Source organism: Camelus ferus, chromosome 6 (genome assembly GCF_009834535.1).
Source record: "Camelus ferus isolate YT-003-E chromosome 6, BCGSAC_Cfer_1.0, whole genome shotgun sequence".
NCBI lineage: Eukaryota > Metazoa > Chordata > Mammalia > Artiodactyla > Camelidae > Camelus > Camelus ferus.
The window spans coordinates 8,241,852-8,386,030 of NC_045701.1; positions in this window are offsets into that span (position 1 = coordinate 8,241,852).

The window sequence follows — 144,179 nt, forward strand, 5'->3', positions numbered from 1 at the left end:
AAAATTTGTTGAGGTTGTTAATAGTTAATGATAAGGTATCATTAAATATTGATAAGTTATCAGTTTTATTGATAACTATTAAGTTATATAAATCATATCATATTGTAAGTTATTGTAAATCATATAAAATCATAAAAATCATCACAAAATTGATAATAACTTACAAATTTTATTGATAACTATTGATATAAGGTATCATTAAATGAGATAAGCTATACAGTGAGCCCAGTACTGAGCTTTCTGACTTAGAGAATATAGACAACAAGTTGACTATTGTAATTTTTTAAATCTTCACCCTTACTTTTAGGGGTAAGGAAAATGAAGCTCAGAGATGTTAAGGAACTTGCCCAAGGTTCACACAGCTAGTAAGAGTGGAGTGGGGGTTGAAATTTCATGTCAGTTTTTTCTGGGACACACCTTTGATAATAGCTTAACTAGCCTGGCCTTGCCCAAGGTCAAGAGTAGCCACTCTGCTGCTTTCTGGTTCCGTGAGCGTGGACGAGGCCATGCTATTTAAGCTTTTCTATCAAGCTATAGCACTGCCAAATGAAATCACAGAATGAAAGGTCTGAGCTTAAAGCTTGGATTTGATAGCACATTTCTCAGACCATGGAATTCTACACCTCTTCCTGATGGACTAGAGAGAGGGAACAGCTTCTCTACCACAAATAGCAGCAAAATGGCTTTATTTCGACTTAGAAATTTATACACTTGAGTTGCTCTCCTAGGAGCATTTTGCTGCTAGAATTAATTCGTTATAAGGTAGTGCCCAGTTGGAGAGAGATTTAAAAGTTTTAACAACAAACTAGTAATATAGGATTTTCCCAAATGTTCTTTCACATCTGTGAGCTCATCACAATTTGTTTCGTCTACTTACATCTCAGCACAGCACACCATTAAATGTCCCTGCATCTGCACGTTTCCATAAGCAAGAAAGTGCGTTCAAAAGCTTCCATCTGAATGCATATTTTCGTGTGAGAGCACTCATCTTGCTAGACGGTAAGGTTGTTTGAAGATGTACTTGGGGTGCCTGAGCCAGCATGGCTAGGACCACCAGACTATGTTTCATTTTCTGTTTCCTCGTTTGCAAGAGTACTTTAGTAATAAAATGTAGCTGGAATTGGTCTGTGGCTGAGATGGAAAGGAAAGAGGTGGGGGAAAGGATGGATAGTGGGAAATGTGCTCCCTCTGAAAGAAACGGCCCCACCAGGAAGTCCTGTGATGCATCTCTCATTGGTAGTTGGCTCTTGTTATGGGACTCTTGTTAAGCATTTGCTTAATACTAACCAGTGTCTTTTATTATTTTTTTAAACTGGTTTCTCTATTTTTCTAATCTGTAAAATCCCTCTTACCTCTTGCCCACTTCCCTGATACTGGTTTTGAAATGTATACATATTTAAATAGAGAATTTGTGATAAGTGTTTCCTTTTTCTAAAGAATAATGTTAGGCTGACAGCCACTGCCTAAAAGGGACAAGGTGTTTCTCACCGCCCGCATGGTGGGAGCGATTAGCTGTGTCTGTTACCCCTGCAAGGACTGACCTAAGGTCATTCCCCCCTTATCAGGTCTGGCACAAGTTTATCATCTAGACCAGAAGTTGCAAAGCAAAGGGCCAAGACCAAATCAGGCTCACAGACATGGTTTGGTTTTGTTTTGGCTCAAATAATTTAAAAAAATTTTTTTAATAGTCACCAACTTTAAAACAAATTTGGAGCGTTCACATAAAAATAAGTTTCTGGCACTTTCTGAAAAATGCAAAGCTCTGCACACCGGGAACACTGCCCATAGTGACGTGAGGTACTTGTCATGTAGCTCTGCCCTTTAGAAGGGGCTTCTTCTCTCCAGGCTGCTCTGGTCCCCACCTCTTCCTGATGCCTGGAGGAAAGAGTGGCCCCTGTGGGCATTTGAGGTTACAATCCTAGAAGAAGTAGTCAGTGGCTGCCACCACAAACAAAAAACAAACCAACCAGCAAACATTACCACCTCTCAGTGTTTACTACAGGAATGCACAATGATACGTTGCTATTTGGGAGAAGATGTACAAGGTCAGCTCGCGCTTGGGTGTGTGCATGTGAATTTATTTGTGCGATGGAGTGTCCCTCTCCCTTCCCCCCCGCCGTGCCAGCAAGTCCTAGAGAGGACAGAGCACAAGCTCTGATGTGAGGCAGACCTACCTTCAGGTTGTGGTTGTGCCACTCATTAATCACACGGTGTGGGCAAGTCGTTTAACCTCTCCCAGTCCCAGTATGCTCCTCTATAAAAGTAACTGCCTGTTTGCACAGACCTGACCCACTTGAACACTAAACACATGTTCCCTGCTTCTGTTCTCTCCCTTCAAACCAACATCGAGATTGGGTTGGCAAGCTCTTTCACTGAACTGACAGCCAAATGGGTTGCAGTGGTTGGTGGAAAACACACAGAGCCCTCCGTGTACTGCAGTGGTGGGATGTGGGACCTCATTTAATACAGGAGATCCCTTTTGGAGCAGTCTGGGTGTTGCTGCACAACCCGCCTCTACCCCAAAAGACAAACTGAGACTTGGAGGCAGAGTTTTGGGAAAATCAGAGAAGAACCGCTTTATTGCTTTGCCAGGCAGAGGGGAGTCACCTCAGGCTACTTGCGTTAGAGACTGGGAGTCCATCTTAGGGTTGGGGGCCTTGAGGTTTTGTAGAAAAACTGGGTGGAACAGAAAAGGTGATAACAATCAGGGCACTTTACAGGGGGCTGCTACATTCCTCTTAACCTTGATAAATCTTTCTGGCCTCATGGAGGAACTCTGGAGCATCTGTCCATTCTGAGATTATCAGCCCTTTTCCTCCTTCCTGGAGCAAAGCCTCTGGGAGAAGCTTGGGGGTTGTTTAGCACAAAAGCAGTAAGGGAGAGAAAGCAAACTGTGGGGTTTCTTTGTCAGACAGGATCAGCAAACAGTCTTAGCATCAGGGAAGTTAGTCTGTTTCCCACTCCTTCACGGGCATCCTGCAGGTCCGGGTCCCCCCCAGATCCGCAGGCTCTGTTCAGGTTGTATCTTCCCTTGGGATGGGTTGGACGCGTCCTCTGTGAGCTTGCCGCTGAACTGCAGCTACTTTAAAAGGAAGTATGGAGGCTGTGAATTTGAGATCAGATTTCAGAGTGGAGCCCAAAGGCGTCCAGTTACGTGTGAACACAGCATGAGAAATAACAATAGGGAGTGAGATATGCTAAAACTGTTCTTCATGAATTTACATTCAATAAAAAACCCCTTCCAGCTATAATTATCACATTTTTGCTAATATTGAGATTCTAGATGTCAGACAATATTTGAGTAAACTAATTAAAGAATGTTTTTTTCCTAGCCTTGACAATCTTTTTTATTGAAAGTTTAAAAAAAAATTTTTTTTTGGGTGAAACTGACTGATCTACAGGACTAGCCCTTGGGGATGGGACCCCAGGAATATCTCACCTTTTTACTTTTCCTTTGCGCCCCCCTCCCCACCCCACCACCTCCCCCATCCCCAGCTCTGCTTTGTGTTCTTTTGTTAAGGGCACTCTTTTCAGACAGTGTTAATGTGTCTTTTTTATGCATTTGCCAAATAGTTCTAGGTGGAATTGCCTCTTAAGATTTCCTCTTTGGCTGTGGCCCATTCAGACTCGAATTGTTGTGCTCAGTAGGGCCATTGTCACATTATAACAGGGAAAATGCTTCATCATGTGTTATAGAACAAGATGGAATCTTCGCTAAGGAGCTCAGGGATCAAAGCCGAGGGAAAAGATTAATTTTTATGCATCAAGTTATTATAGAGAGAGAAGGAGACATTAAGATTGCCAGAGAGGAGATTTTTTCATCTAATAGCTATATGGAGACTCTGTTGGGAGGACCATTGGCTCTGTTCTCAGATTTGTTTTTACCGTGAAAGTGCTCGGATCTAGGTCATAAGCTTGTTTGCACGTATTTCAGGTTTTATAAAGCACCTCCCTTTAAAAAAGGTATTATTTTGTCAGGATTTAGGTACATCTAAAAATATTCTGATTGTTTTTACTCCATAAAAATTCACAGCTATATTTCAGACAATTTTGAAAATAAAAGACAGAAGATAGAAAAGGTAAAGTAATTACTCTTTACCCTATAATCCTAATCCAACAGCTGGTGATGTGTTTCCTTTTTATCTTTCAAATGACACTATTTAAGGGGCTTGTAAACGTATGTCTGTGACTTTTATATCCTGTTTCTTTTGTTCACCTAATATTATATGATACATGATTTTCCACACTCTTACCGAGGTCTCTCAAGCATGTGTGCCCAGTTTATTAAGTTCTTATTAGACAGCTGAGTAGCTTCCTTTTTTTTTTCCCACTCTAGAAAGTATACTTGCATACCAGGATTTTGCTGCATTCTGATTTATATTCTTAGAATAAATTTTCCAAAGTGGAATTTCTGGATCAAAGATTATAAATAATAAGATTTTGATGCAGACAGCAAAATTGCTTTGTGAAAAAATTATCTTAATGAGACAGGAGGGGAGAGGGCAAGGCACAGCCATTAAAGGAATGACACAGCGATTAACACCAAGATGGCAGGAGAGTCAACTCCCAGTAGGTCTTGAGCTTCATTCTACGCGCATTGTAATATATTATCATGGTAAATGACACACCCACAGGTGCCATGACAGTTCTGAGGCTGACCATGAAAGGTCAAATTGTGGGCAGTGACCCAATTCCTGGGATTCCTTGCCCCTTCACCAAAGTAGCTGGCATAATCCTCCCACTTGTTAGCATATGAAATAACTGAGCCCATAAAAGCTAACAACCCCACACCGTGTGGCCTTTCTCTTGCTTTCTGAGACGGGCTGCACTCTGTCTATGGAGTATGTATCTCTCAGAATAAATCTACTTTTATTCAACTGTGGCTTGCTCTTGAATTCTTTCCTGTGTGACGCCAAGAACCCACACTTGGCAGGGTGCGTCCCAGGGACTCAACTGAGACCTGGGACACGGCCATCCTTTCACCCCACATTTTCCTGTATCACCAGTGGAATGCCCTTTTACCACATCAGATCCCATCTTAGTTAATTTGTACCTTTTGAACTTTTAGAAATAGATTATTACTTTCTTATTTTGGGTAAATTTTTTGATATGTCACAAAACATCATATATGACAGCAGTTATTACTAGTAATTACTCTCAGTACATAAACACTGTAACATTTAATGATGAAACATTAGTCAGAGTGTTTTAAGAAGAGTGTAGAGTGATGAAGGGGGTAGATTTGGGAGCCTGGCTGCTTGGTCTCAGAGCTGGGCTCTATCACTTACCAGCGAAGTGATCTTAGGTCAGGATTTCTCAGCCTCAGCACTTTTGGCATTTGGGGCTGATCATTTTCTTGTTGTGGGGAGCTGTCCTGTGCATTATAGGATGTTTAACCACATCCCTAGTCTCCACCCTCTCTCTCCCTGGTGTGACAACCAAAATGTCTCCCAACATTGCCAAATGTTCCTTGGGGATGCCTCCCTCCTTTAAGATTCATTGCCTTTGGCAAATTACCAAACCTTTCAGTGCTCAGTTTCTGTGTATAAAATGGGGATAAAAATAATGCTCACCTCCAGGAGTTAAGGGGAGGGCTAAGTAGATTTGTCCCTGTTGTGCATGGAGAAGAGGGTTTGCCCGTGCCAGGTGCTCGGTCAGTATCAGCTATTGTTAATATCTAATTCTTGGTGACTGCTCTTAAGCAAAATGCTTGTTTGTTATTTTTACTGTAAAAATGATTGTATGATTTGAAAAATTTAGAAAAGTATCAGAAGTTAATCAGGATTACCTATAACCCTAACAGCCAGGGACAACCCTCTTAACATTAAGGTGTATTTTCTTCTTATGCACCTAGAAGAGTTACTGGCACATTATAATTGTTCAATAAACGTGTTAGGTGACTGTGAAACAAGAGGTGAAGTTATACATGCCATATGTAAAGTTTCACATGCAGTTTTTCCTCCTTCATCACTGAATTGTGACTATTTACCTATGTGGAAATTCTTTGAAAAGATGTTTAATATGTGTATAATATCAACTCTATGTACTCTCATTTAATGAATCATCATATAATTTTTGGCAATACATAATGTCAGTTTTTTATATTTTTTTCCAACTTAATATGAAAAATATCACACATATATAAAAGTTGAAAAAATAGAGTAGCATAGACCCACAGTTTAAATGTCTTTTAAACATTTTGCCATATTTTCTGTATCATGTGTGTGTGCGTGTGTGTGTGTGTGTATCTGCGTGGACATAGGCATATGTACTGAGTATATTTTTATTGTTTTGTGGGACTATTTAAAAGTCAATTGCTAGGGGAGGGTATAGCTCAAGTGGTAGGCCACATGCTTAGCATGCATGAGGTCATGGGTTCAGTCCCCAGTACCTCCTCTAAAAATAAATAAATAAGTAAGACTAATTACCTTCCCCCAACAACAACAAAAAATTTTTAATTTAAAAAAATCAATTGCTAACATCATAACATTTCACTCTTAAAGACTTCTGCCTGCCTCTCCTAAGAATAAAGACATTCTCCTACATAACTCTGATGTTCTGAATTTGTCTGATTGTTCCATGGTAGTGTCATTTAACTTGTTCCTCCAGCCTCTGGATTTCTTGTAAACTGAAAGTTAGGTCTAAAGTCTTAATTAGATTTAGATAAACCATTTTGGCAAAGACAATTTGTGGGTGATTACATCATCAGAAGGGTATATAACTTAAGATTGTCCCATAATCACTCATGTGAAATTTGATTACTCAGTTCAGGAAGTGACCACTAGATTTCTTTATTTAGAGGTATGTTTTTCCCTTTACAATTAGTACATTTTCTACAGGGTGCTCCTTTGGTATCATACGATTACCATATCCCCCACAACTTTTCACCTAATGGTTTTTAGCATCATTGGTGGTTCTTGCTTAAACCCGGTTATTTTATGGGGAGCTTCAAGTGGTGATTTTTATAATTCTCTTATTTCATCTACCTTTAATAGCTGATATTCTCCTGGAAATAAGAGTTTTTCCTCTCCAAATGCAGGGTAAATCCTTACTACTTATGTTTTAAGTACTAATTTTAAAAGTGAGGTAAATGAATTTTGCTTGTTTCTCTCTCCCTCTCTCATTTACTTTTTTTTTCCCCTTAGTGTTACTATAGACTCATTGGGTTTTCATTAGTGTTGTCCAGTCAATTAAAATAACTTTCTGATGCCCAAGTTGTCTAATGGGCACTCCTCCTAACTGACTTCTGTGTCTTTTGGCATCCGTATCTTTTGGTAGTCTTTGGGTTTCCTTGTTTTTTGACTCATGTTCTAAGCTTACTTTAACATTTTGTGTCTCAGCTCTTGAATCAACCATTTCCCCATGGAAACTTAATTCCTTTTGGTGAATAATATAAATAATATTTTAATGAATGCCTTTGCAGATAAGACTTTCACCAAAATTGCTAGATTTGCAATTATTTTGACAAAGATTGTGAATTTTTAATGCCTTTAATATGCTTGCCAAATCTCTATACAGCAGTTAGTAATAGTCAACAGTCCCTCTAGTGTTTGAGAATGCTGATCTCACTGCGTTCATTATTGACATTAACTTTTTTTTATTACAAGTAAGATTGAACAGCTCAGTTTTATAGATATTTATAAGTTTATTGGTTTTCTATTGTGGTATTTATTTGCACGTTTAAAAACATACCAAAAACTTTAATCCTTTGTACTGTTTGTTGTAAATAACTTTTCTAGAGTTTTTTGTGCGTGTGTGTGTTTTCTTGACTGGCAGACCCTTTAGGTGTTAAGCGGCCAGATTTGTTTACGTTTTCTTTGGTGATGTCATCCGTCTCTCTCATGCTTAGGCATTCCTTGCCTAGTCTAAGAAAAGTTAAATATTTGTCTATATTTTTCCTTCCATTTGAAAAATAAAATCAAGTTTTTAGTATTTACACTTAGTTTTCAAACCATGTGGAATATATTCAGTGCTATAGTTTAAGGTAAAAATCTAAGTTAATTTTTTCCCAAGAGCCAATTTTCCTTACACTACAATAGGAGCATCCATCACTTTCTCACTGGTATGTAACTATTCCCTCATCATATATGTAATTCCATGTATAGATATATACACATGCATACACAGATACATATATAAATGTCAATTTTTGCACCAGTCTTTTTAAATTATTGAAGCTTTTAAATATATGCTAAAATACAGGGACCTTTTTCTTGTCTTAACTATTCTTTTACTTTTTTTTTTTCTTCAAGATGAACTTTGGAATAATTTTGTCATTTTCAGAAGATTTCATCAGTAAAATTTGCTTTAAGACGAGGCAGCATACAATAACATGAAAGCATTTGAAATTGTGACCTGTCCTCAGAGACGGAGCATGGTCAGTGTTGAGTGGGCTTAGTGGCACTTAGGTCTTAAAAGACTCTCAAGGTGAAGACAAACATCCCCTTTTCCTGGCTTCAAAAGATCAGTGTGGTGGCCATCACCATAGTTTCTAATTAAAAAATTGAGACATGGGGTCTGATAAGTGGAATGATACTCATGGGAGTAGATGGAAATATAAATTTGAGCTGTCTGGAAGCTTTGAGATCTGTATAACCATTGGTCATTCAGCCACTAGGTTCAGACATTGCTTTTAGGGTTGTATGTTCCAATCCAAGTAGTGTTTGCCGTCCTTTCAATATCAGTTGAACTGTCCAAGATGTTATTTACATGGAGAAAGTCACCATGGGTTAAGTCTCTGAATGTCAAGCTGTGTAGTAGCTCAGATCCTTACAATATGATACAGTGGTGAAAAGTTTGTTCTTTGGCATCAGACAGACATTGGTTTGGATCTTCACTCTGCCTTTTCCCAGCAGTGTGACCTTTGATAATAACAGTATATCAGTTTCATGGAGTTAAGATTAAATGAGGTGCAGTATGTAAAGTACTGAGCAGTGCCTGACGTATAATAAAACTTAATCGTATTGGCTGTATTATCCCTGCCATCCATGCAGTTACTTCTGCTGCTATGATTATTGTTGGGTTTGTTTTTGTTATTGTTTGGGTTCAGGATGACAGAGCTCCTCGTGGACTCTAGCTCTATTGTGTTTCCATACGGAATCTCAGTTATAGTCAGCTCAAAGATTCTGACTGCTTTACATCCCTGACAGGTGGTATGTTTTTCTGTAATAAGAAGTCAGCGCCCACTGCCAGTGCAAGGGCCAAAAAAGCCAAAAAGGAGGGGAAAGTGATGGCACCTCAGAGTTCTAAGACAAAAGCAATTAAAAACAAAAGCCAGAATTCCCCATCCATTCTTAGACATCCCTGAGAAGGCACACTTTCTAGGACTAAGTGTAGCTGAAGTCAAAGGATTAATTTCCGTATTTGTCCATTAGAACTAGTGTATTTTGTGTTCTTTTCTTGGCATTTAAAGATAATGTTTCTATCCTTTCTCTTAAAAGAAAATTAGGTCTGATTACCATCTTTATAACACAGCATTCACAACAGAGGAACAGCATTTTACAGATTCAGACTCTAATTTAAATGTGACATTATAGAGCTGTCTGGGCTTTTGGATAATTCCTTCAGACATCTCAAGGTAGCACATATGGGGTCATTAATCAGCAGCTCAATATTTTATTCATATACTGGCTGGAAAAAAGCAGGAGAAAGACTGGGATCGAAGATGAGGAAGTGTTATTAGTAGCATACTGCATCAAAACAATCAAAATGTTAAATGAGCAAGGGAAGTTAAAAAAAAAAAAAAGAGCACTGCCGAGACCTTACACTTTCTAAGAAAAAGTAATTACAGGTCTAGTTAGCGAGAAATACTAAGCTATAATCCAAGTTATAGTTAATTTCCTATTTCTAGTTGAGGGCAAATCCATCAGCGGAGGACAGTAAGGTGATTCAGGTCTCTCTAAGCCACTCCAGAGAGCCTGGGATGCTGGTAGAGTCCCTCATTTCCCTTCCCACTGCCACTGCCTTTGTTCATGTCTTAATTATTTCTCACCGCACTTCTGACAAACACCTCAGCCCTCGTCTCCCTTCAGCTTGGCTTCCTCAGACCATTTCCCCTTCTTTGCTGTAAGGACTGCCTTTCTAAAACTCAAAGCAGGCCCTGTCACCTCTACCTAAAATTCTTTTGTGTCTTTTTATTGCTTAAGATCTGTTCACTTTTCTATATACATTATACCTCAAAAAAAAAAAATGATGAGGGAGGGGTGTGGCTCAGTGATAGAGCATGTGCTTAGAGCATGCATGAGGTCCTGGGTTCAATCCCCAGCACCTCCAACAGAAATAAGTAAATAAATGAGCGTAGTGAACAGGGGAAGGACAGACAGGAAGGAGAAGAGGTAGGCAGGATACAAGAGAGAATTTGAACTGTATTCTAAGTTAAGTGAACTCCCATTCGGGGATGTGAAGCAGGGGAATGGCGTATAATTTGATTTATGAATTGGAAAGATCACTCTAACTGCTTTACAAAAGAAGAACTACAGGAAGGAAAAATGAGGCAGGAAGGCAAGTCAGGAGGCTGCAGCCAGGCTCAGAGTGAGAGAGGACGGCTGCCTGGACTCACAGTGGAGCAGAGGACCTTGTGCACGTTGGCCACAATGTACTCATCCACTGACCCGCCGATGGCCGTTTGGGTATAATTTCCAGTTAGGGGCTATTGCCAGCCATGTTTATTTGCATATTCTCGTACTTGTTGTTTGGGGCACAGATTTATGCATTGAGTATATACCTAGGAGTAGAATTACCGTGTCAGAGCGTAGAAGACACTACTGCTAATATAAACTGTCTATCCTTGTTAACACGCTGAAGGTTGCTTACTGAAAACACATGCATCGTTCTGCTTCAAGACTTTTGTGTAGCCATGGTTGCATATTTGACCAACATGAGCTCGAAGTGTCAGAAAAGTCATGCCCCTTTGCCATGGACTGAATGTTTGCATTTCCCCAAAATTCTTATTATGTTGAAACCCTGGCCCCCAATATGATGGCATTAGGAGATGGGGGGCCTTTGGGAGTAATTAAGGTCATGAGGGGGAGCCCTTAAGAATGAGACTAATGCCTTTAAGAGACACAGAAGAGATGATTTCTCTCTCTTAGCTGTGTGAGGGTATAGTGAGGAGGCAGCTGCAACCAGGAGAAGGGTCCTCACCAGAGTCTGGCCACATTGGCAGCCTGTTCTCAGGCTTCCAGCCTCCAGAACTGTGAGAGATACTTGTTTGTTTAAGTCACCATGCTGATGATATCTTGTTATAGGAACCTGAGCTGACTGAGACACTCCCAGAAGCAGCACTCGATAGACAGATGGTCAGTAAAATCCAGATTCCTGTGACAACATGGATGACCTTGTGCTAAGTGAAATAAGTCAGATGGAGAAAGACAAATACTGTTCAATTTCACTCATATGTGGAATCTAAAAAAAACAAAAAAAATCTAAAAAATCCCCAAAAGAAACAAACAAAATAAAACAAACTCATAGTAACAGGGATCAGATTAGTGATTAGCAGACGGGAAAGGGGTTGGGGTGGGTGACATGCGTGAAGGGGGGCAACTGTATGGTGATGAATGGTCACTAGATTTGTGGTGGTGATCGCTCCGTAGCGTGTACAGGTGTTGAATTGTAATGCTGCGTGCCTGAAACTTACATCGCAACAACACAGTCCAGGTTCCTCACTCCTTATTTGGGATAACGCCAGGCTCGCTCTACCCAGTGTCTCAGAGTTCCCCAGCAGTTACTGTGGTAACTGGTAAGACAAGATCGCCTTGTTGGCTTTATTACCTTTCCTGTATCGCTTGCAAATTCCCTGCTGGTGTTTCTATGTCCCGTCTAGTCCTGGCTGCTTTGGTTGCTCTTGATCCCTTAACATAACTGGTTTTGTTTGTTTTTGTCTAATTTTACCTGGCTTCTGTGAAGTATAGGGGTTGATCCACTACATGTGACACAGTCATAGTCATGAGAGTAGGACCTCTAAACATTTGACGTTAGCTGTTTCCGTTATGTAATTCTGTTGGTTTGGGAATCTTCAGTCAGCAATGAATTGGCTGTTCCATATAGAATTGGCAACGGTGACTATTGGAGACAGGCTAGAAATGGAAGGCAGGAATTTTAATGGTGTACCCCCAAAGGAATATTGATGAAGGTCGGCCCACTCAATATTCTGTTAACCCTTAAATGTGTGGAAATAGGGGCTATACTGGCAAGCAGTTAGACTATCTTTGTCATCAAAATGAGTACCTCCTTTTCTACATTTTCTATAGAGCACTGGCATATTTTTATACCTAATACCTTGCATGGGAAAAAACACTGTACATCAAAGTGCCAAAGGTAATTTGTCCACACACATTTCGACCCAGGCTACACCATTTTTAAAGAATACTGTGACAAATCCAAATGTTTTCACCTATGGTTTGTTTTCTTTCCATTGGTCTTAAAGACTACATCTGATACACAGTGTGCTTTGTTTCAGCCTGTCTTATTTTTCTCTCCTTTTTCCCCCCTCTTTTCTCTTCTGAAGTGTTGGAGAACAGAAGTTAGGTAATTTATTACACTTGAGTGAAAAAATTGAGCACCAAACTGTTTGTACAATAAGGAGAGGATTTTAAGAACATGGACATCTCTTCACTTACTATTGATCTCTTAAAAATAATTTTCAAAGCATATTTATTAAGCATTGACTATGTGTTGACAACTGAGGATATAGTAGTTAAAGCACATTTTAAAAAAAAATCCTACCCTCATGGGACTTACGTTTTAATAGGAGGAGAGAAGAAAGAGAAATAAGTAAGTACAACATATAGTATGTCAAATGAAGGTAAGTGTTGTGAAAACCAGGGCAAGACTATATCCACTCATCAGGCCAGACCCCACTGGAGAGGTCAGCTCTAGGTAGGAGGGTTCTGATGGTCAAAGTGAGTTTCTGCAAGGAACCTTGAGTTACAGAGCTGAGAAGACCTAGAGTCATCACTGGGAGGAGTTACTGTGCTGTGTGTCAGGTCCAAAGAGTAAAGAGAGAATAAGATCAGAGAAGGAAGAGCCAGGTTGGGGGCTGGGGGGCAAGACTGAGTCAAGTGTGAGGAATTGGCCTACGAGAGTGGATCAGAGCCAAGTTCAGGAAGGCTGAGCCTGGGAACACTGAGCCACACGGTGTAAGCTGCAGGGCGCTCCTGGAGAGCTAAGGAGGTCAGGCAGGCCCTGCAAAAGCAATGACACATACTTGCTTCTAGATCCTTGACTCAGACGCTTTCTAAACATCCTCTATGTGACACATATTTCATCATCTGACCTCACTTGCTACTATTCCTTCACATGGGAGAATGCCACAGAAATGATTATAAAATATCTTTTGTTTTACTTTTTCTTCTTTCTTTTTAAAATTTTTTTCTTTAAAAATTGAATTTTTTATTTAAAATTTTTTCTGTTTTTTCAACTTTGTTTAAAATTAGCCCTTTGGATGTAGCTTTGAGTTTAGTTTTCTTTTTTCTTTCTTTCTTTTTTTTTTTTTTTTAACAAACCCTCATGTCGAGGGCTGACTTTCAATAGATTACAGCAAGGGAGCTGCTCTGCTACATATGATCCCCCAACCCAGAAGCAGGTTGTCTATGAATGGTTTAGCACCAGGTTCCCCATGAACTTTTGAACACAGAATGGGTCTCCTGCCCCAGAAGCACAGGGACCAGAGCAAGACAAGGATGCCACAGTTTGAAGTCCTGACTCAGAGGCTGTTGAGATGCCTGAGTCCCTCTGCCCCTCTTTAGTGCCTCCTTGTCCCCGACTCCATGCTGGGGACAGACAACATCTCTTCTGTCAACTTAGAAGCTTTCCCCTCTTTCAGGGAAGCAGAGGAAGCCAAACCAGGGTGTCATTTCAGGTGGAATCCCACAGAGGGTAGCTTCTGCCTGATACTGCAGCGGGTGTCTGTAGTGTGACTTGTCCCCCCGAGCCTGAAGCTGTCATGTCCCTCTACCTATCAGTCCTTGGCTAAAACCTGCCTGGAAGGGCCTAAATACCTGGGCTGTGGGGTGTGGAGCAAAGCAGGCTGAGGACACTTTCCCCAAAATAGCTGCAGGTGCCAGCTGTTGGGAACGAAAACCTAACAGCTTGGAGATGCTCGCTCTCCCATTCACTCATAGTAAAAAAGAATCTGAGACATTCTGGTCAGAGCCACCAACATCTAGTGCCATGGGCTTCTGCTTAATATGTTTGAAATTTTTGTTGTTGTTGTTGCTTTGATCATTCAGATAAGGTGTGTCTATGTTTGAGCTGAAGGGACCTATTAAAATTCCTTGGGAACATTTTTTTTTCTTCCAGTTTTCTTGAGACGTAACTGACATACAGTTCTGTGTAAATTTAAAGTGTACAGCATAATGATTTGAGTTCTTCTGCTTAATATTTTGATTCAAGAATTTCCACTGCTAAAACAAACAGTTTTAAAACCACTGCAGCAGGAAGAGAAGTAGCACATGTTTTGGTCTAAATACTTAGCTTTTATCTTCTGCAAGGGGATATCTGATGTCTTCAGGCAGAAGTGGGGATCCTGTTAACAGACAACTCAGATAAATAGGTTAATCCTGGACAAGGAAAAAGTCACTGTATATCATCCGTGGGGACAATTAAGAGTTGACTACATACACTAAAAAGCCCACAAATGATAAATGCTGGAGAGGGTGTGGAGAAAAGGGAACCCTCCTACACTGTTGGTGGGAATGTAATTTGGTGCAGCCTTCGTGATAAACTCTCTGGATATCCCTGTTTCATTGTTGTCTCCGTTATCCACTTCGTTAGATGGTTTCCGCCAGTCATGGGTGTCCAAACCCAAACTTATAGGTGTCCAAACCTATAGCTTATGACCGTTCATTCATCTAACAAATGCCTACAGTCAGGTTCCAGCACATGCCCAGCCAAGACTTTGTCCTGCAGCCGTTGACTCAAACAAGTTCTGCCCGGGAGTGTGTCTGTCTAAATCAGGGTCTGCTCCAGCCTGTTTAGTATTTGGATTTCATTTTGAATGGCACCTGTGAGTTCCGCTGTGTTAGGTGCTTTGTGATGGAGGGGAGTATCCTGGCCTAAGTAACAGTCCCCGCACTTACAGCACAGTCTAGGTCTCGTGGTCGTCTCCCTTTGTCTTCCTTTTCAACCCAGCTGCTTCAGTACATCTGTTGAGTAATAGCCCTTCTCCTCAGACCTGTTGTAAGGGAAATGCACTAGGAAATATGGACTATCCATTTTGTCTAGACTTCATACTGAAATATCTCTGTGGGGGCCAGGTGATTTAGCTTGCTGATATAGGATTCAGATCTTTTGCTAGAAGTGATTGGTGAACTGGATCCTGCCCTCACCTGACATTTCTGTCACTAATCATTTGATAGGAGCTCATTTTTATTTCAGATTCCTGAACAAACTGAACATCATTTTGTAAAGGTGACAGGATGCATCTGGGTGTGGTTACAAAATGAGTCTAACCAGGAAGATAACGTAATTTTCTACATAGGTGTCGAAGTTTCGGAAAACCAGGAGAGAGGAGATTGAGACTAACGCATCTTGAAATGACAGAATGCAACTGTTGTTGACACCTGCAGAGCCAGCTGTTGGTCCTCGACTTGGCAGTGTCTCTTGCTATGCATGGAGAGGGATGTCTGTTTGCTTCTGATGAAATAAGGGCACAGCATATGTGCTCAACAAGCACTAAAGCGTAGACTTGAAAGCAAAAAAGGAAGCAAAGTGATAAGATCCAGTGTAATCTCTTCTATGGCTGAAATATGTACGAATATCTTTGGGAGTCCTGCCTCATTGGTTCCTATTGTTCCCTCATGTTTGCAACAACCTCTCCCTCCTTCCCACCTCCTCAACACTCTATGCTCTGGACAGATTCATGCCCACAGCTGAAAACTTGGGCAGCCTTGAATGCTTAATCCCTCATGAATTTGATCAGAGCACCACCTATTGTGTCTGGAGTGCTTTGTCATTTACAAGGCACTTTAAGATGATTTTCCCTTTTGACTCTCGTGGTACCTTTATGGAACAGCTTGGGTTGTCATTCTATTGTGCAAATGTGGAAACTGAGACTCAGTGGGTGTGACAAGTTAGGTGACTTGCCCTAAGTCCATAAGGAAGTGGCAGAGCTGGGTTAAGGACCCAGGGCTCCCACCACCCAGGCTGCCCTTCCCCGTCACGTCCAGGTGCTGCATTTTGCTTTTACTAACTGGCCCATCAGTGTGCTGCTTTTGTTACTCCCTCATGGACCTGTATGAAGACACAGGAGCAATGAGATAAAAATCGTGTATTTTGATACTTTATTTATTCGGCACCACCTTACCTTGTGGAATCCTGATTTTTCAATTCTTCTTCCCAGAATTGACTGCCCTTAGCAAGGCAGAAGAGACAGTCATCTACATGGAAAGGTTTCACACAGGCATCAGAAGGACCCTCCTATTCAAAACTATCCCCTACCCAAAGCCATTGCTTCAAAGCCTGCCATTCTTTTAAATTGCACATGTCCCTGGGCAAGGTGGCACATTGATTTCATTTGATTTAAAGTGTTAATTCATTCAGTCAGAAACCGACGACAGCCTGGGAGAATCCTGAGCACTAGACAGAGGAGGAGAGCCCTGAGGAAGAGCGAGCATGAGCGTGTCTGGAAAGATTCCACGTGGCAGCTCTTGGGGCTGAGAGCCCAGGAGCCCACACCCCAGCATGTCTCTCTGCTGGGAGTGTGAGAGCCCGGCCCCACCCCTGAGGCTTCTAGGAGTGGGGAAGGGATGGGGCCCCAGCCTGGAGGAGGCCTGGGCTCCCTCGGGTTTGGGCTCAGGCCTCTCCTGGCAGCTCCCTTGGGCTGCCAGCACGTTTCTCCTGGGCTGCCTTCAGCGGGGCCAGAACAGGGTCCTGCACTCCAAGCGGCACTCAGAGAGCGACTTCTAGAGTATTCCAGCTGTGGAAGCCAGAGGTGGCGACCTCCAGTTTGTGTTTGACAAATCCCTGGGCTACTCTTAGCACAACGGCAGGTTTGGTTATTACGGTCGCTGAGTGTAAAAATAGGAACTTTCAGGGCAGCTCTTTTTCTTCTGCTGGGACAGAATAGATCCTGGTAATAAGGAAACATTGGGATTAAGGTTTAGATTGGAATTGGAGTCCTACCTGGTTCTTTTGCTCATTGCTGCCCTGAGGTGGAGGAGTCTGGAATTCCTTCCTTTATGATTAAAGCTATAAAGCCTGCGAATGGGATGGGTTTGCTGCCTGTTTATTCTCCGTATAAGTTAGGTGTTTTATATTTTTTAATTTTCTTTGGATTTTTTTTTTTTTTTTTTTTGGTGGGTGATGCCACTCACTGACCAATGTAGTAATGTCTTGTGACATTTTTAGTTTTGAAACAGAGCGATTTGAGTCAGGGTGGTAATGTAATAGGGACAAGGGGTTCCAGAATAAAAGGTGAGAGCCCCTGGGAAGTTGCCTCCCATACTTCACACCCCAAATTGAGAGTGCTTCTGGCCCCTCGTATCACTTGCAGCCAAGCTCATCTAGGTGAGTTCAGTTGACTTCAACTGCCAGGACCTGGCGAGTCAAGGGGTGGCCCATAAGTTTCTGGCTCCCTTTGTTCTCTGCCGTGAGCTTGCCCGCGGCCCTAGCTGTGCCCCATTGGTGTGGATTCAGAAAGTCTTATCCCCAGAGTTTACTTCCATCAGAGAAGGGAGAGGGGAGGGAAGGAGGAAATCCCTTGCATACACAATTGCAGACACTCTAGAAGCATTCAGCATCGTTATAGAGTTACCAAACCTTCCTCCTCAAAACTGCAGTTACTCCTGACTCTGGCTCACTTATCTCTGACTTCCAAGTTAGAGAATGGCAAGGATTCCAAGGCAGTGAGCTCAGTTCTCCAAATCTTCAGAACTCTCCTGTTTTAGAGAAAGCTGGTTATAGAGGCAGGATGGTATTGGACAGAGGCAGACCATGTTTTCTGTACCAGGACTGGGGCTCACTGTCATGGGACAGGATATTTGAAATTGTACCTCCTGTGAAAATCCAGGAAGTATGGGCCGTAACTGTTACATGTGACTCAATATATATTAAAAAACAAAAAAGAGTTCTATGTACTAACCAGCCTTCCAAGTACATCATGCAGGTGTAATTCCCTCCGGAATTACTTAGCATGAAAAGCAAGTCCATTTTAGTCTGACTTTGAAATTTTGAATACTCTCATCCAAGCCACCAGGTCCTCTCCGGTAGAAATGAGACACTGGATGATAATTAAGATCTTAATAATAAACAGCTATGATTTATTGACTGTTTTCTGTGTGCAGGTCTCTGTGCTCAAAGCTTTTCATGCATATCTCATTTAATCTTCAGAGCCACTTCATATGGTGTCTTCTTTATCCTTTTTTTAAAAAATTGTGAAAGATATTGAAGTGGATTTATGGGTGAGGAGAATGGAGTCTGGGGACAGTAAAGACTTTGGCCATATTGTCACAGTTAGTAGGTGGCAGTACCAGGATTCATCTGGGTCTGTCTGGGTTGACATCTGGGCACCTAACCCCTGAACTCGACTCTCTCAACAACAGTCTATGGTAACAGTAAACAGGAGAGAAGAGGAAATGGGTTTTCCCCCCTGGGGTCCCAGGAGAGTGATGGTCTCTTACTAGAATTCAGCCAAGAATTTCATGGCAAATATTGAAACAATGAGTGTGAAATTTGCTCAGTATTCCAAAAGCAAGCCTCCCAGTGAAGTCCCTGTTCAAATATCTTCTTCCAAATGGAAAGCTCTATTAAAAGCAAGTCTTTTTGCTCCTGTTGTTTCTGGTGGTGGCTCCCAGTGTGTTGGCCAAGCAGATCGCCCATTGAGGAAACTGCACGAGACTGAAAAGAAACAGAATGTTTCTAGGACTCTCGAGGGTGCCAACTCCTCTCCCGTCAGGAAAAATTATTCTCAGTATAGAGCTCGGCTTCAGCATGGCCAAGACTGAGGGAAGGTGGACTGGGCTCCCTGGAGGCAGCCTGGTAATGACATCTTCATTAACCTCTGTCCCTTCCGGCCACGACCCACACCTGTTGTCCCAGAGGGCATTGTGAGCGAAACCATGGGTGAATTAACTCGTCACAGGGCTGGCAGTTATCATAATGAGTTATGCGCTTGTGTCACGGGGGGCCAAGTGGTGTCCCCTTCCAGTAGATTTCTAGATATCTGCCTCCCTTCATCTTAGCAGAAAGAGACAGCCAGCTCTAACCATCTCTCTCCCCTTTCGACTTTCTCCCATTGCTCTCCCTACGTACTTCCACTGCTCATATTTTTTTTTTTTGGCTGAGAGAAATTTTAAACTAAATTTGCAATCTGCAAAGAGAAAGGTTTTCCAGTTGGCTAATATAAAACTCATAACTCCGTGCCCAAAGGCGGCCTGACTGCAACTGGTATGTGTCCTAGCCAGAGACACTTGATGCCTGGGCACTTACTTGGTGCTTTTTCAAGAGCTGTGCTTGAAGTCACTGGAAAGAGAGATACCCCGAGGAACTCAAGGGCTCATTGTGAAGATTAAACGAGCTCATACAGGTGTGGATGAGAACAGGGCCAGGCTTATGTGGTCAGTCAGAGTTAGCTATTGTTAATGTCAGCCACCCTACTTTCTTCAGTTTACTGATAAGGAAACGGAGGCCCAGAATTATGAAGTGACCTGCTCAGGATCACATAGAAAGCCAATGGCAGGCTTGGAACTGGAATCCCAGAATCATGGTTCCTTTCACACGTTATTCATATATTCAGCAACTATTTATCCAATTCTTTATGCTGTGCTGGACACTGGTGGGGATACAAAGGTGGAAGAGACAAAAAAAAGAAAGTGGGCAAACTCAGCAGGAGCCACTTATTTATGCTAAGGGAAAATATGACCCATTTATGTCATATGGTAACAACTAATTGGGGTCTAAAGGTGATTTTCAAGTTATCTAGCCAGGTTTGAAATTTCACTGGGTAAAGTCAACAGTAGGAGCTCCTAATACTAACTTTTTAAAATTTAGTTTTAGTATTAAATATTTAAAATGATTTAAACATTTATTGAGTATTTATGCAGTGCACCTCCTACTCAGGGATTGTTGTTTAAAGGAGACTGCACACGCTGGTAGCATCCCGCCAGCCCCCTCATCCCAGCAGTGATCCTGGTGGAGACTTTCCATATGTTCACCATTGCTCCTCCAACATCATCAATTTCATCTCTCAAGATCCCCTCCAGAGGATATTGGGAGCCAGCTTTGTGCTCTGGATAGGTTTCCTTTCCTCTCTCTTTCCTTCCCTCTGCGCATCCTTTTTGCTTTCTCTTTCTTCCTTTTTATTATTAAGAGCCCCATTTAGTGAACAAGGACCTCAAATAATCAGAATCACCTTAGAAATAGGATTATACATTCCACCAAGCAAGACTAGCCAGGTGTGGATCCAAAAAGCTACATTTCCCCAAAGTAGTAACAAGGAAACTTGGGAGAGATGCCGGACAGGTCGGGACATTTGCACTCTGCTGTCCTTTCTTTGGAAAGTGGCAGAAGATCCCCTGGCGTGGGTCTTTCCTGTGATACCCTCTAGACAACTAGGAGAGATTGTGTCTTCACAGGTAGTCTGAAATTAAGGACGCGAGAAAAGTGTTCCAGCCAGGGATGGAGGAGCGAGGATTGAATTATATAGATGGAAGTGGTTGGTGAACAGGTTATGACTGAGTTGAATGTGTTTCTCTGACTTCCTTCTCATTCTGCTGTAAGCGTGCATAGGGCCCTAGCTCTGCCTAGATTTAGAAATTCTTTTCTCCAGACTTTATATCCATCAGGATGAGTTGACATAACTAGTTTAATAAGAAGCTATTTAAAGGGAGACCGGCCTTCCTTTCTTCATTGATTCAGCATGTTGGGTATCCTGGGGCAGCAGGTGTTAGAAGCAGCTTGTGGTCCTCATAAGGGGACTTCTCTTAAGAGGGAAGACACAGGTAAAGAGGAGGCTGCAGCCCCACCAGCTCATCTAACCGAACCCTACCTGTGCACTGTGGGTACATGACCTCATGGCCTACCTGTGACATCCACCCACCCCTAGTGCTTGCTCCCAACAGCCTGATCCATCTTCCTGTACCTTTCTTACCCATACAGCGTTTTGATAATCAAATGAGCTAACACATCTGAGAAGTGTTTTGTAACTTGGGAGGAGGACTATGTGTATGGGAAAGTGTGCTCCATTGTGTGAGTGATGGCGTCTCCAGTGTGGGAAATGGAGGGTGTGATCATGACAACGCAATGCATATGAGCTCATTTCAGCGTCACCTGTTTATATGTTTTAGGTGAAAGTGATAGATGGACACCTGTTTGCATGTGTGGGCAGACTTTGTGGAAGTGCGAGGAAAGGGAGATTTGGATGTGGCTGGGAAGCTAACGCGTGCCCCCTCTCCTGGCCCCTCTGTCATGTCAGGTTACACCTGTAAAAATCAGCTAAGGACTGGGATTTGCTTCTTTCTATTCTTGTATTTTTCAAATGGAAATCTGTTTTTAGGCATCTGCTTTTATACTAAAAGGGGAGGGAGTAAAGTCAAACTTTTCCTGGTTCCGGTCAGCCTCTGGAGGGAATGTGTTAATTTCTTCCTTCCTGCAGTCATTCTCTGGTGGGCCTGGTCAGGAGGTTTCCTGTGGGATAAACAAAGTTATTTTAGCTTAATGCTCATTACCTGGGAGGCAAGGTTGCCAGAGATGGTCCTTTATGTGTAATTTAAGCTTACAGGCAACATTCCTTTAGTGATTAACAAGCAATAGAGTACAAAGTTTAAAATAAAAGAAACAGATCTAATATAGAGTCAGATTTGTTCCTCCCTATTGCAGGAGATGGTGTCCTAGAAGGGTGACACCTAACTGAGTCTTAAAGGACTAGAACGATGAGGGGCTGGTTGAGATGAGCAGAAGGTCAATTTGGATGGAGGACTGATGTGAACAAAGACACTGAGGAAGGAAGTGTGGTTGAAGGGCAGGCAGAGGAACCCCTACCTGCAGTTTGGTATTTCTGCTGCTTAAGTTCAAAGCCTGCGAGGCTGGTAAGAGATCAGGTGAGCTGCCTAGGAATGGTTGGAAGGAAGATGCAAAATCCAAGGACTTTCAGCCAAAGCAAGGACAAACAGGCTGTGAAGATCTAGATAAGCAGGTTCCAGACGCTATGAGAGCAGCGAGTTCACAAGGGCATTAGTATTGGGAAATGCTGGTTCTGGAGCAGCAGGCATTGCTCTGTGCCCTTTTTATGTCATGTGTATAGTGTGGGATGTAGGCAGGAAGCCAAAGGGTAGACACTGTCCCAGGTTACGGCAGGGCCAGGGACCGGGCTGACCAAACTGAAGCCTGCTTGCTGTGGCCTCAAGGACACTGTCCTTTATAGACCAACAGATGTGTCTAAGCCCCTTTCCACCTTGCGTGTATATTTGCTTAATACCAAGTTTCGTGTTTACTAAAGAATTCCAGTACAACTGTAATGAAAGGATCTTTTAAGGTAATCTTTTTCTCTACACAAAAATAGATATTTGAGTACTCTTTAAAAATTTGGAGCAAAGACATCTGAGAAATAATATTTAATTATGTGATCAAATGATAAGCATGGATATGCATTGCATATATTTTTATTTTCCATTTTAAAATTTATTATTACAGGGTAAATGTTTTCCACGCAGAGTAGGTAGGTGTGCTTCTTACCAACTTACTGCCCCTCAGCCTTTTTTTTTGTCAATTTCTGGTGTACAGAGTAACGGTTCAGTCATACATATACAAACATGTATTCCCTTTTCATATTCTTTTTCATTATAGGTTACTCCAAGATGTTGGATATAGTTCCCTGTGCTATACAGTAGAAACTTGTTGTTTATTTTATATATAGTAGTTAGTATCTATAAATAATCAAACTCCCAATTTATCCCTTCCTATCCCTTTCCCCTGCTGGTAACCATAAGTTTGTTTTCTATGTCTATGAGTCTTTCTGTTTTGTAAATAAGTTCATTTGTTGTCATTGTTGTCTTTTCTTTTTTTGATTCCACATATGAGTGGTATCATATGGTATTTTTCTTTCTCTTTCTGGCTTACTTCACTTAAAATGACAATCTCCAGGTCCATCCATGTTGCTGCAAATGGCATGGTTTTATCATTTTTTATGGCTGAGTAGTACTCCATTGTATAAATATACCACAACTTCTTTATCCAGTCATCTGTTAATGGACATTTGCCCTGATTAGTGAACCTGGAGGACATTTCTCCTTTGCCAGCAGGCAGGTATCAGACTTTGTTAATAGAAGGTGCTGGAGAGCCATGTTAGGGCCAAACAGGAGGAAGTCATTTCCCTTCCTATTTCTGGCCTTGGATGCAGCAGGTCAATGTCGAGGGGGGCCAAGTAGTGCTCATCTCAGCATCCTTTGTGGACCAGCTCTGCCGCCTGCACCTCCAGCAAGTTCCCCAGTACCCAGGGACCATTCCTATGCCCCAGCTGCCATCCATAGCTGCTGGCAGGTTTCTCTACTACCTGGCAGGCTGCTCCTACAGACCACTTGTGGCTAGCACCCTCTGGCAAGGATCTTTGACAACATCAGGGTGATTCTTACCCTTGAAGGGGACAGGTTCTCAGTTCCTTTTTCTTACCGTTCTCTGGATGTGTTAACTACTGAGTTCCTTAAAGTTCCCTTTTACCCCTAGAGGTAATTAGCCACCTTTTCATAGTTATACATGTTTATGTTAACTGTTTCCTGCCCAAGTTATTGCTCTTGTTTCTGCCTCCTGACTGGACCCTGACTGATACAGAAGAGAAAGGGGAGACATGTCATAAGCAATTTGGGAGAAAAGGCCTGTTCCCTCCCTTTTCCCTCCAGAATTATAACACACACACACACACACACACACACACACACACACACACACACACACACAGTACCCAGAGGCCACTGAGAATCACTAGTTTTATATGTTCTCTTTGTTGTGGCCCAAGTTTTCCAGGAAGCAAAACCTGAGGCAAGTCTTATGTGTTTTACTTTATTAATGGTGCAGACACAGGGAGCAAGAGTAAAGGACTGTGATCCAAGCAAGGGACGGCAGAAACCCAGAAGACGCATCAGCAAGCTGGCTGCCTCTCAGCATGACTGATGGCTCGACCCTGCCCAAGTCCCCAGAAGTGGTGTAAACTGTCCCGTGCCGTCCACCAGCTCCAGCTGCACGAGAGGGGCTTGATGTGCATCTAGGTTATTCCTTGTGCAAGTACGTCCTCACTGTGATACAGCATGCTGCAATGTCTGTGGGCCTTGGATGATTCTTCATACAGCAAATTATTTTAAATTTATTGTGTCAAAGCATTGGAGATGAGAGTCTAAAGCGTCAGATTCTAAAACCAGAATTTTACTGCAAATTTCAGATAACTAGAATTCCTTATTTCCTGAACATTCTGGTTCATGGAAATTTTGAGTTTACTCTGTTTTCGCCAGTCAGATATCTCAATTGTAAGATATATGTGCCGTTCATGTAGCACCATGATTGTGTGTGTGTGGAGGGGTGGTCGGGAGGAGTGGGATGCAGTGGGACCACCAACAAATAGACAAATAGAATTTTTGCAAATTGACATACATTTGTTCATGAGATTTCAGGCTGCTTTATTTTTCAATAACACGAAGTTGGAGTCCACCTACCTTCAAATTCTTAAGGTTCTTCCAAATCACTTTTGACCACTGGAAATTATGCAAACCGTGGGGCCTCGTTGAGCACCCCGACTTCACTGGATGGAGTCGTGGGAACAAAGTAGCCAGAGAGGAAGATCAATACCATCGTCCTTAAGAAAGTGTACACATTCGACGTTGGTTGAGAACTGGACTGGCCTTTAATCCAGGGTCCTTCACCCACATGAGTCATAAAAGTAGGTCAGAAAGAACTCTAGGCATTCTAGTTTTCTTCCCAACACCAAGTCTCCCTTTTCCCTCGGTATTTGAATGCATGTGAGAAGTTGGCATTTGCTTCCTCTCTTGGCTTTTCAGTTCACTTGACAAATTTGGATCTTTGTGCAATCAACTTGACTGCTCTGTTGGAGAAGGGAAAGGAGACTTGTAGACTGTCCTCTGCAATAAAGATGCCTTCTCGGAATCAAAGCATCCTTTCCCAGAGCTGAGAGCAGCAAGGGTGGGCTGGGAGCACACTGGGTCCCCAGCACAAGGCTAGCCGCTGGCAGACAAGGAGGTAATGGAAAGCATGATCCTGGCTCTTAATGAGTTGGGGTCACAGATCCCTTTGGAAATCTGTTGAAAGCTAGGAGCCTTCTCTCAGAAAAAAAGCCCATAACTTAGAATTTTGCATTTAATTCTTAATTCTCATGGCCCTGCTTTTGGCGACCTATCTCTGAACCTTGATTCTAAAAATCTCCAGCTTAGATAAGACAAATAAGAAACAGCACAAGGCAGTATTACGATTAGGAGCTAAATTGAGTAGTATATGTGTGGTTATGTATAACGTGAAAAGGACTTCCAAGAAAGTGGGCAGCACCACAGCTGTCTCTAAAAATAAGATCCAGGAGTAGTGGGAGCCAGATGAACAGTTCCTAGAGCCTTGAAACTCTAGGAAATGGAGAAATGGCTCTCTTGGTACTTGCCTCCTCCTTCAATTAACCTTACATAGTAGGTGTTTCAATAGTGTCTAATAATAAATACTTTTTTTGAGATGATTTGACTTGAACTCCCCGATGTGGGCGCAATATCTCCACTGCCTTGTAAAACCCTACCACCAGTGCATTTTGGTTTGGTAAGAAACACACTAGGAAGCCTGTGAGTCAGTTTGGAGGTTGGTGTGGAATTTTGTTTGTGAAAAGACTCAGAAGCTTCCAGAAATTGTGCAGAAAAGCATTTGAGTCCTGGGTAGAAGAAGATCAGAAGCACTTGAAACAATCAGGAATAGTTTTGTTCTTAACGGAAAGGGAAGTTGAAAGTGTAATTTAACAGTGGCATCAATTTAAAACCTAGACTTACATACAGCATTCTGAATTTTTCCTTTGGCAAATACTCACTGAGAGCCTGCTGTAATCTAGATTTGTGTTAGATTCGGCAGATTTAGATCTTTGCAAAAATGAGCATGACAGAACTTAATCTGGAAAGGACGGCCGAGTCCACCACCCTGGTCATTCTATAGATGAAAAAGCAAATCCAGTAAGAGGGAACGATTTTCCCAGGATCACAGTAGGATGAATTATGTTAACCAGAGCCCAGGGCTTCTGGCTGTCCAAGAGTGCAGTCACATTAGTAGGAATTTGATGGTGAAATCGAGGGGCTTGTCATATTCCACAATCAGACGTTTATTAAGCTTCTACTGTTTCCTGTACCAGTCGTTGGCTAAGGACCAGAAATACTGAAATGTATGATAAACTGTTTGACCTTCAGTGACTAAAGTAAATTTATTTATAGAAGTCAATGACTTTAATGCGGTGACTTTTTATCTGGGCAAGCTGAAACCAACCAACCAAACCCAAAGAGCTAAATTTAGAAGATCACAGCCAGTTCTTGGGAGGAAAAATAGGAAAACAGAAGAGGGAGGAAGCAGATGGCAGCAATAAAAGGATCAAGCAGAAATTGAGCCACGTTTTGATGGTGGAAATATTTTACTCAGAGGTGGTCATGTTCCCCTTTGTAACCTTGTAAAGCACACTGACAAAGAACCCCAGCACCCTTGGGGGCCCGCACACTTGCAGGGCCCTGTCAGCACTGGAAGAGGGTGAGGAGCCTGTTAGCAAGTTCAGCCACTTTAGGGGAACAACCCTGACCAGACAGATTTGAGAGAGAATTTCCAACACCTTGTGTGCCCCAGGCTTGCAGGTGGGCCTTTGAAATAATTCCTTGGAGGCTGGCAACAGTGTGGTGCCTCTGGGCAGGCCTTTATTGATGTATCCATTAGAAAGTGACAGGATTTGATTACTAAGTTTCTGTTTAATTTGCATTTTAATGTCCTATCATTAGGATGTAAGTACAGGCCGAGGGAATTGAGTCATTTAGAAATTCCCACTGGGGATTTGGTAACTCAGGACTGTGAACTCAGGAGGCTGCAGCCTGGAAAGACGGGTCTGTGAGCTTGAGAAGTGTTCTGCAATGGACCCACCAGCTGTAGCATCAGATCTGAAAGGCAGAGGTTCAGGAATATGTGTTTTACATCTGAAGTTGGTGCCCACCAAGGTTGGTTTTCAGAGAATCTCCAAGAATGCCCCTGGTGTTTTGATTTTGAGTTTTTCCTGCTTGTGTTTTTTGCTGACTGAGGGTTGCAGGCAATGCATAGCCATTACCTCCTGGCGCTTGCGACTGTGCTTCAGAACTGTTCCTCTCTGGTTTGGGCAGGTAGAGTAGAATCAGGTCAGGAAAAACGTGGGAGCCCAGAATTTAAATCCTTCACTGAGTTACGTGACGTCTCTGAATCTCATTGAGCTCTTATCTGGAAAATGGGCACAACAGTTAATTTGAAAATTTGTTGCGAGGACTAAATGAGATAGTATAATTAAAGTGCCTTGACAGTACCTGAGTCAGCAGGTGCTTAAAAATGTAATCATTTGTTACTTTTTGGTAAGTACCTCGTTTTGTTTCTAAACATCTCTAACTCCCATGTAAAGCTCTATGGGGAACATTGGGGTGCACAATGTGTCTTTTCCAATTCTGTTTTTCTCCAGATACATGCCTGGGGGTGGGATTGCTGGATCATATGGTAAGTTTATTTTTAGTTTTTTAAGGAACCTCCATACTGTCCTCCATAGTGGCTGCACCAATTTACATTCCCACCGACAGTGTAGAAGGGTTCACAGCAGCTCTATATACAATAGCCAAGACATGGAAACAACCCAAAATGTCCATCAGGAGAAGAGTGCGTAAAGAAGATATGGTATATATTTATATAATGGACTACTACTCAGCCATAAAAAAGAGCAAAATAATGCCATTTACAGCAACGTGGATGGACATGGAGATTGTCATTCTAAGTGAAAAAAGTCAAAAAGAAAAAGAAAAATACCATGTAATATCACTTATATGTGGAATCTTTAAAAAAAAAAAAAGGACATAAATGAACTTATCTACAAAACAGAAACACACTCACAGGCATAGAGAACAAGCTTATGGTAACCGGAGTGGAAAGGGAGTGGGAAGGGATAAATTGGGAGTTTGAGATTTGCACCTCTTGGGGAGTGATGGAAATGTTAGCTATCTTGAATGAGGTGGTGGTTTCATAGGTTTATACATCTATCAAAATTCATCAAATATGTGTAGTTTACTGTACAGGAATCATACCACAATAAATGTGTTTTTTAAAAAAAGAACTGCAGGATTAGAGGGGAAAAAAATCTCTATGGGGACCAATGCAGAGTTCCTGGCCATCCAAAATGGACTTGTCCCTAGCCTGCTTCCTGGAATTTGATCTCCTAGAATGACTGCTTTCTATAAATAGGCAAAGAGCATGAAATTCTGTTCAGGAAAGAATTTGAACCAGCCCTCCTCTTCCTCCCGCCAGAGCTGAGCACCCAGCTGTATGTATGTAACATGAGGGCTGAACACCCACTCGAGAGCCACTAGTCCAACCCCCTCAGTTTTGAGATGAAGAAATCGAGGGCAAGAAGGATGAATGGATGTGACCAAAGCTGTGTAGCCACTTAGTTGCAGAATTAGGAGGAGAACAAATGTCTGCTATTTTTATGGAGATTTCATCATTTTCACAATACTTTTGTTTATTTTATTTGAAGCTCACTGCAACTTTGAAAAGACAGAGAACGTATTATCATCTCCATTTTAGAGATGAGCAGACTGAGATTCACAGATGAAACAATTCCTAAGTCTCAAACCCAGGTCTCTAAACTCTTAAGTCTAGTGTCCTTACCAGACCCCAACTCAGATGCTACTGCTTTGCTAATTAATTCTGAAAAGTGTATACCTGGCCCAAACCTGGGGTGCCTTGCATGTCACTGGTCTCAACTTTTGTCAGGGAGCAGAATTCTCAGATAAACCCTTAAAGGCAAAGGGACTCTGGGACAGAGCACATGTGGGAAGCAGATCCCAAGAGAAATCTGTTCATCTGCTCATTCACTCATTCACTCACTCATGTATATGTCAGATAGTTACCGAGCAGCCCAGTATGTGACTGCGCCAGGTGATGCAGGAATATGGAGGTGAATCAGACCACCCTCTCTGCCCTCTGGCAGCTTACAATCTGGCAAAGGAGTTTACTGTCTGTGGGCATTTCTCTAGCAAAGGGTCCTTATCTGTTAAATAATAAAAATGAATGCAGCTTCACTGTTTGAATTGTTTAGGTTCACCTTCTAGACTTAATAACTCTAGTCTGGTGAGCATAGAAATTGATAACCGATCATTCTTCCAAGTTCCAAAACTTGAATTTCTGAGCATCACTTACTGCTGTGTAAGAACTAAAATAGTAAATCAGGAAGGTCTGGGCAGTTGCATTCAATCTAGACTGAAACCCTGAGGCTGAGTTTCTAAATATATACGTAGGTTTCATTGTTGTTTCTTTTTCTGATTTGATTCTGGGAACAAGGATTCTGGTATTTTGAGATTGTAATTAATTGAATTTTGGCTAATTGAGCTTTTATTGTATACAGTGGTCCCTCAGTGTCCACGGGGCATTGGTTTCAGGATCCTCTCCGAGGATGCTCAAGTCCCTTATATTAAATGGCGTGGTATTCACGTATAACCTATGCACACCCTCCCATATATTTTAAATCATCTCTGGGTTACTTATAATACCTAGTACAATGTGAGTGTGATGGAGGTACTTGTAAATACAATGTAAATACTATGTAAATATTTGGTAATGCATGGCAAATTTAAGTTTTGCTTTTTTGGATCTTTCTGGAAAAATTTTTTTCCGTCTGTGGTTGGTTGAATGTGTGGATGTGGAACTTGTGGATACAGAGGGCTGATTGTGTTTCACAAAGCAAAATGGTACTTGGCAAAAGTCTGTGTCCATTTACTCATTGAATAAGCATGAAGTTCTATTTGCCAGATGCCACGTAGGTTATGAATCAGGTCTTTAACCTCAAGGAGTTTCTAATCTAACTGATCACAGATGGCAAATATGCAACATGAATGCTCCCACTTCTGCTTATTGTGCTCATGATAGACATTGCCAGTTGATCTATGCATCTAGATCTGATTGCAGAATCTTTCTCATCACAAAGCTTCAGGTCACTACCCATAATTAAAAGTTGCTTACTTGTTGAAACCTACTTGCCACCTGTGTGCTAAATGAACACTTTCTGACCAAAGAGCTGGTGGAAACATAGTAGTGTATCCAATATGGTCAAAACCAAGGACCAGTCTGAGATGAGTATAAATCCATTTCAGTTTACTCTCCCAACCCTTCCATGTATGTAAATTATATGGAAGAGAAATGTCTTTTGTTAAATACTTAAAGCTTGGTTTTAATTGATTCTATGTAGAATTCAGTAATAGAGAAAATCAAAAAAATTTAAATCTCACTAACATGTGTTAACTATACAAAAACTACTACGAGATAATCACATTACGAAAATTAGAAGAGGTGTACTTTGAGGGCAGCTTACAGTCTCTTGGAATTTGTATTTTACGAGTCAGTCTCAATAACCATCCAGGTAAAACAGCTTTTCTTGTAAACACTCTGATAAAAGTGAACCAAAGGGACATGGATGGCAGGCAGTATGGATTCAAGTAAGATCTTGTTTTTCCTTTTTATCCAGAAGTTGCGTTCTGGATACCTTTTACTGGATTTTCACTTTAGTCCTTCAAAACAGGCAGTGTTGGTCATGTCAGAGGAGATAATTCAGACCACTCTTGCCAATTAAGACTGTTTACCCACAAACTATAAATCCTACTACTCAAGTCAGCAGAGGGTGAGAAGGAGCTGGTGCGTTGCACAGACCACAGATGAAATGAACCGTGTGACACACGTGCTGAGTCAGCCCGACCCCACCCTGGCCGGCATTCATGGAACCACGGGCACCAGAACAAGGGGATGAGATCCTACTCGACTCTTCATGCCGTATCCCAGCCGTGGCACTTTGTCCAGCTCTAGGTATCCAAGTTGAAATAGCTGGAGGCTTTTCTACATTGTAAAATACCTGGAAACCATGTCATTAGAAGGGCTGATGAGAGAGGAGTAGGGCTTCGTATGGTGATAGATCCAGGTTTTGTGGGGCCTAAAGTATATACAGTTTAGGGGAAAGAGTCAGGGGAGGAGGACTTCTTTAAGAAAAAGAATATAATGGAATAACAGTTACAAAATTAACTATGAATTTAAATATTGATTTTGAATGAATAAATGGATCACAGTAGTCTTCTGGGGACTTGGAGACTCCAGTCACTTTTTTCTGAGAACTCTTGGACAGTTTACCAAAAACGTTTATGTGTAAATGCTTCCTGTAGGGAACCTGGCTTCCCGTCTCCTCCTAGGACGCCCTGTAACTCTCAGCACTCACCAGGCTTGTACTGGCTTAGGGCTCTGACGCCTGAGCTTTGATAGCTTCACAGCTAATCCACCTCTGGTTGTGAGTATGCGTGTGGGGTGGGGAGGAGGCCTTCAGAGACTAGGCGGGTGGGAAAGATGCTACCAGCTGTGTTCACCAGGTCAAGGGCATGACTCTGCTTCTCTAGTGTTCCCGGAGAGAGAGCTTGGGCCCACGGTAGAAACTGCAGCGAGGTAGAATCGGGCAACAGTAGAAGAAGCACCCTAACATCCAGAACCGTGCATCCACAGGACCAGCTTCCTGGCCACGGGAGGAGGAACAGCAGAGCTGCAGTCATCACTTTTAGAGTCCTGTAGCCTAGGTCCCTTCATCAGGGGAGAGTTTGGCCAGGAACTGACTCTCTAACGTCCTCCAAACTCCCACGTTCAGTGTCATTCCATTATGGTCATCGGTTTTAGCCTGCCCTGTGCTCATGCATCCTACTTTTATGGACCCCTTTTGGGGGACCCACCCTCCCCTCTGTCCCCCACTGGCACCACGTTGTGGGCTCATGCCGTCCTTCTGTCCAGCCCCAGGACAGACATATGTTCTAGTTCTGGCCTCTGTAACTGTTCCCAGCAGGGGGCATGTCTCAAGTCAGTGTCATGTCCATAGTCTTGGGACTTCGGGGGCTCTACTAGGAATAGAAGAGCTCTTTACTGGCTGGAGTTACTAAGCTACAAGATGTAGGAATTTCCAGTGGTCATCTTGCCCTCTTGAGAGCCACTAAGGGGGCAAGTAGAGCAGAGAGATGGAGACGTGCACATTTGCTGGCCATGATGGGAGACTGAGCTGAGCCATGCCTGATATTAGACCCCTGGACTTGGAGCCAGTAAATTCACATATTTCTCAGGCTGCTTTGAATCCGACATGACTCAGTGACTCATTAAGACCTAAAATCCATTTCAGAGAGCTCACCCCCCTGCCACTTACTGTTTTTGGATAAACACTTTCTGGCTCTTTTTACCAAGGAAGTTAGGAGTTATGTTTGGTCTCATTTAACTACTTTATTTATTTATTCATTCATTCATTCATTTAATTGAAGCTTAGTATTTTTACAATGTTGTGTCAATTTCTGGTGTACAGCATGATGCTTCAGTCATACATGTACATACATAGATTCCTTTTCATATTCTTTTTCCTTATAGGTTATTACAAGATATTGAATATAGTTCCCTGTGCTATACAGAAGAAACTTGTTTATCTGTTTTATAGATAGTAGTTAGTATCTTCAAATTTCAAACTCCCAGTATATCCCTTCCCACCCCCTTCCTCTCTGGTAACCATAAGTTTGTTTTCTATGCCTGTGAGTCTCTGTTTTGTAAATAAGTTCATTTGTGTCATTTTTTAGATGTTTAAAAGCATTATTTTGTTTGGCTGGTTTTGTTAGTCTTTTGAATTTTTAGCCTATTTCTGGCATCACAATTCTATTATAAATCAAGGTTCTGGAGGGCAGTTTTCACTCACATGACATGTATAATAGAGTTTCATATTTTTGGATGTAGGTAATCAAACTTTCCAACTTAGAAGACTAAGGTGATGTATCTGTTTTCCTTTGGAAAGTATGCAGAGAATTTTGCTTGGGTGGGTATCCCAGGTCTTTTTCATCTTGATCACTAATAAAAGATTTATATTCCCACTCACAGAATTTGACAAGCTAATAAATTAGACTTGCGAACGACCTTTCAATAAAGGAACTATTTTTCTATCGTTAACAGTCCTTTTTAGATATTAATAAGCTTACTTAGTGTTAATCATCTTGTCATTGGCAAAACTGTCTGCTAAAGAATAGAAACTGTAATGAAGACTAGCCACATTAAAAATGCTTTTTTTCTCATGCATAAGTCTAAGTGAGACACAGTCTTGAAGTCAGCATATTATGGAGGCCGTCCAGGCTTTGTCTGGTTGTGCAAAAATGTAAAAATGACTGAACAAACTGGAACCCTATAAATCATTCTTAATAACTAGGGGGGGAAATTACAATTGTTTTGTGACCTTTAAAAATTTTTGTCAAAACATCAAAACTGATCTTACTGTTGGTTTTCAATGTATAAGGAAATTTTAAAAATAGTAAAACTAGTGCTTATTTAGTATACTTTAAGTTAAAACATTAGGAACATTGAAAATTAAAGTGTTTATTTGTAAAAAACTAATCAAAAAGCTTAAATAGTGCTCACTTAGTCTCCATCATATAACTTATGACGTAGAGCTGGCATCTTATCTATTGCCTTAGTGAATTGTTATACATCTTTCTAAGTTGGGGTCAGCTTCCAATGTTTTATCCTTTGAACTTCTAGTGGTGGAAATATCTCAAGGAGTTCCTTTAATGTGACATTTTTGCTTGCATCGCTTCCTCTGGGACTTCTTCATCCTTTTGTCATAAAACAAGTGGGGTGTCTGTCAAAATCCTGCCTATAAATCAAGCCTAGGACTCTATCAGCATCGATCAGACCTACTTAGGCGTCATAGAGAGTCACTTGGAAATCCAGACCCTGAAGCCCAGTCAGTGTTAGAAATTGTAGTGCTGTGTGCATTTTCAACGTGTGCTCTTATTTGGTTCTCATTATTATTCTCTGAGTGAGGCTTGGCAGAAACAGTTATCCCCACTTTAGAGATAGAGCAACTGAGGCTGGAAAGCATGAAGTTGTGGCAGCAGTTAGCAGAATGCTCATCAGCCCTATTTCCTCTTCTTGGACACAGAGCCATTCTGCATTTCCCAGCCCCTTCCAAAGAGGTAGAGCCATGGGACTAGTCCTCACCAGTTGAATGTGAGAGAAGATTGTGTCACTCATGGGCTAGGAAATAAGAGGTGAGACTTCTCCATGCATTCCTTTTCCACATTGACCTTAGAGACCACCTGTGAGGATGATGGAAACCCAAGGGAAAGAGCCTGGGTCCCCAAGTCACCTCTTGGAGGAAAGCCATCCAGCCTACATTGAACTCTGACATACATGCCAAATCCTTGTTTGTTCTGTTAAGCCTTTGAGATTATAGGGCTTCATATGTAATATATTTTATATATATAGTATATATTGTAGATTGCAGAGCTTTATATATGTATTATATCTTATACATTATAGCAGTTAGTCTTCTCTGACTAATGCAGAAGTGATCACATGATCTGCTCAAAATCACACAGCAGTAACAAAGGCAGGTCATGAAAACAAGCCTCTCAAGTCATGTGGTATGTATAAAGGCTTGATTATTCTAGTGGCTTAAGGAATTAAACAGATTTGATTAAGAGGTGGTTGTGAGTTGAAGAGCAGAATAAATACAGCCTTCTTTCTCTAAACACACCCATCCTGAGCACCTTATCATGACGCTTCTTGGTGGGTGGTGATTGCATCCTTTGTATTTGGTCCATATCCAATATGTTAAGAGACATCAACTGCAACTATATTGTAAGTTAGCCAAGGTACTTAGGATCTGTTGGATTTTCTCTACCCTTAGGAAGAAAGGGTGGTGATTTTTTTTAATCAGAAAATGCATTACAAAGGGATTGAAGCCAACATGTGATGGTAAACTTTTGTTATTACACTCAGCCTGGCACCATTTGCAAGCTCACATCTCAAGGCTGCTTTTAGGAGACACTTCCTGGTGCATCATGTATATTTCCTGGGGACGAAGGATGGGCTGCATGTCCTTTGGTACAGCACAGGAAGGAAAGGAGAGATGCCCTTTCAGAAAGGAAAGTTCTAGTCACGAGAATACTGCCCTTCACCGTTTTTATTTTTCAAAGTCAGCTCTTGGTTTATACTGGACCTTATAAAATTAAGGAAATGAAAGAACTGATTCAATCAGGATATTAATTTCTCCCTGAGAACACATCAGAAATTTGGAGAAGCCACATTATTTAGCATGACACAAATAGCTCTAAGTGATAGCTTCAGTGCAGTCAGAGGTCACTGTGGGAAAATACCTATATTACATCCAAGGATGGTGGCAGGTTTCACAGTGGGAAGGTTGGTCTTGGAGAAGACCATCTTTGCTGCTCAGCACTTGACTTCCTCCTGATAGCATGGTCGCGTGTAAAGCCAGGCATCTATAATCTCAAGTGGTTCACCCACCCTCTCTAGGAACTGTCCTTAATTGTCTGAAGTGTTGATAGATTGATCAAAACTCTGAAAAATTTAGAGATATTTTCCCAAATGCCATTTGGAAAATGTTGCAAAATATTGAGGGAACTTCTCCCCTCCTTGCTGCTGGCTCTCCATTTCCACAATTTCTGCCCTGGAGGCAATGTTGATAGTCATTAATAGTAAGAATATTTTAAAGAGTTGTCATAAGCACTTTCAGAGGCATTAATAACTGAAGTTTGCTAAGTCAACAGTCAACTTTTAATTAACATCTCTTCAAACACTCTTTTTCCCCTGTTTAAAAAACTTGTGATGGGTGGAGGGTGGGAAGGGATAGACTGGGATTTCAAAATTGTAGAATAGACTACACTGTATAGCACAGGGAAATATACACAAAATGTTATGATAACTCACAGAGAAAAAAATGTGACAATGAGTGTGTATATGTCCATGAATAACTGAAAAATTGTGCTGAACACTGGAATTTGACACAACATTGTAAAATGATTATAAATCAATAAAAAATGTTAAAAAAAATTTGTGATACATATTGAATAGATACAAAACGATATTTACATCACATGTGTAATGTACAAAGAACAACAGTGAAAGGAACACTCATTCACAGGACATTATCAGTATCCTCAAAAACTCCATGTGCCCTTCCTCCTGCCACCCTCTTCCTTCCCCATAAAGGAAACCTTCTTCCTAAATTTTTTGTTGTTGTTGTTGTTGTTTTTTTTCCTTTTTTGTTCTATTTTCTTCTCAATTTGTTTTAATTATCCCTACATACTTCTAAATTTTATATGTATGAATATGCCTAAATCATATCCTTATATAGTCTGATTTTGCATATTTTGGTATTTAGTATAAATGTAATTATACCATATGTATGTATTCTCTTGCTTTATTCTTCATAATATTGTTTTATGTTCTGAAATTCAACCCGTGGATGTATGTATGTAGCTACCATATAGTTCTGCATTGTATAAGTTTACCATAATTTATCCATTCCGCCATTGATGCATATTTGGGTAATTTCTGTTCTTTTTTTAAGCATCACAGCTATAAACTTTCCTGTATATTTCTCATGCTGCATACATTCAAGAGAGGCCCTAGAGCAGCAGATCTCAAACTTCAGTGTGCATTCAAAGTGCCTGGAGTACCTACAAAAATCCCTAGATTCTATCACCAAGGATTCTGATTAAGAATCCTTCTGAGGGGAGTCCAAGAATCTGCATCTTTAAAACCTCCCCATTGATTCTGAGACGCCTGGACCACTGACTTTCCCTTGAGGACCACAGCTTACTGTATCTACCCAGGAGTAGAATGCCAGACTATAGGGTACCTACACCTTTAACTTTACTTTGGAATTCAGAATTGTCTTCTAAAGTGGCTATGCCACTGATAACCCCACCATAAACGTTTCCACTGTTTTATGTCCTTGCCCATGTTTCAAAATTTTTCATGTTTGCTAATTTCTGGGTATAAAGTGGGATTTTATTGTGGTTTTCACTTGAATTTCTAATTATTCATGAGTTTGGATTTCTGTTCACATTGTTTCTTTCGCCACTCGTGTCCCCTTTCCTGAAGTACTGTTCAAATCTTTTCCCAATTTTCTTTTTTAAAAATTTTAATTCTTATTTTTTTATATTGAAGTGTAGTCGATTTACAATGTTAGTTTCATGTGTACAGCAAAGCAATTCAGTTGTACATCTGCGTACATTTTTTTCTTCAGATTCTTTTCCGTGACAGTTCATTCCTGATTTTCTGCTGAGCTATCCTTTTCTTACTGATTTGTAGGAGAGCTTTCTCCTGTTATTCAGGAATGAGACAGAGGAGGAGGCAGAAGAGATGAAATGTGAGACAAGGACTTGAACACCCTTGATGGCTTTGAACTTGAAGGGGTCCATGAGCCAAAGAACGTGGGGTGGCTTCCAGAAGCTAAGAACAGTCTAGGCCAACAGCCAGCAGGGAGATGGGGCTGCGGTCCTGTAATCACATAGAACTAATTCTGCCAACCACCTGCGTGCACCAGGGAACACATCCTCCCCCGTGCATCAGTATGGAAAGCAGTCCTGGCACACTGGTTTTGGCCTAGTAAGACGCATGAAACTGTCAGATAATAAGTGTGTGTTGTTTTAAGTTGCTGAGTTGTAATTTGTTATAGCAGCGATAGAAAACTAATACCAAAAGTTTGTGTGCTTTCCAGTTGGGTGCAATGTTTTATATTTATCCATCAGATGAAGTTTGCGAGTTGTGTTTAGATCGACTGTATCTTTTACTGATTATCTGTCTTATGAATGATTAAGAAAAAGAAAGGTGAATTTTTTTTTCAGTTTCTCTTTGTGGCTCTGTCAGTTTTTGCTCTACATGTTTTGAAGCCATACTATTAACTATATAGTCATTAAGAGTTGTGATAGTTTTTTGTCATTGTCATGTTTTTTATCCACTCTGAAAAACCTTTGTCATTTAATTGGATAGTTTAGTCTTTGAAATGTATTGAGGTTAGTGAGATGTTTGGATTCATCTACGCTCCCTTATTTTGTATTTTTCATTTATTCATTCTGTTTATCTTTTTTCTCTTTCCTTTCTTTTTTTATCATATTTCTCTTTCCCTCATTCTTCTTTTACTCTCTCCAAAGTTGCGAGTTTTATACTCCATTGCTATACTTTTACTGACTACCCTACATGTTTTAATATAAGTATTTTTTAAATACAAAGATAATATTTAAACCTTTCTTAAGACAATAAGAGGAGCTTACAACATTTTAATTCTGATTATCCCCATTCTAATTTATTTGTTATTTTCTTCCTATATTTTTAGTTATATCTTATTTTTTATCAATCTCAAATTAACAACTATTGTTTTATAAAGTAAATTTTCCTTTAGTTTTATCTATATATTTCTCAATTTCTGTGCTCACATTTTCCCATTAAATTTTTTTGATTTATTGATTTATAATCATTTTACAATGATTTGTGTCAAATTCCAGTGTAGAGCACAATTTTTCAGTCATACGTGAACATATATATATTCATTGTCACATTTTTTCTCTGTGAGCTACCACAAGATCTTGTGTATATTTCCCTGTGCTATACAGTGTAATCTTGTTTATCTATTCTACAATTTTTCCCATTAAATATTGAACTTTCATTTGGGTTTCTTTTTTTCTATGCCTGCAGAATACCACTTAGAATTTCATTTCATGCCAGTATTTTGATAGAAAATTCTGTTTTTGCTTGTTTATTCCATTCTTGGGAGATAATTTTATTGGGTATAGAAGTCTAACAATTATTTTTTTCTCTCAAAGACTAGATCATTCCATTGTCTTGTGGATTGTATTGTGGCTGTTGAAAATTAGCTTAGTCTAAGTGACATTCCTTTGCCAGATGAGCTGTCTTTTTTCCATAGCTGGTTTCAATATCATCTCCTTTTCTTCAGTGTTTTAAAATTTTAGTTTGTTGTCCACATGTGAATTTCTTCTTATTTATCCTGCTTGAGATGACTTTGGCTCTTGGTGTTGAAAGTTAGTGTCTTTTGTCAGTTCTAGAAATTTGTCATCCATTCGCTTTTGAATCTCTCTTACATTTTCTTACACCTGTTTATGTAACCCTGATTAGACATAAGTAAGACATTTTCCACTCTATGTTCCATGTCACTTACCTTCTCATTAATATTTTTATCCCTTTTCAGTTGCTTTGTTCTGGGTGGCACTGTGAGTAATTTCCTTGGCTCTGTCCTTTCACTGTTTGTTTCTTTAGCTGTATCTAGTCTATTTATTAAGTTTTGATTCCCGTTGTTTGATATTTTATTTCTAGAAATTCCATCTGGTTCTTTTTCAAATCTACTTTATCATTTTTAAGACTCCATGTTCCATATTCATATTAAACATATTAAAATATAACTACTTTCATTTCGTGTCTGAAATTCTAATATTCTCCTGATTGATAAATTTGTTGTCATCTGTATCTTATTTCTTTATTATTTTTAATTGCTACTGTAATCATTACAGTGAACTCAAGATTTCATCAATATTTTGAAAGCCTTGGTTTAAAGGATGTTCCTTTACAGAGGGTTTAACAAGTGCTTTATCCAGGCACCTTACACAACTTTAAACTAAATTTTTAACTTGGCCTTTCTCAGAATATTCTGAAAGTGTAATTTGGAATGCAGATCTACATGTAGGCTTATTTGTAGTTATGAAAGGTTTTGTTTCCCCTCTTCCCATCGTCAAGGTCAGGAAAGGCAGTTTTCTTTTAGTCCCCCTCTGTAGGTGTGTTTATTTCTAGTTCACTATTTCTCTAATGATATAGCTTTTTAGGATCCCAGATTATGCAGGGATTTCCTGTTAAGCTCTCCATCTTGGGTGGGCTGTAAGTTTGGCCTTCTGTCTCCCTCTTCTCATGCAGTAGTCATGATAGAACCTCAGAGTCACCGGAACTTATCAGAAGCTCTCCCGACTGAAAGTTGACCTCACTGCCCTGTGGATTCCCACTTTCACTGTATTTTTGGCATCAGAGGATTCCTTACTTTGTTTCCAGCTCAACGTTGCATTTCTAAAGAAGATTTTGTAATTCATCCAGGGAGATCTGTTTGGAGTTTCTACTCCACCATATTGTGGGGATGAAAATTCCTTCAAAAACAAATTATATTTATTTACCCACTGAAGATTTATTACTAAGCACCTGACATATAAAGAATAATAAAGCCCGGTCCCTGCTTTAGAAGAGATGACAGTCTTGGTAGCTGAGTTCTCTGGAATTTCTTCTTGGGATTCGTAACATTTTCTGCATTTCATTTATGTGAGAAAATATAATATAACCAATCTTTTCTCAAAAGAGTCAAATAGCCTTATCATATGAATGCATAAATGTTTGTTCAATGAATGCACAAATTAAATATTAATTGATTAAGGAAACAAGTTAGCATTGGTTGTGTCGCATGTGAGTCTCTTTTTCCCGAGTCTAACGCAGTACAAAGAAATGTAGAGGAGAAGCTTCACCCCAGAGACGGAAGGGGAACCATGCTTACAACCCCTGCAGCTTTTCTGCTTTGTTTTGCTTTTCCTAGATAGGTTTTGTTAGTTGTCTGTGGCACAGTCCTAATGAGAACTGAGAGGCTGCAGTGCATAGCATATGTTCAGCTGTTCCAGTTGGATCTAATACGTCACATTCAGTAACAAGTCTTTCAGTCTCCTCCTAATCACGTCCTGATTCTATTTTACACTTCTCTGCCATGTGAAGATAAAGTCTAGTGACAGGCCGACACGCTGTGGCAGAGTGGGGGTTGATGGGAAGATAAACACTAGCATTAGTCACCCGTGCCTAGAAATACAGGAAATAGTTAATTTCCACTCAATTTCTTATCATGTGGGAACATTTTAAATTTAGTTTTGATGATTCTGATAGACAGGAGTTGTTGGGAAGACTGGATGAATAATTAATCTAGTACAATGGTACCCAGCAATATTAATATTTTATGTCACCATAAAGCCATGTAAAACCATGTAGCTGGTGGGTAACTTGGGTTGGGCCCTTCTTCCCTGAAATGAGAGATTCTTCCTTTATCTCAAATATAATTATCCATTTAAATGTCATGGGTCAATTTATGAACACTTTATTCATCGGGGTGTAACCTTTATTAGGCTTTATTGCTACCAGAAATAATATCCTACACAAATACAATAGAGATTTAAATGTTCTGGAGAATGAGCTGACGGCTCCTGCCTTTATGGTGTCGTTCAGTAATGGACCTTGACCAGCCGAAGAGCTGATAAGTATAAAATATTACTGCTTGATGCTAATTTGGTTCCTCTTTAATGACTGATAATCCTTGTCGATTTAGTGTGATCGTCACAATCTAGTACTGTTTCCCACCCCGGATGTGATTGTAACAGGAGCCATTAAGTATGTCTGCATAATAAAATTAGTCAGGGAAGCCAAGTACATTGTTTCCAGGCCTTCGGATTTCCATTATAGTGGTGAGGCTTGTTGAAGTGAAAAGTCTGCTGTCGGCTCAACCAAGTCCCCAGCTCCTCGAATGCTTTGGGAAGGACCGATGACGACCGTGTTAAGTCTGCTCTTAGAGCCCTAGAAAATGCATCCTGTATAAATAGGAGCTGTAGGTGTGGGGCTGGGAGAGATGGTTTGGTCACTGATTTGCCTAACAAAGCTTTACACAGCTCCAAAGCTTAAATACATAATCGGTCTTTCGCAGCTAGAATTTGAAAGGGGGAAGCCTCTCTTAGGTTTGGAGATTTATCGTTCCTTCAGAAGGCGGCTGCATTAAAGAAGCTGAAATTGCTTGACATCTCTGAAAATAATTTAAATGTATGATCTGATCCTGCTGCCCCCTCGTAGAGATTTACAGGACTTGAATGGAAGGCAGGGATAAGGACTTCATCACCATGTAAAGGCAGTGAAATAAAATAAGTTCATCCGCCATGTTGCCCTTCCTGGTCCCCCAGCTTACACGGGATCAAGTTCAGATTCCTGTCTCTGAAAGCTGTACTGATGCGCGTCCCCTGGGAAGTACCTCCTGATAGCCTGCCAGAGAAAAAGTGGAGACTTTGTACCGAAGAAGTTCCCGTTTGGCTTCTGAACTAAATAGCCCTCATTTAAAAAAAAAAAAATTTTAATGGAGGTACCAGGGATTGAACCCAGGACCTCATGCACGCTAAGCACACACTTTACCACTGAGCTATACCTTCTCCCCACCACAAATAATCCTCATTTTAAAAGGCCAGAAATTTATATTCTAAATATTCAGAAAGCCTGGACTGAGAGTGTGAAGGTAATCGAATGTGCAGGCAACATCAGGCCCTTCCTGTAGGACTTCTTGATGATGATGTTGGGATGTGGCTTCAGCTTTTTTGTTGTCGTTGTTTACTAAGCCCTCCGGAGTCACTAAGACTGGGGTTAATAGAAATGAGAGGGCTTGTTTGGCATTAGAGTAGAGAACAAGCAACCATTTGGTTTTCAACACCAAGTGTTACAGTAAACCAACAGATCATGGTTTAAAAAGGAAAAATAAATTAATTGGAAACAAGTGGAAACCATAATGTCTGTAGAGCGAGTGTCTGTTATCATCTCTCTGCTGCAGGGTGGCTGTGTGATCGGAGAACATTAAACAAATCAGAAAATGAGGTTTGTTCCATGGAAGACTGTAGCCCGGTGGACTAGGCACCCTTTGGCTGTTTGGAAACTCCATTCTTCCCCTCTAGATTTCAGCCTCTCTCTCCTCTCTGTCTCACCAGTGTTGTTGTCTCCCTAGGTGGAGCCAAGAGCTTCTGCCCCCCAGCCAGCTGGCTCTAGAAAGTAGCAATGCTGCGTAGTCTTTTGAAGAGTACTGGGGGTAACCCAGGGCAGCCTGTCCCTTCTGCATCCCATCCAGAGGTGGGCAGGAGCAGGTCCCTGGGACTGTGGCCACTTCTGTGAGGCTTGAAGCGGGCACGTTTTGCTGGTCCACCGTAGGGCTGCATTAATTTCCAAACAGCAGGTCTTAGTCAGGCTTCTATGATAACAAGACACTATATTTTTCTGGGAATATAGCTTAACGTTTCCCACACTAGGAGATAATACGCCTACAGCTCTTCTCTATTTCCTTGTCTGTTTCTCTCTAGACTGTAAGATCCTTCAAGGGAACGTCTTGTTCTCTTGTGTATCTCTAGCTTCTCGTACAGTGCCTGACCATAGTCAGCATGCAGGAAATATTTGGTGAATAATCAGTTACTTTCTCTGGCACCTAATTATCTGAAACCTGTGCGTCCTTAAAATCCTTGAGCAAGTCCTCTGTAAAGACTTCTCAGATAATTTCGCACTATAGCGGCCCGCAGGATGCACAGCACTTACTATCTGTATCACTTTTGGTGAAGTTAGTCAAGAAATTACTGAAGAGCTTTTTTACTGTTGGTGTTTTGTATTGCAACTTAAAGTTGTGTGAAAGTAAGTGTTTCATGTCTAAGGAGGTTACAGATATCTTGAGAATGTCATTATCATTTTGTGGTGTCCCACAGTCTCATGGTCTCCTAGATCAGTGCTTGACACATTATAAGCGTTTAATAAATGTTAATTATTAACTAACAATGCCTAGCCCAACACCTCTTACATAGTAATATGTACTGATTGATGAATGGATTGATAATGGCAAATCTGATGAAGACATCACTCAGTATGGCCAACCATTGCCCATTATATACACACATCCTTCCTTTTAGGGATTCTGCCCCACCTTCTGCCCTCAATGTCTTATTGGTCGTTTCTCAAAGTGACTGTCCTTCTGATCAGACCAGCACTGGTTACTTAACCGCAGGTTAGCCTATTATTGGACAAGTCTATGATCAAAATGATGAATCAGAATAATCAGAGTCCTCTGTCATTGATTCAGTGTGGGGTAACTAAGAGTCAGTCCTGTGTGGGTGTCAGTGGGTATTTAAGACAAAAAGATGCTGAAGAAGTCACAGCATATAGAGTGGACCGAAGTAGCTGTGATGGGCCATGTGCAAGTCAAAGGGACAAGGGGGCAAAAACTCCAAGTGAGCAGAAAAAGTCAGTCAGTACAAAGAGGAAAACCAAGCAAAGCTGTAGAAAGAAGCTGAGATGCCAAGGCAGAGAGAAACAAATCCCTGAGAATCTTTTCCATTCTGGTTCCAGTACCAAATCAGTTCATGCATCTCTTCAGCAAAACTCCCTTTGATCATCTCACACTCATCGAGGTGGCTACTCTCCACAAACTAGAAGATAACAAGTGTTAGTGAGAATGTGGAGAAATTGGGACCCTGGTACACTGTTGGTGGGAATGTGAAGTGGCACAGGGAAACAGTACGGCAGTTCCTCAAAAAATGAAGCATGGAATTACCACATGAGCCACCAGTTCCACTTCTGGGTATGTATGCGAAAGAAATGAAAGCAGGGAAGAGAAATTCATACACCCATGTTCATAGCAGCATTATTCACAATAGCCAAAGTTGGAAGCAGTCCAAGTGTCCATCCATAGATGAATGGATAAACAAAATGTGGGATGTACATACAATGGAATATTACTCAGGCTTAAAGAGGAAGGAGACTCTCATGCACGCTAGAACCTTGAAGACATTTTACCAGGTGAAATAGGCCAGTCACAAAAGGGCAAATACCGTATGATGCCGCTTATGTGAAATACCTGGCAGAGTAAAGTTCATGAGACAGAAAGTAGAATAGTGGCTGCCAGAGGTTGGAGGAGTTAGTGTTTGATTGGCACGGAGTTTTAGTTGGGGAAGAAGAAATACCAGGAGATAGATGGTGGTGATGTTTGTACAATATTGTGAATGTACCTAACACCACTGAACTGTATGCTTTAAAAAGACTAAGATGGTAATTGTATGTAAGTGTATTTTACCGCAATAAAAACCTCTTTTAACTTTAGGTAACTTGAATTGGAGCTAAACCAAAAAAGTGCCCTTTTATAAACATGTAGTATCCATTTTCTTGAAGATTCACTCAAGCAAGTAATGTCAATGGAATAGGGAGATGGAGGGAGGGGAACGTAGCGGGTTACTAAGGAGAGGAATCCAGGAACTAAAATAGGGGTCCGAGCAGTCCCTGGCAGAGACCGGAAGTGAACCCAAGGCAGCCTCAGTGGCGGGAGGTCATAGATCTTCCATCTGGTGCCATTACCTTCCTTCCGGTCTCCTTTCACCTCCTCCATTGTGTGTTTGCTGCCCCTTTTCCATGAGTGTTTATTTCATCTCAAAGCTCTGTTCATTCATGCCTTCAGTTTCCTCATACCTTTGGCTTCTCCTGGTCCAGGATGGCCCTCTGGCTTCCCTCTCTCCCAGACTGTGGAAATGGTGCGTTATAAGCCCCGGATTCTTTAATTCCACTTTGGTGAAAATTAGAGTAAAAGCCATTTGCCATACATAGCGTTCAATGATCTTTAATAAAGGGCTTTAAATGAAGAACTGGTTGACACAAGAGATTTTGAGGATGTAAAACCCTGGGATGGCCATTATCTTTTGTTTAAAAAGATAAGAGAGAGGATTGGTCAATATTTATGTATTAATTCCCATAAAACTTGAGGTAAATCTATACTCACTTTCTGTATTTTGTCATCTTGTAAGTTTTTTATTTTTTAACATACATTTTTTAACTAGAAAGACCAAAGGACTTTCCTTTTGTAGTACTCAGAGGTTTGCTTTAGTAGTTCTGAAGAACACTGACTTGTAACCTTGAGATAATAAATATTTGTTAGTGAAAACATTTATTAGAATATTTGTTGTGCAGAGTAGGATTTGTTCACTTAAAGTCACGAACTGTGTTTGCTCACCAAACCTGTGTAATTAACCACTGAACAAGACCTCATCCGTTTAACTATAATTAATTCAACAAATAGAAATGGCTGTGCGTATATTTCTAGAGTTAGGAACACTTTTAAAGACATTTGCCCTTGCAGTAGTTGTTTTACAAGTACACTTAAAAAGTGACTCTGGTAGGTAGCTTTGCAAGATGGTTCCCAAGGATCCCGGCTTCCTGGTATTTTAATCCTTATTATAAGTGGATCCTGCCTCAGCTGAGTCTTCAGATGACCACTGCCTCAGCCAGCACCTTGACTGCAGCTTCCTGAGAGACCCTAAAGCAGAGAACCCAGCTAATTATGCCTGGAAACTATGAGATAAATGAATGTTTACTGTTGTTTAAAGCCACTAAGTTTGGGGGTGATTTGTCATGCTGCATAGATAACTAATACAGATTGACTCCAACACATTGACTTTAAAACACAGTGCAAATCTCATTCTTCCAGGTAAACTTTTAGCCACTGATGACATCTGGTTTACTCTGCGTTCACCTGTTCATTATTCTAAGAGAATTGAATTGATCCAGTGCATCTAAAGAGGAACCTAGTGACAAGCCACCTAACAGACCTGAGCATAGTTGCTGACTGTCTTTGGGTCAGGTGCCCATCCATGGTTCAGTCAGCTGTGGCCAGGGTGGGGGCAGTGGGTAGGATGTGGAGCTTTGTGATTCAGCTAAAAGCGGACGTTCCACAAAGGCTGTGGGTGAGGTGGTTTCCCTGAGAAGAGTTGACAAGCCAATCCAGAATCATAATTTACATGCCTAACAAAGAGACAGCATCACAGAACTGTAAATATATTCAGCCAGTGGTGATACTCAAAATATTTAACTAACCACGTAGGAAGGGTACCCCCTTTCCTAATGGTCCTTGGCCAATCAGAGTGGATGCCAGCTCTATGCCATCCTCATGTGTGCAAATGAATATCATCCCTGAAGGAAAGCCCAGGCACCTTTGCACACATTTATTTTGTTTATTTAGACACCGAAAGTGCTAAAAGAGCAGAAGACAGGTGTTTTGAATGAACAGAGTTTACAACATCAAGAGAAAAGATAAATATTTAAAAAGCTGAGTTCCTCAGCCAGGACCTCTTTTCCTTTTTCCTTACAGAGAAATTTTCAAACTGGATTATATCACCAAAACTTAAAGAATCAGGACCAGGTTCTCAAAGTTTTCTAGTGAGTCAGACAGACGGGTTATAGAGGGGAGCTCTTTATCACAGGCAAGATATTTTCAGTTGTTCACCCTTTCATGGTGCCCTTGGCATCTTTCAGAAATGGATCCCACGCTGATGGACTCAGTGTGTAAAGAATCCCACGACTGAGCACATTTCAGTGCTCTCTCTACTTTGTAGACAGCAATAGTATTGTAGGTTAGATCGTTGTTCAGCAAATATTCACTTCCTCCGCCTGTCCCAGTTTCCTGAGAGGAATATATTTTCCTGCCCCTTTTGATGCTGACCGTGGCCCCATGACTTGCTTTGGCCTCATGATAAGCAGAGTGTACTGCACTGAGCTTTGATTTGGGCTTGGCCATGCACGTGATTTGCTTTGGCCAACAGAAAGTTAGCTTGAAGCAAAGCTGTGTTTCCCCATAGGAAGAATGTGCCTTGGGTAACCTCTTGTTTAAGGATGATGAGACACGTGGAGCAGACCTTGGGCCACTCCACAGCTTTGTGATGGTTAATTTAATGTGCCCACTTGACTGGGCTACAGGATGCCCAGATAACTGGTAAAATGCTGTTTCTGGATGTGGCTGTGAGGATATTTCTGGAAGAAGTTAGAATCAGTAAACTGAGTAAAGAAGTCGGCCCTCCCCAAAGTGGGCAAGCAGCATCCAATCCATGGAAGACCTGAATAGAACAAAAAGGTGGAAGAAGTGTGAATTCATCTCTTCTTAAGTTGGGACATCCATCTTCTCTTGTCCTCAGTCATCAGAGCTCTTGGTACTGAGGCCTCTGAACTCAGACTGAATTATGCCATGGGCTTTCCTGGTTCTCCGACTTGCAGATGCTTATCATGGGACTTTTTAGCCTGCATAATTGTGTGGGTCAACTCCTATAATTCTTCTCTTCCATGTCTATCTTCTGTTGGTTCTATTGCTCTGCAGAACCCTGACTAATACAAGCTTGGAACCAGATTAGCTGAAGCCCAAATGATCACAGACATAGGAGAAATAAATGTTAAAAAAAAAAAAAAGTTGCTTTTTGTTTGTTTTTTTGATCAGTGCTTCTCCAGACCAGCTTTTCATTCAGCCATTGCTAAGTATATTTCTCCCCCCTGTCACAAGGTTATTATTATCTTTTGGGCCCAGATGATTTATTTAGCTGTGGCCTTCCAGCGCAACAGAGAAACTCCTCACAGATAAGTAAGAGGCAGTCACAAAGAAACCCCACACCAGGCCCACAATGCATGCCGAGCTTCAAGAAGCGGCTCCACAGATGTGCCCACAGAAGTTTTAAGAGGCAGCTTAACAGATGTACAAAGCCGCAGATCAGAGGGGATATAAAACAGTTAAACTTGCTTAAAGGCACAATGTGTCACCATCTAACAGTTGCACGCATCCTAAGCGCCACCGAGGAAAGGAAGATGCACAGCCGCGCTCCTGGCTGCCAGCATGCCAGTAAGATTATAAAAATGCCACGCTGTGATGTGTTGCCCCCCTGCCTGAGAAGCTACTATTAAGCTGAGTATTTACTGCACCTCTTCAGACAGGAGCGGCACTGCGGAGTGCTACCTGGCTTCTGGTTGGATAAATTAGCGGTGGGCGTCACAAGATGCTAGCTGCCCATTGTTCTGTCTGCTGCAGGTGGGACCAGACGAAAGCCCCGCGCTGCCCTTGTAACATTCCATGTGAGATGCAGGAGGCGGCCTCTTTTCTTCCTAAGTTAATGGCAAAACAAGATCTGGACTGACTCTATTAGAGTTTGGGGCATAATTAAAAAGACAACACATAGCAAAGAGGGGGAGGGGGAAAACCTTTATTTATAGCGGGAGGGCATGGATGAAAGGAAAAAGGGAGCCAAGCGAGGAACCTGGGAAAATCAAACGTGCGGGCGGCGCAAGGTGAGCTTGCTCGGACCGCTGTATAAACTGGTGATGTCAGAACAGAAGTGCTGGGCGGTTAGCACAGAAAGCATCTTCAGTTTGTTCAATGCCTCTCAAAATATTTTTAATATAAATTGTTTTTCTCTCACACTTCTGTGCTACGTGGAGCTCTGAACTCTAAATTAGTGTTAACAGAAATTGACCAAGCTCTGCATTAAAAAATATCAGCCAGCCAGCCCTACAGGCTTAATTATGGAGGGAGAGTATGATGGACGCAAAAAATCTCCTTTCAAAATTTTACCGCGTGCCATATAAATAAAAGATTATCTTATCCACCAGTAACCTTACGGATCAAAAGGAAAACAGGAAAGCGACTTCGCTGGCATTTATAATTATTTATCTTGCCTGGATGGTTCTGTGGGATTTTGACAAATCCAAAAGTTTATAATTTTTTGTTGTGGCGCAGAAGGGGTCGTAGCCCTACTTTGTGCATCTTAGATGTTGGTTCAGGAAATCACACGGATTAAAATAACACACTACTGTAAATGGAAAAAGTTTCCACATAGCAGATCAGACCATGTAGATTTATTCTCTAGCTGACATTTGTTGAGTACCTACTATGTGCAAATATTATACAGGTGAGTTTTTTTTTTTAATGTGCTTTATAATGCCTCCAGCAGGGTTTATGTTCTTTGTATATTCTGAGTCTTATGTTTATTTTTTCCTTTCCAAAACCAAATTCTATCGTAGCGGTTATGGTTTCACCCTGGATTTTTTCTGTGGTTATCTCATTAACACACAAACCAGGAATGATCTTCAGCCTCAGCTTTGAGATCCCATTGCCCAAACACTGTTCTCCCAGTTGGCTGCCATTAGAAATGCCTCCATGAGGAAACTCTAATTCAAAAAGATACATGCACCCCAATGTTCATAGCGGCACTGTTTACAATAGCCAAGACGTGGAAGCAACCTAAATGTCCACCAACAGGCGACTGGATAAAGAAGTTGTGGTATATATGTGCAATGGAATACTACTCAGCCATAAAAAGAATAAAATAATGCCATTTCCAGTAACATGGATGGACCTGAAGATCATTGTTCTAAGTACACCAGAAAGCAAGAGAAATACCATATATCTCTTACATGTGGAATTTTAAAAAAGGACATAAATGAACTTATTTACAAAACAAAGACAGACTCACAGACATAGAAAACAAGCTTGCGGTTACCAGGGGAGAAAGGTGGGAAGGGATAAATTGAGAATTCAGAATTTGCAGATACAAACTACTATATCTAAAATAGATAAACAGCAAGGTCCTACACTACTGTATGGCACAAGGTACTATATTCAATACCTTGTACTAGCCTATGATGAAATAGTATGAAAATGAGTATTTATATGTATAACTGAATCACTATGTTGTACACAAGAAATTAACACAACACTGTAAATCAACTATACTTCAGTTTAAAAAAAAAGAGAAATGCCTCCATGTCTTCTTTATCATTTTGAACATTGCACACTGCCATATGATTAAAGTGACAAGATGATCTAATTTACCCATGACATTCTTGGTTTACTCCTATTGTCCGACATAATTATTAACAGTCCTCAATAATGCTCCAGTTTGAAACAATAAATTATATTTTACCCCGTGTATGCTGTGCTTTCCTTCCCATCAAAGATAGGAAATACTGAATGAGTGAGTATGTGAGGGAATGAATGTATGTCGTGGGAAATCGTTAGGAAGTGAAGGCCAGCTCTTATTTTGCAGGCTCAGTTCACCTTCAGAAGGATGCTGTAAAGGGAATATTGACTTGAATCAAAAATGACATCTCTCTGAGATTAAAGCATAGTTTCTTAGTCTCAAACTTACTGACACTTTGGGTCAGATAATTCTTTGTTGTGAGAGGTTGTCCTGTGCATTGTAGGATATTTAGATGTATCCTTGGCCTCCACCTACTAAATGCCAGCAGCATTCCTCACCCTGTCTGTGACAACCAAAAATGTCTCCTGTAATGGCCAAATGTCCTCTGTGGGAGGGCATAGTGCCCCCAGTTGAGAACCACTGGGTTAGAGAGTGGATATAACTGATTTTCTAAAATCGTTGAAGACAAGGAAGGGAAGAAAGACACATCAAAGCACATGAAGCAGAGGGCATTCTACATACACCCAATATCATTCACTTTAAAGCCCAAAATGCAGAATTGTACTTTAAGTTTTAAAATGCATATAGTATATGAAGCCAAGTGAGAACTCGAAGATAAATTCAAGTTCTGGACTTAGTTTCTACTCATTTATTTTGCTTTGGAGGTTCATATATAGTAATTTCTTCATGTGCCTGTATGCTGATAGACATGAACTCAATCAAATTTTGTTGTTTGTTGCTTTGTATTTGTGGTGCCAACCTTATAATAAGGTCTGATCTGTGTCTCCTCTAGGCTGCCTGTGAATGAAAACTAAGGCGGGGAAATTTTGATTTTCCAGTAGCCACATTTAAAAAGTATAAATAAATCAGTAAAATTAATTTTAATAATATTTTTTATTTAAGCCAATATATATAAAATATGTAATTGATATAAAATTATTGAGTTTTTTACATTCTTTTTTTCTCTTGTTCTAAGTCTTCAATATCCAGTATATATACTACACTTCCAGCACATCTCGATTTGAATTAGTGCATTTCAAGTGCTGGATAAACCACGTGTGGCTAGTGGCTATTATATAGGACAGTGCAGACCTGGATCAGTGGTCTCCAAAGTTCAGTGCCCTTGATAGCTCATTGGGGTTTGAGAAGAAAATCTTAAAATACCTGTATATATGTATTTTAGCCCATCATTTAAAAATCCTAACAAATTGTGTTAAAATATACAAGGTACACTTAGGAATCCTTAGCAGATATATGGTAGTCAGTGGTGAGGGGGGAGAGACAGAGAAAGTATTAACATTATTTTTGTAGTGTCATTCAATTTATTTTTAAACTTTATGTATTTTACAATATCATATTTTTCAATTGCAGTGTAGTTGATGAACAATATTATATGTTACAGGTATGCAACATAGTGATTCACAACTTTTAAAGATTATACTCCATTTATAGTGATTCTAAACTATTGATTATATTCCCCATGTTGTACAGCACATCCTTGTAGCTTTCTTTATACCTCGTAGTTTGTACCTCTCAACCCTCCTCCTCCACCTTGCCCCTCCCCCTTCCCTCTCCCCACTGGTAACCACTAGTTCCTTCTCTACATCTGTGAGTCTGTTTCTTTTCTGTTACATTCATTAGTTGTGTTTTTTTAGATTCCACACGTAAGTGATGTCTTGCAGTATTTATCTTTCTCTGTTTGACTTATTTCACTTAGCATAATAGCCTCCAAGTCCATCCATGCTGTACACCAGAAACTAATGCAATATTTTAAATCAACTGTACTTCAGTTGAAAAGCAAGCAAACAACCCATTTAAAATATGGACAGAAGAACTGAAAAGACATTTTTCCAAAAGAGGAAATGCAGATGGCTGACAGGAACATGAGAAGCTGTTCAACATCAGTATCAGGGAAATCCAGTAAAAATCACAGGAGACACCATCTCACACCTGTCAGAATGGCCACCATCAAGAAGAACACAAATAACAACTGTTGGCAAGGATGTGGAGAAAAAGGGAACCCTTGTACATTATTGGTAGGAATGTAAATTGGTGCAGCCACTATGGAAAACTTTATAGAGGTTTCTCAAAAACCGAAAAACAGAACGACCATATGTCCCAGCAGTTCCACTCCTGGGCATAAACCTGAGAAAAACAAAAACATTAATTCAAAAAGACACATACACCCTGCTATTAACAGCAGCACTATTTACAATTGCTAAGACATGGAAGCATCCCAAGTGGACATCAATAGGTGAATCGATAAAAAAGATGTAGCACATACATGCAATGGAATACAACTCACCCATAAAAAAGAAGGATATTTTGCCATTTGCGGCCCTTGAGTCACTGTTTTGTTTGTTTTTTTTTTTTTTCCACTTTAAAACCAGAATTTTATAACTGGCATAAACATTTCAAAAACAACAAAATACCTAGAAATAAACTTAACCAAGGAGGTTACCTATACTCTGAAAACTGTAAAACATTGATAAAGGAAATTGAAGATGATACAAAGAAATGGAAAGATATCTTGTGCTCTTGGATTAGAAGAATCAACATTATCAAAATGACCATACTATGCAAAACAACCCACAGATCCAATGCAGTCCCCATCAAAACACCCATGACATTCTTCACAGAACTAAGATAAACAATTCCAAAATTTATATGGGACCATAAAAGACCCCAAATTGCCAAAGCAATCTTTTATAGGTCTTTTTTTCCTCTTTCTTCTTTTTTTTCTCTTTTCTCGTGGTTTGATGACTAGAGAAGTTTCTTTAACATTTGTTGTAAAGCTGGTTTGGTGGTGCTGAATTCTTTTAGCTTTTATCTGTGAAGCTTTTGATTTTGCCATCAAATCTGAATGAGAGCCTTGCTGAATAGAGTATTCTTGGTTGTAAGTTTTCCCCTTTCATCACTTTAAATATATTGTGCCACTCCCTTCTGGCTATAGAGTTTGTGCTGAAAAATCAGCTGATAACCTTATGGGAGTTCCCTTGTATGTTATTTCTTTCTTTTCTCTTGTAATTTTAATTTTTTCTCATTATTCTTAATTTTTGTCAATTTGATTACTATGTGCCCTGGTGTTTTCCCCTTTGGATTGATCCTGTGTGGAACTCTCTGTGCTTCCTGGACTTGGGTGATTGTTTCCTTTCCCAAGTTAGGAAAGTTTTGGGTTATTATCTCCTCAAAAGTTTTTTCAGGTCCTTTCTCTTTCTCTTCGCTTTCTAGGACCCCTATAATGTAAATATTAGTGCACTTCATGTTGTCCCAGAGTTCTCTTAAACTATCCTCATTTCTTTTCATTCTTTTTTCTTTTTTCTGTTCTGCAGTAGTGATTTCCACTGATCTGTCTTCTAGCTCATTGATCCGTTCTTCTGCCTCATTTAGTCTATTCTTGGTTCCTTCTACTGTGTTTTTCATTTCAGTGATTTTATTCTTCAACTCTGGGTGTTCTTTATATTTTCCAGCTCTTTGCTCAAGAGCTCTGTGCATCTATACTCCTCGTGAGTACTCTGAACATCTTCACCATCATTACTCTAAACTCTTTCTGGGACAAATTGCCTATCTCCTTATCACTTATTTCTTCTGGGATTTTATCTTGTGCCTTGGCCTGGGAGATATTCCTCTGCTGCCTCATATTGTCTATCTTTCTATTTGTTTTTTTAGGTAAGTTAGTTACTTTCTTGACCTGGAGAGGTGGCCCTCTGTTGCAGATGTCCTATGCATCCCAGCAGTGCACTCCTCTCTTGTCACTCAAGGGTCAAAGTCCAGCTGGTCCCAGTGTAGAGTCTGACCTGGGTTTGTGGATTCCTTCCACAGGCTTTGGGATTGTTGTTTTCTTACTTCTGATATCTGCCCCTGGTGGATAAGTCTGGGACTAGAGGCTTACTTAGGTTTCCTGGCAGGAGGAGCCGGGGCCTGCCCACTGCTGGGTGAAGCTTGGTCCTCCACCTCTGGTGGGTAGGGCTGTGTCTAGAGGCCTTTGTGGCTCAGGAAGTCTGCTGATGGGTGGGGCTGCGTTCCCACCCAGTATGTTGTTTGGCCTGACTCTTCCCAGCCCTTAAACCTACAGGCTGTTGGGTGGGGCTGGGTCTTGGTGCTAATGATCCAATCAAGATGCCAGCTGCCAGGAAAGCTCATGTAGATGGGCACTCCGAGAATGTGTGCCACCAGCTTTTATGTCCCCTGAGTGAGCTGCAGCCGTCCCCCATGTCCCCAGGAGACCTTCCAAAACCAGCAGGCAGGTCTGGCCCAGGTTCCTATGAAATCACTTCCTCTGCCCTTGGACCTGGTGCAGGTGTATGCCTCCCAAGAGAATGAAGTCTCTGTTTCCCCTAGTTCCATGAGGCTCCTGAAATTAAGCCCCACTGGCCTTCAAAACCAGATGTCCTGGGGTCACTTTCTCCCAAAGTCAGAACCTCTGGCTGGGGAGCCTGATGTGAGGCTCAGAACTCTCACTCCTGCAGGGGGGCCTCTGCGAATTAATTGTTCTTCAGCTTATGGGTTGCCGACCCTGGGCATATGGGGCCCGATTATATCACGAGCATGCCCCTCCTACCGTTCTGCTGTGGTTCCCTCTCTGTGTTTCCAGTTGAAGATCTTTTTTGCTAGAATGCAGTCTTTTTTCTTGATGGCTCTTCAGCAGTCGGTTGTGGTTTTGTTGTAGTCACCAGGATAGGTGACTATTCCGCCTTCTTGACCAGCAGTCTAGTGTCCTTCAACATCTATCGCAAAGTAGCTATCTCTTTTCTGTAACCTAAAGTCTAAACTTCAGGAGAAGTAACCACCATAAATCAATGAATATTATTTAAAAACACTAAAGAAAAGGCCACACTTACCTAGTTTTTTCCTAAAACACTCCAAAATGAATACCTTTTTTTGTGTAAAAAAGCAGCTGATACTTGTGATGTAAACTTGACACATATAGAAAATATTCACATATAGAAGTTAGGCACTGCCAGGTTTTTTTTTTTTCCACTAAAGGTAGAGCAAACTTGATGATAGTAAAGTTCCTGGTTTTTAAAAACAACCTCTTTTTCATAGATCTGAGACACTCAGGAATGCCTCAAAGTAACAGGTTGTCTTCCTGCCATCAGTCTCCATATGCCATTGTCACTGCCACCAAATTAAAGGGCCCCAGGAAAGAGCCATGCAGTACATGTAAAGGCACCTTACTTAGGGCAGGTATGCTGGCTCTGTCAAATTAAGAGAGAGGATGTGGCATTCCTACCTACTAGGAATGAATGAATTCAGGCAGGCTTTGGAGATCCTGTCTTGATATGGTGTTCAGTGACAAAAAGAGTAGGATGAAGAGTTTAAGAGCTGGTATAATTTTGCTTGTGGTTCAGGGACTCCTTCCCTCCTTACCCACGGCTCTCCTCCCATGCATTGCTTTCTCACAGAAATACCAGCACGCAAATAAGCCTTTACTCTTTGCCGCCTCACAGGATCCAGTCTGGCACTATCCTTGTGCCCAAGCCTTGGTGGCTGCAACAGGATGTGTCATCAGAGGCAGACTCCCCAAAAAATCTTTCCAGGAATATTTTATGCATATATAAGCAAACAGTTGTTTTTGTTTTTGTTTTTTGCTCCTCCTTCTTTGCACATGGGAACGCAGTACATATACATTGACACCTTACTTTTCCATTTAATGTAATTTGGAGATCATTCACAAAACATGCATTGGATGCACTGAACTTACTTAACCAGTCTACTCTTGATGGACTTTTGTTTCTGTCCTTTGCTATTGCAAGCAAGATATAAGAACATTGAAATGCAGTGAGTTCACATGTATGTGAGTAAATCTGTTAAAGAAAAAAAGCAATTAGAAGTAGAATCACTTGGTGAAAGGTACATGCATTTCGATAAAATTTACCACATTTCCTACAAGGGAGGTTGCACACCTATTAGCACTGTCAGAAAACGCCCCTTTCCCTGCAGCTCTGTCAACATAGTATGTTATTGAGCTTTCTCATCTCTGCTAAATTATAGGGGAAAAGTGTTAGTTCAATGTAGTTTTGTTTTTACATTTCTCGTTAAGAGCAATGTTGAGCACCTTTTCAGATACTCATTATCATTTGTATTTTCTTTTCTGTTATCCATTCCTCTATTCATATTCCAAGTTCATTTTTTCTATTGAGGTGTTGTTCTTTTTCTTAGTGACTTGTAGGAACTAATTTATACTAGCAACGCCAGCCTTTGTAATTTTTTTGTAATTGCAGATATTATTTTACCAGTTTGTCTTGATTTTGTTTATGGTAATTTTTAACTTTCAGACATTTAAAAAAATGCTATCTAATCTTTTATGGCTCCTGAGTTTGATCTCATAATTTTAAAGATCTTCCCTGCTGTTAGGTTATAAAGTAATTTTCTTGTTCTAGAACGTTTTTACTTTTATTTTTTATACTTAGGGATTTGACCAACTTTGAATTTATTGTAATTTAAGGAGTATGGTATAGATCTGTCTTTGTTTCCATATGGCAAACTAGTTATTTCCAAACCATTTACTGAATAGGCTTTCTTTTCCACCCTGATTCGAGAGAGCGTTTTTACCATGTATTAGCTTTGATTCTCTGCTGAATGTCAATTTCTTGACCTTCAAGGCTGTGCCATTTCTGTCTCATTCAAAGTATTCAAATATATATATTTTCTTATTTCTTTGGGCTAGTTCCTTCTTTCTCTACTTTTTTGGACTTTTCCTGGCTAAACTTTCTAATTAATTTCTTTTCAACAATAGTGGCAGTTTGTCTCATTTCAGAAAAAACTCAGTTGTCATATTTGTAAGGATCACATTAAGTTTATAGGCTAGTTTAGAATTGATAGCTTTATGATGGTAAACCTAAGACTATCACATGGCTTTTGATTTTTGGTGTCCAGGAGGCATGTTTTAGTTCACCTAGTACATTGCGCATTTTTAAAGTTAATTTCTAAGTATCTTATATTTTTGTTGCTCTTGTAAATGAAGTTTTTCTCCTTTAATCTGATAACTGGTTAATGTTTATATATACAAAAGCAACTAATTTCTCTATATCAACACTGAATTCTCTTTGGTTTTAATAGTTTTTCAGTTTATCTTCTTAGGTTTTTCAAGCATCATATCATGGGAAACGTGATAGTTTTATTTCTTCCTTTCCAGTTTCTCTGCCTGTCATTTCTTTCTCTTGTCTAATTATTTTGACAATAAATTCTGAAAAATATTAAACAGTAATGGTGATAGTGTAATTGTTTTCCTGGTTTCAGGGAGAATTTGTCTAATGCCTTCCCATTAAGCATGATGCCAGTTTTTGGGTTGAGATACAGATATCTTACCATGGTAATGAAGTATTCACCGGTTTCTCTTAAGAGGTTTTTTTTTAATCAAAATAAATGTTGAACTTTATCAAATACCTTTTCAGCATCTTTGGATATGATCATATGATTGTTCTCCCTGGAGTTAAAATCATTGGCTTTATGATTGGATTTCCTAATACTGAATCAACCTTACATTCCTGCAATAATCCCAACTTGTTATACTGTATTTTTCTTTAAATGTAATGTTGGATTATGTTTGCCAGTATTAGAATTTTCACACTGATGTTCATATTCATGAGATTCATTTGTAGTTTTCTTTTTGTGGCTTATCTTTGTTTTTTTTTTCTTCATTAAGCAATTTGAAGATTTTCCTTCTTTCCCCATGCCTCAAAACCTAAAACCGGAATTTAAATAACAATGGAATTACGTGTTCATTGGAGGTTTCATGGAATTCCTTGTGACACTACCTGAACCTGATGTTTGGGGACGAATAACATTTTGACAATTTCTCTATTTTCTCAACGATAATTGGCTGTTTAGATTTTCTCTTTTGAATTTGTTTTGGTAAATTATATTTTGCAAAAACTTACTCATTTTATTTGAGTTTTCAGATTTTTTTGCATAGAATTGAGCAAAGTAGGTTCATGTTATTCTTTTCATTTCCATGGTATCTGTAGTTATTTCAACTTTATCATTTCTTATTTTGTGTACTCCTGCTTTTTCTCTTTTGTCTGAATTAGAGTAAGTTCTGGTTGATCTAATTTACTAAGTTTTTTCTTAAAATAAATCAACTTTTGAATTTATTTGTTACACTGTTTTCTTTTTCCTATTTAATTTGTCTGTAATAATTTGTTTCCTTCACTTTTAGGTTCTTTTGTTGTTGTCTTTTGTATTAGTTATCTATTACAGTGTAAGAAAGTACTCCAAAACTTAGTGGTTTTAAATAACAATAAACTTTTTTTTAATCTCACATAGTTTCTAAGGGTCAGGAATCCATCCAGGTGCAGCTTAGCCGGATGATTCTGGCTTGGGATCTCTAATGAGATTGCAGTCAAGCTGTTGGCTGAGGCTGCAGTCATCTGAAGGCTTGACTGGGGCTGGAGAATCCACTTAAAAGAAGGCTCATTCCCATGGCTGTCTGCAAAGCTGCAGTCCTTTGCCGTGTGGGCCTCTACACTGGGCTGCATGACTAGCCTCAGGATGTAGCATTTGGCATCCCCTAGAGTCAGTGATCCAAGACAGAAGGGAAGAGAATGACCAAGATTGGAAGTCACAGTGCCTTTCTATAAGTTAGCCTAAAAACTCTTTGACAGATGGATTCTACTTCCCCTCCTTTTGCAAGTGGGCTGGACTTAGTGACTCACTTCTGATAGACAGAATAACACAGAAGTATCTCTTTTTCTCTTTGTATTTAGTGTAGTTCTATCTTTATGAATATTGATGCTTTGTTATACTATACTTCCTTCTTTACTGTTAATTACACTTTTCAACAAAATAAGAAACCTATTTTTTAACATTTTTTACTGATTTATAATCATTTTACAATGTTGTGTCAAATTCCAATGTAGAGCACAATTTTTCAGTTATACATGAACATATATATATTCATTGTCGCATTTTTTTCTGTGTGAGCTACCATAGATCTTGTATATATTTCCCTGTGCTAAAAAGTATAACCTTGTTTATCTATTGTACAATTTTGAAATCCCAGTCTATCTCTGCCCACCCCCCGCCCCCTTGGCAACCACAAGTTTGTAAAGAAACCCATTTTTGACTCATCGAATGCTCTTTGCCCTTTATTCAGCTGTGTCTGACATTAAGATGACTAACTTGTTTCCTTTTTGTTTGCATTTGTCTGGTATATTTTACTCATCCTTTTGTTTTCAACCTTTCTGGATCACTTTACTTCAGAGGTGCCTCTTATGTATGACATAAAGTTTAGATTTGCTTTGAGATCCATTCTAAACATTGTTTTCTTTTAGTATGTGAGGTGAGTCCATTTATGTTTATTGGTATGATAGATCAATTTTGTCTTACGTCTGTCATATTATTTTATATTGTGTTTTGTGAACACTTTTCAACATATATTCTATTGCTTTACCTGTTTGTGCATTTTTCCATGATAAATAGGAAGCTTTATTTTTTTTTTACAAGTGGTTACCCTGAAATTGTAAGTTTATGTGATAATGAAACTCAGTTTCTTTACACAATATACATGACTTTTTCAGAACATAAAGGACTGTATATTTCTTTTTCTTCCCCATTCTGTTTTCCACCATGCAGTTTTGTGAATTATTTCATCTTTCTTAGTGTTCGCCTTTTTTGGTGCTATTAGACATACCTTTGCCTCTTAATTTATTTGTCAATATTAAAATGATATCCTTTCACTGGCAGCTATTAAAGATGAGGAAACCACATTGCAGGTTTTGTTTGTGGAATTTCTTGGCCTTTACTTTCCACTTTTTTCACTTTTATCCTCCCAACTTACATTAATTCTACTGTGTCTACATTTTCGGGGCACATAGTACTTACTTTCTGCTCTGTAATCTGAACCACACATTTATTTAGTCTTAGCGCTAATATACCCAATGCTCATGTTGGTCCCTTCTCTCTCATATCTTGATTGAGAAAGTCAAAGTTAGTCCTCTAGGCTGTTCCCCAAAAAGGGCCTTGGGAACAGTATTCTCTGAGTTCTTACATCTTCAAAAGTATTTGCCTGTTGTCCATATGCGCAAACTATGTTGTTAGGTTACACGTGCTTTCCTTGAGATTGTAGGTACTGCTCCTCTGACTTCTAGCATTGATAGCTGGTGTGCAGAAGTCAGAAGCCAGCACCCTTTTTCTTTTTCCTTTTATAGATGACTCTGCCTTGCCACCCAAAGAATGTTGTTGTTGTCATGATGTTATCTTGAAGTCCAATGACTTTACTAGGATATGTCTCAGTGTTAGCTGCTCTGAGTCAGTTTTCCTGGAATGTGGTGTGTTCTTTCTTATGTAGATATAAATTTTCTTTTATTTCAGGACAATTTTCTTGATTTGTACTTAAGTGTTTGGTGAGGATTCAGTATTTTCTTCTTCAGCAGCCCCGAGTCTGCGTAGGTTTGATCTCCTTTGCCTGTCCCCTACATTATCTTCCTTTTTATCCTTTTAGCTCTTTTTTCATTTTACTTCATTTGTCTTCCTTCCTTCTTTCCTCCGCCACAACCTCCCATTTCTATCCTCTACGTACCCCACTGTGTTTTTAGCAGCAGTTAGTCTCCCTGGCGCTTTTTCCGATTTCAGTTTGATTTCTGTGATGGCTTTATTTTTTCCTTCAAACTTTTGCCTAAGCTCTGCCAGATCACATACCACCTCCCCCTCTGTTGCCTCATTATCTCTTCCTGGAGCTCTTGCATCTCTCATTTGTGCTCTTCCTTCATATAATCAATTGCTTCATCAAGATTTTTCAACTTTTGGCAGAAAGTTTAGTCATAAATTTCATGTACCTTGTGGCAGTATTTTTTTGTGTTTGTCTGCCACTTGTTTTATTTTTTCCTGTGCTTTTGTTAATCTTCTGATTGTTTCTTTTTTATTTTTCATCTTTGCAATATGAGTTTTTCCTCGACCAGGTATTTGCAAAAAGTTCACATTGAGGAAGGGCCAAGGCCAACTGGAACTTTTCTTATGTTGCAGAGTGTTGTATGTAAGTTTGTTTTTCTTGAGTCAATGGGATTTAGCAGGTATGAGGGTTTTCCAAAGCAAAGTTACTTTTCTCCCCCTCTGGCAGAGATAGATTGCTTCCTACAAATGTGACTTTTCTCTATGATTTCTCTTTTGGCCTCACTTTTTCTTCTTGGAATAAAACCAGGTATAAGGGCCTTCCTACTGCCAGCATATGCAGCCTGTTTCTGCTGCTGCATACATGGTATGAGGTTTCACACCACAGGGTCAACCTTCACCTTTGAAAAGTGTGTTTTGTCTTTTTTCCAAGATCTGTGCTGCAAGTCCTCTCTCTTCATGCATTCCAAAATAATCTCTACTACTTTTGGCAATGCTTTCACTTATTTATAGTTTGGGGTTCTATTTATTTCTTGGTTTCATCGGAAGTACAGTTTGTCTTTTTCCTATCATTTTCCTTGTTGCTTTTGAGTAGTTTCCAGGAAGAGAAGGAAGAGGTGCTGGCTCTGTGGAGGTGGGAAGGGGGAGGGGGAGGAATAAGTTAGGAATTTGGGATTAACAGATACATACTACTATATATAAAGTAGATAAACAGCAAGGACCTACTATGTAGCACAGGGAACTATATTCAATACCTTGTAATAACCTATAATGGAAAAGAATCTGAGAAAGAATGTATGTATGTATGTGTATAACTGAACCACTTTGCTGTACACCTAAAACTAGCACAACATTGTAAATCAACTATACTTCAATAAAAATATAAAATAAAAAATAAAACCACTCAGCTTGTGCAAACAAAAAGAAAGAAAAGTGCTGGCTTTATGGCACTATATACAACCCCAAAGTCTCTTCAGTCCTTTTAAATTACTATTATTTGGACATGTTTTAGAATCTCACCATATATTAACATGCTATATATATATATATATAAATGTATTACATATAAATATATTAAGTTGCATGCTCCCTCCATATTTTTATTTATGAGATAATTTATCAAAAAGCTTAGAAAACATTGAAGTCAAGAAAATCATGTGTATTAAGTTCTATTTATAAAGGTAGATACCTAAGGTTTTTGGTCCAGAGAGAACAGCATCTCCCTCTTGTAAGCCTAGAGAGATATCACACCTTATGTTAACAGTGTACATTGAGGGGGAAAATTGAGGAACAATGTCTGATAGAAACACAATAATAACATGCTTTTGATAGTTTTACAGTTTGATAGGATAATACTTGGCAATGTACTTTCACATGATAATTTATTTGATCCTCCAAATGGCCCATTGAAGGGGATATTATTATTTCTTTTTTATAGATATGGAAATTGAAGCCCACAGAGACTGTGACTTATTTCAGGCCACACAGAGGAATGTCAGTGACTCTGGTCACTGAAGTCCTCAATGACTGCTTGGAATTTAGGGCATGTTAATGTCCCTTGGTGGGATATGGACCCATACAAGAGCAAGTCCTACAATTTAAGAAGCTATCTAGTCAAGAAACTTAAATAATCAAAAGACATAAGTCCTGAATTTTTTAATGAGATGAAATCAGAGAGAGATGTCAGTTTTTTCAAATGCTTGAGGTCATATTTTCAAAATCTCTTAGACTGGCTCCATAGCGCAAAAGAGAAGGAGATACATTCATTCTTCAGTTTATTTATCAATGTGTGTGTTCAGGGCAGGTAACTGAACCCAAAAAGGATTTCAAAATGAGAACTGGAAAACAGTCTAATACTCTTTGTTATCTTACACATTTTATTTTCAACATATTCAGTGTTCAGATGGCCAGTGGCTTGGTATCAAGTCAATTACTATTTGAGAGTACATCAAATAACCATCAGTTAAAATGTCATAATAGCTTTATTCTTTTTAAATAAACTGCCTCTTCCATAATTTATTCTGAAGCTTCCTGCCAGATGCTATGCAATCAAATAATTGAAACTTCTGTCACTTCTAAATGTAGTGTAGGCAAAGCCGAGTGGGTAGTATTTTATTGATTTATTAGGACAGTCAAAATGTGTATGTGTGTGCGTGTGTAGGGGAAGGCACAAGACCGTTATGAATAGATTAGCCATGCTCAAAGATTTCAAAAGATGTATAAACAACACTTGGAGTTGGGCATTATTTAAACAACCACAACCAATTGCTTTCACAAATTTATGAACTCATCACTGCTTGAATAAGATTGTTTTTGATATAATTCAAGGAACTCACATCACAGATAGCTGAGAGATTTTTTTCCCAAAGAATATTTTAAAAATAATATTGAAAACTTGGAAAGGGTTAATTTTCTAAATAAACTCCAGGCTTTGGAATAGGTGGCAATCTTTCCTCAACAACTATTCTCGTCTAGAAAATGTTCACTCTTTACTGCTAAAAGATAGGTCAAAAAACTACAAAAAGGAAGGAAAGGAGGGAGGGAGGGAAGGAGATTTCGTTAGAAAGTATTTATTTATGTATTTAGAATTTCATGTGAAACTAAGAGTTTAGAAGAGGCTTTTTAGTGTGAAATTATCTCCCTGCTTTCTGTACCTAATTCTACAGGCTCTAAAATGGCTAATTAAAACTAACTGTATTGCTTAGTTAATTCAGTTGAGAGTTAACCCTGGGGAATATTTTGGCAGTTAATTATATACATTGACAATTTTTATACGGTGGATATAAATTTATAGTGATAGAGCTATAAAATCCCACCCTGGCAAACAAATTTTTGCTCATACAAAGGTTTAGATTAATCTTAATCAGTAGTAAGAAATGTAATTGAGCTACTTTGATAAGTGATTATTCCCATAGTGCTTCAGAGAGCTTGTCATTCTTATGAATTGTTTTTCTGCTGCAGCACAATATGCAAAAAGATAGGTATTTCTAAGGACCACACAGTGGTGAATAAATATGAATCTCTCTCTGCCTCTCATAGACACACACCTTTTAGAGTTAGATTTCTTCTCATCTTCAAGTTTTACATCATTTCAGACTCAGTATAAACAACTATTCTGAGCCCAAGAACCTGTGAGGCTAAAACTGTAACAGAAACTCATACCAAAGGAGTTTATGGTCTAATTGTGAGAAAAGACTTTGAAGATAGAAACCAGAGAAATAAGTCAGAACTGAACTGGCTACCGATATATAAGAGGCTGTGGGGCAAAGCAGTGTGAGTTCTTGGGTTTCAAGGAGGAACTGAGACTCTGAGAATTGGAGGGATGAGGTATGAGTGGTGGCCACATGGTGTGATGTGATCTGCAGTAGTGTTCGGTACCCAGGGATGGAAACACAAAACAAGCCATGTCTAACTCCTGCTGGAAAGACGGGACAGCATCACCAGGAATATGACATCTGAGATGAGTGTTAAAAATAGAGTGTGTCCGATAAATGCTGGAGAGGGTGTGTCGAAGAGGGAACCAACCCTCCTACACTGTTGGTGGGAATGTAGTTTGGTGCAGCCATTATGGAAACCAGTATGGAGATTCCTCAAAAAACTAAAAATAGACCTACCATATGATCTAGTAATCCCACTCCTGGGTATGTATCTGGAGGAAACTCTAATTCGAAAAATACATGTACCCCAGTGTTCATAGCAACACTATTTACAATAGCCAAGACATGGAAACCCAAATGTCCATCGACAGATGACTGGATAAAGAAGTTGTGGTATATTTATACAATGGAATACCACTCAGCCACAAAAAAGAATAAAATAATGCCATTTGTCACAATGTGAATGGACCTGGAGATTGTCATACGAAGTGAAGTAAGTTTCTCTTTCACAGAAAGAGAAAGACATATACGATATGATATCACTTATATGTGGAATCTAAAAAAAAAGACACGAACTTATTTACAAAACAGAAACAGACTCACAGACATAGAAAACACTCATGGTTACTGGTGAGAGAAGTGGTAGGAAAGGATAAATTGGGAGTTTGAGATTTGCAGGTACTAACGACTATATATAAAATAAACAAAATTTTCTACTGTATGGCACAGGGAACTATATTCAATATCTTGTAGTAACCTATAATGGAAAAGAATATGAAAAAGAATATATGTATGTATACATATGACTGAAACATTATGTTGTACACCAGAAATTGATGCAATATTATAAACTGACTATATGTCAATAGAAATAAATTAATAAAATTTTTAAAATAGTTTGCCAAGAGGAAAAGGAAGGGCAGAGTACACCAGTCAAAGGCAGAAAACATTTAAAAATGCCAAGAAGTTTAAGCTTTACCTGCAGGTTATTGGGGCCTTGAGTGTTTTTAAGGAAAAGTAGGACATGGTCAGAGCTTGATTTTGGAAAGCCCTTTGGAAGGTGGAATTCAGAGGAAAATTATATTAGAGACAGGGAGGGGACATGAGAACCATCACACATGGCAGGACTTGAAGTAGAGGAGTTGCAGTGCAGGAGAAGGTACAGAAATCACCTTGTAACTGCATGGACATAGACTAAAGACTTTTTTAAAAACTGTATTGTTGTTTATTTTATATACAGTAGTTAATATCTGCAAATTTCGAACTCCCAATTTATAACTTCTCAGTCCCTTTATCCCCTGTTAACCATAAATTTGTTCTCTGTGTCTGTGAGTCTGTTTCTGTTTTGTAAATAAGTTCATTTGTGTGTATAGTATGGGGAACTATATTCAGTATCTTGTAGTAACTTATAATGAAAAAGATGAAAATGAACATATGTATATGTATGACTGACACATTATACTGTGCACCAGAAATTGATACAACATCGTAAACTGACTATACTTCAATAAAAAGGAATGCAAAAAAAAAAAAACTGGATTGAACAGTTGGTTTTAGGAGGCATAGTGAAAAAGGGATTAAAAGTGGTAGCTTTCTTCAGAATCACAGCTGATTACTCCTTGCCCCCATCTGCTTTGTGGGGTCTGTGGTCTGCAAGCCAAATCAACAAATGTTCATGGAGTGAGACTCTGAGCGCAGCCCTGGGAGCTTCCGTTTCTGTGCAGCGCACACTCCTCTCCAGCCACGTGGAATGGGGAACAGAAGCTGCCTGACCCAGGGGGCACCCTGCGGTGTGCAGAACAGTCATTTACGTAGGCCATGTGGGAGAGAAGGAAACATTACTGCGTTTTCCATTACCCCATGAGTTCCAGCCATCCACCCTTTAGCGCCGAATTAAATGTAAATAAATAAATACAACCAAGTTCTCGGGGAGCCTTTAGTGCCTTCCATTAATCAGAGTTAATAGGGGGTCTTTTCTAGGGTCTTCACTGATGCTCTAGAAAGAAAAATGGTGGCATGGGGTCAGTTTAGCTCCAGCCCTGTGACACTTTGTCAATACAGTATTGGCAATCCAGTTATGGTGAAAAACAAGGGCATTATTTAGCTGTTAGGAGTTAGTAAATAGATTATTTATTATGTTGTTTGTCATCAATCAGAACCCCATGCCAGCAAGAAGCAGCTGCCTGAATAATTTGCTCACAAAGGCCTAAAACACTTTGCCTGGGCTACACCCTACCCTCCTCCCTGCTCCTCTCCCTCTGTGTGTGTGTGTGTGTGTGTGTGTGTGTGTGTGTGTGTGTGTGTGTGTGTGTGTTAGAAAATGTTATAATATCTGAAGTTGATGAATGTGGGAATTTATTAACAGGAAATGAAAACTGATAGGTATTTAACATTTAATGTGAAATAATCTACTGTAACATAAAAAACTCAAAATAATACTAACTGTTTTAATTGTCCCTGGTAATTAAACTGTCACTGTGGTAATTAAAAAGATAGGTGGATAGTAAGTTATTGACACAAGCTCTTCAAATAAAGTGGGCTCATTTTAAAACTAAATTTAACTTAAATTGATGGTCTGCTTTCTCTCTCTCTCTCTCTCTCTCTCTCTCTCTCTCTCTCTCTCTCTCTCTCTCTCTCTCTCTCTCTTTCTCTGTGTGTGTGTGTGTGTGTGTGTGTGTGTGTGTGTGTGTGTGGCAGCATCAAAATCTGTTTTTGTCCGTGTTTACCAGGGATAAACCCAAAATAACTGAGTCAGCGCGCGTTAATAAAAGTTCCAAGGAACAAAAACTCCTGGTGATAAAATCTTCACTTTTACTAAATGGGAAAGATTATTTACCACATAGTGAGAGAACTGTAGTTTAGCTCTTTGGAAAGTATGTGTGTGTCTGCGTGTTCATCTCACATCACATATAGAAATAAATTCTGGATTGATGCAAGTTAACATTGTTTCATCAAACACAGAATTTGAAAAATATTTTATTGAATATACAGTTGACCTTTGAACAATTCGAAGGTTGGGGCGCCGACCTTCCTCAAAGTCAAACATCCGAGTATGATTTACATTCTCCCTCCCCTATTCAAGGTTCCTCTGTATCCTTGGATTTTACCAACCTCGAGTCGCTTAGTACTGTAGTATTTATTATATTGAAAAAAGTCCGAGTCCAAGTGGACCTGTGCGGTTCAAACCTGTGTTGCTCAAAGGTCAGCTGTATCTCAAATCTGGTGAAGAGAAAAAGTGTCTGGACTGGAAATTCTGTAAAAATCCTCTGATCTTCCATTCTCAGTCTGTCTGGTTTAGATATAAAGTTATATAAACCTTATAAAATTAGTTGGGAAGAGTTTCCTCTTTTTGTATTTTCTACAGAAGCTTGTTCAGTATTGGACTGGGCTAGTAGAATTCAACTAGTGTTGTCTTCATGGGAATGTTATTAACTAACGTTCTGATTTCTTACAATTAAGGAACAAGTCAGTCTTTCTCTTTCGTATTGAGTCAGTTGTGCTGTTATTTTTTCCAGTAAGTTAGCCGTTACATCTAATTGTTTAAATCAATTGACATAAAATTATTCGTGTTCCTTAATTATATTTTAGAAGTTCAGCTGTACATATAGTTATTTCCCATTTCTTTATATTGATAATTTCTATTTTCTTTTCTTGAGCAATTTTACCAAAATTTTCTCTATTTGATTAGTCTTTTTTTTTTTTTACAAGAAGCAACGTTTGGCTCTTTTATTTTAATACACGTGGTGGCTGGGGTAGGAGTAAAAATGAGATGTCTATGTATCTATGTGTAAATGCTTAAAAATTATAAATCAAGCCTACAAGCAGTACATACAGTATGTTCCATTTCCCAACTCTGAAAAATATACCTTCATATGACAAAGTAGAGAATTATGTATAAAACTATAGCTTTTATATGATTGAAAGTTGGCAAAATAGTAAAAACACCTGAAATTAATTATCGTGCGTGTCTGGGTATTCTTTTGATAGGTTATTGAAGCTTGGCTGAGAAATAAAATAGGGACTTACATAATTCATAAATGATTATATGCTTATTTCATAAAGTTTCTTTTTCGTGCCTTCATTTCAGAAAAGATTACTTATGTTATATTCAAGATGTTCACAGAATTTGTTTCCTATCAACACTGATGATCTAAAAAGATTAAAAACTAAATTATGATTGCATTCAAATTATACGGATAAACATTTGCCTGTCAAAATGATATACTTAATTCAGTTTCTTATTTCAAGAAACTGAAACTGTCTAATGTAATTTAAAATTATGATTATTTATTTGTATACTATAAAATCGTTTGTATTTCTAGTGCTTCGTGTCTGTAGTTTCTAACAAAGAATCTATAAGGTAGTAGCTCATGGTGAAAAAGAATATGAAAATGAATATATGTATATTCATGTATGACTGAAAAATCATGCTGCACGCTAGAAATTGACACAACATTGTAAACTGAGTATAACTCAATAAAAATAAATAAATAAATTTAAATAAAAGAATCTGTAGGCATCACACATACATACAGTGCACTAAACCAGCAGGTCTGTGATTGTAAGAGCAATATAAGTTGTTTAATATGGGAAAATTTCCTCTGCAGCAAAGTGCACTGGTTACAGAAACTTTGCTAATTGGTCAACCATCCCCAGAACCACAAATTACATACAAAGAGAAGCAAAAAAAATGGACACTTGAGATGGCTGAGTGATACTTTATTGTGTGACAACCTATTGCATTTCCTCCAAAGGAAAGGATTTAACAAATTGATTGATTTATCTTTTGTTTTATCTAAAGATTTCCAACCTTCAAATCCTCCCTAGCTTGTAAAGCAGTATCCATCTCCGGCAACCCCAACCTCACCACATCTAGACTTTATCCCTCTTTGTTTGGATGCTGCCCAGCCCAAGTGTTTGTTTCCCTGGGGCCTCAGTGGAGTTCGTCATGAGAGTGGTTGTGTAGGGCACGTCTTTCTTTGCCAGTGCTGAGCCCGAGTCTTTAATATCTGCGTGTACGTGTGTATGAACATACCCAAAGGTTTCTCAAAAACAAGGGCCCAAGGTGGGTTCCCCTCTTGCCCAGGTCTAAGGGTGCTGTCAGGTTAACATTGCCATCCTGCTGACCCAAGGCTAGACAGCCATCTATAAAAGACAGAGTTGCTGTCAAGTCACCACCCTCCTCCTTGCCACTGGCCACTCTGGTGTTATCCAGCCCCACCTCACATTTTTGCTGCCTTCTCTGTTTTCTAAATAGACGGGGATCTTCGGAGACCTCCTCTCCTTCTTGTAAAATGAGTAATATTCCCAAGAGTATGTCCTTTCTAGAGTTCCAGAACCCCTGCTCTGCTCTGCAGCCTCAGGATACCTTTGAGCACCTAATTAGCCATAATTTTGAAAGTGGCAATCCCCCTAGTGCAATAGATTGAAATTTTCTGTGCCGTCGCATCCTCATATAGATCACAAGCTCTCGGAGGCCAGGGGTCGTGGATTATTTATGTTTAAACCCACCACAGTGCCATTGCACATCATAAATAATATTATTTATTAATAAATACTTATTGAGAAAAGTCAACTGAGGAAGTCACAAAAGAAAGGACAGATTTCACTTCATAATAGCAAAAAGAAAATTCCCAGTAGCTTTAGGAAAATCCCTGCAGCAAATGTTACAGAGAGCAGTCACCTTCAGCATGTAGAGTTCACACAAGTAGCTGTGCAAAAGCACTAAAATGACATAGGTAAATGGGGACAGTACCTAGGAGACACCCTCAAAGGAGGAAATGCAACTAGAAATAAACTCCTAAACTGACACAATACTTTGGAACCAGTGTGACAGTTAAGAGCCTCAAAATATTCACTTTATTTGACCTAATAATACCACTGCTAAAAATGTAAGAGAATTACACATTTTGGAGGAGAAAGTTTGATTTCTCTAACTCAAGTGTGGTAAGGTCTTTCTTGTTCTATCTCACAAGAGGTTCTCCGGTGTCCTTGCTGGGGGCTGGAGTGGAAGGAGGGTCAGGACCCAGAATCCAGGCATTCAGAGTCCACAGGAAGACTACTAGAGAAATAGAATGTGCGATATTTGCCCACCATTGAGTTTCATGCTGCCCCTTGGGTGTGAGTAGCCGTGCCTCCCTGTACCAGCCATCAACACCTGGCTCTGATTGAAACCAAGAGTAAAGTCCTCAGATGATCACACAGGTTGGAATGCAACAGTCTTCATTCTAATCATGTCCAAATAAAAACTTCTGCCCACTCACGTTTAATGGTGGTATTACAACTCAGAAATAGTTACTCCTGTAGAGTGTTGGTTTCAAGTGGCCTTGAGCCCCTTGGAAATACAAGGCTTCCATTCAAGTGGAATGGCCACAAGAGCTTATTAGCAGAAGGGTCCAAACAACTCAGTTTACCCAGCTGGCAGCCAGGCCGTTATATGGAACAGAAGCTCTCTGCACAGGTAGCCCCTCCATGGTGATAATTAATACAAATGATTTTCCTTGGAACCATGGTGATAGAGAATCCAGAAACTGACAGTGAGCCCCTAGCTGTCCATCAAGAAGCACTGATGGGCCATGCCGCCCCCTGCCATTAGGAGAGCTTTCGACACCACCAGCCCCCTTGTCGTTTCTCTGCAGAACACACTCAGCTGGCTTAGCCCGTAATACACTAACGTGATTTCAGCTGAACGACAGAGCTAAATACCGGAGGAGGAGGGCACTTGGAGCAGAAAAGAAGGGGAATGAAATAACTATCATTACCTTCCTAAACTTCAATAGCTGTGAAAGAGCCCTCTTTCCAAGAAGTCCAGATCCCCAGTTTCAGACACTGTAATGGCAGTCAGCTTTGCAGCACAGAAGCAGAAACACTTGTCTGCTGATGAGATCTCTTGCATCTCTCACTGAGCAGGTGGAGATGAGCCTCTGGCCTCAGTCCCCGCCCAAGGTTGGAGCGTCTGACCTCATAGTCTGTTTGATCCTAAAGCAGGGTTTTGTAGAGTCTTACTGAAAATTAATAACTGTGCATTCCCATCCTAGAGAATGGGCACACGCTACTTTGTACACAATTTCAGTGGAACACAAGGACCCCCAGAGGCCCATCCATGTAAGGCCCAGCCATCCCCTTACCCTACGAGCTAGTTCTCTCTACCCTTGTGCCATCACTGCCCATTCCTGAGCAGAGCAAGGGGCTCTACTCTGCTGAGGCAGGAGGAAGCCTTACAACCTTTCCCGGCACAAAGCTTCTGGAGGCCACACAGACTTCATTTCTGGAGGCCTGTGGATAAAACATCCTGTCACTCTGTCCATAAATGTCCTCAGTAAAGAGTCTCTGTCCTAGTGGGACCCTTCTCAGTCTTGCTTCCCTCTCAGTGGGTTTATGTTGAGTTCTCTGACAGTGTTGGAGAGCAGTTTGGTGCTAAGGAAAAACAAAACCCCTCATGGCAAGAAATTAAAAGCAAAATTACATGAAGCTTTTTTTTTTAATGGTATTCTAGCTGCATTTTTCAACTAAGAGTCATAACATCATTTCCCAAGCCAGAAGTACCATTATCCTCATTTCACAGGTGGAAAACTGGGAATTACAGAGAGGTTAATGGCTGTGTCTAAAAGCACACAGCACGCCCTCATCAGAAGGAGCTGAAAATACAGGTAAAGTCAAGGGCTCACACTGTTCGGTGATAACCCAAAGTTTATGAACAAGTTTAGCTTGGCCCTAATTGGCATTCAATTTTAAAAAATGTCTTTCATTAAAAAATATAATTTGAAGAACTGGGTAATTGACTCACATTTGATTAAGGCAGAGTCTATTGGATTAACATGATTAATAGATAAAATTATAATCAAACAGAAACCAGTACAAAAGGTGACTTAAGTCATGGATCACATTAAGAGACGAAATCTTTTAAAGATGAATATGCCAGGGTTCTTTTTTTTTAAAGGCAGAAATACTCATTTCACAGCGGCTCTCACACTGTTCAGCTGCCACTAGTAGAGTAATTAGAATGAAATTTGTGTTCAGGATTAAAAGAAGAAGTACTTGGGAAGTGTTTTGATTTCTCAGTGAGGAAGATGTCAGCTGTCCTTCTGATTCTCCCCCAATCATATGGGTCAGTGGTCATTTCTCAAACTGATAGTGAAGGAGGCCATTGCAGTGGTTGTCTCTGCTCAGGACTAAATATAGTTGATGGCACATTAAATTCCAAGGCCCTTCTCAGGAACTGTCATGTTCATCAACTTGAAATGGGATAACAAATTCAACAGTTTTTTTTTTATAAATGCAAAATTGTATCCTCAATGGAGACTTAGTTAATTGATACGAAACTATTCTAGCATCAGGCCAAAAGGTAAAATGATAAAGAGAATGCTTGATTTTTCTTTGTCACTTGTTCTTAAATCTTTTTTCCCAAGAAATGGGGTCTCCTGTGGCATCAGTGGAGGTGGAGGTGAAAGTAGCATTCTTCTCCCCACCAAGACTCTCTCCTTTCAAGAGATTGACTGGGTGGTGATAGCCCCCTTCCCGAAAACTTCCACATCTGCATAAACTGGGAGGTGGGAAGGAACCTGGGGAGGCTTTGCCCACTCCATAATCTTCATCAATGTCCCCAAACTCACATAGCCATCTCACATAACATACAGTATAAAGAAACAGCTGGCTTCCTGAGCGAGCGCAGCTCCCCTGCAGTCTCCTAGCCACCACCCCAACTAGCTCAACTAGCTTCAGGATTTTCCCATATAGAAAACTTGGAACCACCACCGCGGCCCCTCTTCTTTTCACATCTCTACTTCTGGGAGCGTGCTGTGCTCAGACAGATGTCCAAGGACCTGGGACTGAAAGATGGCATTAGAACGAGCTACCTTTCTTTGCCTACAATAATGACAACTTGTTTAAGGATTGATGATATTGCCTGTGGGAAAAGCTATGGAGAACAAGGAATGTCATACACAACTTGTAAGAGTACATTTTGGAAGGTAGTTTGGTAGTATGTATCAAATGAATAAAATACGCATCCTCTTTGACCAAGTCATTCCATGTACACCTGTGAACAATGATAAGGACTCAGGGCTGTTCAGTAAAACATTGCCTGTAGAGCAAAATATTGGAAACAACCTAATTATTCAAAAGTTGGAAGATGGTTGAAGAAATCATGGTACACTTTTTAAAGTCAGAATATCCAAAAATTTTTCCATAATATAGTTTTAAGTGGCAGAAATATGTATTTATGTAATATAATCCCATTTGCATATTTTAAGACAGTATATGTATAAGAATGGATAGAAAAAGATCCGAATGGATGGACCACAACTGTTAAGAGGGTTGAAAGACCTCTGGAGCAGAGAAATGAGCTGGGAGGTGGAGAAGGGTGAGGAGATGAAGGAGGAGTTTCACTTTCTACTCAACATACTTCAATAATTTATTCTAATTAGGTACACCTATCATGACAAAATCAAAGAAGGCTGTGGTTGGCTTCTCCTCACAAGGCACTTGGTAGTAAGCTGGGATGAAGTGGAAATCCCAACTGATCCATTCAAGCAGGACAAGCCCCTTAACTCTCTAAGCCTCATTTTTCTCATCTGTAAAATGAGGACACCAGTGCCTGTCCTGCAGGGTTGTTGTAAAGGATCACAGGACAGAATGCGTATAAAAAGCTGTGTTTCCTGTTAAGCATAAGTGATTGTGCAATGTTGAATAAGAATTACTTCTACTAACTGCAAACAAAATGGAATAAAGAATGTGAAAGCCAAAAAAAAAAAAAAAAAGAATTACTTCAAGATCAAGAAGAAAGAACTGATATAATGTAATAAGACGACCATAGATGGGACTAAATTACCCCAGCTTTGGGAAATGACCATCTATGTTGAGATGGTTTTAGAATGATTAAAGACATTAAAGCCATGTTCTTGGACATGGAGTTCCCCCTGAAGGAGATGGGCTACTCCGAGTTATAATAACCCTGGAACAGGAAATGAGCAATGAAAGAAACCCCCCTTTAGAGGGTGAGATTCTCCCAGCCACATGCAGGCTAGGATTGGCCTGGGAATTAGACCCACATAACACTCTAAGGGAAGTTTGAACTTACATCATAGTTGTAAATGATCTGTGTAAAAATTTTCTTCTGTTACCACTGAAACTTCAAATCAAGTCTTAAAATTTGGAGCCTTGTCTCAATTGTTCAGTGGAGAAATAGCAGAGGGCTTGGCCAGTGTGCTCCACATCTGATATTCCCATCCTGAAATGAGGATGTTTAGGGGGCTAAGACTTCTGCATCCCATATGCATGGTTTGGGACCCTTTATCTATGGTGACATTGGAGAACAGACCAGCTATGTTAAGGGTAGGCTGGTAGTCTCATCTCTTTCCATCCTAGGGGACCACTGTGAAGTTCTCTGGCTCAGATACGTGGAAGTTTTGGTTCTTATCCCTGGTTTGGTTTTCCACCAAGCTGCTTGCATTGCCTCAGTACATGTATTCTATCTGTCAAGGCACTTGTCTAATTGGACACAGGTGTCCTTTTGATAACCTTTAAATTTTTTTAATTTTTATTTTTATTGAAATATAGTCAGTTTACAATGTTAGCTTCAGTTGTACAGCAAAGCAATTCAGTTATACATACATATATTTTTTCAGATTCTTTACCATTACAGCTCATTACAAGAAATTGAATATAGTTCCCTGTGCTATATAGTAGGTCCTTGTTGTTCATCTATTTTATACATAGTAATGCGTATCTGTTAATCTCTAACTCCTAATCTTTCCCTCCCCCACAACCCCCTGGTAACCACAGTTTGTTTTCCACAGTCGTGAGTCTATTTCTGGTTTGCAAATAAAACTTGTATCTTTTTTCTTAAGATTCCACATATAAGCGACATCATATGATATTTGACTTTTTCTGCTGATGGCCTTTTAACTTTTATTGGTTCTGCTAACCCCATGGTGTTGGTAGTTATCTCAGAGTCCTTACACCCCCGGAACGGTGACAGACTCAATGGAGAGGCTATGCAGCATGCAGACTGCTTCTCTAAGAGCCAGACTTTTAGAGATAGATGTATTGATTTAAATAGAAAATGCTTTGCAAGACATTTAATGAACAGAACCTGGTGGTGCTGAATGGTAAGATGTGGGAAGAACTTGTGGAGGATGTTCTCCATATATTTCGTCTAGGGCCCAGAATCATCGATTATATCACAGTTAGACTCTTTGGAATTATTTTCATAAACTGCTTTAAATCTTCTCCGAAACTACAGTAGAGGCATACACAAATAAGCAAATGAACAAACAGTATTAATTGAGTGCTTACTATGTGCCAATTATATACTGAGTATCTTTCTCTTTATTATTTCCTTTAATCCTCGCAACAAGCTGTTGATCATAAGTTCTACCCCGCCTGATCTGCCAGATATTTGCCATGAAATGTAGGGGCCACGTGGGCCTTTTGTCGCCCCTTGGTAGCAGGCAAGGCAGAGGGAAGCAGCAGGAGAGAAGGAACAGCACTGCCACCGGGAGAACCTCTAAAACGAGGTGGAGGGGTGATTGTGAGCACTCAGGACGCCCAGGCTCAAGAGCTCAGGCTTGCCTTTCTTGGTGGCCGGAAGTGCCGAAGGAATGGCTTTGCTTCTGCTTTCTTTCGGGTGGCTTTTTGTGTAAATGCCCTAGATGGAAGGCATCCAGCAAGGATAACTGCTCCGACAGGGCAAACGGAGCAAAGCTTTCACTTCCCTTCTCACTTGCAGCCCAAATCCATGTATTTCAGTGTGAGTCCACAGTGAGACTCCTGCCAGTTTGTTCAGTATCCGGGCACTGTGGTTCCTCTCCAAGCCTTAAAGAATTTAAAAAGTTATGCTTTTAGGATGTAATAGATCTTCCATTTGCATGACTAGTTCTCACAGCTGTGGGAAGCCCATTGTCACATGTGTGGGTGTGGGACACACTGGAGTCTAAAATACCTTTAGATGTCTGAGCTTCCCCACTGAGTGAGCGGGAAACTGGGGCCTCTGCTCTGGTTAGGGGTCCTGAGACGCTGAGCTGGAAGGCAGCAAAAAACATCCTTCTGAGAGACAACACCCAAACATAAATGTTGGTCACGTACCAAATTGACGGTGCAAATGACGTCTGGGTCTAAAGGAAGTGGACGGAAAGGCAGCAGGAGAGGAACTGAGAACCAGCACCAAGGGTCACAAGAGCAGTGCAGCTCCCTGGATAGAGTCACGTGGTCCTGGGAGGCGGGCTTCAGGGCTTTTTATAGAGACTTTTGAGTCGGGTGGAAGATGTTCAAAGCACTAACAACTGTTTCAGGTCTCACAACACACAAGGAAGAGACTCCATAAATATCAGGCAGATGGTTTAATTGTTGTCCCAACAAGGCAACCTCTCTCACTAGTTACGGAAGCAATGAACAGTCACAACTCTGTTACTGTTTCAGGTATGAGCTGTTAGAGAAACTGGATGCCAGGCTGGTTCATTGGCTCTCTGAGTTCACCGTGTGTGTGTGTGTGTGTGTGTGTAAGCCCTTGTACATGCACACACATAAGAACACTGTTCTGATTAGAAGCATAAAGTAAGCAAACAAGGAAAGAATCTGCATCATCCCAAAACAACCAGTTCCCTCTGTTTGTTCACTGAATTCACTGGACAGAAATAGTAACATCACATCTCCTACTAAACCAGGCAGAAAAGTCTTTTCAAGCTAATGTACATGAGCACTTATGCTGTGTCCCAAGCACGGCCTGTCACTATGGTACGCACCACAGGAATCTATGAAATAGTCTTTGACATTGAGAAACGTAAGATCTTTTGTGAAAGGTAACATTTAGACGTGTCAAACAGGTAACTTCTCAGGACAGGAATACATTTTCCTAAATACCAAATTACAGTCCCAGAACAGTGCATTTCCATAGTTCCCTCAAGCGGTCAGCTCCGTGGCCGAAGGGATGTCAGGGGTTCCCACTGCTGCTAGTTTGGCAGGGTTTGGCAGGGTTTGGCCTCTACACCAAACCACTCCCTACCAAGCCCTCCTTAACCCACCTGCTAGGTTGCTAGAGAACCAGGGCTCATGGGCTGCGGTGGAGGATCAGTGGGACGGGCAAGAAGGAAGATTCCATGTAATTAAGAGGATCTTCACAATGTAAGGCAAAGTCTAATATGAGAGGAAGCTGGTTATAAGACAGAGATTTATTCTCCTGTTCTAAGGTGCTGCTGCTGCTCATTTTATGTGACTGCCCAGAAGGTACGGGCACCCTCACGTCTGCTCTGGAGTACATGGAACGAAAGACATTTCTATTTATTAGGTTTGGGGAGATTTTAGGGGGCTGGGCAGGTTGGTTCTTGTTTTAAAGGAATGAAGTCAAGTGTAGACAACTTTAAAACATTGCTTCCACATCTGTGCATCTAATTGAGTCACTCGTGGGTCGTCAGGCTCTGGAGTGTAACGATTTGTCAGCATAGGACACAGAGTGGACCAATTTAATACTTGCTGCAGGGGTTAGAATTTCCACAGCCTTTGATCAGATTTTTTTTTAGGTCAGTAACATTTAGAGGTAGATAAAAAATACCAAGTAATTGCTGAGAAACTGGATGGTTTGTGGCTAATTTGCAAAAGCACAGATTACATTGGTATTTGGATTTGATCCACTTAATGAAAAAGTCTTGAGATTTTTAGGAAGAACACATGAATGCTGATACCACGGCGTGCAGCCCACTCTGCTGTTTGCAGACGTCCGCCGTCTTTCCTCCTCAGCGCATCCTCCTCTTACTTGCTCACTGGAGCCACCAAGTAGGCAAAGGCTTTCATGTTCTTCCAGACAGTAAGATTATGTGACATCATTGCTCCTTTTCATCTCCTTTTACAAAAATTGAAACTGAAAACCCTCTGTTCTTCATCTAACATAGAATGGAGCAGGATAAAGAAAATGGAAATCTGATACATAATCAATAAAATGCCTATCAATTATTTGAAGAGAGCCTTTAAGAGAATCTCAGAGGTAGAAGAGAATGCCAGAGGTGTTGTGTGTTACTACTTGAAGACACTGCTCCCTTCCCACCCCAGCAGTTCAGAAACTGTTTCTGGAGGAGCCTTGACAGACCTAGTTCATCTCTGAATGTGTTGCGGGGCCAGTGAACGCCTTTTTAAATCAAGCACTGACACTAAACATGGTCCTCCAGGAGTTCCACCTGAGCTTGTCCTTTCCCAGAAGCATTACGACTTGTTCCCTGACCCGCAGGTTATCACCTGATAACCCAGTGGCCTCCTGTTGTGTTTAGAAACAGAACAGGGTGGAAGAAACCCAGCAAAACTACTCTTTGGAGTGTTCCTTTCCATTTTAAAAAGACTGATCTTTTTTAGCCAGTGTATTACCCTACTGGGCTGGGCTGGCACAACAGAACGCCGTAAACTGGGCGGCTTAACCAACAGGCGTTTGTTTCACACAGTTCTGGAGGCTGAGAAGTCTGAGGTCAAGGTTCTGGCCAATTTGTTTTCTGGTGAGACTTCTCCTCCTGGCTTATAGATGATTATCTTTTTGTTATTTTCTCACATGCCTTTTCCCAGGTCTGTGCTCAGGGAAAGGGAGAGAAGGAGCTCTCTGGGTATTTCCTTATAAGGACACTGATCCTGTTGGTTCAGGACCCCACCCTCATGACCTCATTTAACCTTAATTACTACCCTGGGGTCCCTGTCTCCAAATACGGCCTCACTGGTGGTCAGGGCTTCACAGTCAGTCAGTCCGTAGCATGAGTGTAGCTCTAATTTCATCTGCCCTTTCCGTATATCGTGCGTAATCTTTATGTTGCTGTACAATCTTCATCGTTACTTTCTTCACTTTTTCCAACTCCACTTTTTTCTTATATTCTTATTATTTAAACGTTTGGGGACATTGAGGGAAGTGTGGTGAAGAAAACTTAAAATCACCCAAGCATAATCACTATTAAATGTTAGTGTGTTCTCTTTCAGTATTTTTCAGTGCATTTCTGTGTACTATGCATAGAATATACACTTACAGAATGGACTGTACAAAATTTAATAGCCAACTTTTGTCTCTTAGCATGATATCATAAGTATTTCCCCAATGTGGCTAAACATTATTTGACCACATATTTTAACAACTGCCTAATATTTGATAACCTGACAGTACCGTGATTTGTTTAACTGAACTCATATTATCAAATATTTGAGTTGCTTCTGATTTTTCACTATTTTAAATAATATTTTAAGTAATCTTATGGCTTATATTTGTCTACATTTCATATTTGTTTTAGGCCAGGTTGCTGCTAGATCAAATAATAGAAATACTTTAATTCTACTTTAACATATCACCAAATTGTTTTATAGAATCTCAACACTGATTATGCATGGTTTTAAAAAATACTATTTGAAAAATAGAAATAATCACAGCACAGAAAAATAATTTTATTCAATCACCTAAAATAGCCATTATTAAAATTCTTAAGTAAGTACAATATTGTCTTATTTTTTCACTGCAGTATTTGTGAATATTTTTTCATGACATTATGTACTCTTCTATAATATTTTAAAGACTGCATTGTGTTCTATTATATGGACACAACATAATTTAATTAACCAATAACCCTGTTTTTAAATTTTTGTTCATTTCTTTATTATAAATAAGACAGAGCTGAACATTCTTATAGATGAATATTTCAGTATATCTCAGATGCAGGGTTCTTGTGCCAAAATGTTCACATATGTTTAATGATTTTAATATGCACTTTTAAATTGTGCCCTAAAAGTTTGTGATTTATATTTTCATCAATAGTGTAAAAATAGTACCTTTGCTGGTAGAGAGAGTAAAACACAATCACTATGTATTTAGTAAGTAGAAGATCATACTTCAATTTAACGTCCATCTTTGATGGTAGTAAGTTTGGATATTTTTCATATGCTTATTGGCCAGTTTTATTTTTTCATTAATTACCTGTTAGTGTACTTTGACCATTTTTCTATTGTATGTATCCACTATTCTCTTCTTTCTTTTTTCCTTTCTTTCTTTGTTCTTTTCTTGATGTGTAAGATCTTCCTATATATTTAAGCAGCATTTAAACTGTTCTGAAGAGAATTAATGTCCCATGAAATGATAATAAATAATCTGAAAAAAAATTGATACTAGTGATAATGTTTATTGAAACTTTATAATAAGCTTTAGAATAAAGTTTAGATAAATGTTAGAATAAGATTGTTGAGACCTCCTCCAAAAATTTGCTTAGATTTTTACTCTAATTGCAATTATTCATTTATTTGGAAATAACTTACCTTTGTACAAGGTGAAATCTTCCTCTTCAGTAACATGGTACTTTTCTCTAATTTTTCAAGTCTTAACCCACTCTAAAAGATTTAACTTTTTTAAAGAAAAATTATTACAATTTTTGTAACTGTAAATTTTTTATAACTGTAGTTATAACTTGTGTAACTAGCAGGTCCTCAGCTAATATTATTGGGCTTTCTTCTGCTATCATCTTATTCTTTTTTTTTTCTTGATGTTTCCTTTTATAATGACTTTTTTCTTATATCTATAACTACATCAGTAAATTCACCTCCATGAACCTATTTCTTTATCAATATCAATTGTTAAAATATCTCTTAACTTCTTCCTATAAAACTTGTGAAATTTACCGTCATGTCACTTCCTTTCTTTCCCATCTTGTTCGTTTTGTTGGTATGATCAGAGATTTTAGACCTAGATTCTTACTATTACTACTTTTACATTGTAATGCCTTTAAAGAAATCTTTGTTAACATTTGCATTCTCTGTTCACGCTACCTTTTCTTTTGTACTGCACTTTATCTATTCTTGAGGTTTTTTATTTTGATTCCCTTTTTTAATCAAAATATTTTTACATTTATAAGCAAGATACTGCTGGGTTCAAAACACTTGCATTTCTGATCATTTTTTTCTGAGGCTTCTCATTGTATATAAGAGTCTCAGTTCATAATTTTTTTCTTTCAACTCTCTGGTAGCCATTGCTCCATTGTCTTCTCAAATTTAGTGTTATAATAAAAAAATTTGACCTTTTGTTTTACATCATAAATACTTGTAGGATTTTTTTTTAACACAATAAAACCTATCTAGGTGTGAGTTTCTTCACTTAATTTGCCAGCCACTCAATTGACCTTTTTGTTCTGAATATTTGAGTCTTTTATCAATTAGTGGAAGTTGTCTTTTATTATATTTTTGATTATTACTTCTCTTCTCTCTGGTCTGTCTTCTCTTTCTAGAATTCCTAGTATACATATTTTGAATTTCTGGTAGCTCTCTTTAAAGTCAATGTCTTCTCTCCTCCAAAATCTCCTCTAAGTCAGGGGGAGAACATCTCTAGTTGTTACATTAGTCTGTAGTTTGCTTCCATTTCAGTTGTTAATTTAGCACTCATGTTTTTCATCTCTAACATCTTTCTTGAGCTGCATTCTCTGCACAATGCTCTATTCACTCTGTTCTCTCACTTTATAGATTAAAACTCCTCCTGAATCTTGATAAGAAAGTTTATTTGAAAATGTCTAGTTTTAGCCTGTTGCTTTGATGATAAGAGAAAATTTGATTGATAAAGATTGGTCCCCAGAAATTGTAGGTCTAGAGAAAAAATTTTGTCCCCCCCCTCTTGAATTGCTTTGTCTTTTCCATGACTTTTCCCAACATCTGGGCTTGTTTGCTTTTATGAGTTCAGAAAAGTCTGCAAATTATTGAGATCTCTATCCAAACAATAAATAGAGAAAGAAAAAGTTTAAATTTGCTGTAGGTTATTTACATCTGGAAGCCCATGGAAAATAATGAACGAGTGGAGTAGCAGGGAGCCTCAGCTCCACGCCATTAAGTGTCATCTACATCTCAGCTGCGGCCACCCAGACCACTCCAGGCAGCACCCCAAATCTAAAATTTCCCTTATGAAGAGTCAGCCACAGCAGCGCCCTATATTTGCTCAGCTCGCTCAGTCACATTAATCGTAATAATAGCCACCATAATGGTTAACATTTTTGAATGTTTATCATGTGCCAGCCACTGTTCTGAGCTATGTAAGTGTACACTGGGTGTAAACACTTCAGAAAGACCCCTGTCCTGTGTGGTCTCCTCTTTTCCTGGAAAAATTACTGAGATTGAGATTTGATTCCTTCATCCTCTGGCCATATCATTTATCGTCCAAACTGAGACACTTTGAAAGCAAAAAAGAAGATTAATCATTTTAAGACAATGAGGGTAAACTAGGACTGTCCCAGGTGAACTGGAATGTGTGGCCGCTGGAATCATAGCACACCCTCGCCTGCAGCCGCTGCAGCCCTGCGTTAGTTTCAGTGTCGGTGCTCAAATTACCCTCTTCATTAGGAGGTCCTCAACCAACATTTGTAGTGGCTGCCTAACAATCTATGTGTTTTCCATTATTTAATCATGTCCTTATTGATGGGTAATTAAGCTGCTTCTAATTTTCATCTCTTAAATGTAATTCAATATTAAATTGATCTTTATGCATAAAACTACATCCTTAATTTAGACTTTTCCTTTGGACTAGTCTCAAAATTAAAATTATGTAGTAAATTCTTCCTTCTCTTCCTCTCTTTCTCTTCTTTTCCTTTCCCTTTTCTAAGAGCTGTTATAGAAACTGGTTATAGTATATTACTGGTTCCCTTATTAATTACTAAGTTAACTAAAATCTTTGACAATCGTTCATTTTTACATTTGCAGAGAAGTTGTGACTTGGCTTATTTTTACTTGTCCTTAAACAGCACCTTTGGAGGTCCTCCACCAAGGTGCCCTGACAGAGCGGGGTAAACTGCATTGCCAGAGAGGTGCACCTACTGGGAAAAGCAGGGAGGTGGTGGGTGAGGAGGTGGCTTAAGACCAGGCGCATCTTTTCTTGGCTTCCAGAAATGAATCTCTGGCAGCAGTAGAACTTGAAATTTTCTGTCTCTGAGTTTCTGTAGCATTTTTTCCCCTGTCTCTCTCCTCTTAATTTTGCATTTTGTTTTTGTTCACACATGAAGGCTAAGTCATGGTGGCAGCAATAATTAGTGGAATGTGGTTTAATGGTTCCAACTAGTTGGTAATATATGGAAATGAATTAATGGACCATAGAGGTCTGTTCTCTCTTGGGTGGAAGAATAGAGAATCTAGGTTTTTAGTCTTTTGTGTTTATATGTTAATCCCTTGTGAGCTCAATTTAATTAAGAATTTCATACTCACGAGAAGAGTGAACAGCTCTATGATTGATACCTGAACCTGTGAGTTTGTGTGTTGCTGTCTTACTATTAACCTATGAATAAAATTGTAGAACTGAAGACATGCTCTCTCTATATATATAGTGTATCTGTGTGTCTACAATTCAGAAAGTCCTTTACCTTTCACAGTGTACACGTGAAACATTTTCCTATGTCTGGAGACATTAATAAATTAGAATATAAAGTCTTTAAAAGAAACTGTTCTGATTGGCCTATAGATATAAAGAAGTCCTATCAATTAAATATCCCTAAAATTCCTGACAAATCAGGAAACTGAACTCCAAATACATTAAGTATACTAGACATGAAAGCTGTTCATGGAGCAAAGCACACTAGGCGGGGTGGTGGAATCCCTAGATGCGGAGAGAACAGTGAGGGCAACTGTGTGGGAAAGCAGGGTGGGGCGGTGACTGGAGATGGGTTCCACGCAAGTGGGTTAATCAAATAAGAAAGTACGTTAGCAATAATGGAAGTTCGATTTCTCATTGTCAAAGAGGGGAATGACTGAAAGGAAGAAAACCACAACAAACCACATGGTAGCAGATTCAAATTGAAAGTATCAGTTTGTACTCAGAGTTTAATACATAGGTCTAAGTACCTCTACACATGTCTCTAGATAGCTCTGTAGAGAACTAGGCATAGATATAGGTCTAGCCTTTTCCTAGCTCTGTCTGCTGAGAACAGCTGGGAGGCATGACTCTGAGTGTCACTGGGCAGTGAGCACATCCAGCTCCCAGGTTTTGGTTTCTATATGTAATTTTCGACTAAAAGAAATAGAAGCTTCCAGTGCTGGTGCCGGAAAAGTACAAGATAAGCCTGACCCATCCTATGTCAGAGAAAAAGTGCTCAAAGGATGATGGAGGCGTGTTAAAACGAAAATCAACTTGAAGAAGTTCCCATGGGCCAAATCTGGGGCAGTCTGAACAACAAAATGAATAATAAGGTAATAGATTAAAAGCCCTTTGATTGGAATAGGAATACATGAGTTTATGATAATCTAAATAAACTAAGGATGTAAACAAAGTAATAAATTGAAAATTTGGTGAGTTACAGAATATTTCTAGCATCTCAAAGTAGGCATCTGATATGTATTAATTCCAAAGGGAAAAAAAGTAACTTCACAATGGAGAAAGCTGGTAGGTACCACCTCAGTGAATTGATTCAAGTTAATATAACCACTAATAAGACTAGTCAAACATACGTGCCACCTATTAGGATTCAGTGAGGAGAACACATCACCACTTCTATGATTGTCTTACCAAGTCACAGAATCTGAATCAACTCTTAAGGGAACAGCAGACTCACCCAAACTGAGGTACCATCTACAAAAGAACTGGTCTGCAGTCTTCAAAAGCAGCAAGACCATAAAAAGCAAGTGAAGAAGGAGGAACTTTTATATTGAAGGAGAATAAAGAGACGTGACAACTAAAAGCGAAATGTAATTCCAAACTGGATCCTTTTACTATAAAGCCATCATTGAGACAATTGGCAAAATGAATATAGTGTGAGGACAAGATGGTAGTAAATGTATCAGTGTTAATGTCTTAATTTTGATGGTCGTATGGTGATTATGCAGGAAAATGTATTCATTTGTAAGAAATTCATTCTAATATATTCGAGAATGATACAAGTATTGTATCAGCAACTTACTCTCAAACAGTATAGGAAAAGTTTTTTGTATTCCAGTTGCAATTTTCAAAAGTTTGGTATTGTTTCAAACTAAAAAAAAAAATTACATGGTTCAAAGATGTGAACATTTTAATGATTCTTGATACAGATTGCTAAGTTGCTTTCCAAAAGAGTCGTACCTTTATCTTATAACCATGCAGTTCCGTTTTTTCCTATTAAATTTTTGTCAGCCAAGCCAGCACTAACTGCATTCAGAGACCTTATTTTCAGTCCTACCTGTCACGCTTTATAACAGAAGTGCTGATATTCATGAAGTCACTTATTATCTCAATGTGGAGGCAATCACTCATTGTATCATTAGCTGATAATGACTAGATAAGCTGATTGAGCTGTAAATGACTGTGGTTGGAGATTGCAGCTCTAGCTGATTAGATAAATATGCCACATATTTCATTTTGATCATATCAATTTCACTATCATTTGACTGAAATGTCTTCCTTCAACCTAAAGTTCTCATTAAGGCATGGTAATTTCTCTGAAATATGACTGTATGCATGACTTCTATCAGCCAAAACCAATAGTTGCTGAAAAGGACGGTTATTTTACATTTTAGCAACTGCCTAGCTGTAGGATTTTACATCACTCTTAAAATCTGAAGTTCCTTTGTTAGAAAGTGAATAATGATATCTTCATTGCACTCTGAGTCATATGCAGATGTGGTCAGGCAGAAAGATTAGTCCTTCTTTAACTGAATATCTTGTCTAGTTGAAGAATTTTGGTGAAGAGATTTGGGAGGTTATCCCCAGTATGTCCTAATGAATGGCTCCCTTTGGCACATGGTGTCAAGTATTGTTTACGCTTTGTGGCCAAGTTCTTCACTTACTTTGATGTGTGTATAAATCTCATTAAAAATGCAGATCTGAGAGGGGGAGGGTATAGCTCAGTGGTAGAGCGCATGCTTAGCACACACGAGGTCCTGGGTTCTATCCCCAGTGCCTCCATTAGAAAGTAATTAAATAAATAAACTCAGTTACCTCCTTGCCCCACAAAAAAAAATGCAGCTCTGGCTCAGTAGGTCTGGGGTGGGGCCTGAGAGTCTATATTTCTAACAAGATCCCTGAAGATGTTGATACTGCACGTGTGCAAACCAAACTCCCAGTTAGAGCAGGTGTCTAGCAAACAGCCCACTTACGCTGTTCCATCAGGAGCAGACCTCAGAGATTGTGCCTGAGGGGAGGCATGGCTACTGGTGAACCTGCTTCTCTCCAGAGGCCTCACTCATCCACTTGCTCGAGAGTTAATCCAGCAACCAGCTGGGTGGACCACAACAATGGCCACGGTGAACAGATTTATTGGGCCAAGATTGTATACTTAAGAAAACAGACAAAATGTGTCTTGCCCATGCAGTGGTCCTCATTGGAATGTCCTTACCTCTCATGGTTCTCCTAAATCTCTTTGTACAACCCTGGGGAAAACAAGTCACTGCCATTCCATGGAAAGGAAAGAGAAAAGTAAGATGAGGAAATGTGGGGTCTTGGGAGCTCCCTAGGAAACGTCCAGGTAAACAATTATCTTGTCTAGTCTGGTGAGTCACAGATTGACCTGGGGTTTAGGTTTAAGTTTATTTAGTCATTTTCTCTGTGTCTGGATAGAGAAGGTGCCCCTTTAATGGTAGTTGAGTGTTACTGAGCCTTTTCCATGAATAGCTTGGATTCAGAATTTGTAGGCAAGAATTTACTCTGGGTAAACAGGCACAGACATCTCAAAGGCATAATAAGGCAGCACTTTCTACTTCAGACTATCTTAACCTTAGGAAACTGGGTAATACCATCCCCATTATGATGATCTAGAAATTGAGGCTCTAAGAAATAACCTATTCAAGGCCACATTTGTAATAAGTGGTGGAGGTGGGGTTGAGATTCTACCTTTGTGGCTTTGAAGCTCAGTGGCCTTCTAGTACGCCATCCTTCTAGTATCCTTCTCTAATAATGTTTGTATAAGAAATGTATTTCAGTTTAAATCAGTGGGAAATTGGTGATACGCTGAGATTCTATTACTTGACCAAGATTATGCAACTATTAAGTGATGAAGAATTCAAACCCAGGTCTAGTCAACTGCACAGGCTTCACATTATACCCACTTCCTCTAATGACCCAAGATTTGTGCTGCTAACAGCAGTGACATGAATATCACATCATATTTGAACAACACTCTAAAATTCTCAGGGTTAACCACTTGGGTCCCCTAATCAGAGGTGAGCAGAGCCAGCTTTCCTTGCAGTTCACAAGTTGGGAAACCAAGACTTTGAAAGTTAAACCCAAGGGCTTATAACCAGGAAGTGATGGGCTTGGAATCTAGGTCTTGGGCAGCAAATTCCTCACCATATTTCTGGATCTTTATTTTATTTTATTTTTTATTGAAGTATAGTTGATTGACAGTGTTAGTTTCAGGTGTACAGCAATGCAATTCAGCTATACATATACATATGTATTTTTTTTTCAGATTCTTTTTTGTTATATGTTATAAAAAACTGAATATAGTTCCCTGTGCTATATAGTAGGTCCTTTTGTTTAATCTACTTTATACATAGTAGTGTGTATATGTTAATCCCAAACTCTTAATTTATGCCCCCCCTTTCCCCTTTGATAACCGTAGTTTGTTTTCTATGTCCATGAGTCTGTTTTTGGTTTGAAAATAGAACTTGTATCTTTTTTAGGTTGTGCATATAAGTGATATCATATGATATTTGTCTTTCTCTGTATGACTAACTGCACTTAGTATGAAAATCTCTAGGTCCATCCATGTTGCTGCAAGTAGCATTATTTCATTCTTTTTGTGGCTGAGTAGTATTCCATTGTATATGTATACACCACATCTTTATCCAGTCCTCTGTTGGTGGACACTGAGGCTGTTTCTATGTCTTGGCTGTTGTAAATAGTGCTGCTGTGAACACTGGGGTGCATGTGTCTTTTTGAATTATAGTTTTCTTCTGGGTCATTTTTAAATGGATATATGCTCACCTGTGCACAGAGATTTATACCCATTTTAAGGCAGCCATTTACAAATTAGCCAAGGTTGTGATCTGCTTTTAGAGTCCTAAAATGAAGGCATGGCAGCTGTCCGAATAGGAATTTTTTGAGTACCTACAGTGTGTAAAAATGTAAATGATGTAGACCCTGCCTTCAAGGAGCTTACAGTCTAGTAGACATGAAAAGGCCTAAACATAACAGACTTGAGAAAGATGAAAAATTCAGTTGCGTCTCTATTTAAAGAAGAAAACACAAATTTAGGCATGGATATAAGTGAGTAAGGAATAAATACCCCTTCCTGAAAGAGAGGAGCTACTCTGTGCTTTGAAGGTGAATTTTCCCATTAAGGACAATTACCATTATTTTGCTCCACAGTAAATTGATTCTTCATTTCTCTCTTCTGTATCCAAGAGTTCAAATGACCTGTTCAGAAATCCTTTCGAAATCTTATTCTTGACTAGCAATTACTATTAGCCCTACTCAGAATAATCTCCAATATCTCTGTTGGACTCTACATTCCAGTAGTATTTAAAAAAAATCCTCTTCCCAAACATGCTGAATTCTCACCCTGCTCCAAGCCTTTGCGTGTACTTTACCTCTGGAACACTGTTCCCTTCAGTTCTTTACCTGGACAAATCTTATTTATCCTTCAGGTGTCAGCTTAGCCTCATGCACACTGGGAAACTTCTCTAATTTTCCAAGACGGTAGTAAAACATGTGGTTGTTTGTATAGGGTAGGCTGTGCTGCAGTAATAACCATCTCCAAACGTCAGTGGCTTAATACAAAATCAACATTTGCTTCTGACACATGCTATGTGCCCATTGGGGTTAACTTCATGAAGCCTCTGCTTCATGTCATCCTTCCTTGGGATCCCAGCTCAATGGAGTCTTCCGTACGGAGTACTGTCCGTCACCGTGAAGGAAAAAGGCTTTCCACCCAGATCGGACTTGTGTTACTTCCACCCATGTTTCATTAGCCAAAACAAGTTGGGCCTAACTTTAAAGAGGTGAAGAAGTGCAGTCCTGTCTTGTGCCCAGGGAAGACCCGGAATCTCAGCAAATATCCCTAATAACCAGCACAGAGCTCATCCTACTTGCTCCCAGAATCCAGGAGTGACCACAACTGCAGTACTTGTTATACTGATTGCAATTACCTGATTACAGTCAGTGTCCCCTCACTAGATGCCAAGCTTCTTAAGGACAGGCACTCAACCCTTCTTTCATATCCAGTCCATGGCACACTGTGTGACACATACACCCTCAGTTAAAAAGCTTGAATCAAGGAGACAGTGTCCTCTTTTTAAAAATGCAGGTTTGTATCTTTAAATGTATGAATTCAGAACAATTACAATTCAAATGCTATTTACATCTTATATTCCTTAGGAAAGATATACATATAGCCTTGAGCTACAGTTCTGACTTTGCTTTTGAATGCAAATATTTTAACAAGTACAACACACAGAAGCTTGAACTATCAATTATTTCTAGCAGTGTATGTAAAATATCTTGTTTATCCCAAAGATCCTAAATTAGATGGAAGGAAAAAAATTCTATCTTTTAAAACACATCTCTCAGATTTTTTATTTGTCCTCAACTTGTCTTAAAGAGGAATCAAAAGTTAGAGCTGCATAATATTTAAGAAATAAAGATAATACTTATTTTTAGTCTTCTTTGAGTACATTGATGACTAAACATAATAGATAAATGCAAAAGATAAATTATCCATCATGAGTTTCTGTGTTTATAATTAGGTATTAATTTTTCTATATATTTTCTGGGGCTTTAGAAGCATCAGTTGAATTTCTACACAAAAAGATCAGCTTAGGAAATAATTTGTTGCTGGATTCAACCAAAATGATAAATTCTTTAAAACATCCAACTTCTAACAAGTAGTTTGATCAAATTAAATGGCATGGCCCCAGCAAGCCAGAGTATATAAACATAACTGTAAGGTACTTTTGGAAAACACACAATGTGGAAGCTTGTAATAAAAACTACAGTCCCCTAAAATGTCATTTCCTTAACTATTCGTTTAGGAAATGTGTTTTCAGGGGAATCGTGTCATTTTCAAGTGCAAATATTTGATTTAACAATTATTAAATTTGGCTTGAAGGATATGCTTACCAATTTTAGCTTCTTTAATTTTGAAAGGTTTTTTTTAATATTGGCCCTAGGGAATCTATAGGCTATATATTTATATAGTATGTTTATAACATTTAAATTTTGATCATCATGATACTTTTCTGAGAGAGAGAAATCTCAAATACTTTCAGCCCCATCTAACCTGACTATTTTCCTACTAAGATTCAGTTTCCTTCTTAGTCAACTTTCTAGCAGTTACACTTTAACAGGGAAATTTTCATGACTCCTCTCAGCAGCTAGCATTGAGTCAACTCTCCTCTGGTTTGGGTAAGGAAATTCCTCTCCCACAAGAGCTTCTGCCTGTGTAATTTTCTCCTTTTCCTGACGGCAAAAGCCCAAGCTGATAACTTATGGAATATATCTGGATGTTTACTTAAAAGAACTATGAGTTCCTATAAACAGATACTTGCTTTTAGGGTCATATTACCTTGTTTTTTACATTAAAAAAAAAAAACTATGGGACTTGTTTGATGATATTAAAAAGTAACCAAATTGAAAGTTATTCTTTAAGACCCCTGAAGTATGACATAGATAATACTAGTTATCTCTGAAAATCTACAACATGACTTGAATTAGGGAAAATAGTGTAATAGATGTTGATCTTGCTAGTCCTTTCTCATTATTCAGTCGCTTAACAACTGGCTACCTACTATATGCCAGGCCCTGAGTTTGTAGTTAGAATTGAATAGTAAGGAAAAACCAAGCCTAGAACAATAGGAAGATACACATTAATCAAATAATCGTTTCGGGGAATGCAGAGTGACCAACTCAGATAAGCACTTTGAAGACGGTTGCCCATTCTTTGAAAGGGGATAATTCCAGAGGAACTTGACTTAGAGTGGGAGAGAGGGAAGGGGGAGGGTCAGGGGAGTCTTGCCTGAGAAGATGACCCTTGATCTGAGATCTGATAGATGAGAAGGCATGAATGGGGACCTAGAACCAAGAAAGAATGAATAGAGTTGAAACCCACAAAACAAGCTGAGGGGGGGAGACGGGGACTGAAGTTGAATAGGAGGCTCTAAAGGTTGGCAGGACCCAAACCATACAGGACCTTATGAAACGTGCTCAGGATTTTGGTCCTCATCACAGGGGCAGTCGAGAGCCTCTGACACGTTTTAAATAAGTGATAGACATTAAACAAGTGATAGATCAGATTCATGTTGTGAAAAAAATTACTTGAACTTCAGTGTGGTGATTAATAAGAAAGCAGAAACAAAAAAGAACAACCACCAAAACAGTAAAAAAAAAAAAAAAGAGAGAGAGAGAGAGCAGAGTGGTACAGCAACAAGAGTGGGTAGCCTGGACAAGAGGCGGTGACGGCTTAGATTTAGTGTAGCAGCGGTGGCAAAGATGAAAGTTGGACAAATGTGAGAGATACTTAGGTAGTATCGACAAGGTTTGGTGATGGATTGACTACAGAGGGAGAGGAAAGGAAAAGGGTCAAGGATGAGTCTGAGGTGTCTGTCTTAAACAACATTTCAGGTGCCAGCACTATGCAGTTAGAAAGCACCAAAGGACCTGGTTCGAGTTCGGGTATTGCACATGCTGAATACGAAGTGCCGTTGAGATCGCCAGGTGGAGATGTAGGGTAGGTACGTCTGGAACGCAGAGGTGAGGTCTGAGCTGGAGACTGAGATTTGCACGTCACTAGTAATTAACACAATAGAGACGTATGGAGTGAGATACAGGGGAAAGAACAGAAGAACTAGGCGTGACCAGGAGGAGCTTCTCTGTGTGATGCCTGGGTAGAGGCAAATGAGCCGGCATAGGAGACTTCAAATGGGAAAGCCAGACGCTAACAGGAAAACCAGGAAAGTGTAATACCTCTGAATTAAGGGGGAAAGTGTTTAAGAAGAGAATGATCAATAGTGTCAATTTCTGCTGAGAGATTGAGAGAAGTGAGACTGAAACGTGCAGGCTGGATTTAACAACAGAGCAGGTGATGGCAGAGGTTTGAGTATGTTTATCAGTGGGAAGCAGCTGCTCGCCAGGGAGGGGGCCACGTGCATACAGGAGGGAAGAGGTGACTTTGATTCTGACCCTCCAGCATCATCCAGATGGCCTAACCGGCCTTCCATCTTGTAGATGAAGGGCGCAGTGATACTGCTACGACGTGCAGGATTCTTAGAAAGATTAAAACACGATAGTGGGTGAACAGAAACTCTAAACTGGAAAATGGAACTGAAAGCAAGTAGATTTCCCCCTCAATCTCTGGGTTAGCCAAAGTCTACCTTTCCTATGCCCTCTTCCTCCAGGGCCCTGCTAGATCGACAACACACCGAGTTGCCTTATCTGTGGCTGCTTTGTCTTACTGCGCCGCTGCGTGTAGCTCTCAACCAGGGGTCCTCCTATTGCCTCACTGGTAAATCATGGAAAGAGGGTCTTAAGATCCCACAGCACAGCTGACCGGCGGGCAGAGACCGTCCTGAGCAGGGACCTTTTTCTCCAGCACACCAGGAAGCAACTGCCTTTTCCACCTGATTAGAAAGCCCTGATTATTAGGTAATAGAGAGAATGTCACTTTCTCCCTCTCTCCCCCCAAATCGAGTCGCCCAACCTTGTGAGCATTTCGGAAGGTTTGGCTTTGTTTTTGAGCCAAAGGGACCATTTAGAAAAATAAGGCAAGAATGCCATCTTGGGGTTTCTGCTGACAGCACAGGCTACCTAAGCTGCAGATGGAAGAAAGAATGTGTTCCTAGAGGTTTTCAAAGACACTGCAGCAATGTATGAGAGTAGACCCTTAAGGGCTTTCTCTGGTTGATTAAACTTAGCTGTTGGAAACCTCTAAATAAACTATTTAAAATTTAAATTCAGATTAATCCACGACATTTGGGTTTGGACCTTTCCTTGTCTGGCTGGATCACACTCAGTTTTTGCATACTCATCCTTGGTCTTATGTAGTCATCACCTAATTGACAAGATGACTCAGAGTTTGGGGGCATCATTTGGTAACCTCCTTTCTCAGCCATCTTTTCTGCTCATCTCAGGATATATTTTTTTAAAGTGGTCATCAGATTGCCCAGGCTTTTGTTTATTTTGTTTATTTTAATCAGGGAGGCATGGAGTTTATGGCTTACGGAACCAACTCCTAATACAGTAGCAGGACTGCTTGGTGGAGATGAGTTTTATTCCTTGATAGGACACCTTTATCATCTTTTACCTGCATCATTTTCCCTTCAGAGCTTTACTTTTTAAAAGGTAGTCGAGAAGGCCACATGCTCTGGTTGGCGTCCTTCATCCATCTTTCTGCATCTCACCCTTATTTACTAAAGAGAAGTAAATCCAGTCAAAGCTGCAAAGAATCCACTAGCAAATAATTTGGAACCCAACTTTCTTTACAAGTTCTTCTGCTTAAGGAGAAATCTTGGAGGGAGGGTATAGCTCAGTGGTAGATTGTATGCTTAGCATGCTGAGGTCCTGGCTCAATCCCCAGTACCTTCATTAAAATAAATAAAAATATAAATTTTTTAAAACCTAATTATCCCCCCAAATTAATTAATTAATTTAAAAATAGTTAATTTTTAAAAATCAACATAAAAAAGGGAGAAGTCTTGCTTTGAGTAAGGTTGCCTATGGAATTCTACGTATGAGAGATGCAATATAGGGTGATGAAGAAAGATTTTCAGGATGTAAACTTACTTTCATTGTGCCTTCTGCCATAATCACTCCTATGAGTAACTCCACCCGGCCGCAGGAGGGTTTTTGAAATCCTTAAAGTAAGGACTCACACCTTCATCTATCTGGCATGGGGCTAGAGAGCAGTAAACATTTGTCAAATCCAGCAATGTGTGTCTCAAAGGTAAGATTCTCTCCCTTCAAGTTTCAGTGCATCTCTTACTATCTCCTCACATGTTTGGAAACAGCTTTTGTGACGGCACTTCTGAGATGTAGGGACTGGGATGCAAAAGAGAAAGTTGAGCACCAATCAAGGCGAGGGCTTGGTCTTTTCCACTACAGAAAACAGTATGATTGTTATTTAAAGAAAAGGGAGAGAAATTCGAAGGTTTTTTTTTTTTTTAACCTAATGTCAAGAAGTAAGTCTGGGTAGGAAGCTTCAGCTATGTCTCTCTTCATGTTCAAAGTCTCCCCTTAAATCCCCAGAGGTGGGTTGGGACCAGATTTTGCTTCTGGGCTCTGTGTGAGCTGTGTGACCTTGGGTAAGTAACTTAAACTCTCTGTGCCTCAAATTCCTCATCTGTAAAACAGGATTAGTCACAGTACCTCCTCTGTGAGTTTATCAGGGTTAAATGAGCTAATGACAGTAAAGTGACTGGCAAATGGCCACTGCTCTATAAAAGTAGCAGCCACTGCTGGCATATTCCAAAGGCCAAAAGGCCAACCACTCAGTTACCTCCATGGGGCTCCTTTCCTTGGCTACCGACCGCCCACAAGCCCATAATGCCTTGGAGGGAGCCCCCTTTGCAACACGTATGTATGTTACTCCAGGTTGGGGAAAGAATCATCCCCCATAAATAGGATTTGTTGATTACACAGTCATTTAAGCAAAAACTGCTGGGTCATCTTGCAAAAGTCAACCTCAAATATGAACTAAGCAAGGGTTTAGAACTCTTTGGAGAAATAGGGAATGATATTAAAGCAACTTCAAGAGTCTACCAACTGTGAGAGGGAAATCAATGAAAAAGAATTGGCAAAGAGAGTAGCTGCTGGTAGCAATGTGTCCAGGCGGAGACTAAGTCCCAGGAGAAACAGATTTGTTTAGGGAGAGTTCTGGAAGAGGGAGAGAAGGGTTTGTTGCATGTGATGACAGGGGAGCTAGTTGAATTGCAGCCCACCCTGACATGTAACAGAGAGAACCTCCCTTCCTAGCAATGAGGGCGCTGAGAATCTGATTTAATTGATCCACAAAGGAAGAGAAGATAGATGTCAGAAGCCTGAGTGTTTAGTCTTAGGAGGAGAAACCTCCTACTTCAGGGGTGATGGGAATAAAAATTGAACCTCAAGTTTCAAATCATAAAATCTTTTCTATAGACTTCTTTTTGGGGGTAATATTGATTGCAATTTTTCCTTCTTGAAAATATGTTTTACAATAGGTAAAGACAGATGATTCACTTGTTTAACCTCCTTTGAAACCATCAAAGTCACTTGTTAATTTTTAAATAGTAAAAAAAAAAAAAATCATTTCGCTGCCTAAGCAGGCACTCTGAACGTTGCTGGTGGGAGCGCGAATTGTTACAAGGCTGATAGAGAGCAGTATATTGATGTCTATCAAAACTGCAAATGCATATGTCCTTTGATGCAGCATTTACTCTTCTAGGAAATGAAACCTACAGGTACTTGCCTACATGAATGCAGCCTTTCCATAGATTTCTCGTTGTAGTGTATGTACAATGGAATACTCTGCTGCTATAAAAATGAATGATTAATTTATTTATATGTTGAAATGGAAATATCTCAAATATATACTAAAAGAAGGGATCAGGGAGGTGGGTATAGCCCAGTGGTAGACTGCATGCTTGGAATACACAGGGTCCTGGGTTCAATCTCTAGTACCTCCATTAAAAAAATAAATAAATTTTTTAAAATAATAAATAAATAATAAAAGCAGTTAATTTAAAAATAAAAAATAAAAGAAAGAATCAAGATACATGAAATATATATGGTATACTACTATTTTTTAAATAAAATCAAAACAGGAAGAAAAAGATGTGCATGTGTATTGAGTTACATATGCATAAAAATTACCTGGAAGAATAAATAAGAAACTAATGACCAGTTACCTCATGGGTGAACTGGCGAGGATGGAGGGCAAGAGAGGGAGGTTTGAATTGTGAATGTATAAGATATCGAAAAAAATCAAATTATAAAAATACCACATTTTATGAAAACCTCCATAACCTTCCATTTAATGCCAAAGAAAACCTTTCAAAATAACAGCTTATCAACTAACAGCATTTAGGAAAATACCCCTCCAAAAAAGTATATAAAGAATTTAAAACAACTCACAAATCTCACTGCAAACTCTTTGAGCTGAAAAGGACTCTAGAAAGAACATTTTCTTCTCTATTACATACCAAATGAATAGAGACTTCAACTGCAAGTTGGTTCACTTCTCTGTGACTCAGGGTCTTTGACAATGAACTGTAAATGGCAATGCTAGTTTATAATGTAAAGTTCCAACCAAGTAGATGCGTCTCTGAAGGCCTACATAAATATTTAATACCCCAGGAGTATGCAATAACTAAATATGTATGTTTCCCTTTTTCCTCATTGATGAAATAGAAATAGACTTTTATAATAACATGAGCCACAAGACTATAAGCCCTACGAAGGCAGGGGCCACATTTGTTTGGATCAGTACAATACTACTTTCACCCGTTATAGTTGATGTTAACCTGAGTTTCCCCAAAAGCAGAGCCTAAGACCAAGGCTATGTGCAAAGAGTTATTTGCAGGTGTGATGCCAGTGGGCGAGAGTAAAGGATGGGGAGAGTGAATAGGGAAGGAGGGAGAGCCAGGACAGGTTGCATTATCAAGTGGACCATTGCTACAGGTACCAGGTGGATACTGCGTGACCTTCTGAGGAGCCTTATAAAGTGCATCTCAGCCCTTCCACTCAGAGAAAGAAAAGGGGAAGTGTTCACCCATCAATCTCACCTCCCACTGGTCAAGGGTTGCCCCACCAAACTTTTAACTCCCCCACCACTCCAGATTATACAGGCATGAGTTACAGGTGCATTCTCCCCGGCATCCAGTGACACAGCTTCAGAGAAACAGATACAGGAAGCAAGAGGCCCATGATGCAGGACCACAGTGAAGTCTGGCCAGACTGCCTCTGTGCAGAGCCGGTTGAAGTCTGCAGAGGACTGGGGACCACAGCTGTGGCTGGCACAAGAGGCGAGTCTGAGAAGACCTGAAGTGATGTACAAGAGACATTCAGTACTTGATGCGTATCACACTGTAAGTGCTCAATAAATATTTGTTCACTGAAAAGACCCCAGGTGACTGGATCACAGAATTGGAGAGTTGGAGGAGGCTTTGGAAATCTGCTCATCCAACCTCCCACCTGGTATGGGTTTTTCTTTTGAAGGAAGATGCTTCAACTTTGCCCAAAGCGGGAGCTCGCCCACCACTTGCAAGGAATCCTTTTCACGTTTAGGGACTTCTGCCTACTGAGACGTTTCCCTCACATGAACAGAAATGTGTCCTGCTGGGACTTCTGCCATCAGTTCCACTTTGGGCCCCGACAGCATAATGCAGACACTTCCTTTGCCAAATTGCACCTGTAAACGAGGTTTGCAAGTAAAGGCAGCATTTAAACAGGAAGCTGAGGGGTGTTATTGTGGTGTCCTCCGTGCCGGTTTAGCCAGCGTTCCCTGAGTTGGGCTTCATCATACCACCCCCCCCCACCCCACAATCTATCCTGTAAGGGAGGGAGCTGATTTATATCCAGCTGGGTGGAGTGGCCTGATACTCTCAGAAAAGCAATTTTTGATATATGTCAGATGAAAACCTTCTGTCCATCATCCCAGGGTGAGCACCCAGTCCTGGGACAGTCACCCCTGAGGACCCCTCCTGAGTGGTACATTCTTGAGAAACTGCACCACAGCCAGAAGCAGCTAACCCTGCACACCCGGATGTTTGAAGACAGTGACTGAGTCTCTGCAGAGACATCTGAGTGCCTTCTGTCATTCCCCGTGATGAGACAGTTTCTTGCCATGCTGACCACTTTCTTCTTGATCCTTTCCAGTTTATCAAGTATATACTTAAACTCTCTTAAAATGCTGCATCCATGCTGAAAGCAGCTCTCCCTGTGGGGCCTGACCAGCTCTGAGCACAGGGAGGCTCTGATTCACATCCACCCACTTTTGCTCATGTTAATGAAAAGGGAGGAGAAATCCTGCATTCAGTTAATTTTTGGAAAACTTGACTGAATGGAACAAACGGTGGAGAAACACAAAACACGCTTCCTATGTGAATACAAATAGGTACTTTTTTTAAAAAAAGTAAGTAATTTTGTGTTAACACTTAAAGAAAAAAGAGAAGAACCATTGTCTCACTTCATGGAGGTCTGGGTTTTTCACTCTCAGGTGAACCTGGATGAGAAAAAAATACCCAAACTGCTGATTGGCTGCACTTTAAGTTCATGATATCTCCCCTCAAGGGAGCCCTTAGTTCAACTGGAAGTCCTACCAGTCCACTCACTCTCTGTTCTCCTCACCAGATGTTTCCTGTATTCTGCATTCTAGCCCTCGAGACCTTCCAAGCCCTTCTCCTCATGCCCACCCTTGGCTGATGGGCTTGCCTCCTATTTCAGTAAAAGCACAGAAGTACTCAGAAGAGAAAACACCTGCCAGTCCCCACTACCACATCGACCAGCCTGATGGCATCCTGGCCCACATCGGAGGACTTCTGTTGTCACTGTACATGGCAGTTTAAACATACATCCACAAATTCTTTGACATTCAAAGAATTTTCAGAAAGAGGAACCTAAATTTTCTCCCCTTAGCTAGGACTTAATGACTCCTTTCTGACAAACAGAATGGGGAGGCGCTGAGGGATGTGTCTTAGAAGAAGAGATTATACAATTGTTGAGACTTCCGCCTTGATCACTTGTTCTGGAGGAGAGTGCCATGTTGTAGGAATACTCAAGCAGCCCTATGGAAAGTTCCTTCCAGGGAGGAACAGGCTTCCTGCTAACAGTCAACGTGAACTTGCCGTTTGTATAAATGCGCCATCTTGGAAGCCACTCAAACCTTCAGATGACTGCAGCCTTGGCCAATATCTTGACTACAACCTCAGGAGAGACCTTGAGCCAGAACCACTTAGCTTAGATGCTGCTAAATTCCTGACTGATGGAAATCGTGTACAATAATAAATGTGGGTTCTCTTGGCTTTTTAAGCCACTAAATTTGGGGTCAATTTTTACACAGCAATAGGTAACTAACATACTGTGGATGAACTGTCCATGATTCCATTTTAAGTCAACTCCTCTATATGCTAGGCCCCATCCCTTCCCACTAACTCACAGATGTTGTTCAAGTGTCCCCTTTCACCCCTGCAACACCAATATTTTCCCCTTTAGTGGCTCATTCCCATTGGCATGTCAACATGTTATAATATCTCCCCATCTAAAAAGCAAACAAGGGGGAGGGTGTAGCTCAGTGGTAGAGTGTGCTTAGCAAGCACGAGGTCCTGGATTCAATACCCAGGACCTCCATTTAAAAACAAACAAACCTAATTACCTTCCCCCTAAAAAAATTAAAAATTGGGGGAGGGTATAGCTCAGTGGTAGAATGTGTACCTAGCATGCACAAGGTCCTGGGTTCAATCCCCAGTTCCTCCACTAAAAATAAATTTTAAAAAAATTACCTTCCCCCTAAAAAACTAAATAAAAATAAAAATGTGCAATTATACAAAATTATATTAAATTAAAATTACAGGCAAACAAACACTCTTGGTCTCACAACTTCCTTCTAGCTGTAGTTCAGTTGCTCTGTTCCTCTTTATGGCAATTCCTCATAAGAGAGTGTATACTCTGTTTTCTTTCTTTTCATTCTCTCCTGAAGCCCCTCCAGTCACTTCTTTCCCCTCCACTCCACTGACAAAGCTCTCGTCAGGGTCTTTGATGGTCTCGGCACTAGGCTCCCATGTTCCCACTTAGGGCTCTCAGCGACACTGAGCACTCCCTCCACCTAAAAACACTTGCTTGGCTTTCTTGCTAAGACACCCCTCTCTCTTGGTTCTCCTGGTCTTCTAATCACTTCTCTGGTTTCTCTGCTGGTTCTTCCTTGTCTTCCTTACCCTCAGATGTCAGAGTGCTCCAGGGCTCAGTCCTTGGATGGATTTTGCTCCCTAAGGTATCTCTCATTTTGATCCCCACCCTCTCTGATGATGGCTTGACTCTATGTTGCCTGTGACCCCTAATTAGTGCGGGCTCCGGATTCCGGGAACACCAGTGCCTGCTTTGATCAGCTGACAGCACTATATGCTGTGCCTTCACCAGTCCACGTCAAAGTCACTCACTAATTTTTGAAAAAAATCAGCGAAACCAGTTATTTTGATATATCAAAGTTACAAGGTGTGGAGTTGTTTTTATTTCTCTTCAACTGGTTGAGTTGCTGTTAGATTGACTACCTTAGATCAGGATGTCAGAAGCTGGGCAGGGAGAGCTGTCCTGTGCATTGCGGGGCAGCCAGCAACATCCCTGGCCTCTCCCCGCTAGACGCCAGCTGTGATGATCAAAATGCTGACATTTCTGAATGTCCTCTTGGGTACAAAATCCGCCCCAGTGGAGACCCACTGCCTGAGACAAATGCTGTGTGTGTGGACAGGTAGGTGGATAGGTTGAAGGATTTATTCAGCATTGATTTAGGGAGGAAAAGGCTTAACATAAACAAACCCTTCCTGGGATCTGGTCAGTTAAGGCTTGTAATTGCTGTGTTTTTATCAGGAAGGAATACCTGCAGACCAGTCAACTGGCGTCTATTCAGAGAGGCTGCTGGAAGCGGGGGGCTAACAACCGGGGGGCTAATGAGGCCCCACCCAGATCACTAGTCCCTCGTATGCGTCGTATGACTACACTGTGACGCTTTGTGAGATGATTTCTTCCCGTTGCCCTCAAATGCTGTGAGCAGACTGAGGGCAAGGACCAGCCTCTAGCCTGGTTCCCAGTGCCTAGCTGGTGTTCAGTCATTTTTCATTGGAACCGAGTGTGGGTACCACGCTCTCCCAGGCCCAGAGCACAGGGTGGAGATGACCACCCTTCCACTCACAGCTCTCTGACTGCATCCCACCCTTTAAACATGACTTTGGCTTTCATTTTGCCAGATTCTTTACAAAGACCTGTCCTTTTCTGTGCTCTTCCACTCAAGAATTAACCCCTCCCTTGGCAAGGAACTAAGTAGGTTAGCTGGACCAGGGGCAGCCATAGCCCTCCAAGGAAACTGGCTGTTAAGACAGTGACATTCTATGGGGGAGATGCTAGCAAACCCCTCTCACCCCACATCATCACCTGTAACCCCCTGGTAGTTGACAGAGAAAACTAACTGCTTACCATACAGTTTCTAAAAGGCTGGCTGGTGGGGACAGGGTGCTGTGCCTGGGAGAGCAGGGGGCAGTTGACATGTTTCTCCAAACAGTTTAACAGAAAGAATTAGAAAACACTAGAGCTGGAAAGAATTGTGCAGAGCACATTGTCCAGCCCTTTTTTCTACAGGGGACAGCCCCCAGTGCCCAGGGAAAAGTGACTTGACAAAGGGCAAACAATTTCAGCAATACAGCTCTGCCCAGGACCCAGCCTCCTGGCTCCCAGTTCTGTGCTATTTCCACCTCCCAGTGCAGTCCTGGTTGGCACATGCAGAAACTTTAGGAGCCACCCTTGTTCCAGCAGGACGAGCCCGACACTGGCGGAGCCCCGCTCCGCCGCCCAACCCTGACTCCCCGCGCGGCTGCTCCTCACACCCTTGGACGGTTTCTACTTGCATCTGCATCGATTAAACCTTGATCTCATTTATTATCTCAGGAAATGGTCTCAAGGTCACAGGGCTGGAAATTTAATTATGGTAGCAGTATATTAAGTGGCACATTTAAAGATGCTGAATTGTAGTAATTAATTTTTTGGATGGTGGTCTCGGAGGAATGGGTTTTCTCCACACTGGGTGTTCAGCATCCATCACGGCCATTGAGCTTGGCAGCTGTCTTTTAGCTCTAAACTGCCTCGTTACTCATCTTTTATGACTAGCCTTTAAAAACACTAGGCGCCGATACCCCTTTTATTGTAATATATGTGTGCGGTGGGAACGGAGCCATACTTCACCTTCGCTATAAAACATGAACCGAGGGTGCCAGCAGCTACCTGAGCTGGCCTCTAAATTGAGACAACAATTACCCTTCGCTGACATCTAGTGTCAAGGCGTGAGATATAGCCAGCGCACTGAATCCATTGGCCTGGAAAACCGCGCTTCCCCAGTGATAAAGCCTGTCTCGCCCACCAAGCTCCAGCCCCAGCTGTAAAGGGGGGGGTGCGCAGAGAGATGAACTTGGCCCTGGCTGTTGACTTTGCCAGGGCGCGAGGTTATCGAATGGGGCCCCTGTCTGCCAAGGCTTTAAAGAGCTTGTAATGTTTAATGAAGGGACGGTCATTAAATGTGTTTGGTTCAAATAGTAGGCTCGATGAGCCTGGGTGGTACTTAATAGAGAGGTGGGAAAATATGAATTAAATTAGAGAGATTCATTAAAGAAATTGGCCAGGAGCCCAAGAATGTCGGGTTGTCAGGCAGAGCTGCCGGGAGCTGGAGCTCGTCCAGGGAGGAAAACTCAACTAGCTTTAGACTTTAAATCCCAGAATTGCCCTGTAAGATGTGCTTAAATACTGGCCAGCCTGTGCTTGTGGAGAAAGGGACAGTCATAATGTAGAATATTTTATGGAACACAGCAGGGATGGAATGCTTGTGGATAGAACTTTTCTTCCCCCTCGAGGAAATGCTTTTGCCTTCCGCAGTGGAAGCGCACAGAATTTGTACATTTTCAAAGCAGAGATCCCAATTTCTCCCCACTTTGGAAAGGCTCTGCCATCTCCTCTGGTCCGGGCGTTTTCAGTCTGGCACTACTGGTACATTGGACTGGATAATTCTTTGTTGGAGGATGGGGGGCTGGCCTCTGCAGTGAAGGATGTTTTGCAGCATCTCTGGGCTCTACCTTCTTGATGCCAGTAGAACTCCTCCCTTCCACTGTGACAATGGAAAAGGCCTCCAGGCATTGCCAGATGTCCACAGGAAAGCAAAATTTCCCTGGTTGAGAACCACTGGTCTCTTCTAACCTCAGGAAGCAGGTTCAAACCCCTAAACTGACCTGCCTCAGTGACCCTGCATTTGCTGGAGGATGCACTGTTGGTCCAGCACTTCTGAGTTGCCCTGGTAACTGGCCCGGTGACCACTCATGCCTGATGTCAACCATGACTGTGTTTCCTGGCTTGTATGTTGGACCTTGGCCTGGTGAACTCTCTCTCAGCTTTGGCCACAGTCCCGAGTCTTTACCACAAGCATTGTTTCATCTCCTGATCTTATTCTGATAACACTAATCCTATAAAAGACTCCTAATACCAGCTGAGGTATCTTTGCTTCAGTTGGTCAGAGAATCAACATATACTTCCTGCTAGGGATTCCATAGGAAACAAGACCATCAAAAGCACCGCCTTAATGGGATTTACATCCTAGTGGTGAGGGAGAGGAGTGAGTATATTAATAAACAAGCTGTGTTCAGATGATGAGAAGTGCAATGAGGAAAATTAACCAGGTAATTGGATAGAGTGGAGAGGGGAGGGCGGGCCACTACAACTAGGGTCAGTGAAGGCTTCTCTGAAAAAGTGAAGACAGCCAAGATGTGAACAATGAGAAGTAGGTGGTTCTGAATACTGTGTTCTCTCTGTTACAACAGGTTCTATTTTAAGAAGAAGAAATTTAATAAGATTAGAGCACTCACAGAGTAAAGTGCATAAATCTCATGTGAACATGTCAATGAATTCACACACCCACATTTATACTCAGGTAAACACCACCCAGATCAATACACAAAACCTCTGCGTCATCAGAGGTTTATTCCTGCCCCTTCCCTGCCATTGCACACCTACGGAGAAGACTGCTCTGTCTTGGATCACCATCAGTTCATTTTGCCAACAGACTCCATTGTATTTTATCTTGTTTTGTTTTTTCTTGGAGAGCCAGTCAGGTCTTCTAGACCAGCAACTTCTCATAAATTCTCGTAAGCCTATAGTTACTGATAAAAACAGAAGGAGGCAACTATCTCTTCCCCTAGGAAACTTTGAGAACCAGCTGTGATGGGACCCACATCATCGAGCCCCTGTCAGGTTCATCCGGTCCTGGCTGATGCTGTGATGGGGAGAGACACGAGGGGAAGCAGAGTCTCTGTGTTTTCATCCCTACCCCCCTTCCTTCCTGTTTGCTGAACAAACATTCCTGCCAGAGAGAACAGCAGAAAAACACTGAGCTTTGTCAGCCCCCCATTAATCAGCGGGGCCATAACAAATCACAGGATGAAGCCCATGACACATCAATTACACTAAAACCTGAGGGCAGCTACGGGAATTGGCGATCAGGTGCAGGACCTCTGGGGGATGCCTCCACCCAGCCCGGGAGGCCTAGATGCTCTGCTACTAATTGGTCCAGCGATGAGGTGACAGCTGGAAGGTGAGCTGGTGACCACAATGTAAGAAATGCTTCCAGTGGGCAGTGGTCTTGAGTAAAGATTCTCAGACCTAAAAGGGCTGTGCCTGGTGGGTCATCTTCAAGCCCGCTCTGGATGATAGATTTTCGCAGAATTTAGTTATCATGAAGAGGAATGATCCTGTAATTGGAAACTTACTTCTACCCCCACTGTTGACTAACTAGAAACTTGGGCAACTGAGTTGACCGCTAGGTGTCGCAATTTCTTTTGCTACGTCTGCTGCACCACCTCGTGAAGGCACTGCCTCTGGAGGTCAAGAAAGGGATTGAGAACAGTGTAAATGTGTGGGTGGTTGTGCTTACGTATGAGCTGGTGTTTATTCATCATCCACTTGATAACATTACATGTGTCCACTGGGCGTCGGCGCTTTGTTTGCCTCACGGAGCTCACAGTGGAGAAGAGAAGACAGGTTGCGTTGGAAGAAAGCGGTCCACATGGAGGCATCCAGCAAAAGCTACCGCCTAGCATTGTAGTCCGGCGACCTGTCTGTTCCCCAGAGAGAAGACGGGCATTGCCTTGTTCTTGGCATCCGTGAGGCAGCCGGCGCCTGAGGAATGATGCAGTCGGATTCCCTAGGCTTGTCTGGGCCAGGCTGCGTGGGGGGTAGAGGACCGCCTCAGCCCTTACCATCTTCTTCCCACTCTCCTTTCCCATTGCTCCACCACTTCCTGGATATGAAAGTGGAGCTGAAAAAAAGGAGGACATAAATGGGAAGAGTCGTGGAACACAGTGGGAGAAAGTCACAGTGGCCAGATTCAGGACAGTGCGCTGGGGCTGGTTCCACCGGAACCACACGCAGGACCAAGCACTCGCTGAACGTCATGCAGCCTGTGAGTGCGCCAACCCCAGCTTTCTCATCTCCCGATTCCATGCTGTTTCTTACTCACTGGGGGTGGCTTACTAAGTCTGAGTTCTTAGTTACAAGCAACAGAGACTAATTTGGGCTGATAAATGGGAAAAGGAGTTTGTTTTTAAAAAGATGTTGCCAGGCCAAAATCACCAGTAGATACTAAAGTCACAAGGTAAAACTTTTTGAAGAACAGGATGTTCACAGTAGGTGAAGCACAGATTACTTACTACAAGATTACTTGCGAAGGGAAAAACCATGTATTTGCAATGAAGTGATCTGGCAGGGATCATGCTAACCAAGTGATCAAATCTAGTGTCGCCAGTAGTAGGGGAGGCTCTATCAGTGTCTGGTGTGCACGGCCCCACCTATGAAGCACACTTGCCAAGATGTAAACTATTTTTTTATTGAAGTTCCATCAGTTACAGTGTGTCGATTTCTGGTGTACAGCACAGTGTCCCAGTCATGCATATGTATACATATATTCGTCTTCATATCCTAAACTTTTTTTTAATTGAAGTATAGTTGATTTACAGTGTTGTGTTAGCTTCTGGTGTGCAGCATAGTAATTCAGTTATATATATATATATATTCATTGTAAGTTATTACAAGATATTGAATATAGTTCCCTATGCTATACAGTAGGACCTTGTTTGTCTGTTTTATATACAGTAGTTAGTATCTGCTAATTCCAAACTCCTAATTTATTCCCTCCTCCCTTTCCCCTTTGGTCACCATAAGTTTGTTTTCTAGGTCTGTGAGTCTGTTTCTGTTTTATAAATAAGTTCATTTGTATCCCTTTTTTTTAGATTCCACATATAGGTGATATCACATGATATTTTTCTTTCTCTGTCTGTCTTACTTCACTCAATATGATACTCTCTAGGTCCATCCGTGCTGCAAATGGCATTATTTTATTCTTTTTCACAGTTGAGTAATATTCCTGTGTGTGTGTGTGTGTGTACACACCACATCTTTATCCAATCATCTGTCATTGGACATTTAAGTTGCTCCCATATCTTGGCTATTGTAACAAAAAATGTAACTTGAATGCATTCAGGACTTTAGCTCTAACTTCATATTTACAGGGAATATAAAAAGAGGAGTGCATGAAATATCACAAATAGGAAACTATGAGATTAATCAAAAATGTAGGAGAGCCTATAAGACAATTGTTTCCCCCCTCAAAAAATAAATGCCATGAATAAATTTTTTAAAGTTAGAAAGTACTCCAGAATAAAAGAGATTAAAGAGATATAACCACCAATTACAGTGTTGACTATAAATTGGATCCTGTTCTGGAAAAACAAAAAGCAATAAAAGCTATTCTCAGACTGGAGGAATTTAAATATAGACTGTGTTCTAGATTGTATTATGAAATTAATTTTCTTAAGTTTGAAAGCAGTATGGTAGTTTTGTAAGAGATTATACTTGGGAGATGCACTGAGAAGCATTTAAGAGTAAAATGTTAGGATGTCGATGACTTTCAAGTGAAGTGATACAGCAAAAAAATAAGAATAAAATAAAACACACACACGGAAGGATAAAGCAAATGTAGCAAAAGGTGCCCAGTTGTTGAAGCCAGGTGAATTTAATACAGGTATTCCTCAGAGAGGAGGGGAGGATACTGGATAATTAAGAGTTGGTGAAAGGACTGGAAGGTCAGCAAGAGGCTAAGTTCCCCTGAGCAAGGCCTCAATCACCTGACATACCTGGCCAGGTAAGAAGTCGCTGTTGCTGCTGCCTCCCTGACCAGCAGAGGACACCGCCTCTCTGCCGTCTGTCAACAGCCACTTCTGCTCCAGGTCTTGACCCTTGAAACCACTTGAGTAAATCCTCCATTGCCTCTGCTGCACCAAAACCTAGGTACCTATGCCACCCACCACACCTCGTGCGAAAACGGAACTGCCACGCACGGGTGTTTTCTCAGGTAGCTCAGGTGAATCCCCCACTGGTGCATCTGCTTGCTGGAGCCTAGTTCTCAGGCCTCTATCCTGGCTGCGAGGGAAGCTGGGAATTGGTACAGTGATGCTTCTCTTGCTGGGGTTAGCGAAAGATGATCCGCAGCCTTCGATCCGATAGGTGCTGGCTGCACAAAACAGTGACGTTTGTGAAGTAGCCAGGGGTCCAGGCTCTGTCCCAGGACTTGGTCCAATGATGACAGGACACTTCCTGGTGGAAGAGTAATTTTGACTTTTAAATCTTTGCCAGCTTCATACATAGCATTTCTTTAATGTTGAGGTCTGGGCATTTAATGTTGAGGTCTGGGTTGAGGCGTTTATTTATGGACCAACTCTGGGATTTATTTGTTTGGGCATATTGCCTTGTTTGATTATAAGATACTCCCTTAGTTGTTTTCTGTTTAAATGCCAAGAGGCCTTCAGGCTTGGATTGTCCATAAATTAAAATGTATTATGATTATTATTGTTCACGATGGTTCAAAACTACACTCTCTCATCAGAATGCATAATCAAGACATTGCATAGAGGAAATTTGTTTTAAAGCCTTGATGTCTTACCCACTGGAAAATCTAAGAGCATCTTGGTGAAGCTCTCCTGGCAGTTGGTGATAGATTCAAATGCAGTGGAATACAGACTTACCATGACCTAATATTAATATCCATTAACGCATTTTATATTGATCAATTCAGAAAGAGAATTCACGGTGCTCTTTCAGAGGCTGCTGGGACGTAGCTTCCACCCCCCTCATTTGTCATCATTATGGGGCAGAGCTGTGGTCCACAGCTTATCATTTGTTTATGGCAGTAAGTCCAGCAAAGGAGCCATAGATGGGGACAAGTAAAGCTATTGGCTTTCCCTCCTGTTCCTCGCCCCGGGGAAATGGGGGGTGGCAAAGCTATATATCTAGATGCTCATGCCCCACACCTAGGCAGCATCCCTGATAGCTTCCGCCCCCATGCTGCCCCCCAGCACCCAATCCATGATTCGTTCTTTTGATATTAACTCTCAAATATCACTTCTCTCATTTCCTTCAGTGTCAATCCTTTCCTGTGTTACCATAATTTCCCCTGTATTGACAGCATCTCCAAACCAGCCTCCCTACTCTGCTCTTCTCTGCAGCCTGAGGGATCTTTTTCAATGCAAATCAGGTCCTGCTGATTGCATCCTCGTACCCGCCCTACAATCTAAAAAATTTTTCAGTGGTTTCCAATTGCATTTATGAAACCATCCAGCATCCTTAAGTCTGGCCAATATGGCTTTGTAGGCTGTATCCCTTGCCCCATCATCAGCTTCTCAGTCTCATCTGGCAGTATCTCTCCCTTGTTCACTGGGCTCCAGCTACACCAGCCTTCGATTCAGTATCTCGTATGCTCCGAGCTTCTTCTCCCCTCCAAGTCTTTACATGTGGTGTCCCCTCTGCCTGGTATTTGTGCCTTCACCACCTGTACCCACTCTTGGGGAAATGCTCCCCGCAGAACTAGATCTGTTCTACATCCTCCTAGCCTCCTCTGTCTTTCCTTTTTCACATCATCACTATTTGACATTACACATGCGTTGGTGCAATTGTTTGGACTTATATTAACCCCACTAAACTGGCAACATCTTGAAGGCAAAGAGGATGCTTCAACCTCTTTGCAGCCTCAGCTCATGGTGCAAACCGTAGTCATGTGTGTATTTCTTGAATAAAAATATGTATATCTATTTGAACAAATGAATGAATGTCAGTGACCACAAAGAGGTATGACTCACAGAGAGGTCAGAGAGGGATGAAAAAGCCCAGGAGGCATTGAGATCGTGCCGTAAACATTGTCTACGAACCAGGATTTAGAAACAAGGTCGTGAACGCTGGCTGACGTCTTGTTTCCTCCCCAGCTGAGAAGCTGGGCTGGTAAGCTCAGATATAAAGAATTGTTGAGATGTGAAAGGTAAGCCTGAGGAGCAACAAAAACTGATTTGCAGAACGTGATGAGATCTCTATCCAGACTGAGATTTCCATGATTGAAATTCCCATAGCCGCCTCCCCTGAGTTGCGCTCAACTTTCCTAAATGAGATTTTATGGGAACTGATTGTGATTAGATAAATGGGCGACTCCACTAATGTATAATACAATTTTCAATTACAGTGTATGTACAATAACTTACATTTCTTGTTTGATGGTGTGATATTTATGTGACATATTCTGGATGAGACCCGGCTGCTGTTTACATAATGATCTTGCTTTTTCTCTTAGAGAAGATCTGGTTTTCAATTTTCTTTTTATGCTGGGAGGTATTGTCATTCCAAGATAAACAGAGTATATCATAGAATGTGCGGGTGAGAAACATCAATAAAGTAATACTCTAGATGGGTTTTAATAATTCTTATTTATGCCACTGGATTAGGTAATAGAATAGTTCACCTTTCATAAAATGTTGGAATAAAAATGTCCCCAAAATTACAGTAAATTTTTTGTGACCACTCCTGTGGCAAAGTGCCACCAAATAGCAGAAATGAATGTTTTATTAAATGTATTTGACCATTAATAACATAATATTCATCACCAGAACCCTGCTCTGAAGTTGGAACGATATCAAAGGAAAGTGCCTTTTTTCTGACCTTTAAGACTAAGTCTGCATGAAACAAAGGCTTTTTGGCATTTAATCCCAAATATTCCTTCCCTCCTAGCTAGAGATGGTTGATGGACAAGGGAGAGAATGACTTCCAATCACATGCCATTCAGACAGAAATCTCTTCTTCACATAGCAAAGGGGAGGGAAGGAGAGCAAGGAGGCACGTGGAATGAACCCAACCGAGGGCTCAAGAAACAGGCAACTATCAGGATACCGTGCTGGTGGCCTTGAACTCAGGGGACCACATCTGGGGGCAAAAGAAAGCCAAGGAGGCACGGCCACCCTCCACCATGCTTCAGCCAAACACCTCTCCTGTGCCCCTGGCATGGACTGGTGCTCCAGGTGAAGAGTTTATTCACAAGGAGAACTGGCTGTTTTTAGAACGTCACAAAAACACCTAATAGTGGAAAGAGCAGTGTTCTAGAAGTCAGCTCCCTGAGCTCCGTTTTCTCACTTACAAAAGGAAGAGTTTGCAATTAACGATCTCGAGCCTTTCTCTGTTCCACAATATGTGCTGTTTTATATTCCAGGCCAAACTCGAGTGTAGATGTGGCTGTTATCTGGTATAACAATCTAATTATGTCATGTTATCAAACAGCATGCTTGCCTCCCTTTTAACAGAACAAGGGAAGTGAAACATCCAGGCGTGGAACCAGCGATCGATCAACAGCGCTGGTCTCAGATGTAAGACACTCACTTGAACATGGGTCATTAGAAAGTGCCCGAATCACCCGCACGGATTCTAGAGTACGGGGTGAAATCCTGGAGTCTTCCCAAGTCCTTCTGTGCCTGGAAATGAGCCCAACACTAGATTAAGTTGCAAATAAATATATGTATATAATTTTACTGTCATTAAGAAACCTATAATTTTGGATAATGTTCTTTTTATCATAATTATTCTAGCAGTGAACAGTTTGTTGTTTCTCTTCCTTTTCTGCAAAAACTCACCAGCTAAATGAATTAGGGCGAAATCATAAAATCAAATACTATGAAACATGTCTAAGAAAAATGATCTTCTAGTAATTTGCCGGGGGGTGCTACTCAGGGTCTCTGCTGATTGGAAATAGTTGATTAGATTCAAGCCGGTAGAGAGATTCCAAAAAAAAAAAAAAAAAAATGCCCTACTCCTCCTGAGTGTGGTTTACATTCTTATGACCCCATACTATGCCAGTATCATGTTTTGTGAAAGCCAGAGAAGTAAGAATATGGCACGGAAAAGAGATCTCTCTTAAGGACTTGAATTCTATGCACAGCAAGAAACTGGTGGTTAGCAATTTCCCCCTGGAAAAACCTATAAAACATGAAAAAATGTTGATGCTGATGCTGGAACACATTGCCACACAGTGTAACGGTAGTGGCCGGCTAGCAGTTTGAAAGGGAAACTCGTTATGACTCTTTAACACAGAGCTGTGCAAAAGGAAGAATTTCTACAACATTCGCCTAAGACAAAGAGAAGGAATTATAGGTAGTGAGTAATATACGTGTCTGGGACTGCTGTCAGGTTCTGCATTTAAAAATATTTCTTGAATATAATATTTAAATCTAAAATACAGCGATTTGTGCTTAGTCCTGTTTTGTTTCCAGGGGAGTAGCCTGTCATGGACAGACAGTCTTCTCCAAATGAGAAGTGGTTGCTGGAGCATGAAGTCACAGTGCACAGGAGTGACATGAGTGCCCGGGCCAGGAGGGACAGGGCTGGAACCCAGCACAAGCTCAGCAACCTCCCCAAGTATCAAGGAGTTGCTGTGTGGGCTGGGCCCAAAGGTGGGCGCTTGGGCAAATTCAGGTGATCCCAGATAGAGACTGAGAAAACCGAGGGCTTTTTGGAAGATCGGAACCCAAGATGGGAATAGTTAAAGATGGAAGGTGGGGCTGCCTTGAAAGGCAGTACCATATAGTAAGGCATTATCAACAGCCTTCATACCACAAATATTTATTTACCAGATGTTTGGGGAAACATGTGACCTCTAGAAATGCAGACGCTAGAGCGACAGCTAATGTCATGACATATAAGAGTTTTAGGGGGAGGATGGATGTCATAGTGAATAATTCACGTTGTGGGGTGAGGTTAGGGGAGGGGGAACAGACAAAGAGGAGTGGTCGGGGATGGCTTTTTACAAGAAGAAACTCTAAAGCTAAGCCTTACAGAGCTCACCAGCTAGACAGAGAGAAAAGGGTATTTCACATAGGAGGACTAAGCAAAGTTTGGAAGCATGGAATTTGGCAGATTTGGGGAAGAGGAAATGGTTTGGTGTATCTGGATTACAGGGGCTGACTGGAGATCAGGTTTAGGAACTGGAGGAGTAGAGAGAAGGGTTGTGTAAGATATTTTGCCAAGAAATCTGAATGCAGTCCAGTAGGCAGTGAGGTTGAGTAAAGCTCACTTGTAGCTTTAAAAGTTCACACACGGAGAGTCAGGAGGTGGACTCATTGCAGGCTTTAAGGGGTCTGGAGAAGACTGAGATAAAACTTTTTTTTTCTTCAAATATAAATAGATTGTACCAAATACTGTTCTAAGTGTTTTTATACACGTCAACTCATTTAATCCTCATAACTCTCTGAAGTAGGTACTAATAGTCTCCTTATTTTATAGATGAGGGAACTGAGGCCCAGAGAGGTAAAGTAACCTGTCCTAGGTCACACAGCAGATAAGTAGAGAGGCAGGATAAAACCCCAAGCAGTCTGGTTCCAGTGTTTATGCTAAAACCATTCTGCCAAGTTCCCTATGTTGGACACTGGGCCCCGAAAGCAGCTCATGGTCAGTGCTCAGTAAAGGCTGGTGCATAGCGAACCTCCCGCTGCTCTCTCGTCTCTCAATAAGTGGGCTGCCTTTTTAGTATCATTCCATCATCCATCCCTCTTGATGCACCTGCTGGAGGTCGGGGAGGAGAGCCGGTAGCACCCACTTTTCATTTTTTCTCTTTAGTCTGTATTTACTTTCCATTTCCAGTGTGTGGAATAGTGCCAACCAGGCAGAGTGTGGGCCCTCAGTGAAGACATTTAAATATCTATACTTTTATTTTTATATGTAGTTTTTGGTCAATAAATTTTTTTTAATTTTGTGAGCTGTCTTTTGAAAGAAACCCTTCCAACTACGATAGAACACTTTTGACATGAGTCTGTAAAATTGATTGAGACAGTTTGCCAAAGCCGCCAGTCTTAATTAATGGCTCACTATAACCTCCAGTTTTATTAGGTCTATATTTCTAGTATATTGGTACATATATTAATGACTGGCCCGTGAATAAACTGACAGTTTTAAAATGATACGAGATAACTTGTTTTCTTACGGGGAACTCAACTTGTGCCTTGAACTTAGAGTAAAATGATGATTAGTTCAGTAAATTATAAGTCCCATGCTCATATAATCACCTTAGCAATAGAAAGACGAGATTTTATTTCTTGATGAAACTCTAGTTTGGACGGGACTCTGGTTAATCTCATGCTCTAGGAAATAGGACTGTTGGCTTCATAGTAACTTTCTGAGCAGAAAAACGTTCACTAGGGGTGTGCTGGTTGCCTGTACTAGTAATATCCAAGCCTCCACAGTACTTTCCACTATCCTAAATAATGTGTTAAAATATAAATATATATTTATGTGAAACAAAATTACATTAAGCCAAATTAAATTTGAACTCTAACTTTTCATAAAATGCATATAGAATATTTTATAGTGAGAGAGGATATTAATAAAATCAACAATGTAAATTTCAGAACAACAACAGAAAGTAATTAGCTGGTCTACTGTCTTAATTTAAAACAACGTGCCTCCTTCCCCCAAAAGGGGACACCACACGTGCCTAGTTCTTTATATGCCTATTGCCCAGGCAAAATCTGGTTAAGATACGTTAGTAGAAGCAAAAAGTGCTGAGTCACTGCTGAATTGAATTGCCATATTTTCCAGCCCTTTCTTCCCAAATACCCTGTCTTTTTTGAAAGGTAAACTTTGACGTTAATGTGACAACTCAAAATGACAGTGAAAATATTATACAGAGCTGAAATTTTTCATCTGAGATTCACCCAGACAGCGTGAACCAGGCCTACAGTAAGTTGGTTGAATTTGTGGGGATGACATTGCATTTGAGGGTTACTCCCAAAGGCATAGCTTAATTTAAGGCTGATTTTCCCGTAGTGATAAGGTAGCAGAGCTGGCGCTGGGTTCCCAGTTGGAGTGGCGCCACCCTGTGGCAACAGCATAAACACAGTTTCCAAGTCATTTAACCAGGCCAATTCAAAACCAGATACTTGACAATTTGTTTTGTTTCATTTGAGATTATGTGCATTGTTTTAAATTTTGTACATGAGGAGAGATTCAACTTCTATTTTGACATTACAATGATTTCAAGTTAGTATATTTCAAATTCACATAAGAGGTGCAAGTGTTGTTTTTATATAGCCATAGGCAGAGTGATTAAGAGAAGGTACTTTGGAGCTGGTTAGCCTGGATTCAAATCCCAGCTCTGCTGCTTAACCCTCTGAATAATTCTGGGTAAATTACTCAACTGTTACAAGCCTCAGTTTCATCATCTGTAAATGGGGACAGTACTGGTACCCATCATAATGGATTGTTATGAGGATGAAGTGAGTTACCTCAAGTAAAAGACGAAGAACAGTGCCTGGAACAGAGTAGTTCCAAGAAGTCTTTTGTTATTGCTTTTCTAGTCATTATTAAGCTCAAAGAGACTTTGATAAATCATCTGATTCATCTTTCTCAGCCCATTTGGGTACCAACCTGAACCACCTCACAGGAGATCAGCACCAGTGCTCAGACTAAGGAACAGACCACAGCTACATGTTGCATTTTAAAAGCCAGTGTCACACTTTGAGGTGATTGCTTTAAAAGAAATCAAAATAACTTCAGTGTCTTCGTGTCAGATTTAAGTGTTACATCACTCAAAATGCTCAGTTACAAATGACTGAGCTTCGTTTTAACTCCACCTACAAAATCCATTCTTCTAGACAGACGTCTCTCAAACTTTAATGTATATGCAAATCACCAAGGACTCCTGCTAAAATGCAGAGTCTGAGTCAGTAGGTCTAGGTAATTCCTGAGATTGTTGCATTTCTTACAGGCCAATAGTGTTGGCCTGCAGAGCACATTTTGAGTAGCAACGTTCTAAATCACTAAAATTCATGTCCATTTCCACTTTCCTACTTCCCCATCACTCAGCAAAACGTAGTAAGTTAATCACAAGTCAGAACAGAGCCATAGGAACCAAGATAACACCCTGTGCATCTTCACTGTCTCTAGACAACTCATCCTTCAACTTCACGATGGCAATGACTACAAAAGTAAAAGAATCATAAATGCCTAAGTGGAGCTGGGGAAGGTGTTGGAAGGACCAAGTTTTATCACAGTTGTTGATACCATGCCAGGATTTCCAAAGATGAGAAGTGGTGTCGTTCACACTAATATAGAAATGCCTTGTAGGTGACGAGCGGTGGGGGTTAGCGGGGAAGACGAAGCCCCCTGAAGTGTAAAACAGGGGTGCCTCCATCCTGGAGACCTCCCAGGATGTGAGGGTCACAGAGGCCGTCCATCAGAGTGCTTTCTGACCTACTGAAAAGAAAGTTAAAGGTTTTATTAGTCGTAAAGCAATGCCCCAAATGCTGTAAATTTTAAAATTCTTCGGAAAATTACCTAAGGCTATCTAAAATCAATCTGCTATAATCCAGGCAAACCAGATGCCCTTTTATTGTGAGAGATTAGAAAATTACAGATCAAGAAATGTGTTAACGTGGAAATGACCCTAGAAGTTGAGACCTTTTCGGGGAACCTATTGTGAGGTACTGACAGCCTCAACTCTCACAAGAAAAACAGTTTAATTAATTTTCAGACGCTAAAAACATACCCTTAACATCCACATGCTTTTTTTAACCATATATATATATATATGAGCTGCAACATTTTATAGTCAGTTAAATCATATTTTAGTCAGAAGAAATTTTAAGTATATACAGAAAATTTTAGAAAGGTGTGCAATCGAAGAGAAGAATTAACTCCAATGGTGATTTTTAATTTCTTTTTGTTTAACTGTACTTTGTCATGTTCTGTAATCAATGTATATTATCTTTGTACTATAAGCGGGGAGGCGACAGAACCAAGTTTTGCTTTAAAAAAAAAAAATCATGTCCCGAATGTGAATAAATTATTTTAAAAGTTTACCATTTGGCTTCATATGATATGACTACAGCTTAGGACACTCCTTCCTCCATTTATTGCTACTGGCTGAATTTCTGAAAGTATAATTTAGTTCCTTTACTAAAAAGCAAATACCAACACCCACAATAGCTCTTTGGAGGACTGAGAATTGTTCCTGCTAATAATTAATTCCATGCGTCCTTTGGGTTCTAAATTACTCTGAGGAAAATCTGAAATAGAGGGACAAAAACCCTTTTTATTCATGTCTCCCTTTTCGTGGTCCCGACTGTGTTTCCACTTCAAGCGCCCTTGGGCCATCAAAATGGAATTTCTTAACTTTTTGGGCTCTGGAAACATTTCCAAGGAGTGCCTGCAAGAAAACGGCTTCAAATTGGAATCCTTCCTCTCGGGGACAATCATGCAAACAGCCGGCAGAATTTATTTAACCTTCAGCCAACTGCTCAACCAGCTTGAAATTATTGATAGCCCATCAGCAATGATCAAGATGGAGAGGCTAAATGAAGAGGTGCCTTTTTCTTTTCTTTTTTTTTTTTTTACAAGAGAACCATTGAGCTGGTAACAGGACTTGAAATGCCGTGTCAGCTCAGCTCGTCTGGTCAGGGAGCTCAGCTGCTGGAGGAAAATAAAACTGTTCAGTTCCGGCCGCCCTCCAATCAGTCACAGGGGTAATGGTGTTTGGCTTCAGTCAGGTTGTATGTCCGCAAATATACATCTCTTAGACAGCCCCTAAGAGTGCCTTAAGATCATGCTTATTGTTTTATATAGATAGGGGTCGGATGCTGATAAATGATGGTCATAGGCCCCCGAAATAAATTTTACCACGTTCAGCAGGTAAAGTTAATCTCAATCCTGGAGAATGAAAGAGCCACTTTGATAGAATATTCATTCCATTGACAGTGATGGGACATTTTTCCTCTGTGAACGTCTGGTGTGGAGCATATGCGAGTAGATACCCTCTCCTCCCCACTCCCCCAGCCCCAGTGGTATGAAGTCCACCTGCAGAAAAAGAGACCTCGGGAACAATCTGAGAGATTGCCGAAGATGGAACTTGAAAAGACCGACTTTGGTTGAAGAAGCTCTCCAGGGAACGGAACATACCGTAGCTCTACCCTTCGTTGGTCCAAGTGACGCAGGAGTCAGATAAAGAATTAAAGAACCACTGGCTGTTGCATTCAATTATTTATGCCCTATCTTTAGTCCAAAAAAGGGCTTGAAGCAGCATTAAGCACTAAGTCATGGATGGAAAATACATGGCACAAAGGTTGCCATCCTCTCCGAAGTCTGTCAAATATCCATGATCAGCCACAGAACCCTTTTCCCGTGGAGCCCAAATGAAGCTCAGAATCTCAGCCCAGTGTTACACAGGTGTTCAAATTAAAACGAGTTTGCCACCATCCCCCTAGGTCCTGAAAATCCAGAAACCTGCCTTCAATCTTTCAAAGAAATAGAGTCCTCTGAAAATTTCCCAAAGGGCAGTGAGAGGGTGTTTCCAGTACTAGAACCTGTGAAAAACAGAGCCCGTTTGTGGATCCCTCAAAGACAACCCATCTGCGAGAGATTTTTCTTGGGAATGAGGCATGAAGCCCAGCAGAAACGGGGCACTGTGCTCTTCATTGGAGACATGAGGCTTTTTTTCCAAAGGATTGAATCTTATCTCCAGGCCAAGACTCAGCGAGACTCATGGATCTGAGTCATGTGCCTCCAAGAGCCCCTCAGAGCTCATCTTCATTAGAAACTCCTACGAAGTGTGAGAGGGGAGGAGGGAAGCGTGCTGGAAGGATGCTAGGGAAGGATGCTAACCGCGGAGTGGCGGCAGCGTGCTCAGCGTGTGGCTGACGTGCTTGAAGTGCCCAACCCTTCCCCACCCTTCAGCCCTCGTTAGATCTGCTGTAGGAGCTGCGACTTGCTGCATCTCCCTCGTCGACTGCTTCGTTTATCAGACTGGATTCCTCCAACATTATGACTCAGAGTTTGCTTGGGGGTGAAAAAAAATAAACTAATTTCTCATTTTCTTAATTTAGGGAGAGTAAGTCTTTGTTTTATTAACTTGTTCACCTTGTTGTTGCCTCCTTTCTTGAGGACAGGGTGTTGCTCACGTCTCTCAGTATCTCAGGGATGGCCGGCACCCAATCCAGGAAAACCGGTGAATACATCCGTCAGCGTCTCCCGTTCAGAGCCTGCTGTCTGGATTTTTATCATAGTGCACATTAAGTAGGCCAATTGCTGCATGTAGGGCAAAGTATGTATTTATACTAAGTTCATGTTCTCTTCAACTTAAAAAAAAAAGAGGAAGAGAAAGAAAACCCAAATGATTAGACTGTCACAGAATTTGAAAAATCAATTTAAAGCGTTTTGATTCACAATTATTCTGTAAGCACAAGTCTTTTTTATTAATAAAAATGTGCTCTATGGTGTTCCAACAAGACAAATGTACTCCAGCATATAAAGTTAAAGGAAAGGCTGTTCTGAATTAGTCTCAACTACAGACTTTTTTTTAAATGCCTTTAAAAATTTTTTTTAAATAATGAAAATTAATCCTTAATGAAGTCCTGCCAAATAGAGGTCCTAGAGGGCCTTCCTTTGATGAATAAATTAAGGATTTTTAATTCACTGATTTAATGGTTTCCTTGCCACTTCTTAAAAGAAGGAGTTGGCATCTAATGCAACATCACATCAACTGTAGCGCTCAGCACGTGGCTTGAACAAAGCTGACGCTCATGAACTAGCCACTAAGTAGACAAATGTGCTTGTAAGGGGTTTGAAAACAATTTGCTCCCTTGAGTAAACATTTCTTCCATATTTTTCATTTTATGATGTAATTGTGACTTTTTTTAGCCACTACAAAGTTCAGTTTCAGTCCAGTCCGTGAAAGAGAGATTATGAATTCCATATAAGTGGGATCCAAATTCACACCATTTTACTCAACTTTAAAATGTGGCACTATGAATTGAGAGCTTTTAAAATATACTTGCCTTTCACATAGTAATTTCACTTTTAGGAATAGTAAATAATAATGGATTATATAAAGATTCAAATAAAAGAATGTTCATTACTTGGAAGCAACCTAAATGGCCAAGTATACACTCAGTGGAATAATATTCAGCCTTTAAAAATGGTCTTGTGGATAATAGTGACTTGGAAAGATAATATATTACGAAGATTTTTTTTTTTTAAATCAGGCTAAAAAGGACCCAGCAGAGATTGGGAGATTAGCTACCTAGAGGCAGATTGAGCAATGGATCAAGAGAATCAGGTTCCTCACCATCAGAGAAGAGAGTTACAAATAGAAAAAGAGGGAAAGTTAGAATTCACCCTGCAGTATTGGACTGGAATTGAAGGCATTAGTGTGAATTTATGGGTTTCAGGATGCAAAATATAAAACCAAAATGTGAATATAAATATACACATACTACATACATGTATGTTTCATGACCCTGCCCACCCCGTGTATCTGGGAGCACCAGCACGCCGGTGGCTGTGAGCACGCCAGTTTGTACCTCGTGAAAGAGCTCTCCATTAGAAAGAACCTCCATTAAGCAGTGGCCAAAACAGCTCAGCTGAGGCAGCGTTAGACTGAAGAAGAAGGAACCTGCATTACAAAGAACCAGGAGAAACGGCTGATTCAGGGGTGGGAAAGGGAAAGGGCACACTATGCCTGGAACACCTCGTTCCAGAAAGTAAGGCAGTGCTCAGAGAGCAGTGTGGACATGTCAGTAGGACACGGAAGCTACCTTTCAGGGGCTCCCACTGGCTAAATACAGGATAATTTAATGGTCAGAATAATAAATGATAGTAATAGAAATAAATAATAGTAGAAAACAATAGAAATCCATGGATCCACACTGACATAAATGAATGAAGAAAAATCTCTTCTTTATAATAAAACATCAATTTAGAAATGTAGAAGAAATAATGGATTTAGAAATCACCATTTGGTAGCTATCATAGTAATAATAAACTTAGTTAAGAAATATCAATGCATGCTAAGCTAGTGGAAAAGAGTTGTTTGAAGAATGGGATAGATAGATAGACAGACAGACAGTCAGTCAGTCAGTCTCAGAGTATCTCCACACAAAATATTTACTAATTACAAAGGAAAAGCAAGTAGTTTTATAGGGAAAAACTTGGCATACACTACCTACCAGTGACAAAAGTTAACATCACCCATAGTGGACAAATCAAATAGTGTGTCATCTTACAAAATGCACTAAGAGAGCACATCCTTTTGTGATCTTCCTGCCCCTCAGATGCATCAGCTGAATCTAATGCTGAGGAAACATTAGACTAAATGTTTAGACTAAACAAACAGACTAAACCAGATAGAGGGACCGTTGACAGAAGGACTAACCTGTAATCTTCAAATATGTCAAGGTCATAAAAGTCAAGTTAAGACTGAGGAATTGTCCCACAGCGAAGGAAATTAAAAAGACTTGACAATTAAGAGTAGCCTCTACTTCTGGATTGGATCCCTTTGCTTAAAGAACATTTATTGGTGAGCTTAAGGAGTTCTTTGTATTGTACTTTCAAAATTTCTCAAAGTTTGAAATCATGTCAAAATTAAAAATCAGGATACAATACAGTATGTAAGCTATAATCCCATTTTGTAGAAGTTGTACATCATAATATACATGATACAAAGAGACGGATCAAAAAATATACATCAAAATACGGTAATCACTGAGCAATGGGGCTCTTTATACTTTGATTTTTTATCTGTTTTCATCTATATTTTGTAATTGTTTAAAAAATGAATATATATTATCTTTGCAATGCAAGAAATTATTTTTGCTTTTTAGTATTCATGCACTTTAGTAATTTCCAGTCTCAAACTGGTAAGATAATGTTGTAAAGCATAACTGCTTTATTTGTAATTCAGTTAGCATCCATCATATATAATTTTTCACTTCCAAGTCACTGAAGATTGTATTTTATTCCTAAAATGTGGAAAATAGTCATATTTTGGAAATGCTGTCCATCTTTTCTCTTTAGTATATTACCTGTTGCTCCTTGATCTTATTCCTGAAAAATAATCTGCTGTAATTGAATCGCTTCCTTTCTAATTTTTACAATAGAACATTTTAAACAGACTAACTCTTCTAAATACTACTTATCTGGATTGTAAGAAAAATACTAAAATAACTGTCTTTTGCTAGCGTGAATTTCAACATCTTTTTATTGCTTTTCTTAATTCATTCAGGATCATGTTATGACTGTAAACATCATTGTTAAGGAATAATTAGAAATACTGATAAGACTAAAAGAATTAGTACTATTGCCAGAGTACACATTATCTCTTGTCTAGCAAATCCTTGCTAAAAGAATTTGAGATTCTTGTTAATTTGTTTCATTGAAATGAAATGTGTTCAACATTCCTATCATTTGCAAAGGTCAAGTGCTTATAGTGTGGGTCTGGGATCTCAGAACAAGAACCTTGCAAACTTTATATGTGAGATTCTTCATCAGATTTTGATTAAATCTGGAGTTATGGTCCTTGTGCGCTTAACGTATAGAACACAGCACTGAAAATGTACAGTAAGTGCACTTTCTTGCCTGAAAACTTAAAAAAAAAAAATACCTGGATAGTTTAGCTGAAAAGAAAGTAAACAGTGGGCCTTTGCAACCTTTTAAACCCAGAGGAACACACATATCTCCAATTAACTGAAACAAAATTCCCAGCATGCTTTGAGTGAAGAAGATATTCTTCAATCATGTCATTGGTTTTTGGTTTTGGTTTTGGTTTTCTTTTGTAATTGAAGTATAGTCAGTTTACAATGTTGTTGTCAGTTTCTGGTATATGGCATCATGTTTCAGTCATACCTATACATACATACATTGCTTTTCATGTTCTTTTTCATGATAGGTTACTACAAGATATTGAATGTAGTTCCCTGTGCTTGTTGTTTATCTGGTTTTGTGAGGATTTTGTGTTTCCCATTGTAAGATATATTCTGCCAAAGTTCAGTAGGTATTCCGTGAAAACTGTTCTGTAAGTAGATGTAGTCTCTGATGTAATTGTGGGAGAGGGTGAGCACCGCGTCCTTCCACTCCACCATCTTGGCAGTCTCTGCATGTCATTGTATTCTGGCAGGTAATTTTAATACATAAATCAGAATAGTATATCATGTGGCCAGAAGTTTCTAACAGCAGAACTGAGTTTAACACCCCCTCTCTGCATAGGTCTACACAGCACACTCTACCTTACTTACTAGATCTATAAAACAGGATTAGTATTACCTTGTGCAGTGGGAGAACCAGCTGAGCTTCGCTTGTGGAAATTAAGTTATATAATATATGTAATCTCATAACCCAATAACATCTCTACTACACTATAGCTATTCCTCAAGGGAAAGTCTCAGTCAGAGAAGGATGCTAAGTGAATGAAATGGGTCTTACAAATACCGAGGGCAATAGCAAATTAAAATGGTTAATGTAAAGGTTATGTTTAAAATTAGGATTATTTTAGCTGCAAACGTAGAAAACTTACCTGAACGTGGCTTAAATAAATGAGCATTGACTATTTTACATGAAAGAGGTCTAAGAGCAGAGGCTGCAGGGAAGGTTAGGTCAGTACCTCAACAGTGACATCCATGACCAGGCTCTGCCATAATGCTTAGTTCTATTCCATGTGTTGTCTTCCATTCTCAGACTCATCCCCTCATTGTCACAAGGTGGCTGCTACTACTCCAGACATCACGGTAGTAACCATGTCTGGAGGCAGAAAGGGCAATGCTTCTCTTTTTTTCAGGGAGGAAAACTTTTCACAGAACTTCACCAGTAGACCTCCCCTTGGGTCTACTGGCCAAGACTTACTGGGTCACGTGCCAGTGCCCTGGCCACAAGGAAGGTGGGAAAGTACCTTTCTGACCTTTGGCCTCTGAAATGAGCATCAGCCCTGACAGCAAGAAAGAAATAGGGGAAGATGGAAGGGCTGCTGGGTAGGCAACCAATACTGTCTACTTTACCCTGTCCTTTCTGGTCAGAGTTTTGCTTTTTCTTTTCTTTAAAAAAAAAAAATTGGACTTTTTATATAGCTTCAAGTAAGTTTTAAGTAAACCCATTAGATGTATTCATATGCTTTTGAATATGGTGCATTTGTGAGACCTTGTTTCTATGTAACTTTGCAACTATGAGGAGGATGTTTGTAGTAGTCTCCTGTGTTTTCATTGGGCTGAACACCCTAACCCTAATGCTAACCCTCTGTGCTGATAAGATTCCGAACTTATACCTGGGGCTCTACACTTTCATGATAATAATTAACATTTGTATAAGACTTTATAATTGGAAACACTCCCTATTCATGATCATATTTTTCAAACCTTGCTCTCCACATGAAGGCTGTGTTCATTTATTTAAAATGAGCCAGGATGATGCAGAGGCTGTAGACCTGGTGCTCCAGTTCTGGACGAGGTGAAAGCCACAGATCGGGCAGTTAAGCTTCAGCCTCTGGAAACACTGTCAACAGCATCTGGGGGCGAGCCACTGGCCTAGTACCCAGGACACAGCTCCAGCCTCAAGGGAGGAAGAATAAGGCCAAGATGAGACTTTAGTCTGAAGGAAAACTTCTGTAATGGGAGGTTAGCAGATAAGGTTTAGAAATGGGGATCAGGGTAAAAATCCACAAGTAAGACCTGAGACTCAAGAGTATACAGAAAAACCCAACAAGTTCTCAATAAATCTTGATGAAGGAATGAATGAATGAGGTAGCAGACTTGTAGCAAAGGTGATTTAATACTAAGTCATTGCATGTTGATCTTGAAGACCTTAGCATTAGTCCTAGGATCTGGGAGCTGGCTGGATCTATAATTAAGGATCAAATGTACCGTATTGGAAGTGGAGGAAGGAGTGACGGTAATTGGTGCCTTTATTAAATCAAAGTTTTACTGAGAACAAAAGTTACCGGAGGAGCCCCTTAATTACGCAGATTCTCAGCCACCTCCCTTAGAAATTCTGATTAGGAGGTCTTGTGTAGGACACAAATTTTTAACAAGAATCCTAGGTGGTTCTGATGCTGTGGCCGGTGGAATCATCTTAGGTTCCAAATTGAACAGTAAGCCACTTAAGGATCAGCAGCATGCCTTATATTCCTTCTGTATCCCCCACAGAACCTAACCACATGATGTAAATGCTCAAAGTGCACGTCGATCAAAATCTCTCCCATTTTAAATTGGTCAGTTCACTGGAATTGACCACTAAGGATGATGATTGAGTCACCTGTTGAAGAATTTGAGATTATTCACCAGCTTAATGCTAACTGATTACTCCCATCTTTAAGGTGCTGGATGCTGTAGGGGACACAGAGGTGAGCATTTGAGGTAACCAGTCGGGTAACAGATTTGTACAAAAATGATGTACTAGGAAGAAGAATTTGATGAATGCTGTGATATGGGGAAAAGTGCTCAGAGAGTAAAGTGATTAGCGGAGGTCAGCTCTGCCTTGAAGAACAAGGCTTTCAATAGACCCAAAAAAGAATGGTCATTGCACACAAAGTCATTCACTGCCTTATTCTTTCACTCATTCGTTCAACAAATGTTTACTGAGCATCTTGTATATGCCAGACACTGTTCCAGAGGTTAGGGGGACAGCAGGGTTCAAAGCTAAGTCCCTGCTTATATTCTAGGGGAGAGAGGAGACAGTCAATAAACAATAAGTAATGATATATTATGCTGTCCTTGATAAACTCTGATGTTCCATCTCTTGTATGTGGGAGTCACATGAAAGCTGAATTAGGAGGGAGGACAGATGGGGGCATGAGGGCCAGTGAGGAGACCAGGGTAAGAACAGAGGAAGACATGATAAGAATCCAGGCTATCACATGGACAGTAAGGATGGAAAGAAATGGATTCAAGGGGCATTTTAGAGAGAAACTGTCACAAGGGCATCAAAGTGTCCGACTATAAATCACCACAAGTATAATGAGAAGAACAAATGTAAGAAAGTTAACCATTTTCAGAACCTTGACACCCACCTCCCTGGCTGTCCGTTTTTTTCATCCCTAGAGTAGGGCTCCCCAGACTCCCCTGTTGCCCACGTGGACCTGGAGATCATATGGAGAAATGACAGTAGACAAACAGTGAAATCATAAAAAAGACTGGAGAAGATCTTTCGTATTTATATGGAACAGTCTCTAAGATGTATCATTAAATGCAGAACCATGTGCCTAGCATACCACAATTTCTCTTTAAAAGGGTAGGGAAAGGATGTGTTCATTTCCGTAATATGCATAAATTAGCTCTAAAGAAATAGATAACGTTACAAACCTGTGAAACGAAATATCACAAGAAACTGGTAACGTTAGCTGCCTGTGGGAAAGGTAGCTGGGAGAATGGGGGACAAAGGTGACAGTGGAGAGCTTTTATAATATACCCTTTGGACTTTAAAATTTTTTTCACTTGTGAATATATTGTCAATTTAAAAAATAAATAATATAGTTTAATCTTAAGACATTAAAAGTAAAGAAGAATATTGTAAAATACCTAGCTTGTGGCTGGCCATTAGATATCAGCCGTAGATAAATTATCTATCACTGCTGTGAGTACTGATGTCAGGCAGCTTGCTTTTCTCTCCAAATATTAACCTTGCTCCCTCTGGTGGTGATGCCAGATTTGTATTCTCCTGCACTAAGCAGGAGAATACAAATCGAAACATTGAATTCATGAGAAAATGAGAAGTAGACTGGATACATAACTTTATCTTCCATAAAATAAGCCGGTGCCTTTTCAAGGTAGCTTTCAACTTGGGAAGACTGGCTCCTCCATGCTTCCCCAAGACACACAAGGAGTTAAGAATAGATGTGATCACAGTGACCAGAGTATGTAGCTCGGTTTACACAGACTTGTGGATGCATCTTATAAAACTTCAGGACAGTACATCTTAAAATAGATAACCTAGAAATAAAGGTACAAATATTGTCCTTTGATCAAGGCAACTCAACCACAAGCATGATTTGTAATGAAGATGAATAATTCTGAAAACTTCCACAATTGATGATGTCCAAGGAGGCTGTTCCATTCTGTACTGGCTGATGTTTGTCTTGCTGAAGGAGTGATGTTGCTCGTCAGAGTTTTCCTACTGTGAGCTCCAGTGAAACCTCTGGAACATTAAATCCCATTAGCACCAGCCCCCTGGATGGAGAACTGATTTAATTGGGAGTCAACACACATTTTATATCTCTTTGGGAGAAAAATCTCAGGACTTGGGTGCGATGAACAGAAAAGGCTCCGTATGGCACTGTGAGGAATAATTATACTATAAATTTCATCCTTGTTTGCAAAATGAGAAATATCTTTTTTTTAAAAAAATGCAGTCTACTCCCCATCCCCCAGCTTTATCTGTCTAGGTAAATATAATTAGGTAATGGATGATGATTTGTTGGCATTTTATTTCTTGTGTTTGCAAGGGCATTAACAGTGATCATAAAGCTCACAACAAATATGGTCGCTTTCTGATTTTCAGAGGCGAGAACGTGACTTTTGAGAATCAGATGGGCCAGAAGCGGGCATTCTTGCAAATTAACTCTTCCTGTATTCTGAACAGGATCAGGGAGACTTTTGTCTTAGCTGATTTGCATGCGCTAATTGCTAATTCTGAGTAAATGTGGAGTGATCACCTACACAATTACATTCATAAATTAATATTTTTACTCCACAGTTATTTACACACAGGAAGAAACAGTACAAATAATTTTAAGGCTGTGTCTACACTTACATAATGAAGTGGTTAATTAAAGTAATGAGCTAGTTAATGACAAGCCCAGAGATTTTTCATGAAATATCCATATAAGGGAGGAAGAAATGTCTTTGGCTGAATAATTCTCTTAATTGCCTCAACATTTGATTTCACTTTCCACGCGCAGATACATGCCCTAAATGATACTTTGGTTATGAATCTAAATTATCTTTTGATTTCTCATGAGTGGTAAGGATGCCAAGGCTAACTGCCAAGGTGACAGGATTAAACTAAACCAGAGGTGTCACGCAGAAGGGAGATAGCCCCAACCTGAAAGATCAGACTGGACGCAGGCTGATTTCAGGCAAGTAGGTGGCACTGAATACACAGAAACAGAGGCTGAGCTGGGACTAGAGTAGATCAGCCATCGACTGTCAATACCTTGGGGCTCCTTTATCAGGGTGATCCACCCCAATTTTAGAGGAACCCATCCTTTTGCAATCTCTTAATCCTTTAGTCCAAAAGACCTCTGACCTCCATGTGGGAGACCAAATTTCCTCTAACTGTGGTTGCTTCACATGTGGAATCGAGGGGGCTGCCACAGACCCGAATCATCTGGGTTTGGACAACCACCTCATTCCTTAGGGAAAAGATCTAGCCTTTTCCCTATTTCAGCGAAGAGCACACCATCCACCAAGCTGCCCAGCAGACTTCTAGCGGTCACCCTCGTTTCTTTGCTTTCCCTGGTGTCGGTCTGAGCTACCATCATCTCTGATCATTGCAACAGCCTCTTCATGGTCTCCCTGCCTCCACTCTGGCTCCCCTCAGCCACACCACTGATCCCCAAAGCCTATTCTCAGTGCAGCAACCAGTATAGTTCTTTAAAATGTGCATCATACTATATCAGTCCTCTGCTCAAAACCTTGTGATAGCTAGGGCTGAAGCCATGGACATTCTCTGGATCTGAAAGCCAATAGAAGAGATAGGAGTTCAGCTTTGGTGAGATAACAGGGAGAAAAGCAGGTGGGGAACTAAAGCCCCTCTCACTGCTTGAAGCCATCACTAGGGGTGGAGCTGGCAAGTTCAAGGGTGCTTTGGCCCAGGAATATGATTTATGAGAAAATCAGCATCTATAGAGGTGAGGGAACACAGACACAGCCCCTTGACTTGGACCTGACGCAGTATTAATAATGTTAATAATATCCCCTAGGATGGGAGATGGGAGCAGTTGCCACTACACTGAGTTCTAGCCTGAGGTCTCTAGAGGAGACCATGTGAAGGCAACTGTAACATCACTAGACAGCAGGAGGTCAGCACAGAGAGAGAGAGAAACTCCCCCCTCGCCTGAATCTGAAAATCTAAATTCTAAAACATAGGAAGAAAACTAATTCTAAGAAAGGGAACAAAACAAAACTATGGTCAAAAAACAAATTTACTTGAGATAAAAGGAAAAAAAAATTTTTTAATGTAACAAATGGAGTTTGTTTCCACAAAGAAACAAAATTTCATTTGAAATTTTTAAAAATTATAGAATAGGTTAAAAAACAAAATGTGTAGCTAATAAAGCAAACTAATTAGAAAGGGTTCAAGTGAAATATTATACTGATTTGACTTTTTGAAAAATCAGTAGAAAGAACAAACTCTGGGTAAAAGTGTTGAAGAGAGAATTACTGAACTGGAAGACAAAACTGGGGGATTCTGTCAGCCTGAAGCACTATAAAAATATAAGCAGTTAATGTACATGGAGTGTAAGTTGTTTTGGACATAATTCCATTATGTTTCAGGAAAAAAGATTGAAAAGAATATAGGAGAAGCAGCATTTGAAAAAAATAGAATTGTGTAAAATTTAAGAAAGGCAAAAGTCCTGAAATTGAAAATGTACTCTAGAAACCAACAGGAAAATAAATTAAATACACACTTAGCCTTGTCCTAGTGAATTGGAAAATGTCACTGTTAAAGAGAAACTTTAAATGTTATCAAGGAGGGGAAAGCATTACTTACAGAAGGAGTACCATTAAACTAATAGCCAACTTCAGTCTTCAGACACCAGAAGGCAATGGGAAGTAGCTGCAAATGTGAGAATTCCACACAAGTCTGACCTGTAATTTAAGAGTAAGAATAAAATAAAGACATTTTCTGGCAACTAAAAGTGTTTACCAGTTACTAACTCTCAAATAAAAATAATCCCTAAAGAATCTTGTCAAATAACAATATAATCAATGTCAAATAATAAATAATCTTGTCAAAGAGAAAAGTGAACTCAGAGGAAATAAGTAAGACATAATAAACAGTGAGCATTGAAATTAGGTTGGTTTTAAATGTTACTTAATTTAAATAACTATTTAGTGCATATAGTAGATAGAATTATAAGATGGCCCAAGATTCTTCCTCCCTAATATATACACCTTGCCTCGTTCCTATCCTTGAGTGTGAATGGGGCATCACAACCATGATTAGGTTATGTTTTGTAGAATAGTTAACTCTAAAGAAAATGGATTAATCTGGGTGAACCAGACCTAATCCAATGAGCCCTTAAATGGAATTGGTCACTCCTTAGAAATATTTGAAGCATGAGAAGGATTTGATGGAAGATTATTGTCTTTGAAGATAAAGAGGGTCACCTATCAGGGGATGAGAATGGCTGAGAGGAACTGAAAGCATTTCTCCTAGTTGTTAGCCTGTGAGAAATGGGAACCTGGGTCCTACAGCCACAAGGAATTGAATTCTCCGCATAAGCCTGGAACAGGGCCCCAGTTCCAGATTGGTATGTAGCCCAGCCAATACCTTGATTTTACCTTTGAGATCTTAAGCAGAGAACTCTATCACACTGTGCCCAGATCTCTGACCTACAGAACCCTGAACATGTCAAAGAGCATTATTGTTTTAAACCACCAAATCTGTGGTCATTTGTTTTGCAGCAACAGAAAATTGTTTTCAGTAGCTTAGTTCGATGGCTGTAATGAGGACTGATTGTAGCAGCACAAGTCTAGAGGACACAAAACCAGTTAGAAATTGCTGTCGTAATCTAGAATGAGGTGATACCAGAAAGAAAAACCCAGTTCCAGCCTGTGAAGGAAGAATCGTTTAGACTTGGGGTCCACAAAAACACACAGGGATAATAGTTACCTGCTATCGCAGTGATTAATTTGGAATCAATCATGAACTTTCTTTTGATATCATTCATGCTATTAGCAGATAGAGTAAGGGTTCCCCAGAGAAAGAGAACCAGGCATGTGCCATTTTTGGCCGAAGCCAGTTTGTGATCTAAGCCTGGCCACGGTGCTTGTTCAGCAATGAATGATCTCAAGGGAATAAAAGAATGCAGGGACAGGCAGCTGTTACCAGGAAGAGAAGTAACAGGAGCAAAGAGAGTATATCAGTTGCAAAGACTCCCAGTTCTGTTTCAATGGTAGAGATTAGCCTGAAGCTTCAACCATCAGCTCAGCTGGAACCTAAGGAATGATAATGTTGACCTTTTCTCACACTTGTGATGTCAGTCAACTAAAGCTTGGACTCTGTCAGCCACCCAAGCCCCTTCATGAATATGCGTGTACCCTTAGCTTAAAAGTTCCCCGGTTTTGCTATTCAGGGAGACACTGCTTTAGGAAAGATCCCTAGTGTTTTGTTTTGTTTTGTTTTTAGTTGCTACAAGTAATAAATCCTTCTTTGACTTGAGTATTTCTTTTGGCTCAACACCTACCAAGAGGCAAACCCAATTTTCAGGTAACAGTGCTACCATATTGGACTACTATTCCATTTGATTTTTATGTGTTTGTATTAGCTTCTCAAGTAGAGGAAAAGTTCCTTGTGGACTGAATTCCCCCACGGAATCATATGTCATAGGTATGAAATGATTTAATAAAATTGCAGCATGCTTTACCACCTGTTAGACTGGCTCAAATCAGAACAAGCTGACAATATCAAGTGCTGACAAGGATGCAGAGCAACAGTAACTGGCATGCATTCATTGCAGGGGGAATGAAAAATGGTATAAGCTGTTACGGAACCCAAGTTGGCGTGCCCAACACACAGTGAGCCCAAATATACAGAAATTATCAGAGTTGAAGCAGAGAGACGTTTATTGCAGGGGCCAAGCAAAGAGGACAGGCGGCTTGAGCTCAAAAAACACAAACTCCATGATAGTTTTCAGGGAAGAATTTTTAAAGACAAATTTGGGATGAGGGCTGCAGGATGCACGACTTTCTTCTGATTGGTTGGGGGTGACGTAACAGGGTGGTGTTCCAGGAATCTCGGTCATCAGCCTTCTGGTTTCAACCAGTCTGGGGTTTGTGTGCTTCTGGTCATTATGTAGTCACCATCTTAGTTCCTTCAGAACAACTCAGATATACTGTCAGATTGTTATCTGTATCTCTTCAGGAGGAGTTAGGAGTCCTGTGACTCTATTGTCCTAATCTTAACTGCTTGAACCTGCCCTTTGGAACGCTTTGAGGAAGGCTTAGAAAACTAAAGCCTTTTTCTTTTTCTGCAAACAAGAAGTGGGGGACGAAGGGGGGCTTTTGTACCCAGGAGGGCTCAGCAGGGTCCTGCTTGATTTCATAGCTACTTTGGAAAACAGTTTGGCAGTTTCTTGTAAAGTTAAACATACACTTACCATAAATTCCACTGAAGGGAAAATAAAGACATATATACACACAAAACCCTGACTTAAATGTTTATAGTCGCTTTATTCAAAATTACCACAAAAAAAGAAAGAAAGAAAGAAAGAAAGAGCCCAAATATTCATCAACTGATGGATAAATGATGGCACAGCCATGCAGTGGAACACCACCCAGCGAGAACCCCCTGCTGATACATGCAGTAGCAGGGACAAGTCTCAAAAAGCATTATACTAAGCAAAAGAAGCCCAACCCAGAAGACTGCATGCTGATTGACTCTGTTTATGGGACTTTCTCACAACGGCAGAACTATAGGACAGAGAATGTGTCAGTGGTTACCAGGGCCTAGGGTGGGGGTGGGTAAAAGTGATCGTCTCAGGGTCATTGTGGGCACAACGGGGACCAGTTGTTCAGTGACATGGTGACGCACGCAGGTTGGTAAAAGAATTTACCAGAGATAAAGTATGGGACTAGAAAGGAGTTTATTGGGGGTGCACAGTCATAGCAGTGGGCCACGCAGACAAGAGGTGCCTGTGTGGGCCCCGAGGGCCGGTTGTTGGGGTGTTTTATAAGGTGGGGTCACAAGATGCCTGATGGGCTTGTGCACAAGTCTCTGATTGGCTGCAGGTGAGGTAAGAGGTTTAGGGTCCGTGAAGGGCGGTGGGGTTTGACTCTGATAAGGTGGGCTGGAACAAGCCTGCCTGTGCCATTGTGAGATAAGGCATTACCCAGGGCTATTAGTTTGTTAGGGCAAACTTGCCCCATAAAGAATTTCAGACATCTGAGAGCCCAGGAATGGGGGTCATTGGACTTTGAAGGACGTCAGTTGACCCAACAAAGAGAATAGACATATTCTGTACTTCGTGGTGGTGGTTACAAGTCTGTATATGTGTCAGATTCATAGGACTGTGTATCTAAATGGGGTGGATTTTAATATAAGTAAATTATAGCCTGATAAGCCTGACTTAAAAAGAAAGAAAATTAAAATTTTACTGCGATAAGCACTCTGCAGGACCTTCACTCTCTGTCTGGTGAAACAGGCCCCCATTCAGAGCTTTTCAAGGCTGGATGTAAAGCATAGCATGTGTGAAGTTAAATCCATATTTTATGGCAAGACAAGAAAAATGTAAACATAAAAAATTTGTCCCTGCCCTTCGGCCTCGTCTCTCCCCACTACTGTGCATTGTTTACGTGCGTTATACATCGACCAAACCTCCCCCAGCGGCAGGAATGCCTGCTCAGCCACCAACTGTACCACTCCCCTGGCATCAGTAAGACAACTCCTTAAAAGATAACATTGCTTCTTGATCCTGTAAGGGGTCCCATGATCCACCATGATGGTGCTCAGATCTGGATTGTGTAGGATGTCAGTAATACGTCATTTCATGTACAGCCCTCTGTCTCAAAAACCTTACATAACTGTGCCTGGAGCTCCAATGGGCAGAACAGTTCTCAGAGCTTTCTGAGAGGCTCTTCCCAGGTTGTAATCCTCGAATGCAGCTCAAATAAAATGTTTCATTTATTTCTTAGGTCAACTGATTAATTTTTTTGTGGACGTATGTATTATCCTCTTCCCAGCTCCCCACCCTGCCCCAACTTCAGCACAAAATATATATGAATTAAAATAAGTAAAATAATTTATTTTTACACAGAGAAATCTGACAAAAACAATAGTGGTTGTACTGAGGGGGAATGAAGAAAAGAAAGTATTTCAACAGGTCATGTTCAAGGTGATGATAAGGTCTGAAAGTAAGGAGAGGCTGCCAAGCCCGGACAGCATGTTTAATCTAATGTGTACCGGGGCTCCTGCTCTGGTTTTAGCACCAACTGTTAGCATTCCGCCATCCTCCACTCTCTTTGGCACCGCGTAGCAGCTGCTGCTTAAATCCTGTATGATAGTAAGCACTCCAAAAACAGAACTCTCTGCAGTTTTAACCCCAACTTGCCCCGTCTGAGGTCTCTGCCTCTAGGCTCTCACAGGTGTCTATGGTGGCCTAAGTCCTAGGAAGGCCTTTGCAGCATTTCTGTTCTCATACTTCTACTGGCATAAAATGCAGGCATAGCTGGTAATTTCCTATTTTCATGTGACCTGACTTGAATGTAATTTCTGTATAAACAGAAGGAGTGAACTATTACAAGATCCACCTCTAGCCTTAGGGAAGAAGAGGAGGATTTACCCTATTCTTTTCTTGCAACTTCATACACAAGCACACAAAACAGGTACCCGAATGGCACAGTTTAGGAAAGTGTATCAAATGAGAAATTGGTATCATGGTGGGACAGGAAGGAAGGCAGGCTAGCAATACTACTAGGATTAGTGAGAGCATGAATGCTGAGAGGACATTAGAATTGAAAGGAAGAAAAGTTCTGTGTTAGCATGATAGCGTCTTATGTTTTCAGAAAGATGTAGGCATTTCTGTTTTATTACATTGGTTATCTTTCTTGAGTTTTATCTTTAAGATAGGGGTCTAAATTTTTTTAAGTGACTAAACAGTTTTTATTCTCTTTGAGAACAGAGGAATTTGAGTTTTAAATGAACAGTATTTCCAATATGTTAAAAGTTAACTACATCCTATGTTCAATATTTTCTTAAATAACAATTGTATGTAACAGGCCATTCTGAAGTATAATAAATGATGTCTTCTAAATTCTAATAATAGCTGGCATTACTTATGACCCTTTCTGTAGCAATAGCCAATAAAAAAGATCATATTTTCAGAATATACATATCATTTTGAAGACCCTAACATTCAGAAGTGAGTCAATTTATTTAATTTATAGGAATATGAAAACCATTCTAGGAATAACATTTTATGATTCTTCTCTCATCAATATCTGATACTCTAAATTTTCTTTTTAAGCATCTCCATTTTCCATTGTCATGTCTGAATTACTTTTATTATTGTATTTTACCTATTTCAATGTCTACTTCTTTTCTTTTATAAATGAATTCACGTGTTGAAGTCAAACCCTTAAGATTTAAAACACACTTTAATTATCATATATCATGTCATTAAGAAAAATCAGATATAGCTCTCTCTAGTAAGAATTATGTTTACATTTATCTCATCATTAAATCTGACATTAAAAATAATCTTTTAAGAGCCATAGAAATGGAAATAACATACAAAAAATTGACTGTATTCTTATTTTATTATTTAAAAATTTTTAACTATTTAAATGATGTTACAACTGTATTTCCAACATTCCCTCTGCTTATTTTACTTAAGAAAACAATGTTACCCATTAAAAAATGTACATGTTGGGGGAGGGTATGGCTCAGTGATAGAGTGTGTGCTTCGCATGCAGGAGGTCCTGGGTTCAATCCCTGGTACCTCCATTAAAAAAAAATTTTAAATTACCTGTAATAGAACCTATACATAAATAAATATGCATAAAATGAATACACATACATATATGCTTATCAGCAGACAAAACTGTAAAATGACTCTGTAAAACTTCTAGTATTAAAAATGCTTCAAATATAGTGATCAGAAAATTATCAGAGCTTTCTTTAGAGAACAGTGTAATTAATTACAGATAAACCCTGACTGGTCGATTAAGTCCACAAAAATTTTCTTCTGGTTTTCATTCATCATTTATGTTTTCCCATTAACCATTTTATAACAAATCAGAAAAATAAATCCAGTTTGTTAAGATCCCAGTATTATGCCTATTTACAGTGTCTTATTTAGCCCCCAGACAAAAGACTCACACAGTTGCCTTCTATTTGAATGGATATGGAGAGAAATAAAAGAGAAAGAGAAATAAAGCTTTGTATAAACTTACTACACATCAATCAATCAATCAAACCAGTGGAATCTTAAAGAATAAATAAATGAAAGAAGGAAACAGTGGGAGCATTTGATCAAGATGGCTTTGGGAAGAGCAGAGGCCATAAATTAAAAAAATAAAACCTTAAAAAAAAAGAAATATGGCTTTGTTTCATAAATATCATCTAAAAAGTTAGTTTATGGTCCATGATTAAATATTTGACACTCATAAAGAAATTGCATGATATGCTTTTGAATTACTGTATATTGTTAATTGCATTAAACCTTTAAGTTTTCATTCCCGTAATTTTATTTATTTTTTGAGCATCTGAAACCCTTTGCTGGAAAAGCATTGCTATTTACTATCCATAATTATTTTCAATTCTCACCCATTCATTCAATTACTTTTTCCCTTCGAGTAGTTTATCTTAATTTATCATCTTCACTCTTCTCATAATACATTTCATACTGTCTGTTATAAATTTTGTATTTCTGTAGACTAAATAAAATTATTCTTGCCCTAGTAACCTAAATATGTTACAAGATTAGATATTACTAAATGTGTTTCAGAATTTGTAGGATGTGATATCAGAGACAGAAATTGATACCAAGGTTTAAGATTTTCAGTGGAAAGTTTTATGACACTATATTCTGGTACCAATTTATGGCATAGAAACTTAGAGCAAAATAACCCAATGCATATGCAGATCAACAGATAACCAAGCCTGACATATACACATTATTTCTTGTGAACGTGTCTCATCTCCTTTATTAGATGATTAGCCTTTCAAGGACAGAGGCAAAATAATTCCCCAGCATCTAGCATATGCCTAGAAAATATTAAGAAATAAATGTTTGAATTGTTTTGTAAGCCCAGTGAATCTTGCTGTGTATATTTATTTATCCCGAAACAAAATGTAACACCATTTAAGATGTACAGCTACTGAGTTCTTTGCACATCCTATGAGCTCTACACGAGTCTAACAGATCAATTACCTGCATTTTCTACTGTGACTTCCTGAGTGTGCATTTCTTCCCTCTGTCAGTCGTGAGGGTGAGGTGCTTTTGTTGCCCTTTACTTAGATTGTCTGTCCATCTTAACAATATTTTACAAAGCAGAACATTTCTTTTAAACAATTTTTGTTCCCGACTTACCCTTTTTGCTTTTGAGGTTGTTTGACATTTCATGCTGGTAGGTAGAAAAAAGTAAAATTATTTTTAATGTGCAAACGAAATAATGGCCAACAAAAAAAAACTGTTCTCTGCATTGGATAATAGAGTTTTAATGTATTTCTGCTGTCGGGTTGGTGTATTTGTGTGATAATTTTATGTGACAGTGTAATTAAGTTGTAAAACAATTCCCACTTCCTATGTATTTTATCTATTTATCATCATTTATTTCTTTACCTTCTTTTTCTGCAATAAATATTATTGTAAGGAGAGTTAAATAAGTTAAACCAATGCAATTACTTTTACAGATTGAAATTAACTTCATATATCAATTTGTACACATTTATACAAAGTACCTACAACTTGCCCAGGATAAATAAATGTGTTCATTGCAGTATATTTATGATGTCACTGTGGTTTCCATGTTTGCCTTCCTTTTGAGTAATGATCTATATGTTTAAACTTGACATTTTAACAGTATTTTCAAACAATTTCATTCATTATCAAATAACCATTTATTACACTATGGCAATTTCATACCATTTACTGAACCCTTTAGACACTCCTAAACAATGATTTATCAACCGCTATAGAGATTTTAATGCTTATCACAGCAAATATAGACAGTAACATTAAACAGTGACTTGACAAGAGATAAGTAAATTATCTTTTTTTTTTAAATCTTGATGAGTCATGTTTAGCAATCACCACTATGCATTTTATAGTTCCACAAGAAATTAAAAGAAGTGTTTTGGATTATTATGATCATCATCTCTTAAGATGGTTAATTATAAAACCTATACAGACATCAGCCATATAACCTCAAATGTTAATTTTAAAGGAAAGAATGAAGAAAGAGTTATTTCAATGTTTTGGTTGCCGAACTACTTGGTAGCTTTTTGTGTCTGGGCTTCTCAATAGAAGGGACAAAATTCCTGCTCAGAAAATCATCTCTGGGTGACAAGCCTGGAATGAACCAGATGGATCATGATGTGTGAAACCAATGGCTCCTTACAAGAATCCTATCTGCTTGCTGCACACAAGACAGCCGCATCGTCCTCGTGAGGTCTGATGCCACCGTCCTCGCTGGAGCATCCCACAGAAGTTACATAGCTGTAAACTTTCTTAGGGGAGAAAATTTAATTTCTCTACCTGAAGGAGCCAAATCAATGGCAGAATGTTATCTTCCTAGGATCACACAGTTGATCGAGTGAGGACTATAGTCCTCTGAGAATACCGGGAGAAAGTTTAGTTTAAAAACAATTAACAAGGACAGAAAGGGAGGCGAGAGAAACAAGACAAGCTTCCTTTCAAGTAGGATCATTTACATAAAACATTAAACCTGATAAAGGTTTCTGTCAGTGTGTGGGAGGGTCTGTATTTCTTTAGTTATCCACATCCAGAATGAATTAATTTGACACTAATTGCAGCAGGATTAAATTTATTCAATCTCCATAGACTACTCCTTGACTATTAAAATTAAATGAAGATAAAAATGAATTATTCTTTCCTAGATCAAAAATTAAACACCGAACCAATTTATGAGGATGTGGGGGAAGATGGGCAGGGAAGACCACAGCCTGTGAGGGTGTTTTTTTTCCCCCTAAAAATAGATTGAAATGAGGAGCTTATTTTTGGATAGATTTATTAATTTAACAAAAAGATTCCTTATTTAGGAGACCTCTGGGATACCTTTAGAAAATAGACCCTAGGTATAAGAATCTGAAAATAGATACATTTTTATTAATACTTTAAAAATAGGTTGCTATGCCAAGAAATTGGTTTGCTGGAGAATGGCTTTTTTAGTAGTTAAAAAAAATGAATTAAGATCAAAAAGAAGAACAAATTTCAAGTGATTTCATTTCAGCTTGTGTCCTCTGTACATCCAAGTCAAATAAAGAACTGCAGCAAAACTATTACAAGAAGAGATGGTCTCATAAACTAAACTTTGAAGGAGCTCCTCATTTTCAAAATGGTCCTTAAACAAAAATTATAAATTCAAGGCAATTCCTGAGACTCCCTGAAACTCTCATCTTTTTCTTCATTTATTGTTGCCCGTTTCCTAGTCTTAGAGAATGCATGTTGCAGGGGGTGGGGGGGCAGTTCATGCGCGCGCATGCCCACACAGGTATCTACACATTCAGTGGTCAAGTTGGAATTTTAAAGGAAATCTGCTGATTCTGAATTCAAGTCTCTATCTCCTGTGTTGTGCAAACCTGCAAACTGTAAATACCAATATCCCTCGTAAATATTCAGATTTTTTTAAGTATCTTTCCTATCACCTGGCATGGATTTTATGTATGTATTTGGAGTATCTTCTTCTTTAATGCCACTTTTTAAAAGATAGATGATAACCTGTAAGATGTGTAATTTTCAGATATTTGTACTTAAACATCCACTTAACATTTTAGTGAATTCTTAAAATTTAATGAAGTAACAAGCCCTGATTCTGGCAAAATGCTAAATTAGGTAAAATGAGTCTTTGGTACCTTATAAATACTGACAAGGAAACTGAAGTTGTAGGGGGCAGAGGTCACTTGCCCAAGGTCACAGAGTGTAGCAAAATAAGGACTAGACCGCCTCTGGTGATCCCAGCCCTGTCCCAACCTTCCATGTTAGCGTCAGGTTTATGTGTTAAGCCATTCTATGAAAAATAACTGCATTCTAACTTGAATCAGTGTCATAAGCTAATTAAGGAAAGACTAATAATACAAGCTCAGGCATGAGTCATCTTATTCGTTCAAATTCACCACCACACTCTCTCGTATCCCAAACTACACACAAGGAGTATTAGATATGATATTTGTAAATAGTGCCTGGGTAAGTTCATTATAGATGGAATAGTGTCTCACATTTATATATACATAAAGTTCTTTATGTTAACAGGTAATCTGCTGAAGAGTTAGTACTCTAGAATTTCAGAGATTAAGGATCTTTTAAAGATGATAATTCCTGCTAACTTTCTGCCATTTGATCTCTCCCCATTCTATAAATACCTGAAATTAGACAGTGTTCTTTTTTTCAGTAAGTACAGTTTGATGCCTTAGCAATTATATTAAAAGAAAAGTGTTTATCTTTAAGTATTACAAGGGAACCATGCAAAAGAAAAATAATGTTACAATATTAATATTTTCTCCTCAAGTGTACTGAAAATGATTAAAAAGAATTGAATTAGTACATTTTACTTATTTACAGAGTTCCAGTGTTTCAAAATACAAGTAATCACCCAGATTCTTTCAGTTGAAGTAGGTACTTTTAGGAGCTTAAGCATTTTGGTAAATACATTTGTAGAACATTTAGCCCATTGCAGTAGTGAATTAAATGCTACAACATGTTAGTTTTTATATTTGTATTAAATAAAAATGCATTTGCCTTACATAGAGCCATGTTAGCACTTTGTTTTGTTAAACAGAACGAAATTCCCAGTTGACCGAACAATTATTTGTATGTTTTGAAATGTACTTACTTTTTTGAAACAAGTAGAATTATACTTTGACTCTAAAGATGCAGAATAACTTATCAATGCTTTAGTGAATGACAGTGCTGTACCCAGCTTTGTGTTACTCGGGGTGCAGCTACTGTAACTGGCTGCAGGACAGTTCACTTTAGTTAATCACTTCTCACTGATATTTACCCAGCCCAGAAAGAATTTAAAAAGCATTATAACTGTGTTACCGAGCTCAGGTCTGTGTTACCGAGCTCAGGTTCTGCTCCAAAATCAGAACTCAAGAGGGAAGTGTTGGTAGAAATGGAAAATGTCACTTTTACTCAGAAAGCTAGCCATCTGGGGACAAGGAGGACTCGTGTCCCCAGAAACCAACTCTGAACTGTCTTCTTGGCCATGAAAGTTTTTTAAAAGAAAAGGAAATTAATCTCAGTTAATCACGCGGATAGGAAATCAAACTCATAGTCATTTCCCACTACATACAGGCTTGTCTGCTCCTTGTGATCTTTCTTTAGATGAGATCTCATTCACACAGTTTGTTTGCAAGATTACTAAAGGGGAAGCTAGGGAAGAGATCTGGTCATCTTTTAATTCTTATATTTTTACTTTTTTGATCTAGGAAAGAACCAACAGGTTAGGCAAGGTATTGTGTGATCAAAATATCTGAAATTTGTACTTGGAGGAGAGATGAGTACAGCGTGAGGGGTACCTGGTTTAAGGTTAGTTACAGTGTAGCTTTGCTGAAGTGACAAGACAAAAGGGACCTTCTGCAGAGAGCTCTTTTATGCAAAGAGCTCTTTCCTGCCAACAGCTGCTAAAATCATCATTCCCAACATCATCAACCCAACAGATTTTTTTTCTTAAATTGGAGGCTACTTCTTATTTATGTATTTCTAAATGTAGATGGTCATACTGCTACTAACATTCTAACATTTCACATCTTAAAAGAGAAGGAAGAGCGAAATCTCCTTCCCTCTTCAAAATTAATCTTAAGTAATAAACAAAGCATGGTAGTACTATGGCTCATACTTTTGCAAAAGCATTAAGTGGGGTGATTTTTTTTTTTTTTTAGCAATCTCTTCATGGTGGATGGATCTCTCTCCATCATCTTCTTTCACAACCATGATTTCCAATCTATTTGTTGCTATGATTCTGCGCCATTTTGTGCTTTTATATTATAAAATGTACACCATCAGATAGTTTAAAACTCATATTCGTCATTTCCTTTTGTTTGTTTGGTTTTTTGTTTGTTTTGAGGGTTTTGTTTTGTTTTTTTAATTGAAGTACAGTCAGTTACAATGTGTCAATCTCTGGTGTACAGCACAATGTCCCAGCCACGCATATACATACATATATTCATTTTCATATTTTTTTCATTAAAGGCCATCACAAAACACTGAATATAGTTCCCTGTGCTATACAGAAGAAATTTGTTTTTTATCTTTTTTTATATACAGTGGTTAACCTTTGCAAATCTCAAACTCCCAAATTTATCCCTTCCCACCCCCTTTCCCCCAGTAACCATAAAATTGTTTACTGTGTCTGCAAGTCTGGTTCTGTTTTGTAGGTGAGTTCATTAGTGTCCTCTTTTTTCTTTCTTTTTTTTTTTTTTTTCTAGATTCCACACATGAGTGATATCATATGGTATTTTTCTTTCTCTTTCTGGCTTATTTCACTTAGAATGACGATCTCTAGGTCCATCCATGTTGCTACAAATGGCATTATTTTATTCTTTTTTTACTGCTGAGTAGCATTCCATTGTATAAATGTACACAACTTCCTTATCCAGTCATCTGTCTGTGGACATTGAGGTTGATTCCATGCCTTGGCTGCTGTAAATAGTGCTGCTGTGATCATTGGGGTGCATGTATCTTTTTGAATTAGAGTTCCCTCTGGATATATGCCCAGGAGTGGGATTGCTTGATCATATGGTAAGTCTATGTTTTAGTTTTTTAAGGAGTCTCCATACTGTTTTCCATAATGGCTGCACGTATTTATCATTTCTTGTATGACACTGCAGTAACGTCTTCATAGAAGACTTGAATATTGGCTCCAAGCCTGGTTCACAGTATTAGTTTAAGCAGTCTAAGGGAGTGCTAGTCTTTCCTGAGTTCTGCTGGATGCAATGCATACCCCTTACTGTCCCCAACAAACGCAACCAGGTTTAGATCTGAACTCTTATCCTCACATGATTTAACCCATAACCTAGCTATTTTCTGGAATGAGCTGAATCCTTAAAACCCCATGTACTAAAATTCTCCAGTAAATAAGCCTAGTTTTCCTCTTAAATGGCCATCATCTAACTCTGCATGTGGAAATATTTCTTAGAAATGTGTGCTGTTGCTTCCCCGTACGTACCCTGTGGAATCTGGAAGCAACAGTGAGATATAATATATGTATGCTGTCCAATTTGAATTTTCTGAAATCAGGAAGCACAAATTCTCTCTGGAACAATTTCTTTCACTGGTTCACTGTAGAAAAGAAACTTGTCACCCTGCCAAAGACAAAACTGCTCCTGGGTTTGGTTTTGAATTTTATAAAGTGAGTAAGTGAAAAATATATACACATTTATTTCAGGCCCAAGTTATGAATAATTAAATGAATATATAATTGTATCTGGTTTTACCCTCAAGCTCAACCAGCAAAGACATCTTCAGCCCATGTAAAAAGGCTACTTGGTTGTTTTTTTTTTTTCAAAAATTCTGAGTACACTGCCAAACATCACTGAATTTATATGCTCATAAGCAAGAATAACAATCCGTCTATAAAATTATACAGTGGAGAGTGCAGCAGCCTTCAAGAGTTTCGTTTAATGTACATTATGCCATCTGAAATTTGAATTTACACAGGCTTTTTCTTAGTGTTGTAGCAAATGTCTTCTTCATCACCTCTCATCTTACCTCGGTTCGAGGTTCTGCTGGGTATGGGGAGCAGGCAGAGCACCTCTTCAGTCAGTTTTGACTCGGTGCTGTAGTTTTGATGTGTGAAGTATAACAAAGTAACATGAATAATGACTTTTTAACTTGAAGTATAGTAGATGTACAATGTTGTGTTCGTTTAACAGGAATAATCTTAACATGCATACGAAAGCATGTATTCAAGTAAGTGGCGTCCCTCTTAAAGTTTTCCTCTTAGGACTCATCCTAATGGGCCTGTCATTGCACAGGACATATTTTGATCTCTTCCTTTGGAGCATAATTATAAAGTAATAATTGATTGCTTTTCCATATTGCTCATTATATTGGCTCAAATAAATTCTTAGTATTTAAAAAAAAAACTCCCTTTTTGCAGGGTAGGGTATAGCTCAGTGCTAGAGCACATGCTTAGTATGCATCAGGTCCTGGGTTCAATCCCCAGTACCTCTGGTAAATAAATAAATCAACCTAATTACCTCCCCCCACCCCAAGAAAAGGCCTGAAAAAAATTTTTTGATTCCTGTTTTAATCTGGCATTTAACTACTTCTTTTTGTTACCGGCCATTCACACCCACTCCTCCTCCCACTGCTTGAGCTCCAGCCATGATGAGCAGCATGAGGTTCCTAGAAACCTCCGAGTATTTGCATATGCCATTTCCTCTGCTCGGAAGATCCTCCTTCTGTTACTAAGCTCGATATCACCTCCTTCAGAAAGTCTTCCTTTCCTGACCCCACCTCCCACTCCTCACCCCCAATCTGTGTAGCTCCCTTCTATTTAGCTGTACCTTGGAAGTGCCAAGATCACCTCAGTCCACCAAACTGTTCACTGTCTTTGTTTGCGCCACTTCCTGGCTAATCTGTGAGCTCCTTGAAGACAAACCTTGTGTCTTTTTCATGTGTACCCTCAGGTCCGAACCCTTAGGACTCACAATATTGTTCAGTAAAGGTTTGTCCAATGATGGTTGGTGAATGGCTAAAAGATGTGTTGTAAGATTTGTGAACAGATACTTCAACACGTGGGTAACCTAAGATGTTAACTCTGA